General features: G+C 39.0%; 3 protein-coding genes across 6 annotated transcripts; 2 read left to right on the top strand and 1 right to left on the bottom strand.

The window, feature by feature from the left end:
- Positions 1 to 40,683: 40,683 nt before the first annotated feature.
- ccny (cyclin Y) lies at positions 40,684 to 99,626 on the top strand. Of its 4 annotated transcripts, XM_079863449.1 has the most exons (12): positions 40,684 to 41,208; positions 75,461 to 75,535; positions 75,990 to 76,010; positions 83,567 to 83,601; positions 83,953 to 83,976; positions 84,314 to 84,417; positions 86,011 to 86,046; positions 87,470 to 87,527; positions 87,607 to 87,726; positions 92,303 to 92,469; positions 93,682 to 93,844; positions 95,435 to 99,626. In XM_079863449.1, the coding sequence occupies exons 1-12, from the start codon at positions 41,055 to 41,057 to the stop codon at positions 95,549 to 95,551; spliced, it is 1,074 nt and encodes a 357-aa protein (XP_079719575.1). In that variant the 5' UTR covers positions 40,684 to 41,054; the 3' UTR covers positions 95,552 to 99,626. The 4 variants fall into 4 exon arrangements, with proteins under 4 accessions (XP_079719575.1, XP_079719576.1, XP_079719577.1 ...); XM_079863450.1 differs by lacking the exon at positions 75,990 to 76,010; XM_079863451.1 differs by lacking the exon at positions 83,953 to 83,976.
- A 2,207-nt stretch (positions 99,627 to 101,833) lies between these two features.
- On the top strand, positions 101,834 to 106,242 carry gjd4 (gap junction protein delta 4). Its single transcript, XM_079863947.1, has 2 exons — positions 101,834 to 102,232; positions 103,231 to 106,242. The coding sequence occupies exons 1-2, from the start codon at positions 102,169 to 102,171 to the stop codon at positions 104,418 to 104,420; spliced, it is 1,254 nt and encodes a 417-aa protein (XP_079720073.1). The 5' UTR covers positions 101,834 to 102,168; the 3' UTR covers positions 104,421 to 106,242.
- A 2,598-nt stretch (positions 106,243 to 108,840) lies between these two features.
- Positions 108,841 to 111,834, bottom strand: fzd8a (frizzled class receptor 8a). Its single transcript, XM_079863210.1, has one exon. It carries the CDS (start codon positions 111,503 to 111,505, stop codon positions 109,766 to 109,768), a length of 1,740 nt encoding a protein of 579 aa, XP_079719336.1. The 5' UTR covers positions 111,506 to 111,834; the 3' UTR covers positions 108,841 to 109,765.
- Between the last annotated feature and the right edge of the window lie 32,345 nt (positions 111,835 to 144,179).

The raw sequence follows: 144,179 nt of genomic DNA, 5'->3' as shown, positions 1-144,179 counted from the left end.
TTCAAAAGCAAATCAGAAAAGTGACACGGAGATGGACCTTATACAGCTTCAAATGGAGGAGAAAAGGCTTAACCTAAAAAAGGTCAGACTTGAAATTGAATTTCTAGAGCACCAGCTTAAGGTGGGAAACAGTATGTGAACATTAATCTGTCATTTGTTGTTGAATGAAATCTAAAGCAATAAATACAAATGTCTTTTGTTACAGGAAATAAAGAAACAATGAACAACACTTGACTGTTAACTGGTTTTAATTAAAGTGATTTTGGCAAATCATGTCTCGTACCACCCTGCCATCTCTTTGGTCTACTGGGTTCACTGGGGGTTCCTCTTGGCCATCTTCATCAAGAGAAGGGGGGGGCCCTCTCACCTCTCAGTGTGGCAATGTTGTGAAGAACAACACAAGCAGCTGTGATGTCACATGACCTTTCTGGGCTGACCCTGAGCCCACGCAGGCGCTGAAACCTTGCCATGTCTGCTGTGGGCCAGGTTGAATTGTGCCTGTGGTCCAGGCTCAGGTTCAGGGTAGGGTGTCATCATATAGGGCAGACAAGGGTACCCTCTGTCCCCCAGCAAGTAACCACTGAAGTGTCCTATAAAGGTAGTTAAAGTGTATAATTGCATAAAAAAACATAAAAAAAAAAAAAACATTGTGTAAGGCAAAACATACCCTGTTGAAATTTGTGGCACAATGATGACTCCCTAAACATTCTGGCATCATGTACAGACTCTGGCCATTTGGCTTCAACATTAGTGATTGTACATTGATAAAAAATCTATTGTCACCTGTACATTGATGATATGGATTGACTTCCTATTAACATAGTCTCCTTCATTGACTGAAGGAGCTTTAATGGGAATGTGGGTTCCATCAATGCACCCAATCACATTTGGGAACCCTGAAATTGAAAGTTATATAATTAGAAACATTTAAAATGATTGTGACTGTATACAGTATGGATATTAAGTAGTGCTATGTAACTAAAATGGTCTGTCATAGAATATCATAGAACGGACAAACCCGCCAATCTGTGGAATTCCTCTTTAATGACCCTCAGTGGTTTATGGCCAGGGAACTGCACAAAAGTGTGTAGGAACCATTTGAGTGCAATGCATACTGTACGAACAGCCCTACACACAGTTGCCTTTCCCACATGCTCTGCATCGCTTATTGTATACAAAAAACTCCCCGTCGCAAAAAAGCGAAGGGCAATGCACAAAATATGCTCCGTGTTAAGCGCTAATCCGCAATGTGTCACGTTTGCTATGTATGGTTTCAAAATCTTCGTTAAATAAATTAACGATTCTTTTGAAAAACGGTAACGCTCCCGCAAATATTCATTTGGATACGAAAACACATCAATACGTGGTCGTATCACCCTCTCACGGCGGAAAAGATTTCGTATTATCTGTGCTTCCACATCCACTGGATCGTCTTCAAAAGGGCACGCCATGCTCCGTCACCTCTCTGAAACAAACTAACCCTGGAACATAACCTGCTCCGGAGCCGGTTAAGTTCAGAGAGTGAGTTGCTATGACTACTAACATACCGTGAAAGTTACCTCCGTTCTTGGAACCGAAAGTTGAGGTTATCCGCTTACTTACTCTTAAACATACCCGGGTCACATAACCTGCTTTCTGGAATACCCCCCTGGTTGTGGTTGTTGTTGTTGTTTTTGTTTTTTGGGAAGTTTTATTGTATTCAGCTGAATGGACATAACTTTATTTTATAACAAAAAGACCAGGTCTTAAAAGGAAATATATAAACACACAGGGCTCAACACTAAGGAGTTTATAAATAAATAAATAATATTTGAATAAATAACATTAAATAAAGACACTTATGAGCAAATTACAAGTAATAGCACAAATAAAAACATTAGAACAAAGATACAAATGAAATAAAACAGATTTCAGGTAGGCCTAACAGTATTTAGGTAAAAAATACTATAATGTATAAATTATATATATATTCATCTTTAAAAAATCTAAAGAAGTTATTCAGTCATGAGCAGATTTAAGCAGAGTTTGAGGCCAGGGTGTAACCTCTTGAGCATCAATTTTAAAAAAATGACTCTGAGGTCCTAGAGGATAAAAAATTCCCTGTCAAATGCTGTCATCATTTTTTTTAGCTTTGGAGCACAGTCTTAAGTTTGGTCTCATTTTAAAGAAGAACCTTGGACGATTTTTGTTGAAGTAAAAAGCGAAAGTTAAAGGTTTAAGATTATGAAAATTATGTATGAAGATTATTTTATATAAAATATATATTTAATAAAACTGTGGGTAAGTTTCATATAAAAAAAGCAACATTTTTAAACAAAAAGCTGAGAAAATGACATTTTTGTCAAAGACTACGACCGGATCGGATTCAGAATGAAGATAAAAACAGATGGAGTAGATCGAGTACATCAACACCCCCCAAAGCTTCAGAGTCATTAACCCTTCCTGGGCCGACATTTCATTCTGTAAGTTTAGGCAGTTTTGAACATATGTATGCTGTTAGATGTTTGATGATCACATTATTTTACATTTGCCCAAGCAATCTTCTATCACTTGTTACTGTGGCTTCTTTACCCCTGTTTTCATCAGGAGATTCTGTACTCTTTCCAAGATGTGTTATAGCGCCCCTTCCGTGACAACAGTGAACACATGGCTGGCTGGAAAATTCAGTCAATGGAGGGAAAAGAGTGAAGTAGATTTGAAGTAAATTCCTATGTATACTAGCATTATACCATCCTACAAAAAAATGCAGATACTCAGAATTAGGAACATACATTTTCCCTAAAAATCAAACAATCTAGGTTTATGAAACAGTGAACAAGCAGCCAAGAATACTTTTCAGTATCTTGATCAAAATTTGAGTACAAGTCAAGTCAAGTATACTTAGACTTTTCTGTCAGCATGTCAAGAATGCAAGTGCAATTTTAAGTATTTTTCGAAGTACATTTATAAGTACATTATATATACACACAGTTTAAAAAGTATACTAATGCACACTTAAACTGTCATAAGGGTGGCATGCTTCCCATAATGTTAAAGGAGTCATAACCTGCAATTTTCACTTTTCCACGAGAATCAATGTATGTTATGATTACCTAACGATTATACACTGGCCGGGAAGCCGATATTTAAAAGTGAAGCGTTTGTTTACTTCAGGGTAAATAAACCAGCGCGCGTGCACGCGCACTCAAATACGAGATTTTGATTTCAGCCCCGTCTTGACGTCATGACGGGGCAGGATATACCATATATGGACACCGCAAACCTATGCCGCGGGAAGCCCGCCCCTCTCCCCCTCATATTCAGTTCAGTCGACTCGAGAAAGATGGAGAAACATAGTGCACACTGAGTTACTCTGTTGTTGACTGCCAGAATCAACATGTAAATGTGTTTTCTCTCCCAAGAACGGACCAAGCTGTCAGGGACCAGTGGATTAAATTCATTTTTAATGACGCGGTTCCTACAACCCTTCCCACTGGCTTAACGTTATGTGTCTGTGCTAACTAAACATTTTACACCAGAATCCTTCACAAATTTGAGGCAATATCAGGCGAAGTTGGCATCGAAGCTCGGGAAAAAGGGGCCATTTTCAACAATCAAAGACTTGCCTGCAATTGAAACGGTAAGAATGATTTTTATTGCTCTACTGTGTGTAACAAACAGCAGCTAACTGCTAATGCGGCTATTGTATGCTAGCGGGAGTATTAGCTTCGAGGTAAACATGGGGAATGGCTGCTAATGTTACTTTGCAAACAACAAATGACTGAGATCATCATGAATTCGGCTATTGTATATTGATTGCCTAACGCTTATATATGAGGCGCCGTCTAGTTTGTGTGTGTGTGTGTGTGTGTGTGTGCTCGCGTCTTATATGAGTACCGGTATGTGCGCGAGTTTGTGTGTGTGTGCGCTCACGTCTCATATGAGTATGTGCGTGGAGAGTTGATATACATGTGTGACTACTTAGTATGTATGCAAGCGTGTTTCATATATGTGTGCGTGAATGAAGTTTGATTTAAGCCCTAAACGGCGCCTCATACTTATACACTGGCCGGGAAGCCGGTCGCGGCCAGGTCGGGTTCATTCATAACTTGCGCCATGATGTCATTTTGGAATGATATGCTAAAGTGTTTCCTGCGGTGTCAACCCCCCTCCTTCCTGCCACCAATCAACGCGCCCCTCATTTGCATTATTAAAATGACTGTCCACGACAGACAAAATATCGCATCAGATCTCGCGAGACAATAATGCCTTCAGAAATAAGGGTCAGAGGAGCTCTGTGTTTATTTTTTTTCCACTTTTCTTTTTTAGAAGGGCCTGAAAGACTATAATAGAGCGTTGGGTATCCAAGGTAATACAAGGTTATGACTCCTTTAAAGCATTGGGTCAGTTGGACATTCATGGTCATTGAACAGTTGACCACTTGAGTGTTTACACTGAAAGCAATCTAGTCAAATGCATTCGACTACCTCTAGAAGTTGTAGAAAGTGGATAAGCTCAAAACATTTTAGACACCTTTACACCTGTTTAAGCATACACTTGATCTGATCAACCAACTCATCTCCAGGTGTAAACGTAGGAGAGAACAAAGCAGATTATATTAAACAAAGATGAGATCATGCTAATGCAGTACAAACAATACTAAGACTCCCAGTAGACACTTGAGATTACAGGTTTGTTTATTTTTTCAAAAACAAAAGCAAACACTAAATGAAGAAAACAAGGCAAAATATGCAGTTATGACTTCACTTGATGCAACAACCTCAATATGCCAGGAGATAAATGCTTATTTTGAGTAGTCTGAGAGTGCAGAGGTGCTGGATCTTGAAAGCCAGACTGGACAGACTGCATCAGACTCATAGCTTGAAGTGGTATTTTAATGGGTTGCTCCAAAGGTTTGGAACCAAGACTGGAAAGAGACCTGTAACTTGACTGCTCTGGCTTAGGAAAGACCTGGATTCTAGACTGCTGGGACACAGACTGGTAGCGGGCTTGTGCTGACTGCAGGACACTGGGCTGGTCCACAGACTGGTAACGGGCTTGTGCTGACTGCAAGCCACTCAGCTGGTCCACAGATTGGTAACGGGCTTGTGCTGACTGCAGACTGCTGGGCCGGTCTACAGACTGGTAACGGGCTTGTGCTGACTGCAGACTGCTGGGCTGGGACACAGACTGGTAACGGGCTTGTGCTGACTGCAAGCCACTCAGCTGGTCCACAGATTGGTAACGGGCTTGTGCTGACTGCAGACTGCTGGGCCGGTCTACAGACTGGTAACGGGCTTGTGCTGACTGCAGACTGCTGGGCTGGGACACAGACTGGTAACGGGCTTGTGCTGACTGCAGACTGCTGGGCAGGGACACAGACTGGTAACGGGCTTGTGCTGACTGCAGACTGCTGGGCCGGGACACAGACTGGTAACGGGCTTGTGCTGACTGCAGGCCACTCAGCTGGTCCACAGACTGGTAACGGGCTTGTGCTGACTGCAGGCCACTGGGCTGGTCCACAGACTGGTAACGGGCTTGTGCTGACTGCAAGCCACTCAGCTGGTCCACAGATTGGTAACGGGCTTGTGCTGACTGCAGACTGCTGGGCTGGTCCACAGACTGGTAACGGGCTTGTGCTGACTGCAGACTGCTGGGCTGGGACACAGACTGAGAGCTGGTTTGTGCTGACTGCAAGCCACTGGGCCGGGACACAGACTGGTAACGGGATTGTGCAGACTGCAGACTGCTGGGCCGGGACACAGACTGGTAACGGGCTTGTGCTGACTGCAGACTGCTGGGCTGGGACACAGACTGGTAACGGGATTGTGCAGACTGCAGACTGCTGGGCCGGGACACAGACTGGTAACGGGCTTGTGCTGAATGCAGACTGCTGGGCTGGGACACAGACTGGTAACGGGATTGTGCTGACTGCAGGCCGCTGAGCTGGGACACAGACTGAGAGCTGGTTTGTACTGACTGCAGGCCACTCAGCTGGTCCACAGACTGGTAACGGGATTGTGCTGACTGCAGACTGATGGGCCGGGACACAGACTGGTAACGGGCTTGTGCTGACTGCAGGCCACTCAGCTGGTCCACAGACTGGTAACGGGATTGTGCTGACTGCAGACTGCTGGGCTGGGACACAGACTGAGAGCTGGTTTGCACTGACGGCAGGCCGCTGGGCTGTTCCACAGACTGGTAACTGGCTTGTGCTGACTGCAGGCCAGTGGGCTGGTCCACAGACTGGTAACGGGATTGTGCCGACTGCAGGCCAGTGGGCTGGTCCACAGACTGGTAACGGGATTGTGCTGACTGCAGACTGCTGGGCTGGGACACAGACTGGTAACGGGCTTGTGCTGACTGCAGGCCACTCAGCTGGTCCACAGACTGGTAACGGGATTGTGCTGACTGCAGACTGCTGGGCTGGTCAACAGACTGGTAACGGCCTTGTGCTGACTGCAGACTGCTGGGCCGGGACACAGACTGGTAACGGGCTTGTGCTGACTGCAGACTGCTGGGCCGGTCTACAGACTGGTAACGGGCTTGTGCTGACTGCAGACTGCTGGGCTGGGACACAGACTGGTAACGGGCTTGTGCTGACTGCAGACTGCTGGGCAGGGACACAGACTGGTAACGGGCTTGTGCTGACTGCAGACTGCTGGGCCGGGACACAGACTGGTAACGGGCTTGTGCTGACTGCAGGCCACTCAGCTGGTCCACAGACTGGTAACGGGCTTGTGCTGACTGCAGGCCACTGGGCTGGTCCACAGACTGGTAACGGGCTTGTGCTGACTGCAAGCCACTCAGCTGGTCCACAGATTGGTAACGGGCTTGTGCTGACTGCAGACTGCTGGGCTGGTCCACAGACTGGTAACGGGCTTGTGCTGACTGCAGACTGCTGGGCTGGGACACAGACTGAGAGCTGGTTTGTGCTGACTGCAAGCCACTGGGCCGGGACACAGACTGGTAACGGGATTGTGCTGACTGCAGGCCGCTGAGCTGGGACACAGACTGGTAACGGGATTGTGCTGACTGCAGGCCGCTGAGCTGGGACACAGACTGGTAACGGGATTGTGCTGACTGCAGGCCACTGGGCTGGTCCACAGACTGGTAACGGGATTGTGCTGACTGCAGACTGCTGGGCTGGGACACAGACTGGTAACGGGATTGTGCAGACTGCAGACTGCTGGGCCGGGACACAGACTGGTAACGGGCTTGTGCTGAATGCAGACTGCTGGGCTGGGACACAGACTGGTAACGGGATTGTGCTGACTGCAGGCCGCTGAGCTGGGACACAGACTGAGAGCTGGTTTGTACTGACTGCAGGCCACTCAGCTGGTCCACAGACTGGTAACGGGATTGTGCTGACTGCAGACTGATGGGCCGGGACACAGACTGGTAACGGGCTTGTGCTGACTGCAGGCCACTCAGCTGGTCCACAGACTGGTAACGGGATTGTGCTGACTGCAGACTGCTGGGCTGGGACACAGACTGAGAGCTGGTTTGCACTGACGGCAGGCCGCTGGGCTGTTCCACAGACTGGTAACTGGCTTGTGCTGACTGCAGGCCAGTGGGCTGGTCCACAGACTGGTAACGGGATTGTGCCGACTGCAGGCCAGTGGGCTGGTCCACAGACTGGTAACGGGATTGTGCTGACTGCAGACTGCTGGGCTGGGACACAGACTGGTAACGGGCTTGTGCTGACTGCAGGCCACTCAGCTGGTCCACAGACTGGTAACGGGATTGTGCTGACTGCAGACTGCTGGGCTGGTCAACAGACTGGTAACGGCCTTGTGCTGACTGCAGACTGCTGGGCCGGGACACAGACTGGTAACGGGCTTGTGCTGACTGCAGACTGCTGGGCCGGGACACAGACTGGTAACGGGATTGTGCTGACTGCAGGCCGCTGAGCTGGGACACAGACTGAGAGCTGGTTTGTGCTGACTGCAGGCCACTGGGCTGGTCCACAGACTGGTAACGGGATTGTGCTGACTGCAGACTGCTGGGCCGGGACACAGACTGGTAGCGGGCTTGTGCTGACTGCAGGCCACTCAGCTGGTCCACAGACTGGTAACGGGCTTGTGCTAACTGCAGACTGCTGGGCCGGGACACAGACTGAGAGCTGGTTTGTGCTGACTGCAGGCCACTGGGCTGGTCCACAGACTGGTAACGGGCTTGTGCTGACTGCAGACTGCTGGGCTGGGACACAGACTGGTAGCGGGCTTGTGCTGACTGCAGGCCACTCAGCTGGTCCACAGACTGGTAACGGGATTGTGCTGACTGCAGGCCACTCAGCTGGTCCACAGACTGGTAACGGGATTGTGCTGACTGCAGGCCACTCAGCTGGTCCACAGACTGGTAACGGGCTTGTGCCAACTGCAGACTGCTGGGCTGGGACACAGACTGGTAACGGGATTGTGCTGACTGCAGACTGCTGGGTTGGGACACAGACTGGTAACGGGCTTGTGCTGACTGCAGACTGCTGGGCTGGTCCACAGACTGGTAACGGGCTTGTGCTGACTGCAGGCCACTCAGCTGGTCCACAGACTGGTAACGGGCTTGTGCTGACGGCAGGCCGCTGGGCTGTTCCACAGACTGGTAACTGGCTTGTGCTGACTGCAGGCCAGTGGGCTGGTCCACAGACTGGTAACGGGCTTGTGCTAACTGCAGACTGCTGGGCTGGGACACAGACTGGTAACGGGCTTGTGCTGACTGCAGGCCACTCAGCTGGTCCACAGACTGGTAACGGGATTGCTGACTGCAGGCCACTCAGCTGGTCCACAGACTGGTAACGGGCTTGTGCTGACAGCAGGCCACTCAGCTGGTCCACAGACTGGTAACGGGCTTGTGCTGACTGCAGACTGCTGGGCCGGGACACAGACTGGTAACGGGATTGTGCTGACTGCAGGCCGCTGAGCTGGGACACAGACTGAGAGCTGGTTTGTACTGACTGCAGGCCACTCAGCTGGTCCACAGACTGGTAACGGGATTGTGCTGACTGCAGACTGCTGGGCTGTTCCACAGACTGGTAACGGGATTGTGCTGACTGCAGGCCGCTGAGCTGGTCCACAGACTGGTAACGGGATTGTGCTGACTGCAGACTGCTGGGCCGGGACACAGACTGGTAACGGGCTTGTGCTGACTGCAGGCCACTCAGTTGGTCCACAGACTGGTAACGGGATTGTGCTGACTGCAGACTGCTGGGCTGGGACACAGACTGAGAGCTGGTTTGCACTGACGGCAGGCCGCTGGGCTGTTCCACAGACTGGTAACTGGCTTGTGCTGACTGCAGGCCAGTGGGCTGGTCCACAGACTGGTAACGGGCTTGTGCTGACTGCAGGCCAATCAGCTGGTCCACAGGCTGGTAACGGGATTGTGCCGACTGCAGGCCAGTGGGCTGGTCCACAGACTGGTAACGGGATTGTGCTGACTGCAGACTGCTGGGCTGGTCAACAGACTGGTAACGGCCTTGTGCTGACTGCAGACTGCTGGGCCGGGACACAGACTGGTAACGGGCTTGTGCTGACTGCAGACTGCTGGGCTGGGACACAGACTGGTAACGGGCTTGTGCTGACTGCAGACTGCTGGGCCGGGACACAGACTGGTAACGGGCTTGTGCTGACTGCAGACTGCTGGGCCGGGACACAGACTGGTAACGGGATTGTGCTGACTGCAGGCCGCTGAGCTGGTCCACAGACTGGTAACGGGATTGTGCTGACTGCAGACTGCTGGGCCGGGACACAGACTGGTAGCGGGCTTGTGCTGACTGCAGGCCACTCAGCTGGTCCACAGACTGGTAACGGGATTGTGCTGACTGCAGACTGCTGGGCCGGGACACAGACTGGTAGCGGGCTTGTGCTGACTGCAGGCCACTCAGCTGGTCCACAGACTGGTAACGGGCTTGTGCTGACTGCAGACTGCTGGGCTGGGACACAGACTGGTAGCGGGCTTGTGCTGACTGCAGGCCACTCAGCTGGTCCACAGACTGGTAACGGGATTGTGCTGACTGCAGGCCACTCAGCTGGTCCACAGACTGGTAACGGGATTGTGCTGACTGCAGGCCACTCAGCTGGTCCACAGACTGGTAACGGGCTTGTGCCAACTGCAGACTGCTGGGCTGGAACACAGACTGGTAACGGGATTGTGCTGACTGCAGACTGCTGGGCTGGTCCACAGACTGGTAACGGGCTTGTGCTGACTGCAGGCCACTCAGCTGGTCCACAGACTGGTAACGGGCTTGTGCTGACGGCAGGCCGCTGGGCTGTTCCACAGACTGGTAACTGGCTTGTGCTGACTGCAGGCCAGTGGGCTGGTCCACAGACTGGTAACGGGCTTGTGCTAACTGCAGACTGCTGGGCTGGTCCACAGACTGGTAACGGGCTTGTGCTGACTGCAGGCCACTCAGCTGGTCCACAGACTGGTAACGGGATTGTGCTGACGGCAGGCCGCTGAGCTGGTCCACAGACTGGTAACGGGATTGTGCTGACTGCAGACTGCTGGGCTGGGACACAGACTGAGAGCTGGTTTGCACTGACAGCAGGCTGCTGGGCTGTTCCACAGACTGGTAACGGGATTGTGCTGACTGCAGACTGCTGGGCTGGTCCACAGACTGGTAACGGGCTTGTGCTGACTGCAGGCCACTCAGCTGGTCCACAGACTGGTAACGGGATTGTGCTGACTGCAGGCCGCTGAGCTGGTCCACAGACTGGTAACGGGCTTGTGCTGACTGCAGACTGCTGGGCTGGGACACAGACTGAGAGCTGGTTTGCACTGACGGCAGGCCGCTGGGCTGTTCCACAGACTGGTAACTGGCTTGTGCTGACTGCAGGCCAGTGGGCTGGTCCACAGACTGGTAACGGGCTTGTGCTAACTGCAGACTGCTGGGCTGGGACACAGACTGGTAATGGGCTTGTGCTGACTGCAGGCCAATCAGCTGGTCCACAGGCTGGTAACGGGATTGTGCCGACTGCAGGCCAGTGGGCTGGTCCACAGACTGGTAACGGGATTGTGCTGACTGCAGACTGCTGGGCTGGTCCATAGACTGGTAACGGGCTTGTGCTGACTGCAGGCCACTCAGCTGGTCCACAGACTGGTAACGGGATTGTGCTGACGGCAGGCCGCTGAGCTGGTCCACAGACTGGTAACAGGATTGTGCTGACTGCAGACTGCTGGGCTGGGACACAGACTGAGAGCTGGTTTGCACTGACAGCAGGCTGCTGGGCTGTTCCACAGACTGGTAACGGGATTGTGCTGACTGCAGACTGCTGGGCCGGGACACAGACTGGTAGCGGGCTTGTCCTGACTGCAGGCCACTGGGCTGGTCCACAGACTGGTAACGGGCTTGTGCTGACTGCAGACTGCTGGGCTGGGACACAGACTGGTAACAGGATTGTGCTGACTGCAGGCCAGTGGGCTGGTCCACAGACTGGTAACGGGCTTGTGCTGACTGCAGACTGCTGGGCTGTTCCACAGACTGGTAACTGGCTTGTGCTGACTGCAGACTGCTGGGCCAGGACACAGACTGGTAGCGGGCTTGACCTGACTGCAGGCCACTGGGCTGGTCCACAGACTGGTAATGGGCTTGTGCTGACTGCAGACTGCTGGGCTGGGACACAGACTGAGAGCTGGTTTGCACTGACAGCAGGCTGCTGGGCTGTTCCACAGACTGGTAACTGGCTTGTGCTGACTGCAGACTGCTGGGCCGGGACACAGACTGGTAACGGGATTGTGCTGACTGCAGACTGCTGGGCTGGGACACAGACTGGTAACGGGCTTGTGCTGACTGCAGGCCACTCAGCTGGTCCACAGACTGGTAACGGGATTGTGCTGACTGCAGACTGCTGGGCCGGGACACAGACTGGTAGCGGGCTTGTCCTGACTGTAGGCCACTGGGCTGGTCCACAGACTGGTAATGGGCTTGTGCTGACTGCAGGCCACTGGGCTGGTCCACAGACTGGTAATGGGCTTGTGCTGATTGCAGACTGCTTGGCCAGGACACAGACTGGGAGCTGGCTTGGGCTGGTTGTTGGTTGCCAGACTGGTCCACAGACTGGGAGCTGGCTTGGGCGGGTTGTTGGATGCCAGACTGGTCCACAGACTGTGAGCTGGCTTGGGCTAGTTGTTGGTTGCCAGACTGGTCCACAGACTGTGAGCTGGCTTGGGCGGGTTGTTGGATGCCAGACTGGTCCACAGACTGTGAGCTGGCTTGGGCGGGTTGTTGGATGCCAGACTGGTCCACAGATAGTGAGCTGGCTTGGGCGGGTTGTTGGATGCCAGAGTGGATGCCAGACTGGTCCACAGATTGTGAGCTGGCTTGGGCTGGTTGTTGGATGCCAGACTGGTCCACAGACTGTGAGCTGGCTTGGGCGGGTTGTTGGATGCCAGACTGGTCCACAGATAGTGAGCTGGCTTGGGCGGGTTGTTGGATGCCAGAGTGGATGCCAGACTGGTCCACAGATTGTGAGCTGGCTTGGGCTGGTTGTTGGATGCCAGACTGGTCCACAGACTGTGAGCTGGCTTCGGCTGATTGCAGGCTACTGGACTGGTCCACAGATTGCGAGACAGCTGGTTCAGAGTTCTGGCTGCTGGCTTGAGATGATTGTTGGAGGCTGGGCCGGGCCACAAGTTGGTATCTTGCCTGTGCTAGCTGCACACCACTAGGCTGAACTGTGGAACCATAGCGTGACTGCACTAGTTGCTGGCCACTCAGTAATGGCACAAGTCCATATCCAAAGCTGGCTTGCCCTAACAGATAGCTGGGTTGTCTCTGCTGCAAAGGCTTGACCAAAGAGGTAGAACTTGAAATCTGGACTGGCCGGTTATCAGAAAATAACTTGGAAACAACTTGTAGTCTACTACTCTGAGGCTTGACAATGGGCTGCACTGCAGACTGGTAGCTGACTTCCACTAATTGGCCACTGGACTGGGAGCTGTTCTGCATTATTTGCTGGCTACTAGACACCACAGACTCATTACTAGACTGTACTACAGTTTGATAGTTGAGCTGTGTTGGCTCAGGTAGAGACTCAATGCGCATACTTGTTCCCATTGCAGTGGTCACAGAACCAGAAACAAGATTGCCGCTACCAGTTGAAGATATCAGAGATCCTTGAAGTTGACTACTAGCATCAGAGTCAGAACCAGGCTTATACACATTAGTCACTGGTCCAAAACCAGAAGAGTCTTTTTGAGGACTATAGCTTACACTGCTATACACACCCTTAACTTGTGCAGCACTGTAAGTGTTACTCCTTGATCTTTGAGGACTGATGGGATTTGATACATCAGCACCATACCAGCTGTAGGAACTTCGTGGCTTCACATCCTGCATGGGGAAACCAGCCTCATAGTATAAAGGATAACCACTCCTGACAAAGCCACCAACTAGGAAAAGAAAAACAGGAAAAGAATCAAACAGACACGCTAACAAACATGATTTATAGAACTTGCCTGGATAAACCTTACCACTTCCAAAATGGTCACAGACACAAAAACTGAGAAGTGCCAAAGAAAAACTGTAGACAAAAAAAAAAAAAAAAAAAATTATTAGATGAATGCCACTTGTTAAGAAATGCCAAATAAAACAATTTATCATCATACCTTAAGAGTCGGCTAGTACCCTCCATGGCCAAACAAAAACACAACAACTAACCACCTCAACAACACCAGTAAAGATTCATAAAAAAAACATACTTGACCTCCAACACATACAGTATTAGTGTTGCCTGAAGGGACTATTTATAGTGCCAGCAACTGCCGTTTACCAATTGTTTCCTGACAATCAGTTGTCATGGCAACATGTAATACTCAATTATTAGGTTCAGGTGTTACAACTCTTATCATGACAGCTGCCATTTCATTAAAGATAGTTGCTTTTTTATACTATGGCCCCGTTTACACGAAGGGAAGATGCAGATATGTCCCTGCGGTTTGGCCTATCATTTACACGAAAACCCTGTTTTTATCACAGAAACCGATTATTTCTAAAAACTCCAGTCAAAGTGGAGATTTCTGATAACGCCGGTTATGTGTTGTCGTGTCAACTGGGAGAAACAGGGTTTTATGTTCTCAAATGTCACATTATGCGCCAGAAAATGCTTAACGTCATGTGAGTGCCCTATGTTTACAGTTCTGATTGGCTTGCATGGCTTTGTCCTTCTCCCTACACTGCCACACATAGGTTTGGCATAGTTATGAGGGCGCTCGACGGTGTATTTATGCGGGTTGATGTAAATGACAACTTTTTTGAAAACGATGTTGTGTGCACAATGTTATTATTTAAAACAGAGGGGGGGAAATATTCGTTTCTCTAAATACCCGGCTATGTGTAAATGTGGCCTATGATTACTGGACAAAAAGACAGCACACAAAATACTTTTTGGGGATTAATTAAAATACTTTATTTTTTTATTCAGTGAGAATACATTTTAGCATTTAAGGAAGCAGTAGTATGCTCACTGTTCAAAATTCTTAGATTTTAATTTAAAAATATATACAGTTGCTTGACCAAATCAATGCTATTTCGTTCAATGATAACAGATATTATAAATGTTTTTTTCTTGCAAATTTGTACTTATGGCTTTATGTTGTGTTAACCAATCAACAGATTTGTTTGGAGTATCTTTAGGAGTTGCTAAACTCATTGTTATCTGCACTTCTCAAATGCAAAAATACAAATATGTTTCTGTCGTTATTAAAACCGTTTGAAAACTAGAGCAAACTGGTAATTTTATTTCAGATTTGTTATGAGTAAATACATGCCAACATAATCTTTTTTTATGAGTTTATAAATAAATAAATATTTGAATAAATAACGTTAAATAAAGACACGTATGAGCAAATTACAAGTAATAGCACAAATAAAAGCATTAGAACAAAGATACAAATGAAATAACAGATTTCAGGTAGGCCTAACAGTATTTAGGCAAAAAAAAAAAAAAAATACTATAATGTATAAATTATATATATATTAATCTTTAATAAAGCTAAAGAAGTTATTCAGTCATGAGCAGATTTGAGCAGAGTTTTAGGCTACTTTCACTTTAAGACCAAATACATGGATCTGATTTTCTCCCAACTGTTTACGTTGATTAATGTCACGAACTTCTCCGAGACACAAAGGTTGAGATCCAATTGCAGCTTTATTCGGGTTAATCCAGACACGTAATCCAAGAAACAGGCAATGGTCGAAACACAGGTAAGCAGTCCAAACAAACAAACAAACACAGGCAGGAGAATAATCCGAGGAACAGGCAGGGGATCCAGGAACCGGGAAACAGGAAACAGGAAACCATCAAGAAATGCTCAGGAGTGCAGTGTAACAACATACAAAACTTTGCAGTGAGTGATGGGGTGAACCAGGCTTATATGGGGTGAACTAAACAAGAAGATGAGATACAGGTGAATGTGATAATGAGTGCTGATGAGTCCAGGCAGAGAATGATGGGAGATGTAGTCTGTGAGTGAACATGAGATTCTGGTGTGGAGTGCCCTCTGGTGGCTCTCAAGGGCACTCCAGCTGGTGACCGTTACAATTAAGACTTTTTATTTTAACTCTGGGTTTAGGAGGATACTGCAATTTTGACATAATTTCGAGTGTATTCATCCGTTTAAGCATGACAAGACACAAAAGAGAGCTCAGTTCAGTAATGGTGCGCTGACGCACAGAAAACAGCACGTGTACAAAATTGAGCTTCTTTCGCATCTTCTTGCAGGTGAACGGTTTAAAATCCTTTGAATGTTTATGAAGACCACATTCATGTTCTAATACTGCTTTCTAGTTTCTAAATAACAAGTGGAATTTTGAAACCAACTGGCTGAGAACTATGATCTCCCTCAAAATCTGGAGTTGAATAAAACGCACCAATTTTGCAATCTGTCATTATTTGGCGTGAGGCCAGGGTGTAACCTCTTGAGCATCAATTTTAAAAAAATTACTCTGAGGTCCTAGAGGATAAAAAATTCCCTGTCAAATGCTGTCATACATTTTTTTTAGCTTTGGAGCACAGTCTTAAGTTTAGTCTCATTTTAAAGAAAAACCTTGGCCGATTTTTGTTGAAGTAAAAAGCAAAAGTTAAAGGTTTAAGATTATGAAAATTATGTATGAAGATTATTTTATATAAAATATATATTTAATAAAACTGTGGGTAAGTTTCATTTAAAAAAGCAACATTTTTAAACAAAAAGCTGAGAAAATGCCATTTTCGTCAAAGACTACGTCCGGATCGGATTCAGAATGATGATCAAAACAGATGGAGTAGATCGAGTACATCAATACCCCCCAAAGCTTCAGAGTCATTAACCCTTCCTGGGCCGACATTTCATTCTGTAACTTTAGGCAGTTTTGAACATATGTATGCTGTTAGATGTTTGATGATCACATTATTTTACTTTTGCCCAAGCAATCTTCTATCACTTGTTACTGTGGCTTCTTTACCCCTGTTTTCATCAGGAGATTCTGTACTCTTTCCAAGATGTGTTATAGCGCCCCTTCCGTGACAACAGTGAACACATGGCTGGCTGGAAAATTCAGTCAATGGAGGGAAAAGAGTGAAGTAGATTTGAAGTAAATTCCTATGTATACTAGCATTATACCATCCTACAAAAAATTCAGATACTCAGAATTAGGAACATACATTTTCCCGAAAAATCAAACAATCTAGGTTTATGAAACAGTGAACAAGCAGCCAAGAATACTTTTCAGTACATCTCAATCAAAAATTGAGTACAAGTCAAGTCAAATATACTTAGACTTTTGTCAGCATGTCAAGAATGCAAGTGCAATTTTAAGTATTTTTCAAAGTACATTTATAAATACATTATATATACACAGTTTAAAAAGTATACTAATGCACACTTAAACTGTCATAAGGGTGGCATGCTTCCCATAATGTTAAAGCATTGGGTCAGTTGGACATTCATGGTCATTGAACAGTTGACCACTTGAGTGTTTACACTGAAAGCAATCTAGTCAAATGCATTCGACTACCTCTAGAAGTTGTAGAAAGTGGATAAGCTCAAAACATTTTAGACACCTTTACACCTGTTTAAGCATACACTTGATCTGATCAACCATCTCATCTCCAGGTGTAAACGTAGGAGAGAACAAAGCAGATTGTTAAACAAAGATGAGGTCATGCTAATGCAGAACAAACAATACTAAGACTTCCAGTAGACACTTGAGATTACAGGTTTGTTTATTTTTTCAAAAACAAAAGCAAACACTAAATGAAGAAAACAAGGCAAAGTATGCAGTTATGACTTCACTTGATGCAACAACCTCAATATGCCTGGAGATAAATGCTTATTTTGAGTAGTCTGAGAGTGCAGAGGTGCTGGATCTTGAAAGCCAGGCTGGACAGACTGCATCAGACTCATAGCTTGAAGTGGTATTTTAGTGGGTTGCTCCAAAGGTTCGGAACCAAGACTGGAAAGAGACCTGTAACTTGACTGCTCTGGCTTAGGAAAGACCTGGAATCTAGACTGTCGGGACACAGACTGGTAACGGGCTTGTGCTGACTGCAGACTGCTGGGCTGGGACACAGACTGGTAGCGGGCTTGTGCTGACTGCAGACTGCTGGGCTGGGACACAGACTGGTAATGGGCTTGTGCTGACTGCAGGCCAATCAGCTGGTCCACAGGCTGGTAACGGGATTGTGCTGACTGCAGGCCAGTGGGCTGGTCCACAGACTGGTAACGGGCTTGTGCTGACTGCAGACTGCTGGGCTGGGACACAGACTGGTAACGGGATTGTGCTGACTGCAGGCCACTGGGCTGATCCACAGACTGAGAGCTGGTTTGTGCTGACTGCAGGCCACTCAGCTGGTCCACAGACTGGTAACGGGCTTGTGCTGACTGCAGGCCGCTGAGCTGGGACACAGACTGAGAGCTGGTTTGTGCTGACTGCAGGCCACTCAGCTGGTCCACAGACTGGTAACGGGCTTGTGCTGACTGCAGACTGCTGGGCCGGGACACAGACTGGTAACGGGATTGTGCTGACTGCAGGCCGCTGAGCTGGGACACAGACTGAGAGCTGGTTTGTGCTGACTGCAGGCCACTGGGCTGGTCCACAGACTGGTAACGGGATTGTGCTAACTGCAGGCCAGTGGGCTGGTCCACAGACTGGTAACGGGCTTGTGCTGACTGCAGACTGCTGGGCCGGGACACAGACTGGTAGCGGGCTTGTCCTGACTGCAGGCCACTGGGCTGGTCCACAGACTGGTAATGGGATTGTGCAGACTGCAGGCCGCTGAGCTGGGACACAGACTGAGAGTTGGTTTGTGCTGACTGCAGGCCACTCAGCTGGTCCACAGACTGGTAACGGGCTTGTGCTGACTGCAGACTGCTGGGCCGGGACACAGACTGGTAGCGGGCTTGTGCTGACTGCAGGCCACTGGGCTGGTCCACAGAATGGTAACGGGCTTGTGCTGACTGCAGACTGCTGGGCTGGGACACAGACTGGTAACGGGCTTGTGCTGACTGCAGACTGCTGGGCTGGGACACAGACTGGTAATGGGCTTGTGCTGACTGCAGGCCAATCAGCTGGTCCACAGGCTGGTAACGGGATTGTGCTGACTGCAGACTGCTGGGCTGGGACACAGACTGAGAGCTGGTTTGTGCTGACTGCAGGCCACTCAGCTGGTCCACAGGCTGGTAACGGGATTGTGCTGACTGCAGACTGCTGGGCCGGGACACAGACTGGTAGCGGGCTTGTCCTGACAGCAGGCCACTGGGCTGGTCCACAGACTGGTAACGGGCTTGTGCCAACTGCAGACTGCTGGGCTGGTCCACAGACTGGTAACGGGATTGTGCTGACTGCAGGCCACTCAGCTGGTCCACAGACTGGTAACGGGATTGTGCTGACTGCAGGCCACTGGGCTGGTCCACAGACTGGTAACGGGATTGTGCTGACTGCAGGCCACTCAGCTGGTCCACAGACTGGTAACGGGCTTGTGCTGACTGCAGACTGCTGGGCCGGGACACAGACTGGTAACGGGATTGTGCTGACTGCAGGCTGCTGAGCTGGGACACAGACTGAGAGCTGGTTTGTGCTGACTGCAGGCCACTCTGCTGGTCCACAGACTGGTAATGGGATTGTGCTGACTGCAGACTGCTGGGCTGGGACACAGACTGGTAACGGGCTTGTGCTGACTGCAGGCCACTCAGCTGGTCCACAGGCTGGTAACGGGATTGTGCTGACTGCAGACTGCTGGGCTGGGACACAGACTGGTAACGGGATTGTGCTGACTGCAGACTGCTGGGCTGGGACACAGACTGGTAACGGGATTGTGCTGATTGCAGACTGCTGGGCTGGGACACAGACTGGTAGCGGGCTTGTCCTGACTGCAGGCCACTGGGCTGGTCCACAGACTGGTAATGGGCTTGTGCTGACTGCAGGCCACTCAGCTGGTCCACAGACTGGTAACGGGATTGTGCTGATTGCAGACTGCTTGGCCAGGACACGGACTGTGAGCTGGCTTGGGTGGGTTGTTGGATGCCAGACTGGTCCACAGATAGTGAGCTGGCTTGGGTGGGTTGTTGGATGCCAGACTGGTCCACAGACTGTGAGCTGGCTTGGGCTGGTTGTTGGTTGCCAGACTCGTCCACAGACTGTGAACTGGCTTCGGCTGATTGCAGGCTACTGGACTGGTCCACAGATTGCGAGACAGCTGGTTCAGAGTTCTGGCTGCTGGCTTGAGATGATTGTTGGAGGCTGGGCCGGGCCACAAGTTGGTATCTTGCCTGTGCTAGCTGCACACCACTAGGCTGAACTGTGGAACCATAGCGTGACTGCACTAGTTGCTGGCCACTCAGTAATGGCACAAGTCCATATCCAAAGCTGGCTTGCCCTAACAGATAGCTGGGTTGTGAGGACTCATTTCTCTGCTGCAAAGGCTTGACCAAAGAGGTAGAACTTGAAATCTGGACTGGCCTGTTATCAGAAAATAACTTGGAAACAACTTGTAGTCTACTACTCTGAGGCTTGACAATGGGCTGCACTGCAGACTGGTAGCTGACTTCCACTAATTGGCCACTGGACTGGGAGCTGTTCTGCATTATTTGCTGGCTACTAGACACCACAGACTCATTACTAGACTGTACTACAGTTTGATAGTTGAGCTGTGTTGGCTCAGGTAGAGACTCAATGCGCATACTTGTTCCCATTGCAGTGGTCACAGAACCAGAAACAAGATTGCCGCTACCAGTTGAAGATATCAGAGATCCTTGAAGTTGACTACTAGCATCAGAGTCAGAACCAGGCTTATACACAGTCACTGGTCCAAAACCAGAAGAGTCTTTTTGAGGACTATAGCTTACACTGCTATACACACCCTTAACTTGTGCAGCACTGTAAGTGTTACTCCTTGATCTTTGAGGACTGATGGGATTTGATACATCAGCACCATACCAGCTGTAGGAACTTCGTGGCTTCACATCCTGCATGGGGAAACCAGCCTCATTGTATAAAGGATAACCACTCCTGACAAAGCCACCAACTAGGAAAAGAAAAAACAGGAAAAGAAAGAATCAAACAGACACGCTAACAAACATGATTTATAGAACTTGCCTGGATAAACCTTACCACTTCCAAAATGGTCACAGACACAAAAACTGAGAAGAGCCAAAGAAAAACTGTAGACAAAAAAATAAAAATAATAATAAATTAAATGAATGCCACTTGTTAAGAAATGCCAAATAAACAATTTATCATCATACCTTAAGAGTCGGCTAGTACCCTCCATGGCCAAACAAAAACACAACAACTAACCACCTCAACAACACCAGTAAAGATTCATAAAAAAAACATACTTGACCTCCAACACATATTAGTGTTGCCTGAAGGGACTCTTTATAGTGCCAGCAACTGCCATTTACCAATTGTTTCCTGACAATCAGTTGTCATGGCAACATGTAATACCCAATTATTAGGTTCAGGTGTTACAACTCTTATCATGCCAGCTGCCATTTCATTAAAGATAGTTGCTTTTTTATACTATGGCCCCGTTTACGCGAAGGGAAGATGCAGATATTTCATTGCGGTTTGGCCTATCATTTACACGAAAACCCTGTTTTTATCACAGAAACCGATTATTTCTAAAAACTCCGGCCAAAGTGGAGATTTCTGATAACGCCGGTTTTGTGTTGTCGTGTCAACTGGGAGAAACAGGGTTTTATGTTCTCAAACGTCACATTATGCACCAGAAAATGCTTAACGTCATGTGAGTGCCCTATGTTTACAGTTCTGATTGGCTTGCATGGCTTTGTCCTTCTCACTACACTGCCACACATATGTTTATATTATGAAAAATTATTTATGAACATTTTATATAAAATATATATTTAATAAAACATTTTGAACTAAAAAACTGCTTGAAAATCAAAGCCATAAATCTAAACAACTTAGGCACTGTAACGATCTAAGTCCTTCTCCCTACACTGCCACACATAGGTTTGGCATAGTTATGATGGCACTCGACGGTGTATTTATGCGGGTTGATGTAAATGACAACTTTTTTGAAAACGATGTTGTGTGCACAATGTTATTATTGAAAACGGAGGGGGGGAAATATTCGTTTCTCTAAATATTTGAATTTTCTCAAATTTGTACTTATGGCTTTATGTTGTGTTAACCAATCAACAGATTTGTTTGGAGTATCTTTAAGAGTTGCTAAACTCATTGTTATCTGCACTTCTCAAATGCGAAAATACAAATATTTTTCCATCTTTATTGAAACTGTTTGAAAACTAGAGCAAACTGGTAATTTTATTTCAGATTTGTTATGAGTAAATACATGCCAACATAAAAATCTTGCAGGACTATTCCTGTGAGCTTTCCTGTGGTGAAAGCTGTGTTCAGATGAGACCCTCATCAGGTTGTTGTTGTTGTTTTTGTTTTTTTGGGAAGTTTTATTGTATTCAGCTGAATGGACATAACTTTATTTTATAACAAAAAGACCAGGTCTTAAAAGGAAATATATAAACACACAGGGCTCAACACCGAGGAGTTTATAAATAAATAAATAAATAATATTTGAATAAATAACGTTAAATAAAGACACTTATGAGCAAATTACAAGTAATAGCAGAAATAAAAACATTAGAACAAAGATACAAATGAAATAAAACAGATTTCAGGTAGGCCTAACAGTATTTAGGTAAAAGATACTATAATGTATAAATTATATATATATATTCATCTTTAATAAAGCTAAAGAAGTTATTCAGTCATGAGCAGATTTAAGCAGAGTTTTAGGCTACTTTCACTTTAAGACCAAATACATGGATCTGATTTTCTCCCAACTGTTTACGTTGATTAAGACTTTTTATTTTAACTCTGGGCTTAGGAGGATACTGCAATTTTGACATAATTTCGTTTCGAGTGTATTCATACGTTTAAGCGTGACAAGACACAAAAGAGAGCTCAGTTCAGTAATGGTGCGCTGACGCACAGAAAACAGCACATGTGTACAAAATCGAGCTTCTTTCGCATCTTCTTGCAGGTGAACGGTTTAAAATCCTTTGAATGTTTATGAAGACCACATTCATGTTCTAATACTGCTTTCTAGTTTCTAAATAACAAGTGGAATTTTGAATTTTAAAGAAGAACCTTGGCCGATTTTTGTTGAAGTAAAAAGGAAAAGTTAAAATAGTGAAACAAAAATTATAGAGGTTTAATATTATGAAAAATTATTTATGAACATTTTATATAAAATATATATTTAATAAAACATTTTGAACTAAAAAACTGCTTGAAAATCAAAGCCATAAATCTAAACAACTTAGGCACTGTAACGATCTAAGTGCATGGTCTAAAGCGCACGGCGCAAGTGCACTTAGGTTGTGTCCGAATCCACTTTTGCTAGTTTAACAACGGGAAAAATGGTCGACGCACGCAGCGCATGGTCTAAAAGGGTTGTCCCTATTCTCTTAATGAGTAATGGGTGTGTTTTGGGCGTAACGTGCAATATACCAACCAGGGCTGCGTTCCAGTCCAAAATTGTCATGCCCTTCACTCGCTAACTTCCCTCCGTTTCGTTCACTCGGATGTACGTCATTGCTTACGTTGCAGAGTGCCCACTACTGGCGGAAACTGCAATGGGCTGAACTGGAACATCCTAAGCCCTTGATCACTTGGAATCAGCTGTGGAGTTGATTTTTTATTTACATTTTTTTTTCCCCCTTTAAGAATTTTTTATGCAGCATCCAAATGTGTATAGGTGTGTTTGGGTTGTTTTAAATTAAAAAAGATTATAATGAATATATCATAGAGTTGTTTGTTGTGTTTTTTTTATTTTAATTTTTTTTTTTTTTTATTGAAGAAACATGTAAATATACAGATACATTCAGGAGAACATAGAAGAGGTAAAACAAAGACAAAGGATACAGAGTAATTATAATTTAAATACCTTATACCTTTACATAGGGAAACAATACTTACAAAGGATAGTAATAATAAATTAAAAAAAATTAAATTAAAAAAAAAAAAAACATAAATAATAATAATACAAATAAAATAAAACAATATATGACAGAAAGCTGGTTAATCCTGAATATCAGAGCCATTACAAAATAATTGTTCATATGTTTTCAGGAATCTAACACATTTATTATTGTTTGTTAAACTAAAAGATTTAAGCAGTAAGTCTACTTCAACCAAAAAATGAGAGAAAGTAGGAAGTGAGTTCATAAATTTCTGTTTATGGATGAAAAATTTACCAAATAAAATAAAAAAGTTAAAAATGTATTCTTTGGATGTGTGGGAGTCAGTATAATAACAAATAATATCTTTTAAATTAAAAGAGTGTGCCTGAATGGGGGTTTTATTTAAATGAGAAAAAATACGCTAGACCAAAATTTCTGAACCAATTTGCAAGAATAAAATAAGTGTATTAATGTTTCATCTTCGTCACCACAAAACGAACAAGTACTAGAAATATCAATATATTTGGACACCGTTGCATTAACAGGATATATCTTATGTAATATTTTAAAGTGGACTTCTTTGGTTTTGTTAGGAATAAAATATTTAATAACCACGCTCTTCTCCATTCAATATTGCCAATAAAGGCAGCCCAATGGGATCTGCCTCTAGGGCAAATTAGATCTCTTCTTTGAAAAATCTGGCGAATATGTTTATTATTGCATTTCTTATCATAAATGCTAATGCCATCCAATAACAAAGCCGACTCCTTAGTATCGTTTTGGTTATATAATAAGTGGCTCTTAACCAGTTGCACTAGACCTGTAGGAATAGCTTTAATCACAGTATTGTATTCTTTAAAATGAATAGGGAAGTCATGGATAGTCATGAAGCGTTCATAAGACAAGATGTTACCAGAATTGTCAAATAAAGAAATGATATAAATTAAATCTCTATTAAACCAATTAGAAAAAAAGAGAGATTTGTTTTTTAACAGTTATATTCATATTATTCCACAAAAGAGTTTTATGTGGTCAGAAATTGTGGATGTAACACAATTTCCATGCGAGAATAGCTTGCTGATGAAATTTAGATAGTTTAACCGGGAGTTTATTGCACATATAATTACATTTTAAGATAAAAGGTAGGCCTCCAATTTTATTAAAGATGAAATTAGGAATGAAAAACCATATAGAATTTGAATTTATTAGACATCTTCTAATCCATTTGATTTTAAACACATTAATAACGTTGTGAAAATGTAGCACTTCTAGTCCCCCATCTCTTCTACAATTGGAAATCACTGATTTTTTAAGTTTATGAGACCTGTTTTTCCATATAAAATCAAGGAAAATTTTATTGACACCATTAGCAGTGCAGTCATTCACATATAAAGAAAGTGATGGATACACAAAGCGAGAGAGACCTTCCGCTTTAGACAAGAGAACCCTACCATAAAGAGTTAGGTCTCTTTGTAGCCAAAGATTTAAAATATTTTGGGTTTTCTTAATTCGACTAGAAAAATTAAGTTGTTGTCTGTCTACGTGAATTCCTAAATACTTTATTGTGTCTTTGACTGGAATACCCTCAATTAACGTGTCGTCGCATTCATGCAACGACATTATCTCACACTTCGACATATTTAACTTTAACCCAGAAGCACATGAAAAATTTCTAACTATCTGAATGGCACTGGAGAGTTGACTTTTATCATGTAAAAAAAGAGTGGTGTCATCAGCCAGCTGCGAGATTTTTATTTCACTATCAAAAATGGAGATACCTTTCAAGTTCTGATTGTGCATAATACTCAGTGATAATAGCTCAGTAACCAAAATAAATAAAAAGGGGGAGATTGGGCAACCCTGTCTAACACCGCGCTTTATAACAAATCTTTGGGAGGTGTTCAGATTAACTATGACTGAACTACTAATTTCTTTATAAAACATTTTAATTACATTAACAAAAGAGTCCCCAAAACCAAACAGTTTGAGAGATTGCAGAAGAAATTGGTGCTCAATGGTATCAAAGGCCTTATAAAAGTCTAAGAAAAGAACAATGGCTTTAGAGTGTACAAATTCAGAGTAATCCAATAAATCTAAAACAAGTCTTATATTATTGCTAATATGTTTGCACCTTTGACGAATCCTGACTGTGTCTCCGCAATAATTTGGTCAAGCTTAAATTTCAACCTATTAGCATATACCAGGGCCAATATCTTGTAATCAATAGTTAAGAGTGTTATTGGTCGCCAATTATCAATTTGCAGAGGGTCTTTTTCAGGTTTTGGAATAAGGGAAATTATACCCTGTTTCATTGAAGTAGTCATTTCCTTCTGAGCAATGCATTCTTTATACATGCAAAGCAATGGGGATTTTATTAACGGAGACATATCATGCTTTTAAATTGTTCCTTTTTACATATAAATCATACATTTGTAGTCTATATAAAGCGGAACTGCAATGCTTGGGTCTGAATTCCTCATTATTATAGCTCCACAGGTCCCTTTTCTACCCCTTTTCTGATGTGCGTCTAAGAGCAACTCGTTTTGGTGCGGTCTCTTTAAATACAATTGAGACACTTCATACCCCGCCCCCTCTCCAGGATGCAGAGGTGACACTCGGTTCAACTCCACCCCGTTCGTCCATTTTTGTAGTTTGATAGCCGAGATACGATTATCTAGCGGCACAGAAACTTTTTATTCACACGTTATTAACAAAATGTCAACAACGGAAGACTTGTCCAGCCAGCCTTACATGTTTGAGTCAGAGTCGGAGCCGGAGCGAGATGAAAATGAAGACGACGAACCTGCAGAACAACGTCTTCATATGGATGTATCGCAATGGTGTGTTACTGTATTTACACATGAAACTTTGGTCTTCCGACCTTTTACCACCGTGTCGATTTATTTTGATTAATATGTGCGAGGGAGAGAGAGCAAGACAGTGTCTAGTTTGGAGACGGTGTCTTGTTTACACTTTCGCCTGGCTCCGAAGAGAGAGAGAGTGCGTGCGCGCGACCGGGTCTCTCTCTCTGCTCGTTCTTTCAGTTAAACATGCGCCCTGTCACAAGCGCGGCAGTTCATCTACATTAGACGGTGTAATGAAGCGTGTGGGTTACTACATCCAACAACCGAACATTTTAACTTACCCTCTCGTAACTTCTGCATCTTTTAGCTTGGACTACAAAATTGCAGCGAGAAATAAAAATGGCGGATTGCTGGAAGTGTTAGGCTGGAAGTCAATGTCCTTATTTGGCAGTTCCGCTGCAAATACTGTGACGTAATAGTTCACAAAACGTCATAGATAACAGAAAAATCTGAACAGGTTGAAAAATAAGGCCAAAACAGAATATAAAGATATCAACGAAGCACCTGAAGAGAATAATTTCAACTTTTCTGTACTTCTAAACACTCCAAATATACAACAAAATGCATTTAAGGGCTAAAAAAGTGGATTTAGCATGATATGTCCCCTTTAAGTCCCAGAAATGGATGCAAAATTCAACGGAAAAACCATCAACACCAGGGGATTTCCCTCTCTTCATAGAGAAAACAGCGGATTTAACTTCCCCAATTGTCAAAGTTGACTCACAAAGATCTTTAAAATCATTATCAATAGTTGGAATATGGTTTTTAATAGTTTCGACAAAAGTCTCACAATTATCTGAATTAAATTCGGAAGTATAAAGTTTGTTATAAAAGTTTGTGATAAACTTAGAAATTAAGTTTGAATCAGTGCACCTGACACCATTAATATTTAGAGCTGTTAATGAATTTCTCCTGCAATTCCTCTTCTCTAATGCAAAAAAGTAACTGGAGTTAGTCTCTCCTTCTTCTAGCCATTTGGCTTTTGACCTAATAAAGACCCCCCTAGCTAAATCCAAATAAGCTTGATTAATTTGTAAATTTAATTCTCTTAAAAGCAACTCTTCCTCCTGAGTTAATGTTTTTTGCAATGAAGTGTTTATTTTATTTAGGAGTTCAAATATTTTTTTTATTTTTAGAGGATTTTAGCTCTTTACTTCTTCTGATAGCAATCTGCCTAGCTTTATATTTAAAAAAATCCCATTTTTTTTATAACCATCACTAGAGTTTTCAGAAAAAATACCAGAAAATAAGTTATTAATGCCATTATTATGACCGCCGCTAGCGTAGCTAGCGAAAGCGGTCATATAGGGATTGTCAAAGTTTTTTTTTTTTTTTTTTCCTATCATCTAACTGAATTTTTCGTCAACGATACCAGGGACACCGAAACACCGGGGAACATGAAATTTGGTGGGCATGTAGCCCCACTAGACTTCTACGGAAAAATTTCGTTTGGTCCCCGGGGGCCACTCCCCCCCCGCGCTGGGCCCCCCCAAACCCAAAAAATGCAGTTTTTCCTAAATAACTACCTGAACCGTGGCACCGAGGATGAAGAAATTTTTATGGTATGTTGGTCTACTAGACTTTTACAGAAAAATTTAGTTTGGTCCCCGGGGGCCACTCCCCCCCCGCGCGCTGGGCCCCCCTTGAATTTTTCGTCAATGATACCAGGGACACCGAAACACCGGGGAACATGAAATTTGGTGGGCATGTAGCCCCACTAGACTTTTACGGAAAAATTTCGTTTGGTCCCCGGGGGCCACTCCCCCCCCGCACTGGGCCCCCCGTGAATGTTTCGTCAACGATACCAGGGACACCGAAACACCGGGGAACATGAAATTTGGTGGGCATGTAGCCCCACTAGACTTTTACGGAAAAATTTAATTTGGTCCCCGGAGGCCACGACCCCCCCGCACTGGGCCCCCCGTGAATGTTTCGTCAACGATACCAGGGACACCGAAACACCGGGGAACATGAAATTTGGTGGGCATGTAGCCCCACTAGACTTTTACGGAAAAATTTAGTTTGGTCCCCCGGGGGCCACTTCCCCCCCGCACTGGGCCCCCCGAAACCCAAAAAAATGCAGTTTTTCCTAAATAACTACCTGAACCGTGGCACCGAGAATGAAGAAATTTTTATGGTATGTTGGTCTTAAGGGCCCACATCAACCTAGCCCATAATCACTCATTTGTGATTTGCGCCCCTCCTATAAAAAATGAAAATGCAATATTATTCTGCTTTAATCGCCCCTATGATTAACGCCGCCATGTGTATGATTAACTTGACATCCTCTGGGGGTATGCTAAGTTTCGTAGAATTTCATCCATGGGGGGGGGGGGGGGGTCTAAAATAAATTCATTTATGTGCACATTTAGTGACTGTACACTCATCGGCCTGTAGATGGTGGTGTTGAGCGAAGGGTTGCTGGTTTAGGATGATACTGTCACACACACACACATGCAGGAATACAAACAAACGCAAGCATGCACAGACACTGACATCCACACGCACAGACACACACCCATACACACACATACAAATCCACATGCACAGACACACACACACACAAACACACACGCGCACACACATGTACGCACGCATACATACACGCGCAGACACACACACACACAGACACACACATACACAAACACACACACATACACACACACAGACAGACATGCACATACTACTACTTCTTTTAGGTATATACATAAACATGCAATACAGCCAAATTGCTCCACGTCATTTATTTTTGTGGAAAGCCAGTGCAGGCCTGAGCGGCGGTCATATTTTGTACCGCCATGCGGTACATCTAGTTAAAGGCTGCATCTTTAAGGAGAGAATTATTAAATTTCCAATAACCACGCAAACTTGAATTTTTTTCAGTGTTACTACACAATTTCAGACTTATTTGCTTATGGTCTGAAAGGGGAGCAAAAGAATGAGAAACATCTTTTACAAATTGAAGAGCTGATGAAGAGATCAGGAAGAGGTCGATTCTCGATTGAGAAGACATATTTCTATTTGACCAAGTAAATTCCTGCAAATCAGGGTGAAAGAAACGCCATGTATCTGTAAGAGAAAATTCCGAGCAAAATGATAAAATGTTAATATTTAATTGCTGGCTATCGTTATTTCTGGGAGGATGTCGGTCCAAGGAATCATCCACACATTCATTAAAATCCCCACCTAAAATCACAAGCGTCTGGGTACTTGATATACTTCTTTCAATTCTGAAGTTATCTGAGAGAAAAGAGACCTATTGGCAGATCGGGAATTGAAACCATAAATATTACAAATAATAAAGATTGTGTTATCCTGCTTAATCGCTAAAATAATCCATCTGCCTTCATTAGAAGATTTAACTTCTAGTATGTGCCCTTTAAGTTTGTGCAACAAAATTGAAACTCCAGCCGAATGACTAGAGCCATGACTACAGTAAATTGCATTTCCCCATTGATTTTTCCAAAATTTTACATCCATATCACTTGAATGCGTTTCCTGAAGAAGAATTATATCTGACTCACTGCTTTTACAAAATAAAAAAACAGCTTTCCTCTTTACTGCGTCACGTAAACCCCTCACGTTTAAGGATACAACAGAAAACGAATGAAACTTAAAATCCATTGTACAAAGAAAAAGTTTAATAAGCTACCTCTTATCTGAAAGAAACACACAAATCTATTTTGAAATAGGAACAATATATAACCAAAATGAATTCGCGAACATTAAATTAGAGTGGCTATAATCACTTAACCTCTTTGCTTGTCGCAAAACTATTTTAGACAACATTAGTCAAAAAACAAAAAAACTGCCAGTAGAGATTAAATTGATTGATCGAACTGAACATGGTCAACCTTTATCAACTTACACAGCAGAGTTTGCGGTTCAACCGGAGGAATAACGAAACCTGGCTTCCCAAAATGCGTTGCCCATGGGAATTAAAGGAACAACAGTCTTATTTCCCCTTCAACTAGGAAAAAGATTATATCCGCACCGCAGAACCGAACCGGTTTATTTTACATCAGAGAAGTTGAATCTTTCCCCGTCAATTAAGGCAAACGCACCGCGAAAGGAGGCTTTTTTCCCTTCATCCCTGGCTTTTTGCCAAAGTTTTTCTCTGGCGCCCTATCTTCTGGCGAAAGGGCTTCCGTGAGTCGCAACTTATTGTCGAAAAGAAATTTGCAGCCTCTGGCAGCTTGCCAAACGGTGTCACGAATACGACGCAGAGCAAACAGTACAATGATTGATCTGTGGGAACCATCCTTTCTTCTCTGGCCAAGACGATGTGCAATGTCGATGGCATCCTCAAGGTTATCGCTGATACCGGGAACTACATTGCTAAGGACATCGATTGCAACTTTCCGGACATCCTCGCCATCCTTCTCTCTCACGCCATGTAACTTTAATGTCCATCTCCAGCTGTAACGCTTACATTCTCCCACCTCTTCCTTCATGGTTTTATTCACCTTTTGAAGCTCATGAATCTCCGTCGCCACACCTTTCAGAGACTCCTTGTGCGTTGCTACCTCAGCAACAAGTTGAGTAACAGTTGACGACATTGTCTCAATCTGCTTAGCCGTAGATTCAGTCCTTGTGTCAATCGCAGAAATTTTCTGTAACATCTCTTCATATTTGCCAGAAAGCTCACGAATGGCCGCCAGAATTTCTGCTGAAGAGCCGTTACTTTCCATGCTTACCCGTTTTATTTTTTTGGTTGGAGGTTTTAAGGGAGTATCAGGCAGGGGAGTAGCAAGAAGATCACTCAAATCTGGGCGCGAATCGAACCAGTTGTGTTCGTCAGCGTTATTCGATGAAATCACATTCACAGAGGAAACGGCGCTATCGTTCCCTTCAGCAATTTGAATAGGCTCCGTAGTTGACATGGGCGCGTGTGCTGTCACGTTCGAAGTTTGTCTATTTTTCTTTCTTCCCATGTCAAGTCAAGTCAAGTCATCTTCATTTATATAGCGCTTTTAACAATGTAGATTGTCTCAAAGCAGCTTTACAGAGATAAATGTATAATTTAACGTAAGATTGTTTTGGCTTTATAGCGGTTCTTTAATAAAGTTATTTTCCAGCTAAAGTTAGTTTTGATTGATTCGCTTCTGTCGCAACGATCATTTGTTTTTAAATTAGGGGCCGCTAAGACGACACCATTCTCTCTACACAGACTTTAAACGCGAACCTGTGAGAAACGCTGATGGCGTTCAGATGCGCATTAAGAATTGGTTCTATAGTTATGTGCGTTTGAATATATGTGTGCAGGTTTGGAATTCCCTAAAAACCAAGCCTAAACAAATTACTGGTGTTTCCTTATAGTTTTGATTCAGAATTTTATTTTATTTTATCAATTCGGGGTAGATACGCTAATTGATTTTTCCCGACGACGCTTTATCTGTAGAGTGGGAAAGGGATCCTCCATAGGGAGAGACTAGTTGGCACTTCAGCACTGCGTTGACATCGGTCCAGGCGAAGGTCCTTCATCAGATCTGGAAACGGCCTGGATCCGGCAGGCTGCGGGAAAACCTTGGGATAAACAAAGACACTAAAATTAGCGTAGATGCCATTCTTCTCATGATGTAACAAGTACATCAGGATTTATGGGAAGTGTTCCCGGTTCCAGCTGACCTAATCTATGCAGCCTAATATTGAATTATAGAAGTCTATAATGTATTATGTGAACGCTATGTCAAAGAGATGTGTCTTTAGTCTAGCTTTGAACTGACAGAGTGTGTCTGCTTCCCGGACAATGTTAGGAAGACTGTTCCAAAGTTTTGGTGCTAAATAGGAAAAGGATCTACCGCCAGCAGTCGATTTTGATATTCTAGGTATTATCAACTGGCCGGAATTTTGAGATCGCAGTAGATGTTTAATAGGGAGCCAGTGCAGTTTTGACAGAACCGGGCTAATATGGTCATACTTCCTGGTTCTGGTAAGAACTCGAGCTGCTGTGTTTTTAACTAGCTGTAGTTTGTTTATTAAGCGTGCAGGGCAACCACCCAGTAGAGCATTACAATAATCTAGCCTTGAGGTCATGAAAGCATGAACTAATTGTTCCGCATTTGTCAATGAGAGCATATGACGTAATTTAGATATATTTTTAAGATGGAAAAATGCGGTTTTACAGATACTAGACACGTGACTTTCAAATGAAAGATTGGTATCAAAGAGCACACCCAGGTTCCTAACTGACGACGAAGACTTAACAGAGCAGCCATCGAGTGTTAGACAGTATTCTAGGTTATTACGTGAGGACGTTTTTTGTCCAATAATTAGAATCTCTGTTTTTTCAGAATTTAGAAGTAGGAAATTACGAGTCATCCAATTTTTTATATCAGCTATGCATTCTGTTAATTTAGTGAATTGGTAAGTTTCGTTAGGTTTTGAAGAAATATAGAGCTGAGTATCGTCGGCATAACAGTGGAAGCTAATTCCATGTTTCCTAATGATAGATGAATTGGCGCAAGGAGGTTGAAAAGAAGAAGGCAATCACTTACACGTTCATAAATAGTAACCGTCAAATTATAATGGCTATATAATCGTCCTATTTCAAACTTTCCTGACGAGACGTTCAATAACGTGTCCACCTAACACAGCGCCATCTTGGCCTCCTCTCGTTGTTTGTTGTGGTGGTGATTAGACGAGATATGTGGTGATGTCACAATCGTACTGCATTGTGGGACATATAGGTGCCTGAAGTGTACATATGAACTCGCTCCCTCGATCTTGACACTTAAGGGTCTGTCCCTTAACTTATGCTTAACCTAAACTTCCCTCGTCCACTTCACGAAGTGCAACGCACTTTAAAATGGCGACAGGGATTCCCCCAAGGGGAAGTGCTTAGGGAATTTCGCAAGTGCGTGTCTAAAAGTGGACTGGAACGCAGCCCAGAGTCTCATCTCCCATTCCCTTCGTGCCAAGGCGGATTGCTATTTACATGGCGGAATTTGCAAGCGGAAAGACTGAATGCTTCTAGAGGAAACATATCTGCTCGTGCGCGAGGTTAAAGCGCTCAAGCAAACCATCTACGGGACAAGCCGGATTCCACCATGTCTTTATGTACACAATATTAATCTTTTACACCGTAATTCTTTTATTTTTAATATGTGGCTAGTTCATGTGCTGCTGCGCGTCCCTGTGTGTGTAAAGGCTCGGTTATACTCCAGTTTGGACGCGTACACGGACAGCGCGAACGCGGTCTACTTGTATTTATACTGTCAGTAGATCGGCTTGCGCTGTTGTAGCCTAGTGATTGCGCGGTCATAAAAAAAATGGGAGGCACGCGGATGTCCGCAAGGAGCCTCCGTGCACACCCTCCGATGACGATTTTTACGTCACGCGGACCCTAGCGAACCCTCGTGGACGCGGAAAGTATAACACTAGCTTTATAAGCAGAGTGGACCCGCCTAAAGCCTCTGTTATACTCCAGTTTGGACGTGTACACGACAGCTGTGCACAGCTCGGACGCGGACTACTTGTATTTATACTTTCTGCTGAGGTCCGCTCGGTGAACGCGTTCAACGCATGCGCAGTAGATCGGTCTGGCCAGTATAATCGATAATATTTTTTTATATTTATAGTTTGTATTTATGTCAAAACCTAGACACTTTCAAACATCAAAATGACATTTATTAATATGTATTCGTGTCAAAATGACATATCTTTTCCTATTCTATTTTGCCTGGAAACGCTTCCAACAGGCTTGCATGAAAAATAGGCATTGGTTCTATTTCTAGCATGCACGCATTTTCCATTTTTTCAAATTCGGCGTCCATGTTATTTCCATCTCTTTCGCGGTTTTAAACTCATGAACGCGCGCCCTTTTGTCCGCGCGGTCACAAAAAATGGGAGGCACGCGCCTGTCCGCAACGAGCCTCCGCGCGCACCCCCGATGACGATTTTTACGTCACGCGGACCCTCGCGCCATCGCGGTCGCGGAAAGTATAACAGAGGCTTAAAGCCTTGTTTATACTTTCGCCTGGCTCCGCAGCGCGAGTCTCCGCAGACTGCGCGCGCACCTCCGCAAACGGACGAGGCGTTTATACTTGACGCGCTCGCCGTTGTACTATTCTTTGAAACGATAGGGGGCGACTCGAGTAATTGTCCTCTAAACCACCAGGAATCAGCAGAGAGAAGAAGATACACACGTGACAATGTTTATTTTCACCACCAATACCACATTACAAAAAGAATCGTGTAAAACCCAGTAAACCCAGAGATTATTACTCGTGACAATAAAACAAAATATATGGATATTAGAATGTGTATAAAACATAACTAAACTAACGATCTCTTACATATTTTCTAATTTCACTAAACATTTCATTAAGTTTCGTGAACATATTTATTAAACATGGACCTTTATGTTCATTAAAAATACTTTTTATGCTATTGTATGTTCATTTTTTAAATGTAAGCAACTCATTTATACGTGCAAACTGGGTGCCTATGTGTAGCCGGTGTGGTGAGAAGTTCGAGCTCGGCCAGATTCGGCTCAAAGTCGTTCATCTTCGGATGCGGCGCCGCGCGCGATGTTACAAAAAGTGCCGTGCACACCGCCAGGCGAAATTGGGTCTTGCGAACCCAACGCGCGAGACCGCCCACTCCGCAATGACGTCATTTTTGCCGCGCGCAGAAAGGAGGTTCAACCAACTCTGAGTTAAAACTTGAACTCTGAATTGACTTACCCTGAGATGGGAAACTCTGAGTTTTCGGTTACAGAACAGCTGAAATTAGTTAGTTCAATCAACCCTGAGTTGACTGACTCTGAGCGCGTGCGCCACAACTATAAAAAGCCATTATCAATGGAGCGCAGATATTATGAGTCACCATGGCAACAGCGCCAGACAAAAAGAGGTCTTCAAATTTCTCACCAGCAGAACTGGATGTGCTTCTGCAAGCATATGGAGAGTATGAACATTATTATTATTTTTTAAATATCATTTCCAGCATTTCCGAAGGACAGAGAGTTAGCTAGGGAGAAAATAGTTGCTCGAGTCAATGCATAAGTTTACATTTTAATTACTGTTATACAGTGTTGGGTGTAACCAAGTAATCTAAATACTGTAATTTAATTAAAGGGATTACTCTTAATTCTTCTGTAATTTAAAGTAAAATCTGATGTAATTGCATTAGACTATAGAACAATTCTGTATATTTAACATACATTTTTAAAAGGTATATTTTTAATGTAACCTTTTCCCTCTACACACTTTGGGCAATTCAATAATATGTTATGCAATTGTATATTGTTTATTTGAAAGCATTAAAAGTGCAGTTTCTTGTCTCTCCTTGTATTGTTCAAGTGGTTGAGGTTGATATGGGATTTAGTAATTAGTAATAAGTAGACCAATACTTTCTAAAGATAGTCATTATTACATTAATCTAATTACACTGTTGAATATGTCATTTGTAGTTATCAAGTAACTTACCCAACTGTTATAATATCTGAGGTGAAACTGGAAGAGTATGTTATTCAACCTAATTTTAATTTTCATGTAGGTGCAATCCTGCAGGTATTAAAAGAACATGGCAGCAGCTGAAAATTAAATATAAAAACATAATTCAATCAAGTAAGGCTTGAGCATATCATGGGTGTAGGCTACCTGACTTTACAAACATTTGACATATTAAATAACTAAATAGCATCCAGTGTCTAGCAGTGCAGCAGAGCCAGTCACTCCAGAAGATCCAAGGGCCTTCATAAAATGTAAGAGGTTTACATATGTGTTATTTTTTATATAGGCTATTTTTGATATATTCCATTTATTTTACTTTGGGTTGGGTTTTTTGTTGATCCCAACAGATTCTGATGGTAATATCTGTCTTTTGGCGCCTCCTATCCCAACAGAACCCCAGGCAGTTGTAAGTAGCCTACTCAATACACCAGAAATTATGACAAATAGTGCTATAAAGTGTACTCGACCAAATGCTCATCTTCACAGGACGATGGGGATAAAGAGTTTCTGCTGCCACAGAGAGGCCTACAGAGGTAATGTTAATATTATGTGTCTACACATCAAACAATCTACACATTCAGATTTTTTCACATTTTTATGTGGAGTAGCCTATAGAATCTAAGTTTAAATCTAAGTATAAACGGGTATTCTTATATATTAAGTGTGGAAGAACAGCAGGAGGACGGTCCATCAACTTCTGGTGCACAGATGAACACAGTTCAGTGATTTTCAGTAAATGCCACGGTTTAATTCTGTAGAATTTGTTTAGAACTACATTATGTAACTCTAATCTACTACTGTTTTTCAGCTGCCAGTTAAGGAGGTAGACTTCATTTTATTAAAAAAAAAAAATAGAAAAATGAGAATATGAAAGAATGAATGAGGTGTTTAAACACCACTTCCTCTTTAAAAAAGGGGAGGAGACCGAAAGAAACTCTGGGTTTACCGAAGAAAACCTGCTCCCGACCAGGTTAGGTTCACAGACTAAGTTACCATGGTAACTAACTCTGAGTATAAGTTACCTCTTTTTCAGAAACAGGCTTGACTTACTCTGCTTTCTCAGGTTTGACATACCTCCCATTCTGAAACGGAAAACCCAGAGTTTCCCTCATTTCAGGGTTAACATACTCAGAGTTTTCACTTAACCTCCTTTCTGAAACAGGCCCCTGGAGCCGGTAGATATACGCCCCAGGCAGTTTTACGCCCCTGTTGTTCCTGATGCGTCCAGGAGGGGGAGACTGTACAGCGACACAAATTGAGGTAGCCTATGTTAAATATAATCTGCTAAAGTTATTGTTGTTTAGCATGATGCAACATTTATTATTTATAAACAATTAGCTAGATAGAGCTAGGGTAGGCAATCAAACCAAGTGTGAAAGCGTCCTCAAAATGAATTTTCTTTTTAATTTTCTTTTGTTGCCCGTCTTTAGCTTGCGTGAGATGGCCTCTTCTGGTAAGACCCTGTTTACTCCTTGCATTAAAACATACTCCACATGGTTTCTGGGGCAACATTACAGTAGATATTGGAATTATTTTATTTTTTTTACAGTCTATGGTGTGAACACACAAAAGACACATTTATAGACATATATGTTTATGTATGTAAATCTCTCTAAGTAAAGAGTTGAACTGCAAATATTTTGATTATTTCCAACATCATACATGATAAAACCCACATTAAAAACTTTTCCCATATGGTTTGAATGTAGATTCTAGTTTGAGTTGTTTCTTATAAATGAGATGATCTACTTAGGCTATCTAATTTATATCTTAATATACACTTTTCTTAAAATAGCTTACTGATCTGGACTAAAATGTGCACACTTAATGTGGGTTTTATCCACTGATCTATATAGAATGACATTATATAGATCAGTGGTTTTATCATACTCTGTCTTTACCAAGTTCTCTTTAACTTGCATCTCATAAAGGTGTGTGTTTGCTTAGAAGAAAATGAAAATCTCTCTCTCTAAACTTGTATAAACTATAAACAGCCATCTCTCTCTGTCTTTATTTTTTTTTACTGCATTCCAAACCAATAGCTTGTCTAGTAAATAAATGACTTACAGAGACATACATGGACATGGTTTTCATGTAATTTTCTCTGCACAGTCCATCATCAGTGGCCAAAAGAAATCAAAGTGGCTTGACAGAAATCAAAGTGTTCCAGCAACAAGTGCCTGTACTGTTGTACTTTGAAGATGCAACCCACACTCACCTGACATCAATTCTGGACAGCACACACACAAACAGTGACAAGATCAAGTTCACTATGGATGTCCTTTTTAATTTTTTTAATGTTTCATTTTTTTTTATCAGTGAGCAGAAGCACTTTGACAGGAGGATAGAAAAACAGTTAAACAAGAGTGGCAAGTCATAGGGGAGTCATCTACGGGAGTCATCATAATTCATAAATGGTGTTAATAAATTTTTGTGTGTGTGTGTGTGTGATCAACAATATTGTCTCTTTCTTCTAAATGGCACTTGGAATTTTAGAAAAGGGATAAATTGTGTTTGTCTTCATTAAATACTATGTAGGACACTGTTTTGTTGCTGTATGACGACCAGTAGAGGATAGAGCAGATATTTCATCGAGGATCCATATTACACGGTACTGTATGTCTAATGGGCTAAATGGTTAATGTCTAAAATAAATGTAACTTTATATAAATTCACAACAACATATTTCACATATTCACATATTTCATATTTGTCTCCTGTATATAAAAACCTGCGGCCGGTGAATATGACTATTCTACAGTAGGTCATATATCATTACTTGTCATCTGATCCAACTGATCTATGTGTATTATGCATTTTTTAATTCACAAAAACAAATAGTCTTCTGTAGGCTGAGTGAAGCCCACCTGAATATCTAAAGATATGTTAATCCATAGTGCAGATCTGCACTGTAACGTTTATATTTAAATGAACAAAAAACACAAAATTGGTCAAAGTCTATCCGGGACGGTTATATTAATGTGTAAGTTTCGAGCGTCGATTTAATGGTGTTATTTCGCAGTATATCCCCCTACTGGACGCATCAGGAACAACAGGGGCGTTAAACTGCCTGGGGCGTATATCTACCGGCTCCAGGGCTGCAGCCTCCCAGACAGTACCTATGCAGCCTCCCCATAGCCTAAAGTCGCATATTAGCCTACTTCCGCGCTCTTTAAAAAAATAAAATAAAATACTGCGCCACTTTCTTTCTTTCTTTCTTTCTTTCTTTCTTTCTTTCTTTCTTTCTTGACAACATTTTCACTTTCGAAAACACTCGGATTGTATATTAAATTTAACAAGTGCAAAACTCATGTTGCACCACTAGAGGGCGCTGTTGTATTGTATTGCCTGATAACGTTCTTCACTTGTCAGTATTTTCCATGGCGTTCATACAGCTGTAAAGAGACTTTAGTTCAACTCCCTGCCAAATTATTACCCCCCTCGTTGAAGTCAGTACCTGATTGCCTAATCCTTACCCCACCCCTAATCCTAACCCCTCCCCTAATCCTAACCCCTCATTTATTTTTCATGTATTTTTATTCCATTCCAGATTAGTTTATATTATTTTAGGATCGACTTTATGTCTGTTGCCTTTTTACTATGCTCATTATATAAATCATGAATTACCATTATGTATTACTTTACCTTGACTTACAGTACAATAAAGTGTATAATAAACTTGCCTTGACTTACAGTCTTGAAGGACAAAAGTTGGTATTATTACTTATTAATGACTGACAAGACGATAAAGCTCCATTACAGATTACCAACATATTAATTCTGTCAATCATTTATGATGCAGTCTTGTTAAATTTGATAAATTTCAGCTCAGCAGATTCTTCTTTTTATTACTATAGTGTTTTGTACACAGAACTACAGACATCACCTTTTCTCAGACATCAGAAAGTTGCTAAAAGTAAAAAGTTAGTCTTATAATAAAAAATAATGAGAAATGCAAATGAAATACAGATCATCCTGTAACTGCCAATCAAAGGAGACAACAAAATGGGGGAGAAATTATAGGAAGCAATTTCCATTTTTCTGAAGCTGACACTCTTATGTTTCATAATTGTTATCATTTGACATTTGTGCTTTAAATTGGTCCCTATATTTTTCTTGTGCCTTCAAACCATAGGTTGTATATTTATAGTTTTCGATATTGTTCGTTTTTGAATTTTTAATTGTGATATGATGCCATGAGATATTAGAGCATATAGACACAACCATTGTCAGATTTTTTTTATTTTTTTATCAGTGCCATTTTTGCCACTTATACTAACTTTTATATTGTTAGTAATATTTCAAAATGAACATTTACAGAGGCAACTTAGGTTTACTTGATTATCCATGAATAAAATAATAATAATAAAAAAATAAAAAAAATAAAATGTGAGTATCAAATATATTCCATCAGGCTTCTGAGGAATGTTTATTTGTTCATCTCTCAGTCATCATTGAATTGCATTATGTTTTGGCTCCTGCAATAAGCACAGTCATATTATTGGCAGAAATGGGTGTCAACTGATAATAATATGCATTTTATGTAAATAGTCTGTTATACTGTTGATCTCATTGATTTACATTACAAATATCATAATTTAATGTTGTATCAATATAATATTAGCAACTGCAGGAAATTGCATATGTTGCTCAGTTTGGTTCTCTGAATAAAATTGAGCTGTTTTTTTCACTCAAACCCCAAATTATGCTCTTTTTTTTTAATATATAATCTATTATTGTACATTAAAATGTTGTTTGTTATTGTCGTTTTAAGTGTATATGTGGATGAAAGTGCTCAAACAGAAAGAGATTTTATCCATTAACTAACGTGTAACCAGATTAATGTGGTTTAATGCAACCAATAAAACAAGACAAATATGCCAGAGAAAATATATCGTGTTTAGGCCACATTCAAATCTCTTGCATGCAGATACAAAATGTATCGTTCAGAGTGACGTCAGACGCTGAACCGGAAGCTGTTCCGTGTGTTCTCTCTCTCTCTCTCTCTGTGTGTGTGTGTGTGTGTGTGTGTGTGATCGTGGGCTCGGCGATACACTGACAGCTGTACGATACAATGTAACTGCGACGGGTGAGAATGGAATAACCTACGGATACCAGCGCACACGCACATATAAACACCCCGTAGAGCAGCCAGCGTGGATTATGTGTTGATTTAATGAGGACAGTCGTGATTGAAACACGCTGATGTCTTTACACGACCGTTTGGCACGGGAGTGATCTCGCAGATCGCAGAGCCCGTGTTTCACCCCGTCATCCGCAGCTGTTCCGCCCATCATCTGTTCGTTTATCCGCACACACACCGGGACTCATGGGGAACAGCACATCATGCTGCGTGTCGTCCAGCCCGAAGCTCCGGAGGAACGCGCACTCGAGGCTGGAGCCGTACCGGCCCGAACCGGAGCTGAGCCGAGAGGACACGGGCTGCAACCTCCAGCACATCAGCGACAGGGAGAACATAGACGGTGGGTGTCATCCAGCATCATCCACACACTGATAACAGCCGAGATTCACGACCGTTAACAATAATCAGTGTTGGCCAGAATAACAACTCACTGAAGAGACATCATGAGGGGTCTATATTTAAAAAGTACGATTCTTTTCTTCTTTTTTTTGGGACACTTTACGGGAAATACCACGTAAATACCGGTGCTGTTGACCGTCAGTAGGCTACCATCATTCATACAGTAGGTAGAAGTACCATGGTATTACCCCACTGTACGATGGTAACGCCCTTACTTTATTGTTAAAGAATCACACATCATATGTTAATAGCACGGTAGTGTTTTGATGCCACACTGCATAAAAATAAAGAAAAAGTTGCTGCATTCATTTTTTAAGTACAATCAACTTGGATGTTTAAGTCATTTCAACTTACTTAAAAAATGAGTTGAATATTGTATAACTTGCTTAACTTATTTTGATGAGTTAAAGCAATATAAAAACATATGGTGTCATAGCTTATTGATATTATTTTTACAGTGCACTAATCGTATTGGTACATTACAAAAAATACCATGCTAATCATATTTTTTAAACAAAACAGCATAGCTAGGGCAGTAAAACTCTGAAAACTTGGTTTGCCCATCACTGTCATACAAAATTTGATATAGAAAATAATATAACCATGTTCATTTACAATAGCATTTACATGGTATTACCACAATGTATATTATTGGACATGTACTATAATAATAATATTGCTCAATTATACTATTCATATTCTTCAACATTTACATTGTACTCCATAGTAGATATTATTTGTAGTTACTTAGTTTTACTCACTAACAAAAAATACTATAATAATTACATTTTTGGACATGCAATTGTAACCGGTGCTATTTGACCCGTGGCGAGGAGGATTCGAACCGGGGTCTCCGGCGTGGGAGGCGGGCACGCTAAGAAGGATGCTAAAGATGCTAGCGCGTCTCTTGAGGCCAGGGGAGTGAGGTTTACACTCACTGCTCTTACTGACCTATGTCCGTTACACTTGTTGATAAAATACCATAGTGCTTGCAGAATCATGTAAATGTCATGGCACTTGAATATGGTAATCATTCTGTATCATGGTATTACCATCTGATTCTATGGTATAACCATCGTACCCTACCATGGTTCCAGTGTTTGATTCACATTGTGGATTAAAGGTGAATGTTTTTGTGCGTGATCAGAGGTATCTTGGATCACAGCTGTTTGTTGTTCGTTGAATCTGGCAGTCGATCTGATCTGTGCAGTTAATGCAGCCGGTGCGCTGGACATCTGTTGAAGTGGAGAGTGGATCCAGATACATGAATGTTCTAATGTAATTTAACATCTAAAAGGAGATGGAGGCTGATGAGAGTGTCATGTGACAGCAGGCAGAGCTCATGTATATGAGTTATAGCTGATCCAGGACCAGTTACTGATCCACATGATCATTATTTATATAGTTATATAGCATGAAAAATCAATAACTAACATATATTGTATACTGAGGTTGGTGCCATGAAATGTTTGTTTGATAAAGGGGCTTAATAAAGGGCCTATTAATGCTTTATGCATTTTGATCGATCTGCTGTTAAATATTTCTGTACTTAAAAATTGATCTTTGTGAGGGCAATCTCAAGAACTTTTCTTTTTCTTTTTTAATTCTTGACTAACACTCATGAACGACTGGAAATGGCATGGAAAATAATAGTCTCATAAACTCAAGGGTAATTTCTATAGTGAATATATATATGTATATGTTTAACTTTTGTTTATTGTTGTGTTATTATTTTTATATTTATCATATACCATATATTTGTTATTATATATTATTTGTTTTAATATAAATTTGTTTATTTTATTTTTTTGAAATCTTTTGTATTTTGTCGTTTTTATAAATTATTATTTCAGTTTTATTTTAGTATATCAAGTTAGACTACATGACAATAATGAATGTTGCCTTGGCAACTCTGAAATAAAATAAGTTTAAGCTTTTTTATATTTTATTTCAGTAACAAGTATCGAAAACAAGTAACAAAACCTAGTTTTGTGTTTCATTTCGGTTAACTGTAATATCCCTGTTTAGCTCTTTTTTTGCGAGTGATTATATAACATAATAAAAAATAAAAAAAAATCTTTAACCACTAATTACAAATTTCAGCACCTTTATACCCTTTTAAATAGGTTTTATGCCGAAGGTCACATGAACAAACAGGAAAACAGGTCTCATTGCATCCGTTTGTTGTAGTAAGTGTTAATGGCAGAACGAACTGAAGCGATATCAATGGACTCAGCTAATCTAGCTAGTTATTTTTATTGTTACCGTTTTATTTCATTTAAATGTCTAAAAATGTTAGTGAGAAGAAGAAAAAAAACTTTATCAATCTGCATATGCGATGGACATCGGTTATGCTCATCTTTGCTCGCTCCTTTGAGGGTATCTTGAGTAAAACGGCTCTATATTTACCGAAGCACATACAAAAGACCTGAACTGGAAGCAATGTGACCTGTTTTTACAGAATACAGAAGTTTGCGCGTAACCCCCGTTTGTCTCAAGCACAGTTCTGAGGATAATAATTCTATCCATCCCAAAGTGCATTTACATACAGACACTTTTATCGCACCCTCCCATGATACACTGCAAATTGAGGAAGTCCCGTATTTCGTCATATCTAGCCCACCCATGGCAGCTTAGCTCGTGTGCCGTGAGATGAGAAGTGTGTGTTGGGTAAAGATACTCTTTTCCGCGGTCGGGGTCAGTCTGTGCCAGTCTCCTGTGATGGAAGAGGAGACAGCTGCTGTGTGAATCAGCTTTATCCTACTGAATAAACCAGTGTCACAGCTCTATTTTCAATCTCTCATTCATGAAAAGCTGCTTCATGATAATGTAATGATTTTACAACGTTATCACATATACACGCTTGTATATCTTTGCATAAAACCTTAAAGGTACAATATGTAAGACAATATTTTGTATCAAAATATCCAAAAACCACTTACATATATTTCTTTCAATTATGTACTTACATTATCATAAATGTTTCCAAGAATTTGTAAATACAATGACGTAATATCCGCGTTATCCCTGGTTTCCGCTCGTAGGGCTGCACGATATGAGGAAAAGCTGCGATGTGCGATAAGATTGTTTAATATTGCGATGACGATATGACTTGCGATAAATATTCAAATGTGAATGTTAGCTATGCTGTTCCCATGTCTTAGTGCTTTAATAGGTTCTTTGCGTGATAGGTCAAACGTTTATTACCTGCCTGGTTCAGATTACATGATTTTAGCACGATTTTGGCACGATCCGTTTGATGTATGGGTGTTGTGGGGATTCGTAAACGACAACGGACGTTGGGACGCAAGATTCGATCGTTTCATCTCGTATAGTGTGTCATAGTGGGCGACAACCTACGTCCTTCACGACAGAAAGACTAGCATGTTTAATTTTTTAACGGTCCTCCATGACGGGTTGAGTATGTGAGCGAGAGTGAGTGAGCGAGCGCGAGCAACAGTGTGTGTGTGTGTGTGCGAGTGAGTGAGCGAGCGCGAGTGAGTGAATGTTTGCGAGTGAATGTGTGAGTGTGACGGCACGCGATGACTGGTCGGAAAGCAACGTGTATTCTGACATGTTTCTTGTCCACAACACGACAAGATTTTAGGAGTCAAAAACGTGGCCTAATCTGACACCGTGACTATCATAACAGACACAAAAATCTTGTAATCTGAACCAGGCATTATTCATCGTGTCAGGCTGTCTGTTGCGATGTGTTCATCGCGCGAGTTCATATCGCGATGACGATGAAACTTCGATGTATCGTTCAGCCCTATCCGCTCGTACTGCCATAATAACCATGGCGACAGACGTGGACAACTGCATTACGTCTAGCGGCATGCTCACGCTGTTGTTGTTTTGTTCAAACATTATGGATCATGGCAAGCAGACTTTAGGACAAAAGGAGAGCTAAAACGAGGATCAATATCAGCGTGGCGTTTTCCAGATGCCGAGAGCTCCATGTCCGCGACTAACTTCGACTTGACGAAAAAATACATATTGAAGCTTTAAAGGGGTCATGATATGGATTTTATTATTTTAATATGTTCCTTGAGGTTCACTTATGTTAGTAAAGAATTTAGAAAAAGTAAAGAAATAATTAGTAAAGAAAAATTATTTTCTACGCTCATTCTGACCCTCTGTCTGAAGGCTTGGCTCCTTTAAGGCTTGTTAGGAAACACCCACTGTTATGATTGGCTAAAGTCATTGCATAGGAAACTTTATGGCCACTCGCTATTCCACGCGAGTAAGTGTTTTGAAAACATTATCCATATAAAACTGTAATTTAAAGACAAAGCATTATGAAATCGTTTACTTCCAGTACTTCCAGCTGCTGTCAGATCTAATACAGCTCCTGCTTCATCTTTCAACAAAAGTTTCTTTGCAAACTCCATTACACTGTGCCTCGTTTACAAAACAAAATGCTTCGAACAAACATAAAATCCTCCGACACGATCCAGAATGTTTAAACAAAGCGAATGTTCTTTCACTCTTCCATTTATCCTGTTGTCTACAGACTCAAACGCGTGGAGTATGTCATAAATTGAATGCACATCTGTATACTGTATCAGTGTAGACAGCGCCAGTCATTATAATGGCTTCTGTTTGCATTTGACAACTCGCTCAAACCCAGTGTAGGAAAGTGTCAGCCGTTAACTGAACGCCAATGGGCGGGGCTTACGGTGTGATGATGTATTACTGTTCGTCGATGTCTTGCTCTGGAGGCGAGGCAGTCATATTCAAATGTATTTGCCTGTGTGACATCATAGTCACCTAATGTCAAAACGAGCTGTTTTTTGAGCTTGCTATGTTTGTAATGAGGAGGACGTTTAAAGTCATGACACTTACAGGATGTCTTAATAGTACAAATAGGCAAATTTTGATTTTAGCAAATTCTGTTATTGGTATATAATTCAGTGTGATAATACAGGATATTCCTTTTTCTTGAAAGAAATGGCTTTAAACAAAACTGAACTGAAAACTGAAAATGAACATTTTGGGCAAATCCTTTCTCTGGGGTTCTTTTTGTAGCTGCCTGGTACCTTGATAATGCAGTATTGTTTCCCAATGGACCGATTAAAACTTGTCCCTAAAATTGAGTTGCAGCTTGCCATCAGATTAGACCTTGCAATTTTGAGGGTGGTTCTACCATGTTTTTGTGCAACAGACAGTCGGTGAGGCCTGAACCATTGCATATTTCTTCTTAAAGAATAGCCAGCACTGGGGAGTGTGCAGAGCGAGAAACTACGGCACGCGTCTTAAGAGCTAACAGGATTATGTGTTGTTTGCCATATGGTCTGCTAGTTTGTTTCTTTGTTAGTCTTGATATTGTTTGAATTTTGAATGGAACCATAAAATAGTCAGAGTTCCAGACAGTTCCAGTTTGATTTATGTTCTTAACTGTAAGATTACAGTTTACTCCAGGGATACTGGAAGTCCGGCCTGTGTGCCAAATCCAGGCCCCTATACGGTTAGAAATGTCCCAGCATGTCAATTCAGAATTTTTATCTGATTAAAAACAAAAAAGTAGTTGCTGCCTCTTCTATCTACACAGAATTCAAGCGTGATGTGTGATGCAACAAAACTATACAAAGACACTTTCTATGATATCATCAAACATGTATAATAGGAATGTTCTAGTTCTAGTGAACACCTTTAATTGGTAGATTTTATATGACAAAGTTGTGATTTTCACACAAATTACATTTTGGGAAATGACTGCAATGCAGTTTGTGTGCATGTCCGGAATAGAGACACAAACATGGTCGACCGGTGCATCTCTAGCATTCTGGGAAATGAAGTGTTGTAAAATACAAATTTATATGGCATATTTCAAACAGATCAGTTTGTCCGTTTATCTGTCTGTCTCTCTTTAAAGCTACACTGTGTAATTGTTAAGTTGATTCTTAGCAAAAAACACTTTGTTCTTTCAAAATCATATGTGCTCATTAATGTGTAATTACTTCTACCAACTAATCAAGTATTCTCGTAAGCGTAGAATCTGCCATTTAGAATACATAAGAGCGAGTCGCTTGAATGGCGGCAGCCATGTTGCTCCTCCATCTTGAAAATACATTAGCCGAAGAGGGACATACCTGGAAATTCGAATGCGAGGGGGAGATTACTCGCGACTGCCGGCAGATTTGAAATAATACGGCCACCGTAGGAGTTAAAACGCCCTCCGAATGGGAGGGGCTAGAAAGTAATGTTCATAAACAATTTCACCGCTAGATGGGAGAAAATCCTACGCAGTGTAGCTTTAAAGCTAACGCAAACTTAATCCTGAAAGTTGAAACGAATTTCATATTAATTTTAAATTTAATACAAATTTGATTTGCAATTCTGAATCCTGTTTGTGTCCTCAATTAAAATTCAGGAAAGAAACATCTCTTTTTTTTTTTTTCAACAGCTGACTCGTTGGCATTTCTACGTCAGGTTCTGTTCGCACAAGGCCTCTACATAAATAAAATTGCATTAAATCTACAGAAGTTCAATTTAAATTAACTTTACAAAAGTTATATGTGTGAAAGCACCTATTGACTACTTCTGGGAAATGAAAGTCCTTTTGTAGACTTGAGACCGTTTTGATGAATGAGTTATTTTGCCGAGGTTGTTAGATGTGGAAATGAAAGTATCGTTACTAATACAGGTCATTTAATTCATTGGCCCCTGATCACCCTGAATGGTTCATGAGCTACACAATTTAAGCGTCCCTGGCTTACACTTTTCCACATGTTTCCGCACTCATTCATATGATTCCCTACAACATCTATTCTGTTGAGACCCCAGTCCTGCAATGCAATGTGACTCTGGCATGATTGAGAGTGCAGTACAGTAGGGCGTTTGTTTGCGAGTGCACTGCCTCAGGCTTGTGTTTAGAGCTGTGACCCCTCCGAATGTGTGACTTGAAGTCAGACATTATAACTGCTGACTTTAAACCCCGAAGCGTCTATCCAGAAAACTTTCCACAAGACACCCCCCATGTGAAACATTACTCTTGCTGCCTGCTTCACCTTCTCACATTTTTCTCTTCATTAGTCTTGTTCTTTTGAAGCAGTCAGTGTCTACATACTCCATGAGTTCTCCTCTGTTCACTAGCTATAGTACATACTCCTGAGTAGGGCTGCTCTCAATATTTGTTTCATATCAGTTGACAGCGATAATTATCACGATAAATGTTGTTAAAAGGCATATTTTTCATTCCTGAGTGAAAGTTGTAGAAACCAGACAGTTAATAGTGATTTTAAACACTTTTCACAAATTAATATTACAAGTTTTGTCTCTTAAACATGCACATTTGACAGTAGCTTGAGTTGTTACAGTAACAGTAGCTTGAGTTGGGATGCAGATGCAAGTTTGTTTAAACAATCTCATTTTTATAGGGTAAAATTTGGTCTTCCATTTGGATCATGCTAACCATAGGTATAACTGTATAAACCACGCATTACACCTCACTGCCATTTAAAGCTGCGCGATTAATCGTTAAAAGATCGCAATCTTATTCCTAAACGACAATGATTCGCCTGTAGTCTATTAAACCTTTGACAAAATCACACTTGAACATTCAAATCTGCGTCGGAGAGAGCAGTTGTCATGTATAGATCATGTATGAACAGTCTTTTCAACCACAGAGCATCATTATTTCTGTGTTATAAATCATATCAATTCATAATATCACAGAAGTACTGGGATAAAAGTTTATAGTTTCGGATATAAACACTGATGTCTACAGAAGCGATCAGAATAGATACAATTACCTTTTGAAAGTAACTTGACTCTTCAAATAAAGATTGTCAACTACATTGTTACACCAGTAGGTGGCGATAAGTGACTGTTAAAAATGTATTTGTTATTGAATCATTCATTCAAGAGATTCATTGAAAAAACACTGATTCATTCAGTAATGAAACAAGTGAAGCAACAACAAAAAAAATAATTCATTTAGAATAAACATTTTAAATAGACTGCAGCAATTAACATTTGTCAGAACCTCTAGTAAATTACTTATTGTATGTTGTCTGTTCAGAATCGTTGGACAATCGGGATATTTGTTTGAAACCCCCAAAATTGTGATTTTCGATGTATGCAGAATCGTGCAGCTCTATGATGTTTAATTCATAAATGTTTTATTTAATTAAAACTAAATCCATAAAATGATCCCATGACTGGAACCCTTAAAAGGTTCTATATGTGAAGCGCCTGACAGAACCCTTTAAAGGGATAGTTCACTTTGAAATTTAATTTTGGTATGTTTTAGCTTACCTCAAGGGCATCCAAGATGTAGGTGTCTTTTTTCCGCAGTAGTTTCAATTTTTATGTTTTTAGGTCAAACCGTTCTCGTCTGTCAGTCATATAATGCAGGTCTATGGTCACCCCCTCAAAGAGCATGCACAGAGTCCAAATTAAAACAATTCCCCATCGTCCAAATTAAACAATTCCCCATCGTAAGTACACATTGATGGCCTAAGACACGAAACGAGCGGTTTGTGTGAGAAAACGAACAGTATTTATATCGTTTTTACCTCTTATAACACAGCCACGTCCAAGTGATCTGAGGGCGCGGGCGCATCCTGCTGTGTGACGTGTGCGCAGACTGGTGCAGAGTATATATACACTAGATGTCGCATTAAAGACATTCGTTCCAATGAACTGCCGTAGCCAAGGCGACATCTAGTGTATATATCTATGCACCAGTCTACGCACACGACACACACCAGGATGCGCTCGCGCCCTCAGATCACTTGGACGTGGCTGTGTTATAAGAGGTAAAAACGATATAAATACTGTTCGTTTTCTCACACAAACCGCTCGTTTCATGTCTTAGGCCATCAATGTGTACTTACGATGGGGAATTGTTTAATTTGGACTTCTCTGTGCATGCTCTTTGAGGGGGTGACCATAGACCTGCATGATATGACTGTCAGACAAGAACGGTTTGACCTAAAAATATCATAATTGAAACTACGGCGGAAAAAAAGACACCTACATCTTGGATGCCCTTGAGGTAAGCTAAAACATACCAAAATTTAATTTCAAAGTGAACTATCCCTTTAAGCTTATATTTAAGAACCTTTTCTTCTCAGAGTGTGTGTTAAACCGCTACTGATGTCAGAATCACTGAAAAGAATCCAACACAAATAAATCTGGAAGAAATGACAAACATAATGTATTTGAAGATTCTGCTCTAAATCATCTGATGTCACATGAGGGGGAGTGAGCTCAAACGAGGCTTATTTTAGCCAACAGTCAGGGCTCATATTTGCTCTGCCAGAAATGATAGGGAGATTTGTGTTAATTTCTGCTGTAACAGAGCACAGGTCTGGAGATTAGTAGTGTTTGAAAATCCCTTTGGATTAGCACAGTGACACAGACAAGTGAACGGACACAAGTGAAGTGTTAAGCCCCGAGTATACCACAGTTTCAACATGAACTCTTAGCATATGCGTACAGCCGAACACATTGCCATTCAAACTCAAAGTATACTCCATTTGAGCTTTTAACACAGACGCTTGACGCCCGATGTCTGCGCTATTTCTCTCCAGACGTATTACAGATGAGATAATTAAAATGTTTTAAACTAGTAGGCAATATAAATGTATGTTCGTTTCTGAGTGAACATCTCTAGTTCATTGAAAATTGACCATTTTAAAGTACTGATTCAGAATTCTGTTAGCATTTTTACCACTGAGGTTTGAGTCAGAGATCAGAGAATGTTTGCAATAGTGGAGGAAAGTGTGCCAAAGCTAGATAAGAGCGTGAATATGAGATGAGTTGTGAATGTGGAAAGACTGCTGACTTACACTGCTGACTGCTTTAGCTGATGACGAATCTCAGCAGAAATGAAAGTGCATCAACATAAAATGAGTCAGCCGTAAAAACGCTCTCTAATCGGTCTTAATCACTTTCTCTCTCACTCATGAATGGACCGGACTCCTGTTTGACGTTTGGCAGGGTCCTGTGGTGATTTTTGTCCTCTGAAGGAAATGACATACAGGAAGTGCATTGGTTTTCCGTGTCCGTGTGTTGTGTTGCAGATCGTTTCATGTGCGGGTTTGAAGTTTTGTGAAACACTCAAAAGTCCTCCACAGGACTGGGTGATACAGCTAATAATATATTGATTTTATATTTTAGCTAGCAATTTTATGAGATTCAGAATCTTAAAATTTGTTCAGAAGTTGCTTAAAAGTTTTTGGTAAATAAAAGATCTATATTGCAAAAAATGATGAGTATGTGTTTTTCACACTGTGATAATTATATTTAATTCCATTTTGTATTTGAATTTGTAAATATTGTAATAATTCAATATTTACTTGCATACACATACCGTTAAACAATTTGGGTACGATTTTTTACAATATTATTTTTACACTCTTAAGTCTCTCCAAGGCTGCTTTTATTTGATTAAAACCACTGTGAAAAGATAATCAAAGATGTAAATAAAGCAAAGATTATTAGAGTGTTTAAAAAAAAAATCATGTTTAATTTGCTTGCCATTTCTGTGTAAAAATTGTTTCAAAGTAAATCCTACGCCAATTTTTAAAAATAATAAAAATAAATATTGTGAAATATTATACGATTTGAAATGACTTTTTTCTATGTGAACTCATTTCTGTGTTGGCAAAGCTAATTTTTCAGTAGCCATTTCCAAACTTCTTTCATAAAAACAAAACAAAAAGAGTTCAAAAAAATTATAAATTGAACATGATTCTTCAGAAATCATTCTAATATGCTGATTTGCTGCTCAAGAAACATTTCTTACTATCAATATTGAAAACAATCATGCTGCCTAATTTGTGACTCTTTGATAAATAGAATTATAAATGTCTGTACTGCCACTTTTGATCAATTTAATCCATCTTTGCTAAATAAAAGTATTAATAGTTAATAAAATCAAAATGAGCTCAAACCTTTGAACAGTAATGTATTAAATCTGTTTAATGATATAACCAACAACATGCGACTGTCGTGAACATTTTCAAGTAAAGATTTTATTGAATCAATGAATTTATGTTTTGCACTCTTTAACTGAATCAAATCCATATACATTTTGGCTACTGGGGGGTGTTTCTGAATCTGAGACATAAAACATATTTGTCTTGTCACATTCATGAGTGTCAGGAGGAGCGAGTGCAATCATTGGTAATTTTAATGGCCAAATAAAAAGAACATTAAAATGATTGCAGTATTCATGATGATGTAGGTTAATGTTGTAATAATTAAATACTATAATGTATGTCATAAATAGTAAATTTATCACCCAGCACTGCTTCCACCAATGGCTTCACTTTGTATCTCTTTGCTGGTGTATTTTTTTTTTGTGTGTGTGTCAAAAGTGTCCTTTTGTTTCATCTGGAGCTCTTTTAAAAGCGTTTCTGTCCACATCTATGGTTATATTTCTTTGCCTACTTTTCTAAGTATGTCTGTAGACAGTCTGGGCTGAACTTCTCTGCATACACATGGCCATCTGACCTCTTTGTAAACCACTCTTGTAGGACAGTGGATGCCCCTATTTCTTTATCTCGATATGACCAAAATCTTAGATCACGATATGAGTAATTTTATTTCACGATAAGGATACATAGCACAATAAAGTTATATTATATCATCACAATTTTAATAATAATTGTGTTCTTAATTGTGTGAAATAATTCTTAAAACCAATTTCAATATCACAAAAAAAAAAAAGAAAGAAAACTCTTAAGCTTACTGAAGACCAGTAAACATCCAGTGATACAATAAGGACAAATGAACTAATTACAAGCAATAGGACAACAAACTACAATGGAACAAAGAAATAGACCTACCTGGAAACTTCAAGCAGTAGGAATAAGAAATACTAGGCTACATACATCGTTTAAAGTGATCAAATGTATAAAACACACTTTATAGAGGTAAATTAAATATACATGTATTCTTATTAAAGTGAGACAAATGTGATTCAGTGAAGAGCAGTGAGAGATTTTCTTTCATTTTCATCTGATTAACATTAATGACAGATGACGGCAGGTTTATTAGGCTGCTGTCACTTTAAGAGCGAATGCATGGATCACATATACTGTCACATATGTTTTCTGTCTCAAATGTTTACTTTCACTTGAGACATAAATTACAGTGTTTACAAGGATACTTGCAAAGATGGATATTTTGACACAAGTATGTGCATTTTAACCGCTGAAGCCCAAATAGGCGGCTTCATGTGCGCTCGCATATATTCACTGTAAAAAGTGAATAGTTGGATCAACTAAAAAAAAAATACTTCAATTGGTAACACCTAAAGAAATTAAGTTTTCTCAACTTAAATTATCACGTTTTATCGTGAAAAATCTGATAATTTAAGTTGAGAAAACTTAATTTCTTTAGGTGTTACCAATTGAAGTAATTTTTTTAAGTTGATCCAACTGTTCACTTTTTACAGTGTTGAAATGATGACTGAAGCTGTCAATAACAATGCTAAATATACAAATCTCCTGTTATAATCAATGAAGCAGAAGCGGTCTACGCTGTGCAACGAATATTTTATTGTCATCATATTTATATCTGTTGGTTATAATGAAAGGATTAGCGCCAAACTAAATCTGACTAACTTAAACGCATCTGATTGGCCACTGCGTTCACGCACTCAACAGATACGACTGTGATTGGCTACAAAGCTCAACGCTGCATAAACATGTTGTGAATAGAAACCTCTGATGTTCTTTCAGAGGAGCGTTTTAAAGCAACTGGTGTGTATGTTGTGCTTCCAACACTATGTTTGCTATATTGCTATCAGTGTGTACCGGTACTGAAGAACGTCAGATTCAATTATCAAAAAAATCTCTGGCATGACAAAGATTCATTTTGGCGGCCACCAAAATATTTCCAATACAGAGAAAAACCCTGGATGAATAGAAAGTTCAAAAGAATTTGAAATAGAAATCTTTTGTAACATTATAAATGAGACCCTGGCCTTAGAGAACGCTTAAAGAACATTGCACTGCATTTTCACTGGATGGGTTTTGTGAGATCCTCCTGTAAAGCAGTCGTGGGAAGATCAGTGAATGTGTTCTTTCAGCATCAGTCTGTACACGTGGATATATTTTTCACAAGGCCTTCAGACTAAGCTTCAGGAGTTTGACTTTTGACGTACTAACACATAATCGTACATTTGAAATTTGAGATGGAGTGTTTGATCTTTTGTGGGAAACCTTGCGGTCGGAACAGACACTCTAATAATATCAGTTATCACTTATCAGAAAGCGGCAGCACTGTTTTGTTGGAAAAGATGTGCTATAAATACAGCATGCCATTTAGAAAGGAAAATGAAACAATAATCCACAAAAGTGTAGTTGTGATTTTACCATGCTTAAAGATTGCATTAAATGATTTAACATAAAACGTAAATATGCTACCGTTCAAAGGTTTTGGGTCAGTATGTTTTTTTCTTCCTTTTTTTAAAGAAACTAATGCTTTTCTTTAGCATCAAAAGATCAAATGTGAAAGTGAAGACTTTCGTTCTTACAAAAATATATATTGCAAAGAAATGCTGTTCTTTTGAACTTTCTATTCATCAAAAAATCCTGAAAAAAATTTTCCACAAAAATATTAAGCAGCAAAAACCATTTTAGCAGCAAATCATCATATTAGAATGATTTCTGAAGGATCATGTGACACTGAAGACTGGAGTAATGATGCTGAAATGACAGCTTTATCATCACATAAAAAAAAAAAAAATTAGAATAGAAAATAGTCATTTTAAATTGTAGTAATATTTCACAATATTATGTTTTTTGGTCAAATAATCAGCCTTGGTGAGCAGAAGACACTTCAAAAACATAATTTAATTTAGACCAACATGAAATGTGTTAATAATAATTACAATATTTCACAAGTAATACAGTTCATTAATATAGCTCATTAGTGATGTTGTTGATATGCAAACTAGGTGCATTAATGTAACAACTATTTTTACACACACTTATTAAAATATATTTCTGAGTTGGAATCGTCTGTGTATTTCAGCACATCAACCACTGTGTCTTTTTAGTGTCTTTTTATTATGTTTTCTCCTCTCAGGAGAGCAGAGACTCATTTATTTCTTTGGGCAAAAGGCCCAGCACTGAGGGCTAAATGAATCAGAATTGAATCAGAATCAGGCTGTTTGTATGCATAATCATTATGCTAATGGTATCTACTTCAAAAGACCAATGTGCTATAACCAAATAAATCCTCTCAAACCTCTCTCTTGGTTTTGTGAAGCCAAATGACCGTGAGCTTAGTGGAGGAGGAACGTGTTCAGCGACAGCTCTTATGATCTGCACTGTAAACATTAGACATATTTGTTTGCACTGGTCTGTACAATTTAGTAGTTAAAGGGATAGTTGAAAAATAAAAATGGAAAATGTTTATTACTCAAACATGTATGATAAAAATAATGAGCCGTTCTTCACACTAAGCCATTGTGTTAGTGGTCGACCGATATATATCGTCAAGACCGATATATCGCCCGATATTTGACATTTTTCAATCATCGACATGACCGATAAGTTTAAATGTTTGGCTGATATGCGTGCTTAACATATATGTCTGTGATTGGCTACAAATCTCAACGCTGAACTGTTTGGAAGATGTGATTTTGACGGCGCACCAGACTTTTATTTTGACGGCCGTGAGAACGACGGTTCATTAGTTTACCCTCTCTGTTTAACAGTTCTGTCTAATACTTTTATTGGTCAGAACTTCTAAACAAAGAGTAAACTGTATACTGAAAAGTATAGTGTCTGCTTTTTTATTATTAATAAGCATTAGGTTGGCAATCACTATAATATGTACTCATCTACCGTCAGCGTTCAGCAAACACTTATTTATATCACTTAAGAGTCTTTGAATATCTAATAAACATTTAATTTCACAAACCTTGCAGACTTAATTGAATCCAGCTGTGAGATCTTCTGAAGTGTGCATTTATAGACTGCATAAAACGAGCGTATTCAGTGTGTGATGGTCGGTCCGTGGAAATAGGAAATTACGTGGAAACGCAAGATGACAAACTTTAAACCCTTGATTTCAAAGTATCTTGTGCTACAGTATATTCAGTTGCTCACTGTAATATTCATGTCATTTTCTCTGTGTGCTGTAGCCTATGTAAAATAAGTGTCATGTATGTAAAGTAAGTGTCACCTTCTCTTTATTTAAAAAAAAAAATGTATCTCAGTGCGCACAAACTTACCAGATTACTGAGTGCCTTGTTGGTTTTAAACAATTTCTTTATTTGTAAAAAAAAAAAAACTATAAGGATTACATAATCAAGAAGTTGCCATCTAAAGTATAAGTATAAGGTTCCTGCCACTGTTTTGACTTTTTACACATCTAAACTCTTCATGAGTTCTCAACCATCATATACAGATGTACAACGAGTGTGTTTAGCCCAGTACACAGCATCGTTTTGGATGTTCGGTAAGTTTCATCGCAAAATATACGGCATAAAACCCTTTTTGTGTGTGTGTGCCTTTAGGCTCAGTGTTAAAAGTGACAGTGTGAACGCTATGCGATCCAGGACTAAGAGGGTTCACAGTTGTAGTTCGGTTCAGTTGTTCCAGACCAAAAAAAAACCCATTTAGTCCTGGTCCGCTTAGCGCTCACATTGGCATTTTAACTTGAAAATACCAAACCTAAAGGCATAGGGATATGTTCACAACCTGATTGGTCAGCTTTTATTATGAATATTTTGCTAGAACTTACCAAACATCCAAAACAATGCTGTGTTCTGGGTTAAATGCGCTCGCTGTGTGTGCGGAGCTACATATGATGGTATTCTGACCAGCTGAGAACTCGGGAAGAGCTTATAAAATGTGTAAAGGAGTCAAAACAGTGGCAGGAATCGCTCCGTCACACAAACAAACGAAGATCACAGTGAGGACATGCGGTTTTGATGCCTGTACTGAACTGTGATGAGAAAAAACTGGTATGCTTGAGCATTCTGTCCTTTTTAGGGTCGTATCTTGTGACATCATATCCTGTTTTGGGTTCGTTTACAAAAGCTTTTTGGTCCGTGTTGCGTTTATATTTCATTCGAACCGCACTAGAGTTCGTTTGGAAGGTGACCGAGACTCATCTTTTCAGCATCTCTGTCCGCTTGTATATTGCGCACCAGTGTTCAGATGTCAGCGTTCACACTTATTCAAATGAACCGCACTAACAGAGCAATCGCACCAGGGTTCATTTTAATCCAACCAAACATGCCAAGTGTGAACAGCTGAACACACCCTAAATGTATCATTTTCTTGGACCAAAACATCCAAGAGAACCGAACTACAAGTGTGAACACAAGCTAAGATCTCGGCATCGCCATCAAAAAAAATCAATATCGGTCGACCACTAGAACATAGTGCACAAACTTGGAGCTTGAGTAAATGTCTTTTTTTTTTTTTTTGGTAAACTACTCCTTTATCAGAGTTTGTGAGTGTTTTGTTTGGGTGATGAAAAGCAGACGGCTGCATCAAAAGCACCGCAGGCGAATCCACGAGGGCCATTGTTGAGCGGGTGTAGGAGTCATAGACCAGCTTCAGAGACGTGCATAAATATCACACAGTCCTTTCATTAAACCTCACAGACAACAGCCAGCTGGGCAAATCCCCCTTCAGAGCTCAGCTATTTTCTGTCTGTCTAGCCTCTCTTCCCTTGAGTATCCTCTTTCTCTCTTACATCGCTACAGTAAGGCGTCTGCCCTCCTCCCATAACAACGCTATGGAAACCCATCCCGGCCCTCAAGCATCGCAGGGGGCGGAGCTTGACTTGTAGTAATTATGCATGGCACTTTGGGCTGGCAGTGTAGGATATATGCCCAGATTTTTCTCCCTCAAAGCGTTTTTTTTTGCGTCAATATTTGCTCTTATTGTTTGCATGTTTATTGACTCTAAACTATTCGGCCTGTTTAGCTCAAATCTAATATTCAGCTTAAATTCACTTAAATATCTAGCGTGAAGAGGTTCAGAAAAGACTGCAGTGAGACATTAAAGAAATATAATTTTTTTTTTTTTTTTGTCTTTGCCACACAGAAGCGAAAACTATTCTTGGATGATTAGTGTTTTTATGAGAGCAGGAGTTATTCCCATGACATCAGCGCAGCTGCTCTGTGTTGTTGGGTGGGAATATGGCACATGAAAGGGGAGCCCTTATTAATATGCATAAAGGGGGTGTGGCCGCTGAACATGTTTGGAGCACCTCTGATGACCTGAATCGTGATCAGCATTAAATATATTTAATAAAAGAAAAAATAATGATTGGTTCAAATGGACAAGAAAGAACAAATTGAAAAAATAAGTATAAAATAAGACAGCAAAAATAAGTATGCTAGAAACTTTATATATAAATACACTTCTGTTCAAAAGTTCTGTTCAAAAGTTTAAGTAATTGCATTAAACATAAAAAGAGAAATTCAGATTTTTTTCCGTTTCCACAAAAAGATATGAAGCAGCACAACTGTTCTCAACATTGATAATAATAAGAAATGTTTCTTGAGCTGCAGAACAGCATATTAGAATGATTTCTGATGGATCATGTGATGCCGAAGACTGGAGTAATGATGCTGAAAATTCAGTTTTGATCAGAAAACATTTATTTTAAATTAAATTGATGTTATATTTAACAATATTACTGTTTTTCTTGTATTTCTGTTCAAATAGCTCCAGCCTTGGTGAGAATAAAAAATCATACATACACACACACACAAATGAATGCATTTAATTAAATGAATAAAGTTATGTAATCAATTACTTTTTTCAAGTAACTAGTAAAGTAATGCATACCTTTTAAATTTACAACAAAATATCTGACTTACTTTTTCAAATAAGTAACTCAAGTTACTTTGTTTTCACCTTTATTGACTGACAGCTCTCCTGGCTGTCCTCATGTTGAGAGAAATCAGGAGTAAAATGAAGATGTGTTGTCTGCGCTGTGTGAACATGATGGATATTGTAGTTCTAGACTAAATGTGAATATGCATTCACTCATCTCACTTGCACAAATACAGATTCAGTATTCCCCAGAATGAATAAAAACAGTGAAATGAAACTCAGAATATTATGCAAATGTACATATTTAATCTCACTTTATTAACCATTGTCCATTGCCGCTGACATTCAATGATCCAAATTCAAACATACTAATAAGCAAATATGACACTGTTTTTTATTTTTGTTTTCATTGCTGAAGTAAGAGTGATGCACTTTCTCCTCCTACATCCTATTCTTCTGTGATAGCAGCACAGCTGAAAGGCTTGTTTGAACTGCGCTCTCTACTGTACAGAATTTGCATTTCCTTCAGCCTGAGGCTTATTCATTTCACTTGTTGTGAAAGGGCCTTTATGTTTGCAAAAATATAACTTTTTTTTTTCTATTTTTAAAACAAAAACGAAAAAACAAGTTAGCCTAACACAAGTTAGTTACTTTTATGACTTCTTCTACTGTGGCAATAGTAATTCTGATTGTGTTGTGATTCTGATTGTGTTGAGATATGTGCTATTAACACAGCTCTACTCTACACATCTACAATGTGTATAGTGTGCATATTGTGTTGCTGAGTTTATATGTCAGGAAGACATGGTGGCGCTGGCACAGATGGCATCACAGTCAGACCTGCTTCCTTAACAGCATGACACACACACACACACATTCTCACACACTGCAGTAGGAAAATCATTCCTCAAGTTACTGAAAATAAAGCCTCCAGGATTCACTCAAGATCTCACAGATTATACATGGTTACTGTCAGCTGATACTCCACTAAAAGAACATAGTAACCTTATCAGTACAACATTTGCCATTTGCTTAACACCTGATCGCATAATACATTGTGTGTTTTACTGTCTAGTCATCCATCCATCCATCCAGGTATTACAAGATGGCATTATTACAGTTGTGAAATGTCTTACTCTATCCCTTTTTCCTTGACACACACACACACACACACACATTTTCTTTTTATATTATTAATATTTAAGTAATTTGTTAGAATTGAATATTTAATCATTTAATTAAAATAATTAATTATTTGAAAATAAAGGTTGCCATTCTCTTTGTATTTCTGAGCTTTCTGCTCAACTAAATATTACAAGATGGTCTTCTTACAGTTATGAAATGTCTTAATTGGCCGTTTTCATTGACACGCACACACTCAGCATATGTGTGAATCATGATTGAGCTTGTGAGCTGTGTTGTGATCAGACACCTGTTAACACTCCAGCACTGCACAGATTCTGATCTGGACTCTAATGCCCTCAGCAGGTGCCGCTGGCCTGTTTTCTGCCCACTCATTCACACACTCACAGCTGCCTCACTGCACTGGCACACGCGGGCAGTGTTTGGACAGCTTGCTTACATCACGCTCAGGAAGCTCTCTGATATGAGCTGTGCAGATTTATGAGGGCCTTTTTCATAGCGCTTAGTTGGAAGTCTGTGAGACTGTATTGATTTCTATTCTTTGACGGTTAAGTTCCCTTGATCTTCAGCTAATTTTAGCTGAGAACGTTGAGCTTGTAGAACAGCTAGCATCGTTTTTCAGAATCTGTTTAATCAACCCTTACATTTCCAAGCCCATCCATCCATCCATAGTTGTGTGCTCCAGGTGTCCACTTTCATGTGTGTTTGCCCAGTGATTCTGCAGACACTTGTCAGTGGGATGAATTAATGAAGGGCAAAACAATTTTGTTTCCCACCTACTTGGATCTCATGATCCAACCAAATCTTTGCCGATAACGATAGCCGATTATTCAGAATGATATCTGCTGATACAGATAGTTTGATAGTTTGATAGTTTTCTTAATTACACTCAAATAACTGAAATGTGTATACAACTCAGTTGCACATAAGGTAACAAACCCTTGTCTTCATGTAGGGCTGAAACGACATGATCGACAACAAAATATTTTTCTTGTCAAATAGTCGTTTGAGCTCACATTATCTATTTTAAGGGCCTGCAATAATGCGGTTTGACCAGTGGGGGCGCTGTAGCGCAAATGTTTAGCAGCCCTCGCGGATGCAATCTAATAGAAGACATGACTCTTCAGAGGGCAAATAAAGGCGAACCAGTAGAGTGTGAGAACGTTTAACATAACTACAAAAATAAATCCTTCATATGCAGGGCTGCCAGCTCTTAAACTCAAGTCACATGTCAATTTTCTCTGAAAAATACATTGCAGAGCAAAGAGGATTCTGACAGACAAGACAGAGCAGGTTAAGTGCTGTCAATTTTACTACAAAATCCAAGCGATAAATATGGTTTTGGCACTCTTTAATGTGGAGTTACAGATCGCTGTATCGCCTCAGTTCAAATGACAAGTGAACCGATCATCATTTCCTCTTTACTACTAGTTACACAATGAAAAAAACATGAATGAACATCAGAAGGTATGTTGAAAGATACAGAATGATTCTTACTGAAATGATTCATGTCTCATGTAATCGCTCAATCAGTGTTCCAACTAGAGTCCTGCACAGGTTCGGGTACCCAACAGGTGACCCGCAAATTTTGCTCAAACGGGTGAAAAATATCCAACCGTGTCGGATACGGGTGCGGGTCGGGTCGGACACGGGGGAAACACGGGTCTAAACACGGGTTTAAAACAATCACATGCAAACGTAAAAATATATGCATATTTTTAGGAACACATCTACAAAAATATGCCTGTATTTCAAGTTAATAAAATAATTTAAAATCCACATCAGTTTATTTGTGCCGACGCGCCACGCCCTCCCAGGAATCTATAACTTTACCTAGGCTACTTTCACTTTTAAAAATGCATCATAACCGTGCGCGATCTGCTTGCAGTCATTGAGATAGATGCTGCGGAGTTGAAGAAAAGAATAACTAGTGGAGATTGTAAAGTTGTCGACAATACGTCATAAAAAATCAAATCCACTATGTGGGAGAAATTTGGAGTTATCTGAAGAAAGTATTGTGAAAGGCTTATTTGCTGCATGCATTTTCGTGTTGGATAGCCGCAAATGTGGAACTTCATCGCCGAGGAAGCACGCAGATACTGTGGTAACAAAGCAGTTCTATCGAACAGTATTTTTCAAATTTAACACTTAAGTATGTGTGGTGTGCAGGGCGTGTTTGAACACAACTCTCAGATAATGCATAAATCTCAATTTCAGAAAATTGACCCCTGTGACTGGTTTTGTGATCCAGGGTCACATGTGTTCTCATAGAGATGTGCATAGAGTTAGTGCTGCTGGCTGACCATCGAAAAAGAGCCCGCTGTCCTTTATCTGAGGTTTCCATGGTTCCGCTACCCAGGCGACAGGCGAGGACGCCACGACAAGACAGAACAAAGTATTAACACGGGCTAATTACTGCTCTCCACCCTGCCGAACACACACACACACTGCTGTTTCAGCATCCATATCCATGTGCCTGCTGTCAGGATGCATCACATTATTTACTTGATGAGGTTACAGTATTATCCACGTTACATAATATCTCTATTTCAAAATAATGATGATAACTTTAGATATCCAATAAACGTTTCAATGGACTGAATGTGAGAGTCTCTTGTGAATTATAGGCCATAAAGTTGATGCAGAAGAGCCGTTTGAATGAAGCAGAGTCTCTCAATCTGGTGTTGGAAACACAATTGACTTTCCTTCCTCACTAATGGCTGCAGTGCGTCAGCGCGTTCACAATGAGATCCTTTGATTTATTCAACCCTTTTTGAGAAGCCGTACAGGAGATGAAGAGGGTGTTGGCCAGTCTGCAGGGAAACTGGGAATGCGTGCGGTGTGTATCCCGATGCAACCACATGCTCCCCTGCTCTCTTATTTATTTTTATTCAAGGAGTAATTGGCCAAAACGAGCATCCTATAGTCATATAGTTATTTTACATATCCAGCCGTTTCAGTGGAATCCCATTGGATCCCAGTGAATCCCAATGGAATCCCACAGGAATCCCAGTGAATGGGAATTTCATGTGAGGGCGAAAGATTTCTCAGCTGGTTCAAATGAACTTCTGTTTGAGCTGTGCTTCATACATCGTTCATCATACACTATTGACAAGACTTTTTTTGCAATTAAAATTTCATCGTAATTTTGCTAATTGGTTACACTCTAGACACTTTAGACATTCTATAAGTAACTTTTCAACTACGTCAACTAACTCACATTAGAGTATTAGTAGACTGTCAGTAGACTGTTAGGTTAGGGGTTGGTGTTAGGGTTAGGAGAATAAGTTGATTTGCAGTTGCCAAGTTACTTATAACAGTTTCAGTTTAGTTTATTACAAGGACAATGCATATTAACATGACAAGTCAAAATATGCCAGAGTTAGCCAAAAGGCTAGTTTTCATCTGCAGTCCTAGGCCAGATGTACAATAGGCAACCTAAAAATACAATGTAAAAACAACAATTTAATCAAAACATAACAAAATATAACAGAATACAACAAACCCTACAATTTCCAAAATCAACAGAGAGAAAAAATAAAATAAAAAAAATCAATCAATGTTGACATATTTGCATGCTAAAAAGCCAAGTTTTAAAAGAAGAACGAAATCCATTATAACTATTTAATTCTCTAACTGACGTTGGGATGTCATTCCATTCTTTAGAGGCTTTAATAGAGAAGGCAGACTGACTAAAAGCAGTTTTCCTGAAATTAATAACACAGTCCCTTCTAAAAGTACCTCTAGTGAGACGACTGTTTTCCGATCTTAAACTCAGAAACTCACTAAGAGGTGGTGGGGCCAGGCCATTAAGAATTTTATAAGCTAAACAGCCATTTGAAAACTTAACAAAGTTTTCCCAACTCAACAATTTATATTTGGATAAAATCTTACAATGATGAAAATGACGTGGTTTCTTATCAAAAATGTTAGCGTTTGTTTATATATAGTCTGTATTGGGAGCAAGGTGGAGTGGTTGGCCTGAGACCAAGTAGTTAGATAATAATTCATATGCGAAAATATCATAGAGTGCATAAACATTTTGGCAGCTTGGGTAGACATAGAATTCCTGATATGTCGAAAATTAGATAAATTAAATTTTATTTTCTTAACAGTATTTGAAATCTGAGAATTAAACTTAAGTTTGGAGTCAATGATAATACCAAGATATTTAAATTCTGAGACAATTTGAATTTTTTCACCAGTAATAAAAATGTCCGGATCAACTGCAGAGTTGGTGGTTTTACTAAAAAACATACCAACTGTTTTGGAAAGATTTAACTGCAGGCTACAGTGGTTTAACCATTCACTAATTTTAACTAATTTTAACTAATATCTGCTAACACAATAAAGTGTTAGCAGATATTAAGCAGACCGTCTACTAATACTCTGATGATATTTAGTTGACATTTAGCTCCAAAGTTACTTCTAGTTAGTAGAATGTCTAAAGTGGACTATTGAAATAAAGTGTAACCTGCTAATTTGACAACTGTATGTTGTTTGGGCTGTTTTTGGTCATGGTGACTGCCATTTTTGTTGTATGGAAAACAGCAGCTTGGACATTCTGCAAAGCTTCTCCTTTTGTGTTGCAGAGAACAAAGACTGTCATAAAGTTTGCAACAACATAAGGGTAAAAAAAAATTACAACCTCTTTTTGGGATGAAATATATTTTTTTTAATGATTATCTCTTTATTAAATCCCTCTTTCCTGGCCATCTGCAAATGTTTGGATTTTGGTCCTTGTCTGTTGTATTGCCTTCCTTCAGAGTTCCCAAATAATCAAGTGTGCACACAGTTGTTGTTTTTTTCTTTTTTTTTTCTCGAAAAGAACCATTGTTTACAGAACAACAGCTTTCAGCGACCACTGAAACATTATGTCCAAAGAGAGGATATGATGTCGTCTCCTGACAGGAAGTGTGACAGGCCACAGATGGCTCATTTGCACCAGATAATGACTCAAACAGAAATACCATCACCATCCAACTGTCTTTCCCATTAGACTTGGGGCACACGGGTTGATTGAAGATGCAGACACAATCTAACATATTTGTTATCATAGTTGATTTATGGATGTTTGCGGTCGTTGCAGAAGCTCACTGAAAGCGCTGTTTGTGCAGAGTACAGTTCAGGTTCAGTGCAGGGTCACAGTGGGGAAACAGCAATCGGTCTCGGCTCTTATGTCACTTCCTGTCATACGAGGATGTTGTTGTGACCACCCTGTGTGTTTGTGGTTGTCCATTTCACCCTGTTGAGGATCATTGTTATTGTTAACTAAATCTTAACCTATTAAAAATATTTTTTTAATTGAATTGATGCTGAAAAATGTGAAAAAAAATGCATATTAATATAATTACAAATTTATATAAATTAATATAATATGTAGTTTAATATTAATATATTAAAAGTTAGTTGGAAAACTAAAAAAAACCCTCTTTTTTATATTTAGTAAAGTTTAAGTCAAAGTACTAAGATTGATAAAACTGCAATAAAAATGAACAAAAGCAGATGAGGTTATTGAAGCCGTCAGACCCGTCACCCTGCATTATTTCAACTTCGTTTTAATTCATTTGATTATGCTGTTCGCAGTGCTTTATGGCATTGTAGTTCTTTCCCTCAATAAAGGCCATTTTTACATACTTTTTTGCTTCAAATCAAAGTTTGTAATGTTATGATTCACCTCGTAGCTGGTTGACTTGGTTCATACATGGCATGCTGTGCAGTTTATAATGAATACTTAAAAAGAAAAAATTATAGTGAAAAGTACTGCTGGCAAAAATAATTGTATTAAACAGTAGTATTGTCTAATTCAAAGAGTGGAGTCCACTTATCAATTAATTAAAATTAAACTGAAAAAAAAAAAAAAAAAAAAAACACTACCGGTATATATATATATATATATATATATATATATATATATATATATATATATAAATAATTAAAAATATGAATAAATACCATGATAGTAGCCTACATAAAATAAACTGGCACAAATGATGGGCATAGTAATAGTGATGCTTGCCTGGCAATCCCACTAAAATGAGTTGATGTTGAGCTGAGAGAGTAACAGTCCAGCTGTCGCAGCTCTTGCCGGCTCTATTAGTGAATTAGTGATTGGTATTGTCAAGATTTGCATCCTCCCAGTGTGAGTGAGAGAGAAGCAGGCTAGTGTCTTGTGTGAGTTCATTGAGTTCAGTGTTCAGTCTCTCAGCATCAGCACAGAGTTCACTGAAGCCTGAACACCTCCATTATGCTGCGTGTGCTCTCGGATGCTTTCCTCACACATCTCACACCCTGGAGACTTTAAAGTGCAGCTCACTGGATGGCAAAGGATTTTCTGGGTTAAAAAAAAATGACCCTCAATTTTAAAAACAAATCAAAAGTGTTGCATACTGTGCAACAAAAACAAAAATGTACATACTGTGCATGTATTAATTAATAATGTATGTTAATATTAAATATTTGCATGCAATAATATTATTATAAGAATATTGAATTACCCATTTAGCAGTGGGGCTGTTGTTCTGCCTAGAACTTCTGGTTACAGTATGTGTTAATACATGTATACAATTTAATTCTAAAGTTCTTTACTTAATATTGATACTATATATTATTATTACTATTATTATGATTTTTTTTACAGTAAGTAGTGATTTATTATTTATTTAGCATGAAAATTAATATGTTAAATAAGCTATTACATGGGAAAAATATGTTCTTATTTAAACGGCGAGAGGAGAAACAGCAACTGCAGAGACTGAGAAACATATTTCACAGTAGTTAAAGGCAAAGCTAAATATGAAATGTATTGTAGTGTGTTTTTTTATGGTTATTTAAATTAAAAGTTGCTAAATGTTTTATCAAGTCCTGTAATTGTTGTTAATAAATGGAAATTAAAACAGTAGTCTAAATGTAAAAGAAATGTAAAAGAAAAATTATGCTGTTCAAATTTGTTAATTGCGTCAAATAAATGTTGAATGGCTATATCACACTGTTTTTAATGTTAGGATTATTCACAAATCTAATTATTAGATAATTAGTTAAAATTATAATATATTTTGATCCCCCATTTGGTATGTTTATCTTGGTGCCTTGTATGTGCATCACTTTAAACAGTTTTTGCTTGTTTTTACAAGTTGATGGATACATTTAAATGATTTGGATTATAGCTCTATTTCCACCCACTTTTATGCACATTTTGCATAAATTAAAAAAATGTGCATAAAAAAGTATGTGCTCAATTGAGGATGATACACATTTGTTTTATCCAATAAGAAGACGTGCATAAACTATGATGGAAACACATTTACCAAATAAATCCCTTGATGCGCAAAAAAAAAACCTTTTTAATGAAAAAAAACTTGCGCGACTTTGCCTAAGCAGTGGATGTGATTGGATATCTGGACAAACCAGTGGACTAATTGCATCGCACAGAATCTCAAATGTTGGTTTGATCATTCTGAAATGCCTGAGCCAAAGTCTGTCATCAAAATTTGATTTGTTTTAATTCCCTCCCAGAAGCTTCTCAGACGACTGCGAAAGTCATTTGTGGTGAAGGAAAAATGAGCCACAGTTGCTTTCCCGATTGCAGCAAGTTCCATTTTTATTAGATATTTTGCGGCAATTTCGCAGGAAGTGATTATTTTGTTCTCTTGAACACATGGGATGGTATCACTGATTTATTCACAAAAGTTTTATGCAGTATTCTAATTTTGCGCCGAAGTTAAATTCACAACTTTTGGGTGGAAACATAACGATTGACTGAAAACATTGTCTCAGAATTGTGTGTAAACGGTACAACCCTCCAAATCCATTAAAGACACTGAAAAGAGAGGGTCGTCAATGGAAAAGTGCAGTTATGTCTCATGAAAAAAGGAAGTACATGTTTCAAAACTTCCTTGAGTAAGTAGCTCATGTGACAAATGGACTTTTTTGCTCTTGTCATGTGGCTCTGGGTCAGTGTTTGGGAATTGCGTATGAAGTCCAGGTGGCACTTTCCAATGAGGGCTTTGTGTGTGTGTATATGTGTTTGTAAGTATGTTTTTGTGTGTGTTTGCGTGCTGTGGGCATGATGCCATAAACTGTCCTGTAATCTCGCCTCTGACACCAGCTGTACACACACTGAAGGATTTATTATCCCATCATCTTGATCTTTTATTACTATATTTTTCTCTTGTCTTTTTATTGATTTATGGAAGTATATCCACATTTTAAATGCCTTTTGATTGTATATTGCTTTTAAAAATGAATTGAATTGATGGTGAGTTAAAATTGTTGCCTTTTTACATTTTTAAAAAGGTCCCAATTATGCCCTTTTTTAAAGTCTTGATTTAGTTTTTTTCCATATTTGACATTGTTGCAGCTCCTCACTTCCCAGTCTGTCAGTAACGCTCTGTTTAGTTCCTGTCTCTATGAAGCCCCTCCTTCTGAAAAACACAGTGTGCTCTGATTGGTCGGATGGACCAGTGTGTTGTGATTGGTCAACCGGAAATGTCACGCCCCTTACCATAACTGCGAGTTTCAACACACCACTAACTAACTCAACCAGGCCTTGTCCCTTTTTGTTTTTGCGAATGCCTTGGGCGGGAATTATTTAAATTAGGAATATTGTGACGTGTTCGTTCTCGGAAGAAAACTCAAGACTACAATGGAGGCGTTTCAGGAAGTTCAGAAACAGTGACACTGGTATAGAGAATAACTCCCGCTGGAGGGACTTTGTGGTTTGTAACTTTGCAACTTTGTAACTCAGTTTAGAGTGTATTGTTGCTGTTTGATCATGAGTTTGTAAAAAAGCATAATATGACTAAATATAGACTTTTGTCTAAAGCAACTAAAAGCATAATTTTTTTTTTTTTTATTATTGGAAATAAAATAACACTGTTCCAGTCGTGCATGAGTTTATTGCCTTCTTGGGAAAAATAAGTAAATGATATTTGAACTAACCCTTTAATATTATGCGCAGCCGCACACTGTCGTCTCCCTACTCTTAAAGCTGAAACATAAAGCAATTGGAACAAAAAAAAAAAATCATAATTTTAACAGCCAGAAAAAAGTAGCACACTTTTGATTGCAGTTCTTGGAAAAGGTTGTTTAAATTATTTCATGTCCCTCGACTCCCTCCTGGTGAAAATGAGCCCCCTCCAAACGAGAGAAAAGACAGTCAGTCGACTTGTACAGATCAGATGGGATTTGTAGAGCTGATCCTTTCTTTCATTGTGTTGTAATGCACTGCACAGTAAATCTGGATTAACTTCATGTCATTCATACATCTGCATGGATTTCCAGGAGTAGATCCTGATATCAGTCCCTGAGGATATAGGCCCATGTACAGGCAACTGCAGCAGGCCAGTTAAAGTGGATTTCAATTGACTATCAATGTATTTATTTTTCATCAGCTGAAAATAGCTCTGAAAGTGATTCTAATCGTATTATTACTCTATGCTGTTATCGTTGTATGGTGTGGCTATTCTCTTAGAATTAGAGTCTGTCTCTTTTTTTTAAACTTTATGGTTATAGTTCTCGTTCTTGCTGTGAATGAGCCTTTAAAGCAACATTATGTAACATTTTTTACCTTAAAATAATGTTTCCAAAATCGTTTCTGTGGTTCATCAAGTCATAACGGTGAAAGGCACTTGTGCCTACGCTTTGCAGTCCTTTATCTGCTATAACCACACTATGTAAGATTGCCAGATCGGGTCACGTTTCTGTAGTTCTAATGAGACATAAGAAAACTACAAATTTGACTTGCTTTACGGCAAGCGTTACAATAGACATTATTTTGTTTTTCTTCGTTTCTGATGTCGCAATTTATCATACTTTCATAAAATCATGCATCATACTCTACCTTGTCTGTGGACATCGTTCATTCCAAAGCCGGTGCTGGATAAACAGTGGGTGTGCGTGCGACAGTAGGCTGCGGTGGGCTAAATGATTTACGACAGCGGTAATGGACAATATCGCTTCCAACCTGTAGGGGGACCGTGTACAGCATGTACACACTTGTTTCGGCTATGATTTTGCTGTCCGAGACCAATTTTGTAAAGATTTCAATCATTATGATAGCCTGGCTCCACCCTCCTATGTATTTCCGCTCAATTTTCATTTTCCTTCAGTACGCGGGTTTTCTCCGGCCAGTTTTTACTTGTCCAATCAGCGAACAGAGGGAGTGGCAGAGAACGATGACGTTGAGGCTGTGCACTAGTTTGAGTTGTAGTTCAGTAATGGCGGCGGAGAAAGATGCGAGCGAAGCCATTCGGTCCGTTGTGGCAACGCTGCCGAATATCCAGAAGTTAAAGCCGGAGCAAGAACAATCTTTGCTGAGTTTTGTTGGAGGCCATGATGTTGTGGCCCTCCTCCCCACGGGGTTTGGGAAAAGTTTGGTTTTCCAGCTCGCTCCGTTAGTGGGGAATGAGTTGGCTAAGGCGAACGCTAGCGATTGGTTATGGCAGATCCAGAGTGGCTCTGGGCAGATCCAATAATTTTAAACTTCAACAGAGTATCCGCCTTAAAGGAAGTTAACGCTTGTCAATGAAATGAAATGTATGAGAGTCTGGTAGGACCAGGCTATCATTATGGCATTGAGTCTTTGTTTGCATGATATTGGAGAATACTGAATCAATAACCTTTGAAATGAATCTTCCAGAATGTAATCAGGCATTGACCGAAAACATTTTTAAATGGGTTGTACCAAACAATCATTCTTTTACCATTCAGTTTCTATTAAAGTGGATGAATTAGTTTTTTTGCTGTATGATGGGCATGAACCAGTGAAATCACCACCACAGCACTATTGCTCACACTGAGCTGAACAGATTTGGCTTCTACATGCTCTGCAGAGGTGCTGAGTTAGTTCAGAACACTACTTCTCATCTTTTGAGCTTCACGTCAGCCATGAAACCCCAGTTCCTCCCGCCCAGGGATTTGCAGACCCGTCTGGGTGACAGGAATGAACTTGGCAAGGCTGATGAGATTGAGAGCTGACAGCAGGCGTTGAGCATGGGATGTTTTTGTGGCCTCTTGCATGGAGGAGAAAAAGAGCATTTCTAACTTCCATATTAAATATCTATTAAAGGGTTAGTTCACCTAATTTAAATAATGTGATTAATTACTCACCCTAATGTTGTTCCAAACCTGAAAGGTCTTCGGAACACAAATAAAGATCTTTTTAATGAAATCTGAGAGCTTTCTGTCCCTCCATTGACAGCTACGCAACTACCGCTTTGACACTTCAAAAAGTTAATAAAGTTAATGAACAGATTGAATTAAGGCTTTTATTCACATGAAAACATTGATCAGCAAACATAAACCGTAGCTCAACCGAACCTGAATGATGCGCGATAACAAACCTCTTGCTGAAACTCAAACGTGATGCGTAGCACAAGAATGAACCTCATTGGTTCTTGCTGAAGCTCAAACATGATGCGTAACACGAGAATGAACCTCATTGGTTCTTGCTGAAGCTCAAGCGTGATGCGTAACACAAGAATGAACCTCATTGGTTCTTGCTGAAGCTCAAGCGTGATGCGTAACACAAGAATGAACCTCATTGTTTCTTGCTGAAGCTCAAGCGTGATGCGTAACACAAGAATGAACCTCATTGTTTCTTGCTGAAGCTCAAGCGTGATGCGTAACACGAGAATGAACCTCATTGGTTCTTGCTGAAGCTCAAGCGTGATGCGTAACACAAGAATGAACCTCATTGGTTCTTGCTGAAGCTCAAGCGTGATGCGTAACACAAGAATGAACCTCATTGTTTCTTGCTGAAGCTCAAGCGTGATGCGTAACACGAGAATGAACCTCATTGTTTCTTGCTGAAGCTCAAACGTGATGCGTAACACGAGAATGAACCTCATTGGTTCTTGCTGAAGCTCAAGCGTGATGCGTAACACGAGAATGAACCTCATTGGCTCTTGCTGAAGCTCAAACGTGATGCGTAACACGAGAATGAACCTCATTGGTTCTTGCTGAAGCTCAAACGTGATGCGTAACACGAGAATGAACCTAATTGGCTCTTGCTGAAGCTCAAGCGTGATGCGTAACACAAGAATGAACCTCATTGGTTCTTGCTGAAGCTCAAACGTGATGCGTAACACAAGAATGAACCTCACTGGTTCTTGCTGAAGCTCAAGCGTGATGCGTAACACGAGAATGAACCTCATTGGTTCTTGCTGAAGCTCAAGCGTGATGCGTAACACGAGAATGAACCTCATTGGTTCTTGCTGAAGCTCAAGCGTGATGCGTAACACAAGAATGAACCTCATTGGCTCTTGCTGAAGCTCAAACGTGATGCGTAACACGAGAATGAACCTCATTGGTTCTTGCTGAAGCTCAAGCGTGATGCGTAACACGAGAATGAACCTCATTGGTTCTTGCTGAAGCTCAAGCGTGATGCGTAACACAAGAATGAACCTCATTGGTTCTTGCTGAAGCTCAAACGTGATGCGTAACACGAGAATGAACCTAATTGGCTCTTGCTGAAGCTCAAGCGTGATGCGTAACACGAGAATGAACCTCATTGGTTCTCGCACGTCAAGCGAACATGCTTGAGCTTCCGTTTACCACAACTGATGTGTGTTAATGAATGTTACATGCAAATAAAAGTTAATTACTCAATTAGTAAGTTACTTAAATTCAAACTGTTCATCATATGAAGCGATCGAGTCTCTTCAGAAAATTTGGACTAAACCACTCGATTCATAAGGATTAGTTTTATGAATTTTTGAAGTCTCAAACTTAAAGTGGTAGTTGAAAAAAACAAAGTAACTGCTTGATTCTGCAGCAAATCATCTTAGTAGAACAGCAGAATGATTAAAAATGATACGGCCACTGTCATACGCAAGTGAGTGGCCACTGGCTGTCCATCTATTCTAGTCCTGGATGTCCTCTTCATGTGGCTTTGCTCTTCTTGAGTGTGAACATGCACATTTGTCAGTGACTGCAGGGGGAATGTTGACAGCAGTGGGCACTGATGCCAGGCAGACTCTATGGCTTCATGCCAGCCTGTGCTGTCCAATGAGCCGTGCCCGAGACAGGCCACAGCTGGTGCTGTGCTGTTAACTGGGCTACAGCCGCAATTCGGGACAGAAACATTCAATGACCTAATTCAATATTTTACAGTATTGATTAAGAATAATTATGAGCTATTGGCTCATATCTTTTATATCCTTAATGCCTTTGCTAAAACATTTATAGAATGTAAAATACCACATAGGGCCTCTGGAAACATTGTTACATTGAATCACTATTTTGAACTGATCTATTGAAAAGGATAAACTGAAATTAACTTTTTGAGATTTAAAGCTGACTTTCAGTGTTTTTAGAGCCAAGCCATTGGATGTAATTTAAATTTATAAATATATGCCCGTCTTAAGCCTAGTCCCATTTCCTATTATTGTTAAAAATGGTATATATTATTAAACTGTTAAAGTTTTATGATTTTGTTTATTTATATTTAAATCAACTATTAAAAAAGGGAAATTGGAAAAAAATTTTTGGGAAAATTATAAAATAAAACCGATTTCATTGGGCCCTAACATGTAGTTTTGCACATGCTTGAAAGATACAGATTTGTACATGCTCTAGTGCGCTTGGTAAGTGTGTGTGTTAGAAGCTGTTTCCCGAGTGTGAGGAAGTCATGGGGTGTTCAGACCTCCTCCTGTTCACAATATACTGAGGGTGGGTCTCAGGAAAAGAGGAAATGACTCAATCCCATTGAAAACTGTGGTTGCCACATGTTCTGCCATGAGTATGCACTTTTTTCTTCTTCAATAAAACACATTAATATTACAGTGTATGTGTCCAGCTGCCCATAAACCTCTCTGAGACCGGCAGCACATTCACAGTTCTCTGGTCTCCCCTCCACTTTTTCATCCGTATCCACCTTTCTCTCCCACACAGCTCCATCTTTTATTAATCAGTCTTTCCTCTGCACCTCACAGCGCTTCATACGTCTCTCAGTCGAGGCTCATTTGAGATTCAAGTGGCTCTTCCGCATAAAAAAGACACGGCTTCAAAAGACTTACAACACAATACAGCTGCCTGCTCACGTGGCTGTCTCTGAAGCGGTTATTTCACTGTCACGATCATGTTCAGTTTCACAAATCTCAAACGCTGCAGTGAGTGATGATGATGATGATGATGATGATGATGATGATGATGATGATGTCTTTAGTATTGGCTGTTGTGGTTTTAGAGGTTCTGGGTTCCTTGTTTCCTGGTCGGGGTGTGCCACAATGCCAGTTTCCTCTGATGACATCATGTGTGTGTGTGTGTGTGTGTGTGTGAGTGTGTGTGTGCGCACATCCGTCTGAAAGTCAGAAGGAATCTGTGCAGAAAGTTTCTTAAATTAAAAATTTAAAATAAATTCTTACATAAATTAAATAATTAAATTAAACATAATTAAATACTTTAAAATTGTTTATTCAATTAAATATAGTATTAATATAAAATTTACTTTAAAGTCTGTATATTGATGATGAGTAGAATTGATGGTAGGCAACAATACAATAAAATAAAATATATTTTACAATAAATGCTATAAACATTACTATAATATAAATTTTAATATAAATAAGAATAAAAATAGTATGTATATTGCAGTATATGTACTGTAAAATTAAATACAAATGATTATGGGTTTTAGTCCCTCATTCAGAAATAGTGCACAAATGGTCCACGGTTCCCATGACCATAAATCTGCCCCCTAGTGTTGGTATAATGGCATAGCAGAGTAAACACATACATATTTCTGTACATTGCTACTATCTTTGCAGCATGCAGTATTGACATTTTTTTGTCATCATTTACTAGCAGAGTATGCTAGTGTTGTTATTGTTATTAAATAAGATAATTAAAAGTCATCTTGGTTAATTGAAAAAAAAAGCTGTATAATTATACTGTACAAGTATAACAAATATTAGAATGGAAAGTAAAAAAATAAATAAGTTGAAGTACTAAAATGACTTAAAATTGAAATGAAATAAAAACTGAAATGAAATTTAATGAAACATATTTACAAAAATATAGCACAACTAAAACATGAACTAAAAATGAAAAGCTAAAAAAAGCTAACTCAAAATATTTATAAATACTATAATAGTATATAAATGACACTGTTCTGAACAGTCAGTATTTTGCTTCATCGAATTATTTTATGTCGCCATTTTTCAAGGCTGTGTGTATATAAATAAATACTGTAGCTTGCCTGACGAAATGTTTCCCGATTTTGATTATTCTAATAATACTCAAATAGTAACTCGAGTCTTTCTCTTTTTCTCTCCTCAGAGCTCAACATGGAGTACAATCCTTCGGACCACCCGCGCGCCAGCACCATCTTTCTCAGCAAGTCTCAAACAGACGGTGAGATAGACATGATGAGTGGGACAGTCTCCCCTTAAGACTGGATGCTGGAAGGGAACGTTAATTAAAACGAAACCACGGTCAGGATTGCTTCAGTCGGATCCAAGCGAAGCGCACAGATGGCCCTAACTTAGTCAGACCAAACATTCCCTCCTCAGAGAAAACTTTCAATAATAGTTTGATTTAACACGATACCCCTGGGTGATGATGCTTTATTAACTGTCAGCTCTTCCCAGTGGGTGATATTTCTACCCGGGCTAATGTTATGATATTCTCCTTGTTTCTCAGGGAATTGTTATCGAGATGTTTTTTTGTGACTCTGGTCTATCAGACGCCTCATGGTTCCAGTGACAAAACACAATTAGTGGCGTATGAACTGTGAAGTCAGGGACGAGTAAATGTCAGCCTTGTTATCCATGCTCAGATTTAATTTAGAAACCTTCTTGTTTTTCAGTTATTTTACCCAACAAGAAAGGTACGTTTGATCTCAGCGTGTTTGTTAGTCTGCTGCTGTGTTGTGCTGAAGCTTTATAGATTCAGAATGCCTGTATTTTGATTGTATGCTGTAAGCTGCTTTTTTTGTTCAGGAAGCTACTTTTCATAAGCAACAAGCTACTCAGTTTAACCGCAGTGAAGCTCTACCCTTTGTAGTTAGCTACACTACAAGCTAACAAAAAAAAGTAGCTAACTACATTGAAGCTGCTTAATGGGGCAACAGCTTTTCAGATTAAAGGGGTGGTTGATTATGATTTGACTTTTCTAACTTAAGTTAGTGTGTAATGTTGCTGTTTGAGCATAAACAACATCTGCAAAGTTACGATGCTCAAAGTTCAAAGCAAAGGGAGAGATTTGCTTTTAAAGAAATCGCTTTTTAAGGACTACAACAAACGGCTGGTAGAGACTACACGAGCTTCCTCCCGTGTTAGTGACGTCACCAACCCTAAAATTTACATAAACCCCGCCCCCTGAACACGATTTATAGATTATCAAGACAGAATATGCTAATCAATGACTAGAAGATAACTACACATCAGCTACATAAATTCATCAACTAACCATTCAGAAATGTCCTGTTGCTTCTACATGAGTCTCTCCATCGTTGACTCCGTTGACATCATCTGACTTTGAACATAAAAGGCTTAAAGTTTTTGAAATTTTCAGTGCATGTCTGTGTGAGTCCAAGCTGTTGAAGCTCCGCCCCCTGTGCCGCGGAGCTCATTTGCATTTAAAGGGACAGACACAAAAACGGTGTGTTTTTGCTCACCCTCAAAAAGTGACAACTTTAACATGCTATACACTCACCAAAAGGATTATTAGGAACACCTGTTCAATTTCTCATTAATGCAATTATCTAATCAACCAATCACATGGCAGTTGCTTCAATGCATTTAGGGGTGTGGTCCTGGTCAAGACAATCTCCTGAACTCCAGACTGAATGTCAGAATGGGAAAGAAAGGTGATTTAAGCAATTTTGAGCGTGGCATGGTTGTTGGTGCCAGACGGGCCGGTCTGAGTATTTCACAGTTTGCTCAGTTACTGGGATTTTCACGCACAACCATTTCTAGGGTTTACAAAGAATGGTGTGAAAAGGGAGAAACATCCAGTATGCGGCAGTCCTGTGGGCGAAAATGCCTTGTTGATGCTAGAGGTCAGAGGAGAATGGGCCGACTGATTCAAGCTGATAGAAGAGCAACTTTGACTGAAATAACCACTCGTTACAACCGAGGTATGCAGCAAAGCATTTGTGAAGCCACAACACGCACAACCTTGAGGCGGATGGGCTACAACAGCAGAAGACCCCACCGGGTACCACTCATCTCCACTACATATAGGAAAAAGAGGCTACAATTTGCACGAGCTCACCAAAATTGGACAGTTGAAGACTGGAAAAATGTTGCCTGGTCTGATGAGTCTCGATTTCTGTTGAGACATTCAGATGGTAGAGTCAGAATTTGGCGTAAACAGAATGAGAACATGGATCCATCATGCCTTGTTACCACTGTGCAGGCTGGTGGTGGTGGTGTAATGGTGTGGGGGATGTTTTCTTGGCACACTTTAGGCCCCTTAGTGCCAATTGGGCATCGTTTAAATGCCACGGCCTACCTGAGCATTGTTTCTGACCATGTCCATCCCTTTATGACCACCATGTACCCATCCTCTGATGGCTACTTCCAGCAGGATAATGCACCATGTCACAAAGCTCGAATCATTTCAAATTGGTTTCTTGAACATGACAATGAGTTCACTGTACTAAAATGGCCCCCACAGTCACCAGATCTCAACCCAATAGAGCATCTTTGGGATGTGGTGGAACGGGAGCTTCGTGCCCTGGATGTGCATCCCACAAATCTCCATCAACTGCAAGATGCTATCCTATCAATATGGGCCAACATTTCTAAAGAATGCTTTCAGCACCTTGTTTAATCAATGCCACGTAGAATTAAGGCAGTTCTGAAGGTGAAAGGGGGTCAAACACAGTATTAGTATGGTGTTCCTAATAATCCTTTAGGTGAGTGTATAAAAATATCTGTGGGGTATGTTGAGCTAAAACTTCACATACACACTCTAGGGACTTATTTTACATCTTGTGAAAAGGAAATTATACCACCCCTTTAATGTATTTTTTTTAAAATCACAGCAGCATTAAACACATTAATTTACACTCAATTTAGTGCCATTAAGGGGTTATGCATGTTGACAGTGTTGTTAATTCTGTCCTGTGTGTCTGGCTGCGCAGCTGTTTGTGTAGATTTGTGTATGCTATGCTGTCATCTGTAGGCCTTTAGTGCTGTATTTTAGATACATAGTCATTATATAGATGCACATATTGTCAAACTGCTAATCTGAGGATAGTCATTAGTCATACATTGGTTTTGTTATTTGTGTTTGTGTACGTGAGGGGTGTCAGACTCTAGGGATTTCAAAAGTGAAATGCGTCAAAAACTGGCTCTTCATTTTCACCTGCAGTCTCTCAAAAACATATGAGTCAGATTTTAACATATCGCCTGTCAGTCAAAATAACTGGCTCCGCCTACAGATATAATAGAGGTCGCTGAAAATGAAATCATGATTTCACAATGTCAAATTATCTTAAAGCGAATCATCTGGTTGCTAAAGGACAGTTATCTTATGGTAAAGATGTCTTTCGTTGTTGCATTTAAAGGAGAACTCGGCAACTCTAGCGAACTCTAGTCACTTCTTCGCTGATTTTTCCTTTTGTTGTCGCATGTTTTCCCCACGAGCTGCTCCCAACAGCTGTGGGGGGGTGTATATTTCACAACACGGTCGTAAAAAACTCACTTGCGGCGGCCTCCTCCCCCTCTCTACCGCTGCTCATGTGCGTTTGTTTTGATCGGAGCAAGCCAACTGTATCGTGTGGAGCTATGTCTACCGAGGTGGGTAATCTGGTAATACATCATACATGCGTGTGTGTTTATGTCGAATTGCCGTAAAGCAATTCGTGTTTCGTGCTCGTTCTCGTTCTCGCTTCTCACGAGACTTCCCATTTCTATCTTGCCGGGACGGTAGTCCCCAAGTTGCAAGGTTGGTTTTCCGCCTGGGAACGCTGGGGGGAGCAGGGAAAGTCACCAATATCACCAGAACAGGTTGTTTAACCATCCAAATGAATTCTAGACAGTTTTATTAAGTTTAAAAATTACCAAGTTCTCCTTTAAGCAGTTAAACAACCTACTGTACCAGACACACCAAACCGACATCAAAGAACTAGCAGCGATTGTGGTGAATGTGGTGTCACCTAGGGTTGGCCAATTCTGGAATCGGATACTTAAATTCAGGAATCGGATACTTGTTATAAAATTCTGATTTCCTCTCATCGATTCCTTTCTGTCCATTTTAATATGATTTTAAACCATTCAAGCGCAAGAAGACTTGCGCGCTGTTTTCTGTGATTCGCACACATCCAGAACATGCCGCCTCTCATACTGAATACTGCGCGCTTCCGCGTCTTTTTGCACTTGAACGGACAAATACACACAAAAATGTGCCAAAATATTCTCGTAAACACAGTCGGTTATGTCTTAAGTGAACGTAAACAGTTGACAAACGCATAACAGTATATTGGATCCATGCAGCTTTTAAAGTGACAGAAGCCTAAAATTCCTGCTGCCGTATCTATAATAACGATAATCAAACGACAAAAGACAAAGAGACAATTCAGTTGCTGTTCTTGACTGAATCATTTTTGTTACTATATTTGTAATGTATATTTTATTTATAAAGTGCAGTGTTGTTTTACATTTGATTACAGTTTCTCTGGGTTTCTACACAGACAGACAGTTTTTATACCTGAACATCTTAAAACAGTTTATTTCAATAATATCTTTGTTCAGTTGTATTTATTTGTGCAATTTCTAATTTGTTTCTTTTTTGATTACTGAGTGTTTGTTAGGCTAGTTGTTTTTGCTATGGTATTTTTTTAAACCATAGGCAAAAGTTCCTTGTGTAATTGTTTTATAGATGTTGTAGATGGTATTCAGCTACAATGAAATGTTTTGCAATAAGAATTTATTTTTTTTTTTTACCAGATTGGAATTGAAATAAGGAATCTATCATAATCGGAATTGATAATCAGGATCGGAATTGTTAAAATTAAAACGATACTCTACTCTAGTGTCACCTCATGTCTGGGCCAAAAAGTTGAGCTTGAACACACAGCAAAGACTACAGCCAATGACCAACTAGCATGTACATTCTGCGTCTGTGTGAGAGGAAATAACTTTCCATACCAGCAGGTGGCAGTAGTCTGTATTCGTCATTCAAAAAAGGAAACCGAAAAAGCTAGGACAAGCAGTGCGTACCATTTTCACACCAGTCTCGCTAATCACTCCTGCTTTTTTTCTTGTGCTCTGGTTGGCTAATCTGTACAGCCAATCATAGTGATCTTTCTCATTGACGGGCTCAGTCTTTTTTCAATTTCGCAAATTTAACATGCTCAAGCGGCCAAAAATCAAAACATGGCGTAAAAAGCCTGACATTTTCTGACCGTTGTCTTGGTGTGTCTTGGCCTTTTATATGTAAATGATCTCTGTTATGATTGGTTAACCTCTGGGCATCATCATACCTTCATCAAGGCAGACATTGGTCTGTAAACATGTGAGCACAAGTTTGTGTTAACGTTAATACCGTAACAATTTCTAAACAACACTTTTGTGTTTTAAATAACCTTTGTATGGATGTCAGAGTAGGTTTACATAGTAGTACGTATGTCTACACCAAACTTCATTCAACAAAAAGCAAAAATGGCAAATAAGTAGAGAGGTTTATGAAGCTTTGATTGTGAGCAAACAACATTTTGAAGGTCTAAACCCCCTTAGCAAATATCACAGCACTGTTTAATAGGTTTGTGCAACTGCTGCATGATCATTTTAATGCGCTTTTGTGATGTTATCAGTAGATTTTCTCATTCCTAAATGGCACAAAAAGACAAAATACACTGGTTACTTTATGGTCAGTTGGTTTCTTCCCCTCTATGTGATGTAAATGTCATTATAAGAATAGTACATACTGTACACACACAGCCAGATGTTTCTAACCATGCGTACGCTCAGCTCGCATATGCGCCTTACGTTTTTTCACACTAATTAGTTTGTCCACAAGGTGGCAACACTGAACCCACCTATTGTTTCAGAGTCGAAAAAGAATGCGCTCATATGAAGGCTTTAAGAGATGCACAACTCTAATTTAAATGAGTATAAAGACATTTTTATTGCTCATGACTTCTGGAAAGAAATAGCACAGACACTGTACAATGATGATACTTTCTAGCGTGCATGTGTCAAATGCCTGTGTTCATTAGGGGTCTGCTATATCATACCGTCCACGATAACACCCGTATAAATTTTTACATGATCAAAAAGTGTCATATCGCGATATCAATGATATAGTGACGCGATGACGTATGACACATGCGTCTCTCAAAATGGGTTGCACAAGGCAAGCGTCAAGGCGCACTCATGCGTTTAGGAGTCGGGAAATGACGGAATTGTCACTTGCACAATCGGGCCAGCAGTGCATCGTAACTAAAGTTTATCATTTTCATGTCTTTTTAAGTCATATCAGTTTAAACATTCAAGCAATGTTTTTTCCAGAATTCGCGTACTCTCTGAGAAGCCGCGTTTCCATTAAAGATTCGCGCAAAACTTTTGCGATTTTTTTTTTTTCTAAATATCGATAAAAAACTATTGCGAAATGACGGCGTTTCCATTAACCGATGTTATGCGACTAAAACGTCATTTTTTCCTCTCGCAAAAATCATGGCAACAGACGTTGGTAAGTTTATATATATATCACAGCCACGTACCGCACTAGACGTTATTATTATTAATGGAAGGAAACGTAGGCGTGTTATCCAAGCTAATGGCAAGGAAAGACCTTATACTGTGTCTGTGAGCGGCACATATGAAGTGTTTCTGGGTTTTTCTCACTCATTTCTGCTCCGAGGTCTTGATTGTGGCATTTCTTTGATGTTTAGAATCCAGTATTTCTGTCATTCTTTTGTCTTTTATGAATTAAATAAAGAACTCCGTCTCGTATTCTGTCCAAACACACCGCGTCTTCTAAGTCAGGTGACCTGTAAATGCGCAAAAACTGTTTCCATTGCAGTTTTGCGAAATATTACTTTTTCGAATTGCCTGAAAAACCACCTCATGCGAGCGTAAAAACTTTTTTGCGATAAAAGCGAGTTTTTGCGAAATTGACGTGTTTCCATTGAGCGTATTTTTAATTCGCAATTTCAATTTGCGCAATTTGAAGGGTAATGGAGACGCGGCTAGAGATGGTTATCTCTGCGTACACATACAGTAAAGTCACAAACAGCTCGCGAGTAACAAAAGTTCTTTTTCGCGGATTATATCGCCTTAACGAAAAAAAAAAAAAAACCACATAAAACGCATGTGACAGTGTGACAGACAGTATAATGAAACAGTAATGGATCCGTGCACTAGCTCTAAAAGTGACAGCAGCCATATGTGTCTGTCAATAATGTTGTCGTCAAAACAACAAAAGATACCTTTAATTGTAAGGAATCAGAATTAATATGTATTTAATTTAGTCAGGACTAAAAGACTATCAGTATTATTTTTCATTTGATTACTTTATTCAGTTTCTGTATTATTTCTGAATACTATTGTTAGACCTATCCAAAAAAAAATCTCTTTATTTGTTTTAATTTTTGCTACTTTTATCAATTTAATTCAAAGATTGAAATCAAGCTTCCTTGTGTTGTGTAAACTCTTAACAACAAAATTACGCCATTGTAAAAACGCAATGGGTGAGCAAACATTTAAGTGAGATTAATGTAATAAAAAGAAATGGTCTAAAAATTGCCCATTGGGCATTTAGCTCATTGGAAAAGGATGGAAAATGCCCTTCATTTTGTTTGCACTTATAAATGCTGCTGCCTGCCAGCTGCAATCACCAATAAAATGTTTTTTTTTTTTTTTTCTATATCATCATTAATATCATTATCGCAAATATTATTGAAATATTGTGATATTATTTTGAGGCTAAATCGCCCACCCCTAGTGTTCACGCTTAAATCAAATGGAGTATACTTTGAAAGGCTATAGCTGCATCCCAAATCACATACTCTCTTGAGTATGTACTTATTCTGAATAAGTAATTACTTCATGAGTGCTAAAAACTTATTTTCTGTATAGTATTAATGCAATCTGGACGTACAACATTCGGCAGTAATTTGCCAAATCTTAATTTGGCAGTTCTTGGCTAGAATAAGCTCCAAAGTGGACCAGACTTCATGCTGATACTCAAAAATAATAAGCTTCTTTTTTTTTTTTTTTAAAGTTGAATTACAACACATTTCATTTTCTTTTTCATTTCTCTGCCCCCCGAGCTGTTGATAATGAAATACAGACCAAGACCTCAGATTATTAGATGCTTCACACTTAATGTTACTGACATCACAGTAATTGTGGCCCTTGTCTTTTTGTCTTACTCTTATTAACTGTATCGACTGTTGTGTTAGTGTTGGTAATTATGCGTTTCTCTTTACAGTTCGGGAAAAACGGAAAAGTCTGTACGTCAACCATGTAAGTAGCAGCAGCAGCTGCGATGACATCAGTGGTTATGTGTCTTCTGGTAGTGCGATTCTCATAATGCTTGTGTCTGCAATGAAGATATTTCCCTCAAGTGTCACAACACTCGAATCCAACAGTCAGCCACCACATGAGAATGCACAAACCAATATTGCATGAGTCTCTGGGCTTGTGTTGCATCAGTAACTGCGTTTCTTTGCTGTTCAATGCTTTAATTCTATATAAATGATTTAATATGCATGGCTTGATTATATTCATTTCATTACCGCACGCTCTTCATACTAAATTTGCTATGACTAGCTTATGCTTTGTTCCTATTTTAATGTCTTTTACTTGCTTTGCAAGTTAACACACATTGCGGAGTCAAAGGTAAATATTTGCTCATTGCTCTATTGATTTTCCTAGATAATGTGTCTGTTTTGACATTTTAATGATTTATTTGCATTATTAATGTTGCTTATCAGTTTGATATCTTGCTAAACATTTTCTAGTAAGTTGCATAATACATTACTATGTTTGTGTTGTACTGGATTGGGATTCTCACCCACACTAATGCACACATTAAGTGAGAATCACTCGGGTATACATGAGATGATAATGGCTTCTTTGGGGCTGCAGGTGGCCTATTTTGCAGCCTGTTTGCTGAAAGTGTGTGTGTTTGAGAATAACTGATGTTTTAGTTTGCACTCTGTGTGTCCTTGTCCAGCAACATCCGTCTGGTCCAGTGAGACGCAAGTACAGCTCCTGTTCGACGATCTTCCTGGATGACAGCACCGTCAGCCAACCCAACCTCAAATACACCATCAAATGGTACTCGAATCCACTGTGTAACAGTTATTGAGCTGTGCATGATTGGTATATCTAACGCCCTGTTTACATCTGTTTTGGTCTGTGTGTCTTTTGTCCACTTTCAACCACTTCTGTCCTGATTTCTTCAAGGGGAGGGTCTATGGGAGGGTAAATCTATGGGCTTTTTCGGATATTTCGATCTGATGGACGAAATAAGCTCGTGAAATTGACATATGAACGCGCCTGGAGACGACGGAAAAACATACGGAGAGCAGCAGCTTTAGTTTCTGCTCTGACCATGGCGAACGGTGGGAGAACATTGTGCTTGGTATGTTTTTCGTCTTCAAACCAAACTTGTATCTTCAAAGTTTAAATCACATCTGACTATCGCGCTTCCCATAATGTTTACGTATTAGATCAGTAGGCGGAGAGTTGACGGTCTTTTGTGGAGGTTCGAACACATTCGACCACATGAGCGTTTACACTGCGAAAGCAATCCGGTCGAATGTGTTTCCGACTACCTCTGGAAGTGGTTGAAAGTGGGCAAGCTCAAAACGTTTTAGACCCCGTTTACAACTGTATTTAGCGTCACCCATTTGTGATCTGATCGACAAAAACGCATCTTAATTCCAGGTGTAAACAGGGTCTAAATGAGCTGAAGCGGTTTAAAAAAATTCCTTTGAGGATGTGGAAAGAGAATTTTGAAAGAAAAACCTTTGGAAATTGTGCTTAATAACTTCTTAGGTTGTATTGTTAAATAATAACCATTGGTATGATGAGTGAGTTTGACATCTGAGCTGATTCAATAAGGACGTGAGTTGTCTGACTGATTCAAACCAGTGACTCCTCTTTTTAATTCCATATAATTTGCCTTTCTGATCACATTCAATGTCACTTTATGGATTTAATAGGTTTAGGTATGCACCATTTAAAGTTCTGATCAATAATAAGCCAATAATAAATTTCATTTTATGGCTAATAACCTATAATGGCTGCTACAAATTCTATACTGACTGAATTAAAAAAGTAATAAAACAAAAATCTAAAATCAATGATACATTATAATGTATAGTATCAAACATTTACTAAATATTACATTTAACAGTGTTATTAAATTATTGTTTTTAAATACTTAAACTTAGCTAAATGAGCGATGGGTGACAAATGAATACAAAAAAATAGTGCAAATGAACATGCACAATTACATATCAAATATCGGACAATGTATATACAAAATTAACCCAATAATATTGCGATAATTAATATGGGATGATATATGCATTTACTAAGAAATTCGTTTTTCGTATTCGAGGACTCTTGTGGCATTAAATTTAAGAGTAGCTTTATGAGCGATTTACACGTATCATACATAGTGTAGTTTTTTCCGATTGTACTAATTCGCTAGTCAGTTCTACTGGTTCATTAAAAGAATAGCATGTTCTTTATGTGCACATTGTGCAGTTAGCAAGGACGTATTATAGCAGCACAATTCACCGATAACACTACAGCTGCACAGAAATGCTGCTGGTCCCATTTAGATTGAATTTAATGTTGCATCATGTTGTTGATTACTACATTATATCAACTTCTCTCTATTGTTTCTTCTGTTTGCAGTGTCTCCCTCGCAATATACTACCATATAAAGAACAGGTATGATTTTCATTCCTCTCATCAGATCAGGTGTTGTTACAATGAGCGCTCAGGGAAAGATGTGTGTGTTTGAGTGACTACACACGGCAGTATGAATGGCACTGCAGGAAAACTGTGCTTTTGTGTGGTGTGGTGAAGTCCAGCAGTGTGTGTCGCGCTTCACAAAGACAGGCTGGAGTTTCTTAAATGGGTTTGGACTCAGGGATCCAAATACTCTCAGCCACATGTGTTGCAATGCACTGTGGGTGAAGGAAAGATTGATTACCTTCCCTTCTGAAAGTTTCGTAGTTGTTTGTGTATTTGTGTGTGTGTGTGTGACTTTTCAATGGACCGATTGTATAACTTTTATTTGATTGGCTCACATCAGCGAGGTTCAGGCAGCTGTTCTTACATTGTGATTAAAACCAGTCTTTATGTTGCCTAACTCCAGTTTTGTAATGTAATGTAATATAATATAATATAATATAATATAATATAATATAATATGATATAATATAATATAATATAATAGACTGTTTGCTGAATTAAACAAAAGTATCTATCTATCTATCTATCTATCTATCTATCTATCTATCTATCTATCTATCTATCTATCATTTTAATAGTTTTGTCTATCTATCTATCTATCTATCTATCTATCTATCTATCTATCATTTTAATAGTTTTGTCTATCTATCTATCTATCTATCTATCTATCTATCTATCTATCTATCTATCTATCTATCTATCTATCATTTTAATAGTTTTGTCTATCTATCTATCTATCTATCTATCTATCTATCTATCTATCTATCTATCTATCTATCTATCTATCTATCATCTATCTATCTATCTATCTATCATCTGTCCATCTATCTATCTATCTATCTATCTATCTATCTATCTATCTATCTATCATTTTAATAGTTTTGTCTATCTATCTATCTATCTATCTATCTATCTATCTATCTATCTATCTATCTATCTATCTATCTATCTATCTATCTATCTATCTATCTATCTATCTATCTATGTTTCTATCTATCGATCTATCTATCATTTTAATAGTTTTGTCTATCTATCCATCCATCTATCCATCTACCCATCTATCCATCTATCATTTTAATAGTTTTGTCTATCTATATATCTATACATCTATACATCTACACCTGACAATATACTTTATATCTCTTTTTTTCTGTTCTGTTTCTTTGTCTGTTACTCTGACTTTGTGCCTATCTTTCTCTCAAATCCTTAATACCACATAAACCCTTAATGTTTTATAACCTTCAAACTTTAAGGCTACAGAGCTGTTGAAATGTAACATTGAAAATGTATCATGACAGACTTTCCTTTCTAGTTCTTTAATGCATTATATGGATAAATCTTAGACAATAAGGACAATTCTTCCCTAATCTAATTTCATTAACCCTTCTCCTTACAGAAATGTGGACGGGCGAATGCTGTTAGACATTTTTGATGAAAAACTTCATCCACTTACAGTAAGTGTTTCATTTCTGCAGCTCATTTATTAGCTGTTTAATTACATCCCGCATGTCCTAAAACGTCCTCTTCCCACAGAAACTGGAGGTGCCGTCAGACTATGAGAAGCACGACCCGGAACAGAAACAGATCTACCGATTCGTCCGTACGCTCTTCAGTGCCGCCCAGCTCACAGCTGAGTGTGCCGTAGTTACTCTGGTGAGTGATAGGTCATGTGACTTAATACTGGCCCAATGAAAGTTCCTCTTTGTCTTTTTGGATTGGCTGGTAGCACAAGTTAAAATAGGGTTTACCGTAAGTGAAGTGGATTTACCATCACTCAGGTGAAAATTGTTGTCATATTTACTGCTTTATTAGCTGGTGCTAAGCCCAGCAGCTGTCTGTGTGTGACTGTTCATCCTTTTGAAGGCTCATCCCTTCTCACTTTCCCAACCAAATACTTGTATGAGGTGTCATTAAAGCATTTCTAGACATACAAGAGGCTGTGAACGGTTGAGATGGGCTTAAGGGGAAGTATAGAGGCTGTAGTGTGTTTAATAGGGTTAAAATCTATGCTTATGGTCCAATGGCGCAGATGGTTCCCATCGACTGTTCATAGACCATCTGTTGTGTATATAATATTTACACAAATGGCAAGCATGTTCTTAAACCTGTAAGCTGTGATCTGATTTGCTAGCTTGATGCAATTTAATCCGTTTGTTACTTCTAGATGGCTGGAAATTTTTTTGAAAAAATGTCCCTGTGCTTATTTCGGTATTGTCTGTTAAACCTTTCTTGTAGACTATTGTCATTATTATTGTAGTACCATTTATTTCAGATGTGCTCGTCCCTAAACATCTCATTAAACAAAGCTAACTGTGGTTAATCACTTTCCATATCAGTTAGCTTGTTCTTGGCCAGGGAAAAAACGTTATAGTTTAGTCAAAAGTCTGAGACTAATAATAAGGGCTGTTTTTATGAGTGTAGTTTCAGCGTAGCTATTATGTGTGAGATTGAGATTTGCGTCTGAGTTAGACCCAGAATCTGTGAATCGATAGACTTCTCAGATAGACAGACAGATTGTTTGTGACTTTGTTGCTAAATGTGGATTGAGACAGACTGAGCCTGTTCCTTGACCTGTATAGGGGCCAACAGGTGCAGAGATGCTGGTGGAATCTGATTGGCTGTTGCTGCTCCTTCAGTTATTGAAAGGAAACTTTGAGTCACTGCATACTGTGATCTTCATGGCAAGCTGTATGACACTATACACTATACAATGAAAGAAATTTTTAAAAAATATATATTTTGATTAAAAATTAGAATTGTCAACCGTGGCAACAAAATAAAATAAACTAAATTTGGATAAATGGACAAAGTTAAAGTATTAAAATTACTAAAACTGAAATAAAAATAAACTATAGCTGTAAAATGACTATTAAAAATGACTAAAACTTGAATTAAAATTAATTAAAAATATTAAAATACACTATAATAATATATAAATAATGCTTGCAAAAAACCCTGCCGGGGCAGCTTTATTGTAATTCATGTTAATTAATTTAATGTTTATGACTCCACTGTTTTTGACTCTTAATGTTTATGACTCAACTGAATAAAAACTCAATTATGTTTTAATAGCTCTACCCAGGTTAGTGTTTTTTTCTGGAAGGTGCTGAGTCTGATTGATGTTGATGATTATGAATGAATCAATTATGAATTAAGTTGTTGATTTGTGAATGGTAGTAGGTGTGTAGTTTGCTGGCACTACCTAAAGTTCATCTTGAGTTGCGTACAGGAGGCTAGCTATATATACAAACATGTTTTCATAAGCACATATTTTGCACACAGTTGCCCACGGGTGAGCTGGAGCCCCGCAATGCAGTGGAACCAATTAAACGTGTGATTCTGTCTGACACTTTCTACAAACAAAATTGGCTTCTTATTAGATATCTTTCCCACTGTGGGCAGACTAATATTATTTGACATTGCTGTCCCCCATTGAGTGTGTATGTGAGCGTTAGTGCTTCTACGTCTCTTTTCTAATTGTATACATCATGCGCTTTTCATTTCATAAGGGCGTCTTTGTTCGCCTACATCCGTCAGCAGTGTTTCTGAATGCTAAAGACGCCCATGGCTACACTGTCATACACAAGGTCAACAGAACACAGACTTGCAATTCAACCACTCAATAAGTAATGTTTATAACTGTGTTTTAGAAGTACACAAAGGAAGATTATTGGTGTTAATAAGGCAACCATCACTATTGCTAGTGCTCATACTTGGCCCCTAAACATAGCAGTAGACTTTGACTTGTAACATCCTACAGACACAAACAAATACCTCGAAGCATGTGACATTGTTAAAGTAGTCAGACCTTTTAGCTTGGCTACATGCTAAAAATACTTTTGTAACAACATAGCAGCACCTGGGAAACCACCCAAAATACTCTAGCATTGTGGCTGTGACTTCTACACTCATTTTTATTTATAAATAAGCAAAAAACTTGTTTGCTCTAGATTTATCTGTAATTTTTTCATAAAGGCTAGATGCTTTCAATAGCCTTAAAACAGTAATGAGGGCTCAGTATAATCCACTTTTCTAGTTCTTTTCATATTTACAAATAAATACATGTTTCAAAGATACAGTGTCATTTGGCCTTATTTAAAAGCAATCTTGCATCACTTTGAGCCCCAGTGAGCTTTCACCGGTGACCATGTCAAGGAAAAAACTACATTGGTGGTGGAGAAAAACCATGTTTCTTAGGCCTAGTCCACACGGACACGGGTATTTTTATAACCGGAGTTTTTCCTCCTGCGTTTTAAAAAAAAATCCCGTCCACACATGCTCGGTTTAAAAGAAATCTCTGCCTACATGAAAATGCAAAAAACACGCTATCAAACGCTGTCAAGAGCATGCCACACCAGCAGGCGGCGATCGTTAAGCCACGTTGGCCAATCAGAAGCCTGAATCAGAAGCAAAAACCCCGGTTTTACTGTCTACACGACAACACTGCAACCGGCGTTTCTGAAAATCCTCACCCTGGCAGGGGTTTTCAAAAATGTGCGGTTTCAGTGACCTGATACTGCGTTTCCGTGTGGACGAACGGCCGAACTGCGTAAAAAAAGTCACGGTTATAAAAATACCCGTGTCCGTGTGGACAAGGCCTTAATAATATTTCAGAGGGGCAGCATGTACTGTATAATTAAAACAGCAGTGGGCCTGACACAGATCCTTGTGGCACTCCATAGTTTACCAGTTTCAGAACTGCTAGTAAACAAACAAATTGGTAATGGTCAGGGGCCATATTCACAAAGCATTTTATCTTACCACTAGGAGTACTCCTAAATCGCACTAAAAGATTTTAGCTAGGAGTTTTCTCTTAAAAGTTATTCACAACGCCTTTCAGACCTACTCTTAGTAAAGAAAAATTACAACTCCTAAACTAAGAGTGAGTCTTCGTTGCTATGGATGACGTCATTACTCATGCACGAGCTTGACTGAAGTGACCACCTTGATTGGCTGATAATTGTAACGTGGGAATGATTCCAAACACCTCCCCTACGATGATGAGTGACAGGTCTGAGAATGCGTGCGCTACACAAGTAGTGTGAAGGACGGAAGATGATGAATAACTGAATAAATAGCCTAAATGAATAAAGAGTAAGGCAAAACAAATAGCCTAGTAGCCTAATGAAACATATGGATTGATGCAATATCTTTGCAACATTATTGAATTAATCTGTCACTATATGCCTCTGCCTACGTTTGCAAAGAGAAGAACATTTTAATTTGATTCACAATGAAATGTTACAATTAGTTTACATGCAATGAGTAGCCTAGTTTATGTTGTTGTTGGTGGCGTTATTGCATCCCTAGTTATGCCTACAATGCAAAGTTGTTCCCTCGTGATTGGAAGCTCCTGTAGCCGCCGCATACGCATTTCAAAACATTGCAGCGTGAAATGCCACAAAAAGCAGTTTGTGAAGGTCTTAGTGAGTTAGGAGTCCTCTCGACTTCTTTTAAGCTGTCCCAGACTTAGGTGCTACTTTTAGGGCTAAAATGCTTCGTGAATTACTCTTAGTGAAAAGAAATTAGGAGTCCTAAATTTAGCAGTGACACGCCCATTATTTTTAGGAGTTGCTCCTAAATTCGCCAGTTAGGAGCAACTTTTAGCCTTAAAATTCTTTGTGAATACGGCCCCAGATAAGGAGGCTCTAAACCAGCTTAATGCCTGTCCTTGATTACCAGTGTACGTTTCTAATCTATGTGAGAATATGCCATGATATATAGTGTCAAAAGCAGCACTAAGATCTAGAACTAGGAGTGAAATGCAGCCTTAGTCATATGCTAGAGGCAAGTCATTTTTAATTCTGAATGTTGTCTCTGTGCAATGTTGGGGCCTGAGACATAACTGAAGTTCTTCATAATCATTATATTTACATGGTACATGTTAGTGTCGTAGTATAACTGAATGGTATTCGGTTTGCAGCTTGTTACCAGTGAGGCATCAGGTGTTTGTGTTTGTCTTTAGACATACGTGCTCCCTGACCCGTCTGTCAGTCTTGCAGTAATCGAATATTTGTAGTGACGCTGCTCCATAAACAGAAACGCAAGGGTCTGACACCAGAATCTAAAAACAAACATTGGTTTCTTTACTGCTGATTTAATTGCCAAGCTGCTTTACTTTGATTTTGAATAATGCCCATTAATCAATTCTCATTTATTTTAAACTTAATTATGAGAATTTCTCTGGAATAAACTTAATGAAGCACTTCCTCTCTCTTTTTTTTCTCAGGTTTATCTGGAGAGATTATTAACATATGCAGAGATTGATATCTGTCCTGCTAACTGGAAGAGGATCGTTTTGGGTGCCATCCTGTTGGCGTCAAAGGTGTGGGATGATCAGGCCGTATGGAATGTTGACTACTGCCAGATCCTCAAAGACATCACCGTGGAAGACATGTGGGTGTTTTTTGTTTTTTTTTAATGGCAGACTTTCAGTGCCAGAAGAAAAGAAAAAAATCAAATGTAATAATACTTAAATATTGTGGAACAACAATTAGATACTACATTCGTTTTTTATCCATCCACATATCGCTTAAAAATTCTGAATGGAATGGCAAGATGTGCATAAAACCTTAAAATTTCACATAAACAAAGTATGCACTGAATTGAGGCAGATCTTTTTTTTTATCCGATAAGAAGACATGCATAAACTATGATAGAAACACATTTACCGAATAAATTCCTATGTACGCATGACTTTGTCCCAACATATCATATGATTGGATAACTGGACTAACCAGCAGACCAAATTCAAATTGCACACCATCTCAATTGTTGTTTTATTCATTCTGAAATGTTTGAGCCAAAGTCTGCCATCAAAATGATTTGGAATGATTTGGCTCTCAGAACAGTCACACAAGATTGCATTCACAAACATCAGGCATCCGCCTCCAAATGCTAGATAACACAGTAGTGTTTGTCATTGCTTTTCGCCTGCATGCTCTGAGGTGCAAGTAGTTTATTATGTTGGGAAAAAACTGCTACAATGGCTTTTGCAACTTTTGAAGGATACATAGCTATTGATGCTTATAAGATATGACTTTTTAGCATCTGAAGAAATTAAGGTACCATATAATGTCCCTGAAGGCAGCGTAACAAGAAATTGACCTGACAAATAAAAAGAAATACTTGACACTTTCAGCATGTTGTCACATCTGTCCTTTCAACTCCTGCTGAGTACACAGTTATTTTAAAGACCGTCCTGACTATAAATTCAGTGACGGAGGCTGTTATATTGTCCTCAAAGCATACCACACACAGCAGAGGACCAGAGAGTGTGGGTTTGTCAGTGTTTGTTATCTTTTTTTTGTGTCAGAAGCATCACTGTTGGCTATATTTAGTTGGTCGGTTGGAATAATTATGTGGTTGGTAGGAAATAAGTTTTTGTTAGTGCTGTGAAATTGTTTAATATGAATGAATGATCAGGACTGGTGGTTTCTTGTCAGAATTGAGGTTTTAAAATGAAAAGACATTGATTTTCATTGAAAGATGCTTTTCTTGAATATCTAGACTGTCAAGATTTTCTTTTCGCTTATTTCCGCCCACTGACAAATGTCAAAAGGAACATTCACAAAGCTAATTATCTTTGCTTTCTTTCTCTCCCACCAGGAACGAGTTGGAGAGGCAGTTTCTGGAGCTGCTGCAGTTCAATATTAACGTTCCATCGAGCGTCTACGCCAAGTACTATTTTGACTTGCGTTCACTTTCCGAGGCGAACAACCTCAACTTTCCCCTGGAGCCTCTCAGCAGAGACAAGGCCCAGAAACTGGAGGTGAGGGGGTCAATACCACTTCAGATTACTAACACACATTATATAGCTCATGATATTTAACTAAGACTGTCATTTAAGAGCACATTCACATCCCAGTGTGCTACGGTTTCTATGTTATCAAAGAAAGTTCAATATCTTTGGCAGATTGTTAAATTTAATCTATTCCAGCAAGTTCTAAGAAATATGGCAGTGAAACTTAAAAGCTTGCTTTGTTACAACTCTCAAAAAGAAGGAATATGGTGACATGTTGTATTGGTCCATTGGTTCAGTAGCAGTAGGGCTGAGTAATTACCTCGCCTGAATCCCCATGTGTGTCTTTTCCCAGCGTTCAGCCTCAATACTGCCCAATTACACTCCTGACAAGACCAGGCCTATAATGATGTTAGTTCAGTTGCTTGTGTGTGTGTGTGTGTGTGTGGTTGCTTTTGGTGGTGTACTAGCCTATCTAGAGTCAGTGGTCTGTGGGTGGACAGCTCAATCAGTCAGTCAGTGGTTTGTGATCCAGTTCTTTCACGAGGACCAGCCCCCCCGCTTCCATACTGCACTGGCCCTCCTTATACACTCCCACACACAATCAGCTGTCATCTCAATATTGAAACTTTTTCTGGCTTATTCTTGGAGGTGTTTGTACTTGGAAATTTGGTTCGTGCATCCGAAAGTACAGGTTTGGCCAATACTTTTGTGACACTTTCACTTGTATAAAATGTGTATCTTGCTAATTCTGTTTCTACTCAATGGCATTGTCATCTCTCATAATTCAGCAGATAATAATAACAATGTAGATAATTTAGAAAGAAAAAGGGCCTAGAACAGAACCCTGGGGAACAACTTGAGTAAGGGCAGCTTTGGGTAGTTTGTTCTACTGAATAGAAATACTGTATTGAATAGAATCATATACAGATATATACACTATAATTATACTTTTAAACTGTTGCCTATTTCCATTCAGACCCAGTTCAGGGAAAGTCTTCAGTTAGTCCAGTTCCACAGTCATGAAAAATAGTTTTCTGGGCCTAAGGCAAAGAAATGTAGAAAAGCTTTAAAAGTAATTTACATGCTTAAATGTTATTTTTTCCTAATATGATCAGTGTTATTAAATGGAAGTAATTAAAGGTGTATTTGTAGCTGAGAAAAGGCAATATCATGGTCTCATTAAAATCCCAGAGAGTGAAAATGCAAATGTAGAAATTATGTTGAAAAGTTCATAGACTGAAATGCACTATCATTAAAATGTTTAAGGTCATTAAGTTTTTCTTTTAAGAAATTGTTTTATAAAATAAAATTAAACGAAACAAACTATATTGGAAAAATTGACAGTTAAGAGGTTTTAAAGGTTTTTTTTTTTTTTTTTTACATTTTAAAATGTTATAAAAAAGTTGTTCTTTTGAACTTTCTATTCATTAAAGAATCGCGAAAAATGTGTCACGGTTTCCACAAAAAATATAAAGCATTGATAATAATCAGAAATGTTTCTTGAGCAGCAAGTCATCATATTAGAATGGTTTCTGAGGGGAATGATGCTGAAAATTCAACTTTGATCACAGGAATAAATTAAATTGTGTCTATCTCCCCTTCTCATGTTTCTCACAGGCGATCTCCAGGCTTTGTGACGACAAATATAAAGACTTGAGAAAAGGAGCCAAGAAGCGCTCAGTGAGTGCAGATAACCTGACAGTGGTCAGATGGTCCCCGGCCATCATATCCTAATATCGGTGGACGTTGGGGACTTTCACGAGAGACTGAGAAAAAGAAACTGTCAGAAGAAGCGTTCTCTAAGAGGACACATACATGCTTCGTACCTCCACAAGACTCTTGAGCCTTTCTCCCTGCTGGTCGTATGGCTGCTGTATATACGAGACACCCACACAAAGATCACTTTCCAACCTGTGGCTTAGAGGAGAGAGAGAGAGAGAGAAAGAGGAGGATATATAAACGAGGGAGAAAGATGCCCAATGACTGGAACAGCATTCCAACAGCTCTGTCTCATACGTGTTTGCCATTCTAGGTGAGGAAGTGTTCGCACCATGATCTTGTCTGGTTAGAAAAGTGTCACCTGGATGTGTCATTTCAAGATGGCCAAAATCAACCACTTCTCAAGATATCATTCCTAAAAGTTTTTTTTTTTTTCTGTGAGCTGATCACACTATTAAATCACCACTGTAGTTATACATACTGTTATTTAACATTTTGTTTAAGATTTATTTTAATTCAATTAAAAGCATCCTCAGTGACGGTTTATAAATCAGAAATTAGTCTTTAATAATGCACATTAATGAGAAAATATACAATTTGGACATCTCTGTTTAGTCCGATTTTTTTTTTTATTATTTTTTTTTTTATCCTTTTTTCCAATTTGTAATACTTGATCAAGGCAGTTTGTGTCATTTTTTTCTTAATGGAAGTTGGCTTTGTATTTACAAAAGGAGAATGTTGTGCGTTTCCATGGGACTTTCTTTTTGAAGCGGAAATTACAATAATTGGATGCCAGGAAAAAAAATATGTTTCAATTGAAAATGTACTGTCAAAATAGATTGAAATTGGATGTTTTAATACTGTAATCAGAGTTTATCTTTCTTTCTACAAAGCCAACAATGACGTTCCATGACCTTGTATAACCTTCACATTCTTATTATTTTTATACCCGTCTCACCCTTCGCTTCAACAAATGATGGATATACACATGCTGTGTCAGTCATTTCCAAATTCTCAAAGCAATACATGCTCTGTGCTCTATTGTATACAAAACCTGCTAGAAAGATTTTTGAAAGGTTCTTTGGTTCCTTTTGCTTACAGTTGATGTCTTGAAGTCCAAAAACATGCTATTAAAGGTGAGGCTAATAGTACCACTGCGATACAAATGTTTGGACAGATTGCAGTTTTATTTGTCAATTACAATGCGTCAAACCAGAGACTGAATTGAATTGGTGAAGAAGAGGAATTCCTGCTGTATCCACTGCCATCACCTGTGGTGCCTGCGTTCAGCGGGAATATAGCCTTAGATATACAATATCAAAATTAACCATGCTATCTTCCATTCTCATTAAGACATCAAAATTAGTTTTTAGCAAAAGAAGTTAATTTGTTTTGAAATTGGTTCTTCCCAGTTCAAAAGATCAACAAGTGTTGAATTACACTATCAGATGTGTGTGATAATGATTCGTTATATATAATGCCATCCGTCTGCTAAGAGAGACTGAGACATATTCATCTGTGAGACTTCCAAAAATATCTTTTGTATATTGTACATACTTAAACCTACTTAAAGAAATTTAATTATGATCTTGAGATATTTATATGTGACCAGTATTTAGTTTTCTTAACTCGTATTCAATTCTGGTCAGTGATGGATAAGAATTTGAAAAATATAAATATGTTGGTTGTTTTGTCAGGAATAAGTCAATCTTCTGGGATCTGACACAGTTTCGAAGCGCTGTTATTGAGTTGTTTTTCTTTATTCTGTCCTCAATTGAATGTCCTGTTGAGTTCAACCTTTTTTTATGCACCACAGAAAGTGGTAAAGCAATTTCCCAAGGTTATGTTGACATGAATGTAACTTTTCATTTTAGCAGCAATGAAAAAAGAAAGCAATTTTCCGTACGTCTTGCTACAGATGACATCAAAATGGCCATTATTTTCAAGCAGTGTGTGTTTATCTTTACATTGATTATAATCTAGATTTTGTTTTTTTGTATTTTATTTCCAATGCCCAAAAAAGTCTTAACAAATTTACTTTAATAGTTTAATCTAACATAATCTGCACACTTTGTGTCTTTGTATACAATACAGTGAGTCGGCTATGTGATGTTAACGCATCCAACTGGACATACAAAGGTTATACATTGTTTGCAAAATCAAAAGACAAAATAGGAAATTATATTTTGCATGAAGACAATTAAGCCTAATTTAGGACCATAATATTTTATTAAGTGTATATATATATATGAGGTAATTGCAACTTTTTATCTCACAATTGTGAATTTCCAACGCTATCTAACGACCAATTCGTACGAGTGATAAAAAAAGTGGCTAATTTGTACGAATTTGTACGACCTCACTCGTACGAATTTGTACGATTTGTCTAAACCCACGTGATGGGTAGGTTTAGGGGCGGGGTCAGGGGTAGGTCATTCGTATGAATTCATACGAATTGGCAATTCGTAAAATATGTACGATTTAGCAAAAATCGTACGAATTCATACGAGTGAGGTCGTATGAATTCGTACGAATTAGCCACCTCGTAGAATTCGTACGAATTGCCGTGAGATCAGGCTGGAATTTCTGAGAAAAAAGTCATAATACAAACTCTTAAGAAGGGAAAAAAGTCGGATTTCCGAGATAATCTCGGAATTGCAAGGAATAGTCCATTCGGACCTTTTTTTCTCGCAAATGTGAGTTTATATCTCACAATTCTGACTTTATTTCTCGCAGTTGTGAGATACAAACTTAGAATTGAGAGAAGTCGCCGTAAACAAACTTGACGTAAACGAGTTTCCATACGAATTGACATTTTTGGGGGAAAATGTGGTTAATGGGCTTAATTATCTTATTCATACAATATATCATTTTTAATTTCTTTTGATTTTGAAGTGAAATATAACCCAGACATGTTCTTGACTGTTTCGTGAGATTCAGCACTCGTGTCTTGTTACTTTTAGCACATCTTGTGACAAGCATTCTGGACAAAGCGTGAAACTAAGACAGTGAACACAGATGTTTGTTTTGGTTTATTTCCTAAAGATGAAGGATGTTCTTCTCAAGGAAGTTCTTCTCTGTTCTTTGTAAATGGCGGCGCTTTAGACTCCCTCTGCACATTTTAAGAGTGTTGGAAATGGTTTGAAGTCTGGGAAAACATTCAAGGAAAGTGTCTTTGGGAAGGAAAACAGAATCATAAATCGAAAGACTGATTAAAAGCATTTGAAGATTGTATTATTCTATTTATTTTCTGTGAGCATGCGAGGAAGCAGCCCAGCGTTGGATCTGAAGAAGGTGTTGTAAACTGGAGGCGAGTGGCGTGTTTTAGCCGTGTGCACTGAACTCTACCTCTGCAGAGTTTTTGGATTCTTATTTAATACCTCTCTCTTGATCTTTCCATCTGTCTCTCTGTAATCCTTCTCGTTTTAATTGCAATTTCTAGGAAATTACAAATTCAGAACATTTATACTATAAATGGTTTCCTGTGAAAATAAGAAAACTGCTGTAGTTGTGAGTTTTAATTTTATATTCAGTCACTGGTTGTATGCCTGTTCTCATGAATAATACATTGTTGTTGTCATTTGTTTCGGTTCCAAAGGTCAAACCCTTCCTCTGTATCTGTTTTCATTGTGCCAAAGGCTGAATCCTATCTCCTATGTATGATCTTAGTTCATTCTAATTTCTGTTTAACTAAGTGAACCCAGGCGCCTGCGGTCGTATCCGCCCAGGAGCTGGAGGCTACAATGGTTGCATGCAGTTTCTTTGGTTCTCTGATTTTTGATTTTAACTGATGCTCCCAGTTCAGAAGCAATGTTTAGAAACCGCCACAAGAATAAACTTTTAAAGTTGCAATAAAACTGATTTGATGTGTTTTCATTGATGCAGGATTAGGTACTACATTATATATAAAATATATTGGGAGTGAGTATTTTTCAGGGTAGAATTTTTTTTTTTTATGTACATTTCTGCACAGACAAAATCTTGGCTAAAAAGTCAAGTAACATTGACATTTGGTGGCAAAATAATAGCCTTTTTTATTGTAAATTGTTATTTTTTTTTTTATTGTAGATCTGATTTCTACAAAGCCCCTGCTTCCAAAAAAAAAAAAAAAAAAAAGCCCAGAGTGCTCTGATGGGCCATATAACCCAGTGCGTTGTGATTGGCCAAACACCTCAAGCGTTTGTCGGAAACGCCCCTTATAACCGCAAGCTTCAGCTTCCAAGGCTTCAAAAGCAATTGTAAACACAAACGGTTAATAATGTCATCAGTTTTACCGTATCAGGGCCCATGTCAGATTCTGAAAATGCAGATGATCAAGCAGATCGATTGGAACCAACTTTGCAATTCCTGATTTCATCCGTTTTTAGAAGGATAAACAAAGGGGTTTTGCTTTCGCATCAAAACGCACAGCATCTCCACAACATGGTGACGACACTACAATTCACTGAAGCCTTGTATTCTTATGCCTTTATGTAGGCTTTGTGCTAATATTTCACACTGTGACGTAGACGTTTGCGGAAATAATATCTGGGCTTCGATAGAGGCATTTTAGGCAGGTCTGGATCAATGTTCTTTAAAAATAAATCCCGTTTGTTGGACACTCTGAGCTTTGTAACTTTGCAAATCATGCACAAATAGATCATAAAGGAAAAGGAAACCATTAAAAAGCATCATACTGCCTCTTTAACAGAGGTACCATATAGAAAGCAAAGTGCTTTATTATTATTATTATTATTATTATTCAATAAATAATATGAATAAAATACAGTTCAGTGCTTTAAAAAAATGGAATGTTGGAGCCATAAAGCCTATTCGATACAATTTCCCTAGAAACCAGTCAAATATAGCCATAAATTGCATTAACTGAATTATATGAAATAAATAGTTGTCCAAAAATAATGCATTAGCTGTAATACAGGCAGGTCATTCTGTACTTAGCATATGGTCTATTCATTTCCATCCTAAGTCTTCGGCTTCGCGCCTCTAAATGTGTCCCTGGTGAACGACACCATTGCTAGTTGCCTTAAATTTGGACCTTTATAGCAGAGCTGGCCAGCTAATCCAATTACAGAGATACAGAGGCTAGAAAGAAGAAATTATTGAAATATTTAAGGCTGTATTAACAGTCATCTGTTCTGAATTGTCAATCACCGCAAATGTGGAAAATGTATTCGTGTGTTGAAAAGAACAAATTTGGTTAGACTTGCAAATGCTGAATGATTTGCATTGTCTTTTCCATGCAGGCATAAAATTAAACTGTTGTTCGCCTACTCACTTTTCAAACAGGATGCAATTTGCTGTACTCCTAGTGTAATTAATCTTATAAACACATTCCAAAAAAAGAAATAAGCTCCCTACGTGATTCCCCAAGACAGATTAATAATAATATTTAAGCAGAACCCAAGAACGTACAATGCAAAACAGCCTTTAATAAACTTGTTAATGAATAACATTATATATAAACTAACAGACTTAGGTCCACTACAGCTTCCCTCAATGCCTCCAAAATATATAAAAAAAAATGTTTTACAGTAAGTGTTCATTAGCAGCTGCCAATATATAATTTGTGTATCTATAAGTCTCCATTCATTAGAACTCAAGTCCTTCAAAAGCTCTGTCTATGTCCCACATTCAGAGGTCATTTAGAGAGGTCTAAAAGCTTAGAGAGATTCCATCAAGATCTACTATGATCCCAAGGCATCCAGTCATGTCAAACACCTCAAGGACAGAGCTAAAGAGGGGCTTCTTTTTAATAACGTATAATAACCTAGCAGAAGCCAACCAAAAGGGACCTCATAGCTTTCAGAGTAAAAGTTTTCAAATTAAATTGGTAACACTTTATTTTGATGGTCTCTTTTGAACATTCTGTTGCTTTGCAACTACATGCATGTCAACTTATTCTAACACTAACCCTACCAGTCTACTAATACTCAACTAACACTCTAATGAGAGTTAGTAGACGTGTAGGTGCAGAGTCAACAGAACCTGTTAAAGGGACCATCAAAATATAGTGAAACCAACCCAACAAATCTCAACACCCAACAAAACACTTACAGTAAATGCCTTTATTATCTTAATATCAAACAAATGCACCAAAAATAAAACTCATGTCGACACAAAAAGTATTTCCTAAGGATTATGCCACTCAAAACCCTCTATGAACTGGCATTGAAATACTTTCCATCATACATGAGGATTTAATACGGGTTATTTGATGCCTGATGCAGCTAGTTATTCTCCTGTAAGGACAAACAGAGCCCAAATATCACAGCAAGGCCTGCGTGCCGACATGCCTTTGGTGGGTAAGAATAGCCCCACAATGGAGCTCACATCTCTCGTCTTCTGTTGTCTGAGAACAGTTGTTGTCAGGACGGAGGAAGAGGTGAGATAGGAAGCCAAGTTGGTGGTTACTCATGAGTCGTGCCGTTGCGGATTACACCGGACCTGGTATAAAAGGACCTGAACAGGATTTTGAGTGCTTGTAAATGGAGTTTATTTTTAATGCCTGCTTGGACTGAGTTTAATACAGTCTGTAAAACTCGTTTTCTTATGTGGAATCAAGTGGCCTGTGCTTTGACCAGCGAGATATTCTGTGCTATACTCTTGGGGTTTGGAGGCCTAAATCTGCTGGCATGGCTAAACTGGCTGCATCAGGCATGATATTCATAACACTGAACCACAACGTCACCCTCACAGGTATGCGTACACTTTTACTATTTTAAAACCCATTTATACAGAAGCTCCAGGAAGTATTTGTGCATTTAAACCAAACCAACAATGTCTGAATGTTATTGTATTTGATTTAAAAAAAACACCATTCATTTTAAAGATAGCAAATTTTTACATGCACATACGTTTGTTAGATTTTAAATGATAAAACAATAGATATACTGTTTGAAGATAAGGACACTTCCTGGTTTTCAAACATTGGTGGGTGTTAGTAATAAATGTGATAAACTATACCTGACTACATCCATTGAGAATCACCTTGACACCAGTTCCTTCATTTAAAAAACAGCTAATTTGTTGGCAAGTGCCACGTTTATTTATTTATTTATTTATTTAGTATCTCATGCAATGATATTTATACATTCTGAACTGTCCATTGTTTAGTATTTACAGAGTTTTGACAGTTTATGCATAATGCAAACAAAGATGAAGCAGCACTTTATTTTGCAGTCCTGTTCCCCATGTACAGTACATACGATGTAGTTATTATAGTTATACCTGGGTAATAACTAGCAACTGACCCTGAACCTACCCCTAAACCTAACTTTAACCCATGTAGTTACCTTATATTACCAGAACTGTAAGTGCGCTTACTGTGAAATAAAGCGCAGCCCAAGATGATTTACTTATATAAAAATTCTCAAAAATGTCTGCAAAGGGACGAAATCGCTTTAACGTAGATGTAATATTGTAAAAAGTATTTAGGCAAAGCCATAACATCAAAAACAGTATCCGCTGAATATCAAGCACAAAATTGATATGATGCTGCCAGTGTTCTGCTATATATTCTCTAAAACAATTGAGGCATAAACAATACTGAACTTTCATTTGTCAAAAGAATACCTGGCTAGTTTATTTGTTCAACTGAACAACATTAAGTCAATTTCCAGACCAATTTGAAAAGGAACATTAGTTTATTTCAGAATAAGATTTGTATCAACTGGATGCTCTCTTTCTTTCCTTAGGGAAAGCATGGCTCATCTTGGTGGTATTCCTAAGGATCCCTGTCTTGCTGTTTGCTGGTTATCCCCTCTACCAGGATGAGCAGGAGCGATTTGTGTGCAACACCATTCAACCTGGTTGTGCCAATGTGTGCTATGACATGTTTGCCCCTCTTTCCCTTTTCCGATTCTGGCTGGTGCAGCTCACCACCCTGTGCCTCCCCTATATGATGTTTGTCATCTATGTGATCCACAAAGTAAGTTCTAGCATAGCTGCTGATAGCAGAACTTCTGAGTCCATAAAAGCAGACTATCAAGAATCCTTCGGCAAAGCATCTCTTTGCAAGACCATTGTAAAGGCTGAGAAGGGGCGAGTGCAGTACTTCACAGGAGCCTACATCTTGCATCTGTTGCTTCGGATACTTGTAGAAGCTGGATTTGGAGCTGCCCATTATTACTTGTTTGGCTTCCACATCCCCAGACGCTTCATGTGTCAGCAGACACCCTGCACAACCATAGTGGACTGCTACATCTCTAGACCCACTGAGAAAACCATCCTGCTGAACTTCATGTTGGGGACAGCTGCTTTGTCCTTGCTGCTAAACACGTGCGACTTCATCTGTGCCATCAAGCGCTCCGTGAGGCAAAAAAGCAAAAGAAAGATGCTGGTGGAGAAGATGTACGCAGAGGAGCAGTACTACCTGTCAGAGAATGGGAATCAAGGTGCGGATGTCAGCATCCCGCCAAATCAAGACGTGAAGGGACCGGGAGGGTTCCGCAAAAGAGGGAACAGAAACTCGAGTGGCGATGAAGCTGCTTCTGTGCTTTTGGAGGACGACCCTCCACCACCCTTACCTCTTGGAGGAATGTCTACAATTTCTGGAATGCCTGGTTCCAACAACAAGGATGATAGCAGCGGCTATCAACCCACCCAAGAAGAGGGGATGGTAAGAGAGGGCAGTGAAGTGGCACTGTACCCCACTGAGCCTTTGGGAAGTCCTAAAACCATCCGAGTTAGCAAACACAGTCGTCTCAAACCTCCGCCCCCTCCACGAAGGGACAAACTACCTGCTCAAGGCGCAATTGATGTCTCGGGAGCAACCGCGGTGTGTACCAGAAGAGTAGGGCAATATACTCTGGTAGAAATGACTACTGGTGAAGACATACCGACTTGCAGTGGAGATGGCCAAGAGAAGAGGTCAGAGTGGGTTTGAATGTTACTCACTATCCATATGAATTTGGCTACTGGCATTTTTAGCATGTATTCTCATACATTGTAAGTTCTGAAGTGGCATTTCAAACGCACGTGAGTTGCAAAGAAAAGTTGTTTGGAACTTGACTGGAATAGATTGCACGGTGAAATGCGAGGTATTATTAGAAGATGTCAACCTTGGATCAACTACGCCTATCCGCATCCACCTGCCTCTCTTATGTTTGTGTTAGCTCTTTCTTTCACCAAGCAGACGTGCCTTGACCCTGCTACCATCCGGGGACAGCTAAGGCCGTTCTAAAAACAGGCCGGTTGCAACCACCCAAGATCTGTGAGGATGAAAAGCTAAGACTGACATACTTTCTGCTTCAGCTGGGGTGGCCACCAAAAGAGAACAACCCTGAGGGTACGAAGGTGCTACCTGCTTTAAAGGGCCTCCAGAATCCTCTAGCCTGCAAAATCTCAGTGACTGTCAAGTCTCGATCAACAGCACCCCATTATAAAGCAATTACTGCCCAGACTGCTTTTGTATTTATGGAGGTAGCTTGTAACACTATTTCAAGGACCTGCTGGACGTTGATTTGGAGCTTTAGAACAAACACTTAAAATAGAGCTCCATAATCTGGTGTAACACGAGAGCAAGACAATGCATGCATTTCAGACTCTCAGAAGCTAGCCGCAACATGCAAACGATTGGGCATGTTAGCTTTGGACAGTCACCTAGACCGCAGCCCTTCTGTCCTCACAATGTTAGTCATGTGTCTTATTAAACACACCAGAGACCTGTCTCTATTTATGATGTTTCCTTATACACCGCTGATGCTGCTAGGCATTATAGACTGCTTCAAAAGTAGACTCAGGGAATAAATCAAATGTATAAATGAACTGATTGCATGTATCCAAAGCCTATTGTAACAAGCTAAAACTATACTGTAACATTATAGAATAGTATTTACCTTTTACAGCAATGTATTGCATTACATTATCAACAGGGGAAGCTAAAGGTCTATAACAATTTTGTAATATGTCCAGCATGTAAACTCACATCCTTGAGGCTTTTTTAAAAACTTTTGTTGTTGTGGTTGTTGTTGTTGTTGCAATTTGCCAATTCTCTGCATTTGTTAAATATGGTGTGTGAGAATTGCCCTCTAATGGCTGTTATCATATTGTCACGCATTGATGCATTGTATTGCACAATGTGTTTTTTCGGGGGTTTTTTCAAAGAGAAAAAATGAAGGTTGTTTTTGGAGTTTGTTCTTGATATGACATTCAAGGTGAAATCTTATCCTAAATTGGTTTGAAACCAAGGAACTTGACTGTCACCCATGTGTGCAGCTTCCACTGTTAATGCTCGCACTGAGACTTGCTGTCCTCTGCTGGCAGGAGTTGGTAATGCACTCCACTGGCTTCAATTCTTAATTTTAACTAGAATTGATTGCAGCCAGGGATCTAAAATGGGCGTTATCTAGCGCCCCGGAAGTTGTCTTTACTTGGTCAGGTAAGGCTGTGTTAAATCAAGGTAATTTAACACACATAATGTTGCGAAATAACACCACAGAAACAGTGTAATCACCATGGGAAAATCTCAGAGTAAAACTGGGAGTTGATACTGAAATAAGATACACCGGTGTTTTGCCAGATGAGAAGTGTAGCCATCTATGTATCATATTTTTACTCTTTTAATTAATTTTATAACTGCACCATATATCTCTTTAAATTTCTTTTAAAACTGTTTTAATTTTCTTTGCTTTTATTTTGTGATTATTTTAATCCCTTTCTGTAAAGCACTTTGAATTGCCATAGTGTATGAAATGTGCTATAAATAAACTTGCCTTGCCTTGTCTTAAATAATTATTTTATTGTTTTAACTTTTTCATGTGGATTATCAATTAAATCTCTATTACAGATTTTAAGACTCATTATTCAGGTATAAATGATCTTATATTCAGACATCTGCTGTGGCAGCGCGTAGACGGTGTCGTCCTATGGTGTCGTCACGTGTTATCTGTTACTTTTCTCAGCGCTGAGTAGGCTAAAGACAAATCACGGTCGTTTCCGGTTTCTTGATGACGGTTTTACTTTTATTGATTGATTTCATAGAAAATTGTATTTGCATGTCACATAAAAATCTTTGCACTTTTAAAGATCTTATTTGGTTTAAAAATGTCACCAGTTTGGTATAAAGCGGCCTGAGACTGAAATTCTGAGGATTAGAGTTTCTGAGCGCGAACGCTTAGTCTACTTGAGGAAAGTAGGCAAGATTTGCCTCTTAATGGTTTAATTCTGTCTGTAAAGCGAACTGTTAACACATTCTACTACAAATGGTTGTAGTCTCATGGCTTTATTATCATAATACTGATGAACTCGCCACAATAAATTAAAAGTAAATAATGATTGTGAGGACAAAATATTATAGGCATAGGCCTTCTTTAATAGGCCTATAACTTTTCAACACTTTCTCATAGTTAACTTTTTATGTTCTGTCAGCGACACATTTACATTGAAATAATGGATGATCAGAACATTTGATTAATTCATTTATCTGTAGCCTAAAAGTTAACGCTTACCACACTTTTCACACAGAAAACACACAATGCACTTAATGTTCGCTTATTGCTCTCGGATGTGTAGAAATTTACATATCTTTAGCACTTACAGCCTCGAACCATCTCAAGAAATCATCTGATAATGTTGACACTATTTAAGACGATACAATCTTGCAAATTAAAGGGGTAGTTCACCCAAAAAATTAAATCATTTTCTCACCATAAAGTTGTTCCAAACCTGTATACATTTCTTTCTTCTTCTGAACACACAAAACATAAATTTGAAATAATGTTGGTAATTAAACAGTTGCTGGTCCCCATTTACTTCTAGTAGGGAAAAAAATGCTACGGAAGTCAATGGGACTCTCAGCAACTGTCTGGTTACCAACATTCCTAAAAATACCTTATGTGTTCAGCAGAAGAAAGAAATTCATGCAGGCTTGGAACAACTTTGTGAGTAAATGATGACAATTGTCATTTTTGGGTGAACTATCCCTTTAAGCTTGGCATTTTTGTGTGATTCTTCACATTGGCCGCTAGGTGGAGACACATTACATCAAAATAAGTCGTTATTGTTGTCAGAAGATTCATAAGAACGCACTCTGTTTTTCAAATATTGTACTTTGCTTTCTATCCATATCTTTTTCTTTTTTTAATGAAGGACAACCGGTTTCCACAATTTCTTACCTTCTCGTTTTGAAGTATCACAAATGCAACAAAAAGTTTGTTTTGTATGTGTAAAGGTAAAGATGGAAATACCACATCAAGTTTTTAAATGAAGTGTGAACAGAAATGGGAAAAGATCTTACAACTCAAACTCCCGGTTTCATAGACAAGGCTTAAGCTAGTCCCAGACTGAATTGCTTGTTTGAGCTGTTTTAACTGAAAACATATGTTAAAACATGTCAGTGCCATTGTTTTGTCTCAACAATTTTTTTTAAATACATGTTTATAAAAGCTACTTAAATGTCCTAATTGAACTAAATCCTGGATAATCTAAGCCCTGTCTGTGAAACCAGGCCCTTATGTCTGAGCTAAACACTCCTTGAAAAGTATCACTATTTACTGACTTTCATAAAGGCCATAGGATTTTAGATCATTGCATTAGAGTCTAATAGAGTAAATGATTTAGCACTCTGGTTTCCTTGGAGTTAGGCTGAGTATGAAATGAGTTAGAGAAGTTGATTAAACCCTCTTACCAACCCTTTTACATTTGCTAAAAATACAGAGGAATAAAACACTCCAAGTTACATTATATAAAATGACTCAAAACTAACCATTTCATTTTACAACACTTTCGGTGTCATTCTTTGTCTAAGAAACTCTCCACAAAAAGAGTCTGTGGATTACGCAAGGGACCACCTGTAGGTTTCCATTCACCGTCCCTGTGAGTCGAGCTACCATTAATACCACAGCTGAAGTTCAAAAAGGACGTTTTGATAGTGTTAAATAAAATTAAACTGTCACAGGTTCTCTCAAACAAAACATGGCTGGGGCCCCGAGCTTCAAATCATTTCTATAACGTCGATCAAAGGACAACGGTCTCAAATTAGACATGAAAAAAACTTGGCGCATCAGTCTAAAGGTTCTATCTACATGGCACCTTTATTCTAGACTTTAAAAGAAAGATCAAAGTTTCCCCAGATGAAAAGGCCCGGTTTCCTGCATTTAAACCCCGGTCCCCCGGCCCTCTTTTAGTAAATTAAGTAGCAAGCATCACGTGAAGGGTTCAACAATTACGGAGATTCTCCAGCACAAGGCCCTTGTCTCTAATTAGGCCTCAGATAGCTAAAAGAGTTTCTCCACAAAAGCATCTTCAATGGGAATGACCACAAAAGCAGCAGAGATGCGGAGCACTCATTAATCCAGAAATACAGATTCCTCAAAAAGTTTTTATTGTCAAAATAAAAGTCATATTTGCTTTTCATGTGGCATCTACACTATATACAAATGTACAATAAATTTATAAATCTTCTTTTATACACCATTTACAAGTTTGTATAAATACATTTCGCATTAAAAAAGAAAAAAAAGAAAGGAAAAAAAAACAACCCGTATATAATAACAATAACAACAATAACAATTGGGCACTAAGACATTAAGGCTTATTTAAACCATCTTTGATTGTTCAGACAATTCAAAACTTGTCTTACAACAACGTGTAAAAGTACACTCAAAAAAAATATTAAGCCTTTTTTTTCAAGATTTTCATTTCAATTCATAGTAAGATTCCCATCTAATTGAACTGAATAGTCCTTACATATTATTCATATTATGAAGAAAGAATTTTAAATGAGTAAAAAAACTAGAGCGTAGTCATATTTTATTTATTTATTTAATTTGTGAATACATATCACATAAACTAGCCTAAATGTTCCGTTAAGAATTATACTTTAGTAGCCTATAAATGTTTTATTAAGCTCTAGTTTTCACTCATTTAAAATTCTTACTTCACAATGTGAATAACATGTAAGGAATATTTCAATTGGATGGAATTTTACTATTAATTGAAATGCGTAAATCTTGAAAAAAAAAAAAAAAAAAAAAAAGAGTGTAAAGGAGACAAATGCTGCAAGTTGGGGACGTGTGTTACTCCACTAGGAACAATAATGCCCAAATTCTCCTTAAGAATGACTGATTGCATGTCATGTCCATATCAATAGAATGGAATTAGCGAAACGCAATTGTTTCTGCATTGTTTCAACCAGTTCTTCAGCTAATAGAAACCATCAACAAGTTCATTTGTATGCAAATGACTGAAAGGCTAAGAGACCCCCCGAACAATTAATAGGGTTTTCTTGTTTCAGACCTGGGACAAAGGCATCTGTTTGGGGCACGACACTGAGCTGGCGGTACCGGACCTCCACGTTAATCCCGTGCTGACGTCACTGTACATGGAGCCACCGGAGCCCTTACTGCCCCAGCAGCAGCGCGTGCAGAAACTCCTCCAGGATTCCAGGGTCTTCCCGGACCAGGTCCAAACTCCAGAGGTGATGCCCACCAGAAGGCACATAAAGTATTTGAGCATGAAGACGGCATAGTCCGGCCTCTTTATCTCCTGCTCTAATAAACACGAGCAGTTGTGTGTGATCTCCCAACTCTGTCTGTTATGCTGCTCGTAGAAGTAACACGCCACGATGATGGTGGCGGGAACCGTGTAGAGCACCGTGAAGATCCCGATTCGGATCATCAGCTTCTCCAGTTTGTCGGTTTTAGTGCCACCTTGCTTAATGACACTTCTGATTCTAAAGAGCGACACAAATCCAGCCAAAAGAAACATGGTGCCGATGAACAGGTAGATCACTAGCGGCGCCAACACGAAGCCCCGCAGGTTGTCCAAGTTCTGGTTGCCCACATAGCAGATCCCTGCAACCGGGTCGCCGTCCACCGAGCTCAGCGCGAGCACGGCGATGGACTTCATGGACGGGATGAGCCAAGCGGCCAGGTGGAAGTACTGAGAGTACCCCGCGATGGCCTCGTTGCCCCACTTCATGCCCGCTGCGAGAAACCAGGTGAGCGAGAGGATGACCCACCATATCGAGCTGGCCATCCCGAAGAAATAAATCAGCAAAAACACAACGGTGCACAGCGCGGGGCCGGTGGTTTCGTAGTGAATGTGCTCCACGTCATACTCCCGGTTACAGGCCACTTTTTCGTGCCCGGCGATCAATCGCACAATGTAACCGATCGACACAAACATGTAACACGCCGAAAGGAAAATAATCGGGCGCTCGGGGTATTTAAACCGCTCCATGTCGATCAGAAAGGTAGCGACGGTGGCGAAGGTGGATATGAAGCATAACACCGACCAAAGTCCGATCCAGAAGGCCGTGAAAGTCCGCTCGTCCTGGGTGAAATACGGGTTGTGGCAGGGCATGGCGCAGTTGGGGATCTGACCCGTCTTGACGCGGTTATACAGCGGGTGTCGGTCGCTGTTCACCGCCACCATCGGCGCGCGGCACTGGCAGCCCGGCTCGCAGGGTTTAGTCGCTTTGGGTCCGACGCCAGCGCGTCCGCTTTTCTTTTTGTGTGGGTTAAAGGCTTTGCTTGGGTAGTTGGTGGGTTTGGACAGCACCGGCGACACTGTGGTGGAGTCGGTTCGGTTGTAGTCCATGCACAGCGTGTCTGGCGCGCCCTGCACCGGCAGCGAATCGCACTTCATCCGATCCGGCCAAGGGAAGCCGTACTGCCGCATGAGCGGGGCGCAGCCAGCCTTCGCTCGCTCGCATACGCTCCGGCACGGCGGCAGGGGTTTCTTATAGTCCTCCAGGCATATGGGGGTGTACATGCTGCACAGGAAGAACTTGAGATCCGGGGAGCACTGGATCTCCACCAGAGGCCAGAACTGGTGCACCTCCAAGCCGGCTTCATCCTGCGTGTCGTGGTTGAACTGGTTGGGCATGTAGGTGTAGTTGTAGCCGATGCCCTTGCACAGAGGAACGGCTATCTCCTGACAGGTGATCTCCTTGGCCGTGGTGCCGCTTGACCGGGGCAGCAGGGCAAGCGCGAGGAACAGGTAAATCCCCAACAGGTAGCACTCCATCCTTTCCCCCCCTGTCAACACAAGCAACGCAGCGCTGGAAATAGTTGAGTTCAGATCTTGCAGAGCAGACCCATCTCCGCTTCACTTGTTTGGCACGGAGTTGCGGTTGGGTTGCATACCGAGAATAAATAGCCGCGGGCAAAATGGCTGAGGGAATAAATGCAAGCGTTTCGGATTTCCTCTCCTTATTCCTTCTCCTGCGATTTGTAAAAAAATAAATAAAAATAAAGCCGCGTTTCGATGTTCAAAACTTCTCTGTTAACAAGAAAACTCCCGGTGTAAACGCGTTTTCTTCATTCGTGGTGTCCACGAGAGCCTTTCTCATACAAATCAGTGCTGTCGAGCAGGACGCGCTGAGTATAAAAGACAGCCGGATAGACACGCCCCCCTCGCGACACTCACCAATCACAGAGCAGAAGGGGCGGGCTGCCCAGACCTGTCAATCAAGTTTGCTCAAGGTGTACAATTGCAGAACGCTGTTTTTGAAATACAAATTAGAACAAATACAAGTTTATGACTAAAGGAGGCGCAGATCACACCTAAATCAAATTAACATTTGTATTGAAAGTTATCGTTTGTATTGAATCCCATGTGTTATTTGATGTCTTTGTTTGTTTACTAGCCTTGTGTAGCCTATTATAACGTGTTTTAGATGTTCTTTGTTGTGTTAAAATTGGAACATTTCTGAAAGATATTAGGCTATTATTCAATTATTATTATTGTTTTTACTATTTTTTTATAACAAATAGATGCATAGAAAATTAATGTTTTTATGAACATTGAAATTTAAAATAAATTCATACATATATATATATATATATATATATATATACATACACACACAGAAAAATATTGTTGGTTTAACTTAAAGTAACCAACCTGGTTGCCTTAATTTTAAGTTCATTGAAATAATAATAATAAAAATAGTTAATACAATCACGGAGATTGGTTTAATCAACAGAAACTCAAAATATGATGTTATCTGAACCACATAAATGGTCTAAGTTGATTTGCCAAAAGAAAAAAAGAAAAATGTGATAACAAAATCTGAAAATATTTGCGTATATATATATATATATATCCGAAACATTTTTTCATGACTTATCACAACATTTTTTCTTTTGTCAAATCAACTGATAATCTTTTTTTTTTTTTTTTTTTTTTAGGTTTTTGCATTTCACTTAAAAACGAACTGTGGTGTGACAAATTACTTTTTAGTATTACAGCATAATATTTATAGCTGACTTATCAAATGATGTTCAAAATAGTTTTAGATAGGTTATAACATGCCACACTGATTGGTAAGTACCCATTTTCTTTTTAAAATTAAACTGTTTGAATTTGTGGCTTTGGGTCCAGCTGCAGTTTCATCAGGAAACTTTTACTCATTATTTCAGCCTATTATTTTATGGAACTCTGCATAGATAAAAATATAAAATTCAGCAACAGTCCGTCTCATTGGGCCCCCTAATGTATCAGGGTTAATTTGTGAATGATAGGGCCTGGTGGGGGGTTGTCCCGCTGGCAGAGCGGGGAGTTGATGTTTTAATGGAGGTGTGGATGCGCAGAGCTCCTGCAGAGGATGTAATTACTGCAAACTCAAGAACAAGCAAAGCAGTTTGTTAAACAGTGGCAGCGGACAAGCAACCCCTTCCCCCAACTCATTATCACGGGCCGTCTTAAAGGAAATGCAATGTCATAGTAAAATTAGAGAGCGTAAAACAAATGATTAAAGCGCTCCCTCACAAGTACATTCACGTTCAATAGCTACAGAAAGAGTTTTTTAACAGATTTTTTGTGTGTGATCTCTTTGAGCCATTGTTCAATGCTTTAAAAGGCCCACACGTCCATCAGAAGTAATTACATTTACGGTACCTACGTGTAATATGTATAAAGCTGTTTTCCTCTGCCACAACTGTTTAATGATTTCCATTACAAAGCTGCAATGACGTTATGGGACATCACAAACCCGTTGTGCTGGTTTGTTTTTCTTCGCTTTGAGCTCTGATATCTTGATAATTATTTTTCTCCTTTCTTTGGGGGAAACTGGTAGGGATTTAGGAACAGGTGTGCCCTCTGAGGCTTGTGGCAAATGCGGGCAGATGAAAAGTAGAATCACTTTCACTGATTATGTCCATTATTCCCCCAGCCATATTGATTAACAGGAAGATAGAGCACACTCTAGTCTCCAGCAGTTGGAGCGTAACCTTTTACCCTGGCTCTATCCCAGCTCCGGCCGGGCTTGGGTTACATAGTGCCCGGGCATTCCAGAGTACAAATGGAATTAGTGCATCTGTTCGAAAGTTAATTTTCAAATCACCATTGAATGAGTCTTTAGAAAGAGCTGAAATGGTGGCCGGTGGCTATCAGCCAGAATAACACGCCTAGCAGTAATACAGGCCTATACGGATTCTTTGTGTGCTTATTATTATTATTTCTAAAGCGTGGATTATGAAGCTTCAGATGGGAGTTCATTTGTAGAAGCAGGAAACACTTTCCCAAATAGTATTCCAATACCGTTGAGCTCTATGTCAATTTCTTTTGTAGTTGTTATGCAATCCGTTTAAATTGTTTCCGGACTGCATTGACTAAATCTAAAAGTAAATGTAATTAAAGAAATTAAGATCCACTTACAATGTTTGTGGAAAAATGTTGATTACCACAGAAAATGACAAACTTTCTCAGTATTTTTTTTTAAGTAAAAATTACGAATTATAATTACAATGGACACTTACAATACGTAAACAGGGCATGTGCTCCACTTAAAAAGCATAAACCCATTTTGTTAAACTGTTTAAATGATAATTTTCTTAAAAAGATGTATTATTTGAGCTGTAAATGGTCTAAGTATTTATTTATTTACCCCTATAATCTGAGCCTAAACATACTACCTATCCTTCCATCCATCCATCCATCCATCCAAGCTTATTATCATCTTTAACTTTATCTTAATAGTCTCATGCTACTTTTGAAAAATTGCTAATTTTAACATTAATTGCCCTGTTTACTTTCATTGTAAGTACCTTACCGCAAAACCTGAAGTCCAAACTATTCTGAAGTAATCATCATTATGCCCCACATTGAATCGGCAACATTCCTTTAAGGTGTAATTATTACTGTTTTGTAATTTTCACTTAACAGCTTAAGTAATCTTGTTTCCATCAATCACCTCTCAAAATAGTAATCCTAATGACATTGAACATGTTAATGAAACACTGTCTGTGTGTGTAATCCATTAGCATAGTATTGATTGGTTGCACAGTGTGATTACATCTGCAGGAATCTTATCAGGGATGTTTACGTTTCATTAAGGCTTTCAGCCAGACTAATAGAGCAGAATGTGTATTTGTCTAGAACCATGCACTTTAGTACACTTTAGACAAGAGAAACATCTATCTTGAAGCTGCCTTGGTTATAAAGTGTGAGAAGGAGTAAGATATGAGAGAGAGAGTCAGCCATTAATGCGGGCCGCTCAGTGGACAGGTAATGATTCACTGTGAACTGCCGCTAAACTCAGATTTATGGCTCTTGCTGCTGTTATTGAGTGACAGAGAGCATGTGAAAATTATCCTTCAGGGCTAGTTGTCTTATACCTGATTTCCCTAGGTCAAGAGGAGACACTATTGAGACAATTATGCTGTCTGTCAGAGCGTCAGAGAACATATTTTCTTCTGTACCTTATCCTGCTTCTCAACTAGAAAGTAAGTAGCTCTGATCCAAAATGTAGTGAGCTGCCTGCTTAGCAACATTAGACCTTCGTTTGGCCAAATTCCCCGAACACAGGGGCCATTCACACAAGAATTGTTACTTTCTTGCATTCCAAAACAGCGAGATGCATCCCATTGCAACAAGCTCAGTGAAAAAAAAAAAAAAAAAAAAAATTCCAAGATGGCAGACAAACTGATATATATGCAGATTATAAATAAACTTAAAATATTTACCCATTTTGACTCAATATTTGTAGGCTATGTTTGTAGTGCTTATTAGAGTGTCACATTGGCTGAAAAATGCTGCCTCCACGGACCGCGTACAGAGGTAGGAAGGTTACATAGCACGTCCGGATCCAGTGTTCGTGTCACATTTTGTATAGTGAGATCCCTTCATCTGATCGATTTCTGTAGGCTATATCCTTCAATGCCTATAAAATTCGATTCTGTGACAGTTACAGATCTCTGATGTCATTACTGTTGTTGTAGGCTAATTTGCTTAGTTTTCACCAAAGCTTTCTCTATTTTGTTGTGGATCATTAAACCATTATGATGCCTCAGAAACCTTTTTGTGAGGTACCTTCACGCGTAAACACGCTTGCGAAGTCATTTCCTGATAGGGCAGCGAGGCAACAAGTCAGCAGCCTAAGCTTTTGGACACAGCCATTGTTAGCTTAGCAACATGCTAACAGCAAGCTCTGAAATCAAGTCTGCTGAGTCTGCTGAATGCCTTGCATAAAGTTAGCTGTCTAAGGTCACTTGAAACATTTTTTTTTACAGAATAGATTGTAAAAATGCTACAGTAATTTGTTACCTTTAAGTTTACCTTACCATTTATGGTGAAAATCTGTAAATGATTTAACACCATTGTAAACTATGTAGTTCTAATGTTGTTTTTGCAATGGAAAAACTATGATTTATCATATCATTTACAGTGAGAAACAGTAAAAGGACATTTACAGAAGTCTCTTTGTAACACATCACAAATTACTATATTGAATAAAATGAATTTAGCTTCTAATTTGTGTTATCAGTAATGCATGTTAGGGTGTTTGTGTTGCATTTTCTTTTAATCAGTTAATGTTTATTGCATTATTTTTTTTCATATTATTAGTTTTGTCTCGTGAATGATCTTGTGCACCGCTTATATACAAGTGTTAGCCATGTTTTACGGACAGGCCACTTACAGTGAGCTCTGAGTCATCATGTGGTTTTTTGTTTTACCACCAGTGTTATTGTGGTTATCAGTACATTTCAAAGGTAAAAATGAATATTATATCAATTAATGAAATATAGCTATAAGTTACACAGGCATCAATATGCCATCCTGTGACACCTGAAACATAGGTCCGGTATATTTTATCCCGGTGAATTTCTGGCAACCACAGCTGACATTAAATTGAACAGGATATTTTGAGGCAGCTCACTAGATTTTAAGACAGAGCTAGCACGTTGTTTGCCTGCCGCTAAGTCAATTATCAGCCTTGTTTTAAGAAACGAGGCTGTGTTTAGCAATTGTTTTGCTGTGTTTGTTCTTTGACTTTGGCCAGGCCTCCACATTTCTCCATGGAGAGCTGGAGGTGGGGGAGGGCGGCCCAGCCCCCCATCCCCTCATCCTCATCAGCACGTGTTTTCTTTGGGCTTGGCAGCTAATCAGATGCAGGTGGGGCTGGATCCCTTCTTCGGTCCCCTGAGGTGGTGGAGCGCGCTCCCTGGGTGTCCCCTCATCTTCACCTCATTACCTTGACAAACAGGGGCCGGCCCTGCTAATCAATCCACCGCTGAGAGCACACAAGATGAGACATCCTTCTCATAGATCCGCTCGTTGTGTCTGTGTACCTCAAATCAGCAGGTTATTACACACCATACAGCGTGCATCAGTGAGAAACATGGAGCACGGAGGGCCGATTGACAGTGTTTTGACATAAAGTTAAGAATGTATGTAACCTCTTGTTGCAATTGGTAGGATAATGTTAATTTGAGTTATGCAGTGATTTTTCAGGTGTTACTCATGGAAGCTTGTTTCCACCACAGAATGAAATATTTTAAAAGATAATTGCGACTTTTTATCTCGCAATTGCGAGTTTACATCACGCAATTCTGACTTTATTTAACTGTGTGAAATAAAGTCACAATTGCGTGTTATAAGTGATTGCGACATATAAACTCACAATTACAAGAAATAAACTCACAATTCTGACTTTATAACACGCAATTGTGAGATGTAAACCTGCAATTGTGACAAAAAAAGTCAACATTGTGAGATAAAAAGTCGCAATTACCTTTTTTATTTTTTATTCTGTGGCGGAAACAAGCTTAGTTACTAGTTACTAATATGATCTACTTTTTTACAATTTGTGTGACAGGGTTGCCATATCATGGCTGCGATTCAGAGAGTATAAACAAAACTGCCTATAAAAACTATATATAATCAACTATAAGTATATAAATATTAAATATAAGTATAAAATATCTTACGTAGCCTTGATTAACCCTGCAGGTAAAATGAAAAGAGGACTTAATGAAGGATGAAGACTTGCCTGATTATTGTACAACACAACATAACATAACATAAATCATTATATAACACAACATAACCATGACCCAGTAATCCTTCTTTTAAAGATATTTTAATGTATATGAAGTACTAATTTACTCTCTGTAATATATATATATATTTTTTTTTTTTTTTTTTTTTTTGCAGCTGCTGCTGCTGCTTTACGAGCCCGACTCTCGGTTCACTCAGTATCTGTTTATCTGAACTATGCTATATGAGGTTTCGGCACTTTGGGTACAAAGGTTGACTCCAGTCACCAGCCATTAGAAGAAATATGTATTCAATAATGTGAAACCCAAATCATAAATATTATATGACTCTTATCATTACCTTTAAAATGTGTTTGATTATTGTGCATTCAAAGAAGGGAAAAATGCCTTTTTTAATTAAATATATTTTCTATTCACAGAACATTTAGGTGTTCTGATAGAGCTGATAGTCATGGTAGAGCACTACATTTATTTAGTCCTTAACTTTCCAAGTGACTTTCCGTTAACCAAAGTTTTTCTTATACTCTCTATAAGTTCTCACGTTAAGGACTCAATATGTATCTGGAATTCACAGCCTATTTATCTTTCAGAATGTAATGCATTTCTGAGTTAAACAGGATATTTAATGAGTTTGGATGGTGGGACTTGATTTTATCCATTGGGAACACTTGCAGAGTATGGATGCATCTGAAATCACATACTCTCTGAGAATGTACTTCTTTTGAATAACTCATTACTTTGCGCCTGCTAACAAATGTCAATTCTGAATGAAATCCTGTACTACATCCATAATGTTGTCATTGTCACGTAACCTACCAGCATCAGTTGTGTCGCTTCACTGCCAACTCCTGGGATAGTAAAGTGTCCTTCAGAATCTCATACTTTTCCCCTACTGTTCAATGACTACTTTGAATTCGGACATATGCTCTTTTTACATACGTTTTTTTTTTTTTTTTTTTTCACCTACTTTATAGGGAAGCATATGATTTTAGATGCAGCTTATGTGTTTAACTGCAGAATGGAAATGACATTATCCGATTGGTGGATGACTAATCAAACATCCTGACCCAATCCTTCTCTCAACTTACTCTTTTTGTCTGTCTTCATTTCAGGACAGTTGGACAGATGACGAAAGGCCAGGCTGATCTGAGGAAAGACGCACACGGAGAGACAAAAAGAAGGAAAGGAAGGGAGAAGAGTGAGAAGGTAAGGGAAAAAAACATCACTAGAAGTTGAGGTATCGGCAGCAGCACAAGAAACGTCCGGAAGGCTGGAAGCAGACGTATAATAAGACGACCTCGCGGAGTCTAGCTTATGCGGGCGTATTTGTTTTCTTGCTTCATTCTGTCAAACCTTTCCTGCTCCGTGGGCAAGAACCTCCAGCAAATCCACCCCGGGCCCCTTCTAATGCTCATTAGCAAGAAGATTAAGACATGTTTATTTACACGCTAAAAGAGTGAGTGGGTAAACAGGAGGGCTTATTTATTAATTTACCCTTAACGTTGAGTGCACTTGACAGGCTGAATAAGAGGGAATTGATGCGAATATGCAGGCTGTGTTTGAAGTGTGCATGGGGATATCTGCCGAGGGTTGAGGTGCCGCGCGACTGCGGGGTGATGGAAGCAAAGTAACGTTCCCGTGACACAGAGGCAGGGGGGGTCAAGATAGGCCCATCCCTAGGAGACCCGTAATCGCCCACGATCGTGTACCGTTTCACTCGGGAGATGAAGCCACCTCTGGATTCCTGTTTCGTTTTTAACGCCCACATCGTCTCAAGTGGAAGCTTGTTGATGGATCTGGCATCTTTTGAATAATACATGGCCTGGATAATGACTAGCACAAAGACCTGTTCAACTATTGTTGATATGACTGCCTCGCTCTCATCTTTTGCTAATTGCCAGTAGTTGCGTCTTACAGTACGGGTACTTATGAGATAAGAAAAGAAACGTTATAGATTTACTCTACGTTATCGCTGGGTGAGCGAGGGTTACTGAGTGAAGGTGTGAAAGGAGGAAGAAATGGAGGAATAAAAGTTGCCAGAGCAGAGAAAGTTTACAGCTTCAGGTGTATTTCTCGACCTTTGAACAGTAAGACCAATAAAGATCATTGACCTTCAGGTTCAGTAAGCGTGACAGTCATGCACTGCCAAGCTTTGGATGATTGGTTCAAAACCAGTTTCCAACAAAACAGATTGCTTTACATTTACAAATTCATTCCCTGTAGAGAGAAATGTGTCCTAATTCAACCCACATAGATCGAGTCTTGATCTCGATGATCTGGTCATCAAGTAAAGGATCTCAAAGGGGATTTTCGCAGTGATGCCATAGAACCACTTTGAGTTCCACAAAGAACATTTTCGATAAAAGAACCACTTTACTTATTCTTTAATAATCTAAAGAACCATTTTCCACTAAAGAAGCTTCAGTGCGATGGAGAGTTTCCATTGGATGTTGAAGGTTCTTCATGGAACAATAGATGCCAATAAAGAAATGTTTTAGAGTGTTGGCTAAGATGTAATGGTAGAAGGTAAAGCAGAGCCTCTTTTGTCTTTGAACACAAACCATTTCTCAAGAAACAGTGCACCTACAATAACTAAATTGAACTCTGCAATACTGATTAAGCAGGACATTTGCAGAGTTGGAGTTTTGCTGTCTTTTTCTGCATGATGTAATTTGACAATGGATGCATCCAAATATTTAAGATTGGGGACCAAAGTACATTTTTAAAAGAAATCGATCAGCCTAACACATGTAGATATACTTTTGAAAAGTAGTAATACGTTTTCTTTAAACTATCATTTAAAACATTATGTATTAAAAAATAATTATTATTCTATTGTGTTGACTCTTTTACAACAGTACATGTACAGTACAAGTACTTGTTATAATTTTAACTATTATGTGTTTTTTGACATTTTATATATTTTAAATGTAATAAATTGTAACTTCATCATTACTAATGTGTAATAATATACACTCTGTATATTTTAAACATATGTGACCCTGGATCACAAAACCAGTCACATGTCGCACGGGTATATTTGTGGCAATAGCCAACAATACATTGTATGGGTCAAAATTATCGATTTTTCTTTTATGCCGAAAATCATTAGGACATTAGGTAAAGATCATGTTCCATGAATATATTTAGTAAATTTCCTACCATAAAAATATAAAACATTTATTTTTGTGAGTGTATGCAGCACAATCACGAACATAAATGTAGAACTTTAAAGGAGATTTTCTCAATGTTTGGATTTTTTTGCACCCTCAGATTCCAGATGTTCAAATAGTTGTATCTCGGCCAAATATTGTCCTATCCTAACCATACCATCATACCATACCATAAACCATACATCAATGTACAGCTTATTTATTCAGCTTTCATATGATGTATAAATCTCAATTTCAAAAACATTGACCCATGTGACTGGTTTTGTGGTCCAGGGTCACATATTACAGAAGTTTCAATAGAAATTATATTAAAGTATATTTTAGTTTACCATAAATGCTTGTCATTTGGACTACTTTTAATGGTGGAGATGTGGTCATATAATATAAATATAAATATTGTAAATATAATGTAAATATTGGGGGTTGGTTCCCCCCTCAATATCCATGGTAGTTATGTCCCTGAATGTGACCCGGTGAACCACCACAGGGAAACTAATACAGCCCAGGGAAAGCTCTTTTTTTACTCTTTAATAAATGCTACATTTCAGTATCAGCGTGATAATGCAAGATTAATGAAGCGCACCACAACTCTGCACTGCCTTCATGAGAAAGTACAAAACACACACACACACACACACACACACACACACACACAGATAAGAACATACTAGATTAAAGCAGGCTGCTTCAATTTCACCCTATTGTGATTTGGCAGATGATAATTAGGCCATTTCAATTTGCATAACGACAGGAGGTGTTTATGTTTTGTGTGGCGTTGGCTAAATTAGGTTAGCAAATGACAGTGGCTTCCTTTGAGTGTTTTAATATGGTGTGATTTCATCAAATGAGAGCAGAGAGAGTACTAAATGACTTGTTTAAGACAATAGATCTTATCTTTTAGAGATACGATGTGGCTTCAGCAGTCACACGTCATATCTTTGTGTATTTATTGACTTGAACTAAGGGCAAGATTGTCTGTTTGAAGCGTCCTGTTAGCATTAACAGTGGCTGTGGTTGCGGTGAGGGAAAAAAAATCAAATTAAACCCTCAAACTGGCTACTTTGTCTCATGAAAGATACTTAATACAGAATTCTAAGCCTATATAATAACAGAGCTTTACATATACCACAATATATACACTTTTCAGCCAAGTTTCAGTGTTTTTTCTTCTGTCCAAACCCGGTTTTAGACTGTTGGTATCACTAAAACAGCCATAAAAGACACATTTGTCTTCTCAATCTAATCAGATCTCCATATATATGTCCAGAACAAATAAAAATTACACTAGTTACACAACCCTCTCTTTTCATTTAGTTCTGCACCCATGATTAAATCATATATACATACATATAAGAGCATTTAGCTTTGCCATGATCAACACAGGGCAGTATATGGCAGACATAAACCTCAATCCTGACCATGGAACAGGAAAGTATTTTTACAATAAGTAATGAAAGAGAAGGGTAAAATGTCTCAACCTCAAATCAATAATGCTAATTGGTAATAATGAATTCAATTTTACAACCACTTCAGTTAACCACTGGAAAAGTGGCAGTATGCAGTCGGTTTGGTGCGAAGCCCATACTAAATTTGAATACCACAAAAAAGTGACCAATCTAAATGGATGAGGGTCTTTTTTTTCTTTCTAAATATGATTCGTGTCAGGTAACCTAAACAATAGCTTGATGTGGTAACATCTAAATGTACTTTTTTGACGTTTGTGAAATTTTGTGATATTACTCTTCTTATATATATATATATATATATATATATATGCCTACATTATATATATTAGACTGCATGGCCTATAATAAAAGATAATGAATTTCAAACCTGAACCAAACATATTTTTATTCAAAGATCAACAGTCTGTCATTAGTCTTTAGTCTGCCGCAAAAAACAACAATGTTAAAATCATGAACTCAAATGTCATTGTGAAAAAAACAAAAACAATGACTGTTGTAACAGTGCGTAAATCAGACCTTTCAGGCTAGAGCCTAACGCTAATAAGCCTTATGGCAAAATTATTACAACTAAATAGTCGGTCATTAAATAAGAAAACTAAATAATTGTGTAGATGATTTGCTTTGTGTAACCCGACATCAGACATTAGGCCAAAGTAGACTATTTTTAGTGACGTGTTGGGGTTCCGGTACACCAGCCATGTCAACGAAACGAATGACTGAAAATTAGCTTATCAATGCATATCTAAATTCGCGCCTACGGTATCTTTGTAGAACTTAAAAAAAAGAAACCAAAAAGATGCTGCAGCCAATGAGCAGCCGGCGGGGGCTGGCTGCAGGATGACTCAACCTCCACGGACAGGTTTTAATGTTTTATCAGACAATAACTACTCAAGATTTTGCTTTAATATAATTTTTCGGGACAATTAGGACTGGATTCGGGACAACAGCTTGGATTTCGGGACTGTCCCGAATTTTTCAGGACGTCTGGTCACCCTACTTGATACACAGTGATACGAATGATGGCGTCGGTTTTTCCGTATCAATTCCATTGCGAGTCCTCATACTTTTAAAGTGCATGCAAAGTGGATTCGCAGCATCTTCTCAACATGTCCACAACATGAGACAATAACTTTATTTGCTGTGCACTTTAAAACTTTGTAGACTTTTACCTTCACAAAAAACGTTATTACACACTGTGTGAAAGGTAATATTCTAGCCTGGTTAAAACCAGAGCATTCTCAGTAGTAACTGAGTTATGGTCTGGCAAAGCTTCATTAATAACTCATTTCCAAAGGGGCGTCACCAACGGACGTCGCTCAAATGCCTCTGGGCGCAGTTGGATAGACCTAAAACCAATCAGAGCGATCGGCATCGTGTAAAGGCATATGCTGCGTCCCAATTCGCCTAAGTTACACTACGCCATAAAAGTATGTACTCTTTTTGTGAAGAAAAGGTATTTACTTTTGAATGTGTAGCAAAAAAGTAGGCAAGCTTTGGGACATACTACTTCGTCATCTTTATCGGACGGATCTGTCGCGTGCACCCTGTCACTTAAACTGCCCTGTCAATCATCATGTCACAGTTAAAATCCTCTATTAAATCTAATTTAATTTCCTACCGTTTCGGAGAGAAATGTAGTAGCACGTTCATCTGCCAGTGGGTCTTTCATGGAGACTGTCCTCATGTGTTTGCAATTTGAATATAATAATGCATTTAAAAGTTCAACGGACGTTGCTCAAATGCCTCTGGGCGCAATTGGATAGACCTAAAACCAATCAGAGCGATTGTCATTGTGTAAAGCCCGCCTCAACGTTTCTGATTGGTGCCGCGATTTCTAGGCCATGGAAATGGCATTGAATGAGCTCTTTGCCAGACTACTTCTCGAGCAAATCTGAATTTGCCGGAAGTTGTCTGGGTTTTCCCAGGCTAGTAATATTCCAAAAAGCTAATAGGGGCACTTTAAATCTGTTTTGGCTCACTCATTGTGATTTTCAATCAGTGATTTTTTGCTTATTTACTAAACCAAAAGTTTGCGGATTTGGAATCAGAAAATCATTACTCATTAAGATTCAACTTACCCTTCCCAGTTTTACTTCTGCCACTATCTGTTACTAGTTCATTTCAGATGTTGTGTTCAGATTGACAGGGTCGAAATATTAATAACTGATTATGCAGCAGTCAATGTTTTTCCTGTGAGCTTTTTGTTTTTCTATGCATTTATTTTTTACATGGTAAAATAAAACCTCCAGCTGTAGTTTGCCTTTTTTGCCAAATAATTTTGTCAGATAAATACCTTAACCAAGTTTGGAAACCAAGTCTCATATTTAAAATACTTTATTATATATTTATATTATATTTTTCTCATATTTTGATTGTTTAATCAAACTTGTAGGGCTATTAAAAAGAAATATCCCCCCGGACATCACTTTTGGCCATACTGTAATTATGTAAATAAATATAATATAAACTACCATACTTTCATGTATTACAGACGTGTACATCAATGCGTACTTTATATAAATATAAATTATTGTTAATTTAAATAATATACATTGTCATGTTTGAAAGCACTAAATTGAGTAACAAATGCCTGTTGTGATGTTTAATATGAAAATAAAGGTGCTTATTCATATAATAAACAAAATGAGTTACATTAGGTGTGTCTTTTACCTTATTTAGCCGTAATAACGATATTTATATTGCAACTGTCACGTCTTACATACTGTATATCTGCGAACAATCGTACAAAACAAAACTGGGATTAATTAAACTCAAAGTTTAATTGCATTGTCTTTTACTGTTAAAAATTACAATCATTGACTATTTTAAGGAATAGTACGCACAGTATATCCTGCACAGCGTTCAGTATCCATTTCACTTTGGGTTTAATGAGATATGCTCCACACTTCCACAAAAAGTGTGATCCCAAAATGAAAAGTGTTCCGATCACAAAGCAATGTACACTTGCTATAAGTGAGGTTCAAAACCGCAGGCCCGCGAGCCATCAGCGTAGCGATAGAAAGTTGATTGACGTGGAACACGGCGGATCCACTCGGGGCCCCTGACCCGCTCTATGTGTGAGAGCCTGAAACCTGATGACGGCCAAATCCAGTGTGGAATGGCTGCAGGCGGTGACCTGCACTAGAGGGGTCACGGAGAAACAAAGAGCATTCAGGTACAGAGCGAGACACTCTCCCGCTCTGATAAGAAGGGCGAAGAGGCTAATGTACAAGAGTTTGCATTGTTAGCATTGAAGACAAAGATGAATGGAGCAGAGGGTTTCTTTCTTTTTTCAGCTGTGGAAAAAGGGTGACGGAGGTGATTGACAGGTGCGTAAACACTCCAAATCTGAGTAGACATTCCAGAAATTGCAAACAGTATGGAAAATATGCCATAAGCAGCAGCAATAATCCTCTTTTGTGTCAAGAAGCTAACGTTTAATTCACTTCTCATTCACAACACTATTCACCCTTTCACCAAGTAGGATTGCAGAACGAACACGCACACACACGCACACGCACACGCACACACACACACACACACACTTTTGCTCTCTCTCTCTGTTACACACACACACCTTTGCCTCAAAGCATCATTCTTCACCCTAACTTGATGTTTACAGAGTTAGCACAGAGCGACACAAACTGCGGTGAGCATTTTTCAAAAGCACAGATGATCTGGGGTTTGCGTGTAGTAGTTTGTTTTGTGCTCAGAGTGTCGTCAAAGAAACCCCGGATTACTTTCTACATATCCAGTTACACAAAAGAAACAGATTAGCTATTGAGTTTGTGCCTGTGAGTCATATGGTTCCCGAGGAACCTTTCTCAAACTTACATTGAGGAATGAGTTTTCGACTGCTATACAGGCGAACAGGTGGAATACTGTGGCTCCAGTAACACCAGTAACACCAGTAACACCCGCAATGCCTGCAGGAAGATATCCCTCATCAAACCTCACTGAAGCGGGAACGGTCGTGCGCTGCTAGCCACGCTTGGAGAGTTAATGAGGGTCAGGCTGATAAAGTTCACGCTGCTGTTTTGGAGTGATAATGTTTTTTAGTTCTTATGAGTGACGTTATCAAGTCGACCGTGGTTAAGGAAGTGTTTTTATATACGAACAAGGTGTTTATAATGAGTAAGTGAGCTGAGAGTGAACTCTGTGTTCACAGTGAATCAGACCTGGGATATTGAGGATGAGGCGTATGGCTAGTTCTTTTAGTTCTTTGCAATGAGTTTATACTTCCAGATAGGCATGGCCTATTTAAAATGCATACCGGTATGTTGCGTCCAAATCCACACACTATCTGTCCTAAATAGTATTCAAAATTAGAATTTGTGTGTCCCAAATCGTAGTATGTTGAAATGAGCACTTTTTCCGGTTAGAATCCGAAGTGCAGATCCGAGCACACACTAACAGATGATATTGCCCCCAACCCATTGCGTGGTGGATGAGGACTCGATTTGAACTACAAACACAAATAAAAAGGGTTAAAAAACTACAAAAATGGCGGATATGCGAGACCAATGGTTAAGGGGTTTGACTTGTGATCATTAATCAGTTTCTAACCTGAAGAAATAATATTTATTCAATGTTATTCACATAATGTTATTTCGATACGGCAGGGAATTCAATTCAATTGAATGTGGAGGATTTGAACTGCGACAAGATGATTGACAGGGTAGTTTAAACGGTGACAGAGCGGTCCGTTAAAGACGCAATTATGACAAAGTAGTATGTCCCAAAGCTTACCTACTCTTCTGATACACACTCAAAAGTATGTACTTTTTCCTCACAAAAATAGTACTTTTAGGGCATAGTATAAGTAGGTGAATTTGAATACAGCGATTGTCTAATCTTGTAACTTTTGAGTGGAATGTGTGCTATTGCTCATGTAATGCTCAGTCAGTATAATGATAACCGCTTTTACGTTTGCACAACTTTAGACGCAATTTTTTTAAATGATAAGTTATCCCTAAAATCAGAGGGAAAAATCAGATCAAAGCTGAATTTTCAGCATCAGTCTTCTGTGTCACATGATCCTTCAGAAATCATTCTAATATGATGATTTGCTGCTCAATATTTTTGAGGAAATCATCTTTACTGTGATTTTTGATCAATTGAATGTATCAAATATCTCAACAAATGAAAGGTTTTATATATGTGAGGTGCATCCTGCGATGCTTTTCAAACCGTATTAAAGGGATTCTCATGTATGCTGATCACTTGTTGGCTGTTTCTCCTTCACTATTTTGGCTTCAAAACTAATTTCAGACAATTAAGCCGAAGCCTTTAAATCAAAGGTTCAAAACAAGTCAGTGAGTCCAAATTTTGACTGTTAAGTGCATGGTATGCTGTTTCCAGAAAACCCTATAGTATCATGGTGCTGTTTGGCCTAGTTCTCATTTCCTGTTTCATCATAAATGTAATTTCTTCATTTCTCTGTTTCTTTTACTATAGAATTCAATCTCTCTCAGTCCATCACTCACTCTAGGGCCTAATTATGAGCTAGCTTGAAATAAATACATGTATTTTACGAAACAACCTCTTTTTTTTTTTTCTTCATGCATCTCTACAGTCTCTCAGGCTGGGTTTAGAGGGGCTCTTTGGGATTGACTGGCCCGAGATTTACTGGGTGCAGTAATTGTGTCTCATTAATTCTTACAGTAATGCAGGGGAGCTATACAGGCTATGCAATTAGCAGGCTGAGCCCTGAATAGAGCAGTTAATCAAGGGACAAAGGCAAGAGCTCAGCAGCCATTAGGCACAGAGGATGTCGGCCCATTGTCAGGGACATAAGGAATGCATGCAGACGTGCCTTCATTTAGGACAACTCAGGCAGGGGAGAATCCAATCCCTCTCCAGAGCTTTTCAGCTCCCTACTTAAGCAAACTTCCTGCTTTTTCACGCATTTCAAAAATAATGCTTCGACAAAAACTATAGAAACTCTTTCCTAAACTGACATGTCAGGAGAGAAATTAAAAAGGAAACTTTATTGTAATAATAATCGGTGTGCCTCAAATATCCACGTATCTGCAGCTAAACTAAAAAGGATAAAAATAAATAAAATCTCTTTATTTTTTATTTAGCTTGGTGATTAGCTTATGATTTTAGGTTTTTCATTTAGTTCATATTTATTTTATTTTATTTTATTTTATTTTATTTGTTTTGTTTTCTTTTTTGCTCTCTCTCACACACACGCACACACGCACACACACACACACACACACACACACACACACACACACACACACACACACACACACACACACACACACACACACACACACTTTCTCTCTCTCTCTCTCTCTCTCATTTTATAAGTTTTATTTATTTTGTTTTATTATTAATAATATCCATTTCTTATAGAGTTATTTTAAAATAACATTCAAATATAAATTATTAAAAAATCAAATAACATACTATATATATATATATATATATATATATATATAAAAATATATATATGTTTTTTTTTTTTTTATATATATATATTTTATATCAGTTTCTTTTAAAATTGTTTTCTTTTTATTTTTAACACTCATTTCAGTTCATTTCTCATCCAATAGCGTCAATGCATTATACTGCAGAATATTAAGTGTTCCCAACTAAGCAAGTCAGAGGCGACAGTGGCAAGAAACCCAAACGCCATCGGTGACAGAACTGGAGAAAAAAAGAACCATGGGGGAAACCAGGCTCATATACAAACTTCTGTTCACAGTTCCAGGTCTTTTGCAGTCATATCTGTCGAGTCAGGAGTTTATGAGACCTTTTACCACCTCGGAAGAGCCGAGCGAGGGAGAAGGATGAGACATCACCAGAATACTCTACCTTATCTTCCCTTTCCTCTCTCTCCCTGTACTCTATTCCCTTTATCTCCCACCGCAGATAATCACTCACTCAGCAGTAAACGAACCTCTCCCGGCCATTAAAATTAAGCATTGAATTATTGACATGTAATTAGCGTGTCTTTCTTTTCAAGAGCCACTGTAAAGTTTCCTCCTGCAGTTTCAGTGAAAGGATGAGTCTTTCACTCATTGTTGCTCAGATATAATAGTTTAGCTATGTTAAAAGAAAAAACTGTATGATGAAAAGTGCCTTAAACCACAGACTCGGAAAATTCTATTTATCAAATAATGCAGCTGCTGAAACTTTATCAGCATTTATTCTCACAAGTAATGCTGTCTTCCGCTTGTTATCTTTGTCGTTACGGAGGAGACGGCGCAGCGTTCGGATTAGCTTTTGGATTATGCAAACATGTCAAAATATATGTGCGTAATGAGCTGCAAGATTCTCTTTCAAGACAATTATGACTACACGCTCATATTTATTTATTTAACGTCTCATGTTTAAATGATTTGCCCTCGTAATTTTTTAGCTGGGGAATTTTTCTTTTTCTTTTTTCTTTTTTTCTTTTTTTTGTAATCCACAATCAGTCAAAGCGTAGCACAACACTATGCACTTTATTAATAAATACATCTCACACAACACTAAAAAAGGTTACACTTCCTTCGCAGTTGTCAGTTCCCCTGACAAATTCCTCTTGAAGCTGAATTCCACTGAATACTATCCCCGCGGATTAATTCCTCTCTTACTTATGCAGTTTTCCCTCAGTTTTACAGACCTGTGGTTTGACAACCTGTTTATATTAAGCCTAAGTAAATCAAATTCGGAAGTTGCCTGGTAATCTCATTTTGTTTACAGCAAACTTTAGGAACAGCAGCTTCCCGTCTGACTTAATTTCGTCTGTTTGCAGACAGGCTTTCAATTTAATGGGGAGTAATAAGAGATAATTTTTAGTAACCTACATTCCGTGTTGCAGGCATCATCCTGTCACAGAAAGTAGGTTGTAGACACTGGGAAGGTAGTAGTGAAAACTTCCGTCACCCACTTGTGTGTATGAATAGGTAAGAGATGCGGGCGAGAGATACTTTCAAGTAATAGTTCACCCTGACATTGAAATGTTTGTCATTATTTACTCACCCTCATGTTGTTTCAAACTTGTTTGGAGAGACATGAAGGCGAGTCGGTCTAAAAAACATGTTTAAACTATTCCTTTAAACGTGCTTGAAGGGGAGGAAAGGTGTCTGACAGATATGCTATTGAAACTAGTCATTGATTTGAGGGATTAGTTTCAGTAATTTTTAACCTCCCACCTTCAATTCAGAACAACATCTGCCACCATTTTGTTCTCAGACCTGGCAGAAAGAAACACAGGTGAGAGGAGCAGCCAGCGTCCTTTGCATTGTTGGCTGGCCTGTATCAGGATTGAAAGAAAGTAGTATCATGTCTCGTCTCTCTGAAGGATCTCCTGGTGGTCTCCAGTTTCAGAGAGTGACCATGAAGCTGTTTCCCAGCGCCTCTGCTCCATGCCTCATTGAACAGACATATCAGTGCCCTTTTGTGGAGGTCTCACACATCCGGACCCTTTCCGCCACACCCCAGAACAGGCCATTCGGTAAACTCATGAGCAAAAAAACAATGGGACAAGCCCAAAATGCCTAAACACTATGGGTCAGATTCACTAACAGCTTGCGTCAGCGCAAACCCTCTTTCGGCGTTAAAAAAACTACTGTCAGGATTTACTAAAGACACGCAGTGGGAAATTAGCGCTGAAAAGGCGTGAACTGGGTTATGTTTTGCGGCTGACCTTATTGCGTATGCATTTGAAGGAGTTTCCCTTTCAGACGCAAAATTTATGGGAGGAGATTATTTTAATTAATCAAAGTGATTTACCAATGCTATCTCACGACCAATTCGTATGAATTCGTACGAGTGATTAAAAAAGTGGCTAATTCGTACAAATTCGTACGACCTCACTCGTACGAATTTGTACGATTTGTCTAAACCCACGTGATGGGTAGGTTTAGGGGCGGGGTCAGGGGTAGGTTATTCGTATGAATTCATACGAATTGGGCAATTCGTAAAATATGTACGATTTAGCAAAAATCGTAAGAATTCGTACGAGTGAGGTCGTATGAATTCGTACGAATTAGCCACCTCGTAGAATTCGTACGAATTGCCGTGAGATCAGGCTGGATTTACTAAGGTTTGCGCTAGTCAATTTACTGGTATTTGTGCCATTGTATACCGCCCCCAAAAAAACATGTTTTAAACCAGACGCTAATTTGCGCTGCTCTTGCTAGATTGCGTTGGTCATTATGGAAATGATCTGACTGTGTCTGTATTCTTTCATTTGCGAGTGAAATTTCAGAAAATTCCACTCCCATCTGTGCTTTTTTGGAATTGCGCTCTCACGCTAATTTGCCCTGTTTAGTAAATCTGTCCTTAAGCTTTTAATCATTTTAACCACAAATTATTGGTCAGGAAATTGGCAAAATATAAGTAAATGCACTACTTATAAAGCCATTGCTCTCAGAAAAACATCAAAGATGTGAATGAAGCTTTTGGCAGAATACGGGGAGTTTGATTCAGAGTGGTTGAGCAGAGTTGTGTGTGAGTGATGAATCGCAATGAAACATGAGTTGTACGGTGATGCTTCAGAGTGGTGTCTTTGGAAATCTGGTGAGGAATATATTAGTAAATGCATCTCTACCACAGTGAAGCGACTTTGTCATTGTGTGGGGAGCATTTTAGTTGCTGGGCTACTTCACTGTGAAAAGTTATTCAATGCTTTGGAGTACAGGAGAATATTGCAGATTGGTTTGTTTCACACAAATAAAAAGTTGTTATCTAAAGAGGAATGATCAGATGTCATTTTTCAACAAGACAATGCTCCTGCCCAAACTGCAAAGACAACCAAGAAGTGGCTTGAGAACAAGTCTATCAGACTCATGTTTTGGCAGCTTTGAACCTTATAGTGAATATTTGGTCTTACATTAAACTCAAACTAACTGAGAGACATTTTTCAGCTACTCATGAACTCTTTGAAGCCATTAACATTGAGTGGAACAACACTGATTCTTCTTCTCCTGTAAAAAGATGTCTGCAAGTTTACTCACATGGCTTAAACATTTAAAGAAAATCTACAGTATTTGTGCAATTCTTGCCAATTTCCTGGCCAGTGATTTGTGATTAAAATGGTTAAGACCATTAAAAGACCACTACATTTTTTGCCATCTTTGGCTTGGCCTTTTTTTTTTTTTTTTTGACCAGGAGTGTATATCACACTACTTGTGTACATTTCAGACTACTTTCACATTCAAATTTCATGTTCAAATTCAAACCAAGCAAGCACCACTGACAGGTTCATTGATGCTCATACTTTGCGCTTTAGCTGTTAATAAACAAAACTGCATGCATTTTGCAGAAGAATATTGTTGCCGCAGCTCCTTCTCTCTGTTATATATTTTTGTATATTGTATATAATGATTTACGCAGGAACTGGGTTGTTGTCCCGCTCAGTCTAAAATAGTCAGAATATAAACACTTATTATAGGCGTATTATAGTCATTCAGGGTAAGACAAAAACATGGTTTGGAAGATGGAATCATTATGTTCTTGATTATATAAATGTTGTAAATTTAGAACAAAAGCAAGTTACATAATGTACCTTTAAATGCATGAAAAAATAAAAAATAAAATAAAACAGCAGAAGGCCTGAATGAAAATGCAAATTCACTCTCTGACAGTAGGTGGCGTTTATGGAAATGCTAGAATACTCCAGCTGCTGTACACAAAGAAGCTTTGCGCAACTGTTAATTCATCACATTAATGCCATGTGAATGTTTGTGTTTTCCTGAACAGTCACATTAACGTTCATTCAAATTTAAATGCTTATTGCACCAAATGTCTGCACTGAACATATGGTGTGAACAGGCCGAAAGTATTCAAATTGGTGTCTAATTCAAATGTGTGTGCTATATAAATTAATAATACCCCAGATAATGAGGGTCAAAGAGGTGAGCAATACAACATTACTGGAGCAGGGATCTGAGCCATATCTAGGGACCAGATTATTATAGAGACTTGTGAGTGGGCTCTTTGACATGAGCAGGAAAGCAACCACATAGCAACATGCTAAAACCAGTCAGAACACCTTAGCAACCCCAGAACAATGCCCTAACAACTAGGGGTGTGTGATATCTGTATCTGTAATAATCTCAAAACTCTTTGTATCTGTAGCTGTATTAGGATAAATCCGGAATGTTATTTATTTACATACTGAGGAACATTCTGTAGAGAGTTATGTCTGGACAATCATCCACAACCTCAAATAAGAGGGCTCTATATAACAGCTGAATATGGAAGTTGAAAGAAAATAGCTAAAACAACTTTTACTATGCATACAAATTCAAATTTGAACATATTATAAAGAATACATGCTCAGGGAGAGAGTAAGACAGAAAAACATAGCATATCATACAATAATTTAATACATTTAAATAAACACATCAAGAAGCAGAATATGTGTATGATGTATTATATTAGTTCATATCACTCTTGTCAAAGCTTTGATTTCTGAGAGACACAGAGACGACAACTATTAATTCATATTAATATTAGATTTGCGATTGCGCTCTGCTCATTTCATTAATAAAGTTTACACTTATTCACTTCACACACTCATTATTGCATAGTGATTTTAGTGGTTTATGTAGACAATAATACATGCTATGCTATCCCTTGCTCAACTGTTATCCAGCAAACACGAGTAGTGAATGGGTCTGCCGAATATTTTTTCCTATTATTCGTAAAATTTGTTATTCGTTTCAAAGCCATTATCCGTGCCGAATAAGGTATTCGTCTGCGGGCACATCCCTACTGACAACCGTCCTCAACACCCTAGTATTATTTCAGTGTTTTTCGCATGGGCAAGGACAGCTCATGTTGTCTCCAGAAAATGTAAAAGTCTAGGAAGGTGGAGCTTTCTTTGTTTGCAACAGTGCCAGACACATTGACAAAGGAAAGGTTTATGGATGTTAAAGGGTCATTTAGAACAAAACGGAGAGTATTTAGAGGTACATTTTCCCCAAATACAACTCACAATGCAGTGTGTATTCCAGTAGCTAAGAATGCACCTCAAGGATGCAGATGTGTGTTTTGTTTCTGAAAGGAGAGAATTAGGGGATACTGTTCGGCCTCATTATTTTGACCCTCCCTGTAACCTCTTCTATTGTTGTCTGCAGGTGCTAATGATTATGTGGCCCTCTAAGTACACTAGCTCATTTGCTCTAGTGGAAATAAATGACTTCTTTAGAAGCCTTCCCTCTTGTGTCCCTGATATAATTTAGTTTGGGTTGAGGGTCTGACAGTCTGTTAAAACCTTGAAGATTTTAGCCCAGTAAGAAAACAATGTTGGTTTAATTCTTGAGGCTGCCTGGCCACCTGGCTCCACAGAAGGAAAAACTCACAGAGTTCCTTTCATAAAACCAAGGGAAGTGTCTTATATTGCCTTATTGGTGTGGTTCCTGTGCTTTCTGTTTGTGTTGGCTCCCTGAATTCTGTAGGGTGTTTTTTTTTTCTTTTTTTTCTGTATGCGCTGGTATCTAGGCCTATGGCGGCCGTCTCCGATCATGTGTTCTCTGGTGATGATGGGATGGACATCAATATTTGTCCTCTCATATCTCAGCTTGACTGTCTCTCAAATTCTGAATCTCATGATGACAGAAATGTGCACACTTTAATACATAAATGCACACCGTGATATTGGGTCTTATTGTGTGTGTCTGCCATTGCAAGGGCTGGAGTATGAACCTGGGCAGTGGTGCTAGTGCCCCAGGGTTTTCGATAGCTAGGGGCCTTTAGGCGGTCCGAGAGTGCCAAAGGAAGCTGACCACCGAGGCCTTTGGTTGTATCCAAAGCAAGATGACCGCCCAAGGGCAACTTGGTGCATATAGTGCGTCTGAGCACTGGGCCCCTGAGCACATGCAGTCTAAACTAACCACTCGGGTCCATAGGCCCCTCGGCACATACATTGCAAGTTGACTGACATGAGTCCACTGGCCTTTCAGCACATATATCACAAGCTGACTGCTGGGGCCTGTAGGCCTCTTGGCCCATGCAGCTGACAACCAGGGCCCTCGGGCCCTTCATCCCATATGTCACAAGTTGATCACTAGGGCCCCCAGACCCCATGGCACATACAGCGCAAGTTGACTACTAGGGCTCCTTTGGCACACACATCACAAGTTGACCACTAGGACCCCAGGAAACATCAGCATATATGGCCCAAGATGATAATTAGGGCCCCCAGGCACCTTGGTGCAAAAAGGACAAGTTGACCGCTTGGGCACGGGGTTTCTTGTTGCACACAATGCGAGCTTGCTACTTGGGACCCCTGACAGGTCAGTGCACCTCAAGTTGAATGCTAGGGCCCCCTGGCCCCTCAACGCATGCACCATGATCAGAACACCTGGGTCTCTAATTGCATACAGTTCAAGCATAAAATAGTGTCCTCTCAGAGAGTGCAGTTTTAACTGAACACCCAAGTCCCTAGGGTCCTCTGCCTCCAACGCAAGTTTGACACCAGGGTCACTGGCCCCCTCAGCACATAGGCAAGACAAGGCAAGTTTATTTATATAGTACATTTCATACACTATGGCAATTCTAAAAGTAAGTTGGGCATACAGCTGAGCTCCTAGTTGGCAAGATACAATATGAACACATCATCGCACAGTCCCCCTCATCTCAGTTTCTACAGTAATCCAAAAACATGAACTCCATGAGGACCATGTTTCAGCTTTGGACATGGACTGCTTCCCAAACAAGTTATCTGCACACTCCACTGAAAATGCTGAGCTAAGCATTTACCTCATAAATGTTTGCTTACTGTACTCTCACAACTCACAGTTCAGCCTAAAGGCATTGCCAAGTCCCTGTAATGTTTGCTAGTAGGTATTCCTACTCGACTGCAATATCCAACTGTATTAGGGGGCGGATCACATGAGCTCCAGTTTTTCCACTTGTTGGTAGTCACCGCGTCAGCTCATTTGCAAGTTGAACTCTGCTCAAGCTGGTTGCATCATCAATGTCCGTTGTCGTTCATGGCATTTCAAAATGACACTTCCAGTTGCTTTGCAAATAGCTGTCAGTGTGAACATCCCTTAATCCTGTAATTCAGTTTCAAATTACTGTTACAAGGGTGGTGCAGTGTCTTAGTGGGTAACACTGTCATCTCGCAGCAAGAAGGTCCCTGGTTCATGTCCCACCTGATCCAAAGACATGCAGGATAGGTAAATGGGTGGCGGGAAATCCAAGGTGTTTCCCTGTATCCCCAGGACCCTTCATAGGACAAGTGGTTTGGAGAATGGATTCATATAAACGTTCTCTCTCTGTCTGGTAATAGAAGATCCAAAGATATAGTATGGAACAATGTCCGGATCCACTTTATATAATCAGTCTGATAACAGTGTGCTTGGTGAATAAAGGAATGTGTGTGAATGTGAAGAGAGAGAGAGAGAGAGAGATAGATGGTAAAGCATAGATAGAAACATATCAATCTTGATGGGTGATCTTTGTGCCCAGTATTGGCCCAGGAGACATGGACAACGACAAAAGACATCAAAAGAGACAACAAGCCAGTACACAGTGTAGTCGCAAATGTCATTGTTACCGAAAGTGTGAGATGAAGGGAGAGACGACACCATAAATGAGCAACACGTCCATTTGGACTTTTGATACAGTTTTTAATTCCCAGCTTTCATGTCATGTTCTAATTCTTTATGCAAAACCAATTTCAGACAACACAGTGGAATCTCAGCGCGACAGGTTAAAAATTAATAAGCCTGTCAATGCGGGAGCATTATGTTACTGTTTAACCGCACGCTTTGTTAAATATTCAATCTCAGGAAAGCAAACATTGGATCCCTGAACTTTTAGCTTCACCTCCCCCTGGTGTGTGTGTGTGTTTACTCAGATGCCTGATGTTTTGTCTTAATTGGGATTGTATCTACATGACTTTCAGGCGGTGTGCAACACCGATATAGACTAGCTAATACATTGTTTTCATTATTTTTATAGTTGCCCGGAAAATTGAGTCGTGGCGTCTTATTAAGGAACCTAATTTAGAGGGTGAACACATAACCAATTATATATAATTGGATGATTATCACACAGTCTTCAAAAGACACCTTTCTGACACTGCCACCTCTGGAGACACATTTACTGGACTGTGAATGACTGAATACTTTTGGCTCCCCAGTTTGCACTCAACGGATCATGATTAGCATTGTATGAACCACAAACAAGCTGTGAAATCACTGCGGTGGATTTAGGTTTTTAACAAACACTAAATCGGCACCATTTTGTGGTTTTTGCCTGGAATGTGTATATATCAGTCGCCTCGCCGTTGCTCTCTCTCACCACAAGACCAATTCCAGACTATTCCATCATAAGCTTAATACATATCACAACGCAGTTTACAGTCAGACACATTATCACAGTTTATTCGCTATATAGAAAATGGTAATGAAATATGACAAGTACTCAATATCAAATCAGTTGATATTTCACTTTGGCCATCCTTCTGACTGTCTCACAAATGAAATAGTTTGAATATCTGTCAGTTGTTAAATTTAAGTACACAATTAGATAATACCAATTTAGGTCAACCAATTACCAAGCAATGCTTCATTTTGTTCAGTCTGTGTGTAAAAAAGTCACATTAGCAATTAAAGAAAAAAACACTTCAAAACATGGTCATGTCAAAGTGTCTGAATAATTTTTGGTCCAAAATCTGTATCAATTTTACTGGTACTCCACTGTATGAAGAATTTTTGGGTATAAAATGTCGTAGTTTACTTTATTTTGCTATCCTCACTTACATAAATGAACTATAATAGTGTCCTGCACCCACTAGTAAAAAAAATATCAAAAATGACATCTGGTGTCTGAATAATTTTTGGTTTGACTGTATGTTAGCAAGAAGTTTTAAAAACCGTGCTAACTGACTATTAGCATTCAGAATGAAAAAGACAATTTTATGATGATTAAAGATGCGTGCGCACCAGATGCATAGACTTTTTAGAAACAGTTTGTTACAATCTGAAACTTTTTCATTCGTCATTGAACAAACATCCGGCAGGGCCGCTTGGCTACGGAGCGCACCGCCGCCCCTGTCAATCTCTGGTGGTCAACAAAAGACTTTAGTAATATCTATTGTCACTTTACAACTGTGTCCTAATGCCGTATGGCCTGGCAGCAGTGACAGATGAGGTGAACACGGTGGGGCTAATTCAGCATGTCCTCTCCCAGCAGGCCTCCTTACACAACGCTAATAGGATGGGACCCATTGTCTGTGGGCCAGGACCACCATGCTCCTCACCATCCACACAAACACAATGACCCTCACTGGGCCTTGTCTCAGCGAGTGAGTCTTTTCAACCCTAGAACAACAGAGACTGATCAGGGCGTTCGTGCAACGAGGAATAGCGTTGAGCTACCATCATATATTCACATGCAGTGGATAAACATTTTAAAAGCCATGGGAACATCTGCATATAATATAGCCATTTTTAAATGTTCATGATCTGAAAAAAAATGACAGCTAATTAGGCATAGCTCATTAGCATGTTAATGCAGTAGCTAGTGCAGCTTGCAAAATGCTAATTTCTTAGGCAAACTTGTGTAGCAAAGTTAGCCACATTTACCAATGACTAGCCAACTAACCACCACTAAATGATTGTGTAATCATCCGATAGGTCATTTTTTTATGAGTCTTACTCACAGTTTTACAGTTTGTTAGTAAAAATGAACCAGAGTCTTTATGCCATTACAAACAGGATTGGATGTAGTAGTCAGGAATGATTTAAAAATATAATAAAATGGATGAATTTAAAGTAAGTAAGTAAGTAAATAAATATTGTTATTGTTAGGATATGAGTAAACAATTCAGTTGAATATAATGGAGGTGATCTACTTTATACCTTTAGATTTTGTTTAGGGGCAGGTGGTGATGTTCTCCGTTCTCCATCATTGTTATATTATCATTGGTAAAATAATAATGTCACACAATCTCCTGCTATTAAAACAGCTAAATGTGTGATTCCTGTAGTTCAGAAAGTAGCAACAGGTTGTTCATTATTTTTTTTTATTTTTTTTTTGTAAGGTTATAGGTTAATGTGATAAACTGTTGGCTATCATTTTACATGTAGATGTAGAAGCACCTATGTGTACTCACAAATGCTCGAGGTTTTAGTTTCAGAATGCGAAAGACGTCTGCGCGGTACACACAGGTGTTTGTTCCTCTGGAGAGAGACCACTGTTGACCTCTGCACTTTCAGCCAATCACAAGCCTGCAGATCTCTTCAGCTCTGAAGCTATAGGGAGACAGAGAGCGTGAGCGTGAGAGAGGCGTCTGTAACAGAAATCTGAATCCAGGTTGAAGATTAAAGCAGCCTCCTATCTGGCGCCGGTACTCAGAGAAATCCATATCGTTCCTCAGCGCTAATGTTTCCTCCGCAGAATCAAGCAGGGCTCTGCTATCTGATTGGGTGCTCATTCTGCGATGGAACGGGATGCAAGAGAATGCAGACAAGCCTTTGAAATGGCCTGATGTTCTATTAGCAATTCTAAACAGCTCTCTCTGTCACCGTAACACTTTTCCCACATCAGCTTATATTTCACATTATGCCACAGAGTGTATGTGCGGATGCATTCGGGCTTCAGACTGTGTCCGATGCGGTTTGGGTGCACATGCTTGGGTCCCGGAATTATAAGTAGTTGTATAGGTTTGCACCTTGAAACGCAATGGAATTTGAAACTGTGAACTTCAAAATGAGCTAAAATAATAATTAATATTTTATGAATTATTTCAATTAGTATCAAGTTATTTTAGGCAGCTTATTATGTTTTTCTATTGATTTATTTATATTTAATATTTAATTGGTGAATCATTTATTACCAAGTTACTTTATGGGTTTTATATATATATATTGCATATGTAATGTGAAAAAAAAAGTGTGTGTGTATATATATATATATATATATATAACTAAATTAATTATATTTCATTTTGAATCAGTTGTCTCAATTATTATAAAGTTACATTGTTGGGAAGTCATTCCTTTTTTACAGATTAAACAATCAGATAATAAATATAATTAATTTAATAATATTTTTACATTTTACATTTATTTAAACTAGTATCAATATATTTTAGGTGGATTTGTCTTACTTTATGCCAAATGTAAAAAAATAATTATTATTTGAATTAATTATATTTAATATTTAATTATTTAGGTGAATTTATCTTTATATATAGCATGTCAAATATAAAAATATAAAAAAATAAATATGTAAATTATTTATATTTAATTATATGATTAATTATAAATTTGAATCATTTGTAAAAAAATATATAAAATGAATTACATTTAATATTTTATTATTTATTTAAAATAGTATTGAGTCATTTTAGGTGGATTTATCTTACTTTATATAGCATGTAAAATGTAAAAAATAATATTTAAATGAATAATATTTAATATTTAATTAGTTCGTATTGTATTTAATTAAATATGCAATAATAAAATGTTATACATTTACATTATTTATTTTTTACAATAATTCAATATATTAAATATCAAATTATTATTATATCTATATGTTATTAATATTTCAACTAATGATGAATTAATAATAATTATTATTGTCATTATTAATCACAATTGCCAAACTTCATTATTTTTTGGCAGCTTTATCTTACTTTATATATTTTATGTCAAATTTAAAATAATTAAATTAATTATATTAAAATCTATGGTATTTATTTTTTTATTATGTATCTAATTTAGTTTCATGTTAGTTTAGAGGACTTAGTCTTATTTTATTATATATTAAAATGTAAAAATATATAATTAATTTTATTTAATTATATATTTTATCTTATTATCTTATTTAACTTAAATCTATTTTCATATTAAATATTATCTATTTACTTTATAAATGTGGTTTAAACAATCTCAGATAAACTAGCTTTTTTCCCTTTTCAATGGAAGTCAGCAGGTCAGTGTGTGTGTGTGTGTGTGAGAGAGAGAGAGAGAGAGAGAGAGAGAGAGAGAGAGAGAGAGAGAGAGAGAGAGAGAGAGAGAGAGAGAGAGAGAGAGAGAGAGAGAGAGAGAGAGAATAGTAGTGTCCGTGTGAATGTGTGTATGGTTTGTATGACAGATGGACACTGGCTCAGCCCTTTTGCTCGTGGAAAATTGAAGCCACATCCCCACTGACCTGATTACCATGGTAACCTTTGACCCAGAGGTCATCCACACACAGAGCCTCATGCATTCATGCAGCCTTTCAGCAGTGAAACAAACTCCTACAAGAAGAACCCAACAAGAAAAACAGTGTCTCATTTAAAATTCATAGTCTTAGGGCCCACAAAACATACATTTAGCATGCACTATTGTATGGCAATAACCCTACGATCAACAGGCAGCGTTGCAGACGTGCCCGGAGTAAACATACTGAAAAAATGTCAGTGGAGGCGCCATAATTCTCATCTGACAGGAGTGTGTGGAAGCGCTCAGTCCCAGGGCGGGTCTCTGACAGTCTAAGTATACACTAAAGCAGGTGTATCTGAGCCATAACAAACCCACTCATCCTACTCAAACAACACTGCCACGGGAAACAATTCCGCTTAGGAAGGGAGGACACTTTAAGGTAATTGCATGGTGTTTCACGGAGCCATGCTTATTTTTTTACAGACCTAAAATATAACCGCAATTTACATCTTCCCAGGAAGAGTCAGCTTGGTTGAAGCAGTTTTCTCGTGATGATTGGTATTTAATGGTTTATTTGTGTTTGTGTATTAAATAAATAATGATAAAGCATTTAAATATTTTAAGCATTTTAATCTTGGTGAATATTAATTTCTAGATTTACTAAAAAATTATTAAAATCAAAAGTTGTATCACTAATATTTTTTCATGGACCTGAGCTAACATGAACTAAAAATGAATATTGCATATTTATCGATTAATTAAGATTAACAAATACTAAAACAAATGTTAGTTAATGTATTACTAATGAGGCTTTATTGTAAATTATTACCAGAATTAACACATATGTAAAAACAAAATAATTTTGTTCTAAGATAGCTTCAATGTTAATTAGATTTGTTAAACATTAAACATATTAATATTAATGTTTAACAAATGTAATATTAATTAGGTGTTAAGGCAAATAATAATAGAAAATAACGTGAATAAATAGAGAATACATTTTAGTGATTAAATGTAGTCGTAAATAATATAATATAATATAATATAATATAATATAATATAATATAATATAATATAATATAATATAATATAATATAATATAATATAATATAATATAATATATGTGACCCTACATGAGACCTGTAATTTGGAGAATGGATATATACTATGATATATTACAAAATCATATATAATAAAATATAATATAATATAATATAATATAATATAATATAATATAATATAATATAATATAATATAATATAATATAATATATGTGACCCTACATGAGACCTGTAATTTGGAGAATGGATATATACTATGATATATTACAAAATCATATATAATAAAATATAATATAATATAATATAATATAATATAATATAATATAATATAATATAATATAATATAATATAATATAATATATGTGACCCTACATGAGACCTGTAATTTGGAGAATGGATAATATAATATAATATAATATAATATAATATAATATAATATAATATAATATAATATAATATAATATAATATAATATAATATAATATAATATAATATAATATATGACCCTATATGGGACATGTAATTTGGAGAATGGATATATACTATGATATATTACAAAATCATATCTAATCTAATCTAATCTAATCTAATCTAATATAATATAATATAATATAATATAATATAATATAATATAATATAATATAATATAATATAATATAATATATGTGACCCTACATGAGACATACAATTTGGAGAATGGATATATAATATAATATAATATAATATAATATAATATAATATAATATAATATAATATAATATAATATAATATAATATAATATAATATAATATAATATAATATAATATAATATAATATATGTGACCCTCCATGAGACATGTAATTTGGAGAATGGATATATAATCTAACCTAATATAATATAATATAATATAATATAATATAATATAATATAATATAATATAATATAATATAATATAATATAATATAATATAATATATGACCCTATATGGGACATGTAATTTGGAGAATGGATATATACTATGATATATTACAAAATCATATCTAATCTAATCTAATCTAATCTAATCTAATATAATATAATATAATATAATATAATATAATATAATATAATATAATATAATATAATATATGTGACCCTACATGAGACATACAATTTGGAGAATGGATATATAATATAATATAATATAATATAATATAATATAATATAATATAATATAATATAATATAATATAATATACAGTTTGGCACTATCGTATGACTTCAGAAAGCTTAAAATATAATGCTGGAGTTGAAAGGACCTGTTTATTTTTATTTTTATTTTGTAATTTTTTGGAGAAGCATCTGTTCACATTGGTATCCGGCACGTTCTGCCAAATATCTTATTTCGCGTTCCATGAAAGAAACACTTGAGAGAAAAAATATGATCTTCATATTTTCAGATTTGATTCTCATATCCCTTTAACAGGCTTGATAATAACTTATTCTACTGTATCACCATTAGGTTATATATAAGTTCATGGATGCAGCAACAACCTTTCCTGCTCCTCTGGCTTCAGCTCCATCTGTTCATCCACACACTGTCCAGGATGAGCTCGGCGTCCAGAGCAGCGATGGCTGTCACAGAGAA

This window comes from Squalius cephalus, assembly GCF_949319135.1.
Source record: "Squalius cephalus genome assembly, chromosome: 25".
Classification (NCBI taxonomy): domain Eukaryota; kingdom Metazoa; phylum Chordata; class Actinopteri; order Cypriniformes; family Leuciscidae; genus Squalius; species Squalius cephalus.
This window is presented reverse-complemented; position numbering and strand designations above follow the sequence as displayed.

Excerpts from the sequence above, each read along its gene's own strand:
- ccny (XM_079863449.1), top strand. The coding sequence starts at position 41,055 with ATGGGGAACAGCACATCATGCTGCGTGTCGTCCAGCCCGAAGCTCCGG. Across the intron at positions 83,602-83,952 it reads AAAGTCTGTACGTCAACCAT|TTAACACACATTGCGGAGTC; the intron begins GTAAGTAGCAGC and ends TTGCTTTGCAAG. Across the intron at positions 87,727-92,302 it reads AGTGTGCCGTAGTTACTCTG|GTTTATCTGGAGAGATTATT; the intron begins GTGAGTGATAGG and ends TTTTTTTCTCAG.
- gjd4 (XM_079863947.1), top strand. The coding sequence starts at position 102,169 with ATGGCTAAACTGGCTGCATCAGGCATGATATTCATAACACTGAACCAC. Across the intron at positions 102,233-103,230 it reads CCACAACGTCACCCTCACAG|GGAAAGCATGGCTCATCTTG; the intron begins GTATGCGTACAC and ends TTCTTTCCTTAG.
- fzd8a (XM_079863210.1), bottom strand. The coding sequence starts at position 111,505 with ATGGAGTGCTACCTGTTGGGGATTTACCTGTTCCTCGCGCTTGCCCTG.